The sequence below is a fragment of the Aquila chrysaetos genome, chromosome 5 (assembly GCF_900496995.4).
Source record: "Aquila chrysaetos chrysaetos chromosome 5, bAquChr1.4, whole genome shotgun sequence".
Lineage (NCBI taxonomy): Eukaryota > Metazoa > Chordata > Aves > Accipitriformes > Accipitridae > Aquila > Aquila chrysaetos.
In genome coordinates, this window is record NC_044008.1 from 73,880,689 (window position 1) to 74,024,867 (window position 144,179).

General features: G+C 42.5%; 2 protein-coding genes across 4 annotated transcripts; both read left to right on the top strand.

The window, feature by feature from the left end:
• Positions 1-796: 796 nt before the first annotated feature.
• Positions 797-36,218, top strand: KCNJ16 (potassium inwardly rectifying channel subfamily J member 16). Of its 3 annotated transcripts, none has more exons than XM_030016241.2 (3): positions 797-883; positions 14,121-14,226; positions 31,654-36,218. In XM_030016241.2, the coding sequence occupies exon 3, from the start codon at positions 31,730-31,732 to the stop codon at positions 33,017-33,019; it is 1,290 nt and encodes a 429-aa protein (XP_029872101.1). In that variant the 5' UTR covers positions 797-883; positions 14,121-14,226; positions 31,654-31,729; the 3' UTR covers positions 33,020-36,218. The 3 variants fall into 3 exon arrangements, with proteins under 3 accessions (XP_029872101.1, XP_040979859.1, XP_040979858.1); XM_041123924.1 differs by having other exon boundaries at positions 819-883; positions 14,074-14,226; XM_041123925.1 differs by lacking the exon at positions 14,121-14,226 and having other exon boundaries at positions 811-883.
• Positions 36,219-49,569: 13,351 nt separating this feature from the next.
• Positions 49,570-60,398, top strand: KCNJ2 (potassium inwardly rectifying channel subfamily J member 2). The gene is made up of 2 exons (XM_030015519.2): positions 49,570-49,791; positions 54,839-60,398. Exon 2 carries the CDS (start codon positions 55,055-55,057, stop codon positions 56,336-56,338), a length of 1,284 nt encoding a protein of 427 aa, XP_029871379.1. The 5' UTR covers positions 49,570-49,791; positions 54,839-55,054; the 3' UTR covers positions 56,339-60,398.
• The last annotated feature ends 83,781 nt before the right edge of the window (positions 60,399-144,179 follow it).

Genomic DNA, 144,179 nt, shown 5'->3' on the forward strand with positions numbered 1-144,179 from the left:
ACAGGGTCTTCGTGCAGGGATTGCATTCTGGTCTGCTCCTGACCTTGCATGGTACAGAACCATACCTAGAAATTCAGATGGCCTAACTTAATCTTGAAGTGCCTAAATACGTCTTCAAGTGCCTAAATGAATAGCCTGAATGTAATGTTGTGAAAAGTGAAAAGCAGTAGCTAGTACACTTTCAGAAAGGTCCTGAAGCAGCAGAGCTTCTGGGCAGGGACGAAGGCTGCGCTCCACCCTGGTTCTCACCACTTTCCAGGTATCTGCCTAGCAGGAACTGACACGTAATGCTACCTGCTCTGTGGCTCGGATAGAAAAGGAGATTGCGCTTCTTGTGTAGACTGGAAGTCTTTACCTTAGCCTCATGCTAATATAGAAACAAAAGACTTTCTGTAGAATAGTAACTGAATGAATAAATTGGAATGTAAGTATAAACTCGAACCTGTTTATTCTAGTTGTATATCAGTGGGTAATTCCAAATCCAATCCCATGTGTAAATATTTGAAGTACCATTTGAATGGTGAAGGGCTTTTCTTACATGGGAGAATTTCCTCCTCCTTGTTTTTTAAATCCTAGCCTAGATGTGCACAGGTAACCAGCTTTCTGCGGTGTGTGTCGGAGCTGCAGACAGGGAGTCGCTGGGCGAGCAGCAGATTGGCTGTCACCTGTTTCTCAAGATGCCAGCAGTTAGCAAAGCAGACCCTCTGAGTTTGCTCACAAGAACAAACTGGAGTAAATGTTTAACTTGAGTCTTTGGAGTCTACGGCTTGTACCTTCCTTTATTATTAACCCAACCCCTGTTTTTCTTTACAGTTGCACAGCTGCTGGCACACAAGAAACAAAGGACCCTTGAAATAACTTCCTCATGGAGGCATGAGCAAAGGTAAAGTACCTTTTGTATTGTTTCCATACCTCTACATGGGAAAGCAGTTGCACATTTCTGTGTTCTGCATTTCTGGTAGGGCAGAACAACCCGTCAATAGCAAGCATTGTTTAATTGTGTCTTTTTTAAACTAGATCACTAGATACATCCAGCTAATTTCATCCTAATTTGACACGAACCGAAAAAGTATCTACGTACATAGTATAAGAGTATGCATGGTGAATCTGTTCAGACATTCACATACTCACCGGTACACACACACTGCTTTCCATCATTTTTTTCTTCACAGCAATAGCCTTGATCTTTTTAACTGTTGTTTTCCTCCTAATTGTTTTCTGTACTGCTCAAGTCTGAAAGGGTCTGCCTCTTCTCCCTGTGGAGAGGCATGACTGCACTATGAAGATCTGAATTTACATCAGTCCTTTCACTAAGCTCACACAAACCAGGTGTACCATTTGTTTTGCTTTCATCCTGCACCCTTGATTTTTTTCGCTTCTCTCGGGTAAGCTGTGAATTCTAGAAGAAAGCTTCTTGGTGAGGCAGGCACCCATCAGCACAGTACAGAAATGACTAGAACACTTGTACCACAATTGCTCTGCTTACTGTGTCAATACGGTGTGAATGCTTGTTTTAAAATAATGTTAAATATCTGTGTATGCTATGGAGTGGCTCAAAATTGGTTTGCAAAGATGAGGATTCACTTGCTCAGCTCTTTTTTTTTATTTTATTTGCTGTGACATAAATTTACATGGGAAATGATATAATTGAACTTTAGCCATAGTGATGCATCAAAGGAAATCTGAGTGAAGATCAAGAGTGGAAGTTAAAACAAGTGCTTAAAGACATTAAAAAAGTAGCTGTTGATTGTGTTGTATAATTACATATTAGATAAATATAATACATTTTTAGAAACAATAACATTTTAATAGAAATGGGTTTTACAAACTTCAGTAAAAGAAGAACCAAATTGTTCCTGTTTCCAGCTGCTCAGAATACCATTTTACTCTGTGAGTAAATCCTGTAAGTCAGGTGTGATCTCCATCTACGCAGACAATGTCTCAGCCCCAATATGTTCTTTAAGAAGACGCAGGTGCAATCTCCTCTCTGTACTTCTGCGTGTGTGCTGCCTTGTGAGGATAAGCAGGTCCAAAACTATTGAGTGCTGCTGGGGAGGAGATTTCTAAAGGCACTGCAGCTGCACTGTTTGCGTTTTGATTTATATTAAAGCAGCATTTGCAACATGGTATGCCCTGCCCTCAGAGTAAAACAGTTCCTTTACATTATCTTTGAGCTGTATTGGCAATCAAAGTATTTGACCTGTAAATACTTTGGAATCTGGTGTAAGACACACCATCTTCATAGTTTCTGAAAAGAAACTATAAATAGCTGTTTGGGAGTAGTTCATACATCTCTGATTCTTGTAAGCCTATTAGATTAGGAAGACGACTCTGCTATTCCATGTTTTGATCAGATCTAGCTGTTTATTTAGCCCTAAATATCATTGGCACCATAAGCAAGGGATGATGCAGGGATGATAATGTGGCTAATAGATATTTCCAAAACATCTATCACATATAGCTAGATTCTGTCACTTTACTCGAACTGAAGAATACTGAAATGAATGGGAGTATTGGTGAAATAAATTAGTATGTATTGGAAGGATGTCAGAAAACAGGCCCGAGTGACTATGAAAATCTGAATCATAAGATAGAAAAAGTAAATGAGGCGTTGCATGAATTTCAAGAGACTGACACCTTGGTTATGAAGTAAGTGGGAAGTCACTTGTGGAGCTTTGAACCTGTTTCTACAATGGCCAAATTCAGATTTTACAATTTACTCAAAGATTAAGAGACAAACAAGCAAACAAAACATAAATCTGTGCTCTAAAAGAATGGGAGAATTGGCAAGTTGATAAAGAACCTTGTGTCTGTTCAAAGGTGACCTAGGTCTTCAGAGGATGAATTTGCCTTCTTTTTTCTCAGGAGTTTAATGTTTGTTAAGGGTCCACGGGTTTCTCCATTTCCTGAGCATTTTTTTTTTTCCAGTCTGGCAATTCTACAAAGCATATGTTGGACTTTAAACGTATTTGCGTAGCTTGTTCTGGGTGCTATGAAATGCAAATAAAGACCCTGGCATCAAAAGGGGATGGAGTGCTTTGAAGATGAAGGGCTTGACAAAGAGCCAAGGAGCCAATGGACCAGTGAGAACTGGAATTCTCATAGGACTTAAAGGACACTGGTGAGTTAAAGGGCTGTTGGTGAAAGCAAACACACATCAGAAAGGAACCAGGGGAGATCTTCATTGCTTTCTCCTGGCTCATTGCTTTCTCCTGGCTAATTGCTTAGGCCAACAGAGCTGCCTCAACTCAGCTTCAGAACTGAAGAGGTTAAAGAAAAAAGTGGATAAGGAACTTACTTGAGGGCTGTTCCAGAGGAGAAGGTGGGAAATGAGAAGTGTCTAAATTCTATATTGCCTGTATTAAAAGTGGACAAGGTCCTTGTGCCTGAGTTAACTTTTGGCTCTGCTGGTGTGACAGAGCCAGCAGCAAGAATCCCAGCACAACAGGACTTTGAGCCCTGTAGGGGTTTTGCTTCATTGGTTGGTTGGTTTTTAGTTTTGTTTTTTTGGTTGGTTGTTTTTTTGGTTGGTTGTTTTGTTGGTTTTTTTTTTTAGTGCAATGCTAGGAGCCAGTTCTGAAAACATTCTGGAGATACTAAAGGATAGGATAGGATAGGTAGGATACCACCTTGTCATGCTTCAGAGACATACAACAGAAAGCAGAAAAGCATAATTTTCTAGCACCACTGCCCCATCCAGGCTCAGTGGCATTATTCTGACAATAAATAGATTAGACTTTCTTGGGGAAAAAAGTACAAAGCAGTAACTGCTTTTTGTGCCTCACTCCAGCTCTTAACATGCTTCTCAGCTCCTGTATAACTTCACAGCAAAAGACTCAATTGGCTAGCAGCAATGTGTGGTGTCAAGTGTTAAAATGCAGTCGCAATCATAGAAATAACAATAACACTATTCCATGATATGATCAGGGTTTCTTTTTCAGAATCTAATGATGTTAAAATAAATGGAATTATGTTGCTTTTCATTTTTTTAAGTCAGTAAATTCCAAAAGAGGATTTGCCCCATTTCTACAATGTGCTTAAGGTCTTACAGCGCACGATCAAACGCAGATTTATTAGGGGCATGAGGGGTTGGCATACGGCATTCTCTGCTTAAAGCTGCTCAGTGCCTTTTCGTTCTGGTCAAGGAGGATTTTTTTTCATCTTAATCATTATTCATGAGACCATATGGGGCCTTGCATTTTCCAGAGCTTTTTTTTATTGCACTGAAAAAGTGGTGAACACTCTTTTAAACAGAAAGGAAAACTTGGTGTTATGGATAGGACTAGAAAATGTGAATTGGAGAAAACAGCACACAAACGTATCTAGTGGAAGGTTTTTCCTTCTTTTTATTTACACGGTCAGTGAGAACACTTCCCCTGGCTTCAGTGGATGTTAGATCAAATCACAACGTCTCTCTAACTCTCCCCCTCTGCTGGCAATTCAGTTCTTGCTACGCTGTCAGAGCTGCGTAGGATCTCTCAGCTTTGAAAAAAAAATCTTTTAAGAAGTCATATAGTACCATTCCTCATTTGAGTCAAAGGATGAAGCACCTAAGAAAATTCCGGGGTGGTGGAAGGCAGGAAAAGTAATAGATGCTGGGGAAGGACAGGTAGATTCTGCAATGTGAGCTGTATCTGTTTACTTTTTATAGCAATTGGAATGAAGCACACAGACTGTGATTGATAACACCTGGTCAAGAAGATAGTGTTTCTGGTTCAAACATAAGGAGCAAGCATTCAGTAAGGGCACCTTAGACTTTTACCACACTTCATTTGAGAACCCAAATCAATTTCCACCAGTAAGCCAACAAAGCATTATATCATTCTTGTATTTTGAAACACAAAATAAATAATGTACAAACCAGTGACTGCAGATAAGATTATTTCACACGCTTTTGAAAGCCACTGCAATTTACAGAATATACAACACGGGTGCAGTCCATGTTCTGCAATATCGTATGTTATAGATCTTAACAATTGTGCTTTGTAATGTGCAGAAAGATTGGATGGTTGTATCTGAAATGTTTAGCTTGTATGTGTACATGATGTGAGAGGGGTTTGTCTGACAAGAATATTTTCCTACTCCTGTTTCACAGTCCTTCTCGATGCAGATTTTTTTTTTTATTCTTAATCTGCTCTGCACAATTCTTTGCTTTGTTCAGCACAGAGGCATGAAAGTTGCCAAATGTAAATGACGATCTCTATTGGAGGAAGAGAAATCCAGTCCTTGAAGTAACCTTTTCCACCAGTGTTTAGAAATTTCCTCTCTCAATAGAAGCAGGAGCATTTCTTTTCAAAATTTCTTCTGGCCAGCTATGAATATGTTTTAAATATATAACACAGAAAACTGGGATACTATGGAGGTCCTGATTTTGAACAGAAACTGAAAATTCTCTGTCTTTGATGGAAAAATTCTCTCCTGAAAATAAGTGTACTAAATATTTTTGGTGTCATGGGGGGCTATTAAATTCCCAGGTATTTGCTCAGTTCTAAAGACAGCTGTTTCCTCCCTCCAGACCGAACTTGAAGCAGTGAACAAGCATGCAATGAACTGAGTTTATTTAGTTGGTAGGCAGATTATTTTGCAATTGTGGAGTATGAAACAGTCTTATCCGAAAATGAAATCCCTAGTGTTCAAGATAATGGCAGAGATGTATGTCTTAGAGAAATGAAGTTCTAACATTCATTAATCCAAATGATAGTTTTATCTAAATTGCCAGCTCAGATCCACAGATTGCATGGTTGCTTAGTTTTCTTCTGGCATAATTCCATGTACAGAAACATTTTTTGAGATGAGGAGAAAGCACAATCAATATTTTACTGAAAGTAGTTTTTAGATAATCTTTTCTTTTAACTCAGAAAAAAAGCACCTGTTCTCTCTGTTCTTTTAGTGCTGATGAAAGGTCTTAGTAAGACTACATTCAGAAAAAGGATTCACTAGTTTGGGACTTTGGTGCATTTTCAACATTCAGACACTTTCACCTTGTCTTTTGTTCCTAGCTCAACTTCAGAAAATCCTCTCAGGTTAATTTGTTTTCCAGTACAAAATCACATGAAACCTAAACCGAGAGCAAGGCATTTTCTTCTTTTCTTTCCTCCCCGCCGCCGAAGAATGAGAAAATCCCACTCAGTCCGAGCAGGCAATGCTGTACGGCAGATCTTGAGATCAGATGTCCTGGTTTCAGCTGGGATAGAGTTAACTGTCTTTCTAGTATGGTGCTATGTTTTGAGTTCAGTATGTGAAGAATGTCGATAACACACTGATGTTTTCAGTTGCTGCTAGTAGTGTTTAGACTAAAGTCAAGGATTTTTCAGCTTCTCATCCCCAGCCAGCGAGAAAGCTGGAGGGGCACAAGAAGTTGGCACAGGACACAGCCAGGGCACCTCACCCAAACTGGCCAACAGGGTATTCCATACCGTGTGACGTCCCATCTAGTACAGGAACTGGGAATGGGGGGTGGGGAATCGCCGCTGGGGGACTAGCTGGGTGCCGGTCGGCGGGTGGTGAGCAATTGCACTGCGCATCATTTGTACATTCCAATCCTTTCATTATTGCCGTTGTCATTTTATTAGTGTCATCATTATCATTATTAGTTTCTTCTTTTCTGTTCTATTAAACCGTTCTTATCTCAACCCACGGGTTTTACTTCTTTTCCCGATTCTCTCCCCAATCCCACCGGGTTGCGGGGGGGGGAACAAGCGAGCGGCTGCGCGATGCTTAGTTGCTGCCTGGGGTTAAACCACGACATCAGAGCTGCAACAGTTTGAACTAAGACAACCGAGGAGACCGAGAAACCTTCCTGAACGTCCTTGGGGCTAGTTTCTCACCCACCTCGTTCCCTCCCGGAGGGAATCCCACCCCCTGCGAGGAACCGGGGCCGGCTCCGCCGCCGCCGGCCGTGGTGCTGAAGGGATAGCGCCCACCCCCGCGCCCGCCCCCGGCCCGCCGCCCTCCGCTCGCTCCCCTGCCAAGAAGCTTTCTGTCCCTCTCGGCACCGCTCCTGAAGTTTTCCAGTCGTTGAACGAACGGGAAGCGAAAAGGGAGGCGGTGTCAAAGCGCTTCTGCAGCACTTTCGGCCAGAGAAGTTGCTCAAAAAACGGTGTTCCTGCCCCAAAGCTTGCTGGACTGTCGAATCACAGAGTCGGAGAATTATTTAGGTTGGAAAAGACCTTCAAGACCATCGAGTCCAACCGTAAACCTGGCGCTGCCAAGTCCGCTGCTAAACCGTGTCCCTAAGTGCCGCATCTAGACCTCTTTTAAATACCTCCGGGGATGGTGACTCAACCACTTCCCTGGGCAGCCTGTTCCAATGCTTGACAACCCTTTCGGTGATGAAATATTTCCTGATATCCAATCTAAACCTCCCCTGGTGCAACTTGAGGCCATTTCCTCTCGTCCTATCACTTGTTGCTTAGGAAAAGAGACCGACACGCACCTCACTACAACCTCCTTTCAGGCAGTTGTAGAGAGCGATAAGGGCTCCCCTCAGCCTCCTTTCTCCAGACTAAACAACCCCAGTTCCCTCACCTGCCTCTCATAGGACTTGTTCTCTAGACTCTTCACCGGCTTCATTGCTCTTCTTTGGACACGCTCCAACACCACAATGTCTACGGACGATGTCCACTATGCTCCGTGGAACTTAATTTCTCCTCCCCAGTAACAATTACTGGGATTTTAAACATTACAGTAGTACTTAATGCGCCCAGTAATGGTCTGTTGTGCTGCTTCACCAACACAGAGCAAAGAATTGGTCTCCAGCCTGAATTGCCTACAGCTTAATTAGCTATGACACACATTACTTCTTGTGCTAAACTGCTGCAGGGGGATGTTGTATGTTGTTAAACAGCTGCTGGATTCTGCCCGAGAGGGAAGTCTATTTATGGGTTGTATTTTGGGTTGTAAAGTTTGCAACTATGCTTAGGAAACAGCAAAGCTATAGAACTGTGCTGAATTATTAAGAATGTTCAGTCACACAGAACAATAACCATAAAACAAGGGGTCAGACACCGGCTGGCCCCATGTGGGTGGTGTACAGGGACAGAAAGCATAGGTCATCCTGAGTGCAAGGGCTACTGCTGAGTAGCAATACCTAAGCAGTCAGAGACCATTAACAATTACCCTCTGGCCTGTGGAACTGGCTGGATCCAGACAGCTCAAAAAATAATGTAACCCCACTGGAGAGACTGTACTTATGCAATGGGAAGTTCTGAGGAAGATTTCCTGACTCACTAAGGAATCTGGAACCTGGAAGTACAAATGTTAGTGAAAATTAAGACTTTTTTTCTTCAAGTACTTTGGAAAAAAATGACTTCCTGATTCTCAGTAACATCCTAAGACCAAGGGGTTAGCTATGCGGTTGGCAAGGCCTGGGCTATTTCTATTTATCAAGTATCCCATTTGAATTGCCCTGCCAAGAACTGAATATTTAGGATTTCCATGGCAACATATTTCTGAAGCCATATTACAGTCAGACTGACGCGTGTCAACTGATACAGGGATGCAGAAGGTAGTGGCTGAATTTATTCAAGCAATCACATTCTCTTTTCCAAGGCTAATGCACATGAATACTGAGTTAGCAAACTGAATTGACAGGGATTCCATCTCAATGAACATGTATAATGTTCCAGCCCAGGAGAGTAGCATTTAATTGATGAGTGGGATTATATTTACATAGCAATTATAACAAAGTCAAGGTTGGCTTTATGTGAAAGACTATTTGCTGTAGTATCTTGCTGCTTGGTTGTCCAGGAAAGCTGTTCCTTTATGGCCAAGAAAAAAAAATCAGAACAGATGCACTCAGTTTTTACATGTGCTTCTTTTCATATTCCGCAAATACTCACTTCATGAAGCCAACTCTGTAGTCACAGTGTGGTTACCTTAGATATATACATTAATTTACTCCATTATAACTTACATGCTGATTGTTTAACTGCACAAGTATTAATAGTTATTCACTGCTATCCTCAAATGGCTGTTCAGTAGCTAATGTAAAATGAATAAGGGCTCATTCTAAATCCCATATAAGTCAATGGGCATCTTTCTCCTCATTTCATTCAGAGCTGGAATTAGCTATCCCTGCCGCAGTGCCCCCAGATATTAATTTTTTGTCCTCAAGAAACCTTTGCAAGGTAAGGTAATGCTACTGACTCAGTTTCACAGATGGCAAGCTGGGGCCAGAAAGGTTACCTCAGAATCATCCAGCATATACACAGAGGTCCTGACCCTCATCATCCCTTCAGCCTGGGTTTGTTTCCATGGATAGTGGGAAGTGGAGAGAGGAAAGGTGTGTGCCTGAGTTTTGCTCCAACATGAAGTTGGATTCAGGGGCAGGGAAGCAGCTGGACCTCGAAGCTAGGAGGCAATTTCACATCTTGTAGTTCTGTGTAGTCAGAGAGACCAACAGCTGTATTCAGATGTCTTCTTATGGGGCCTAGCGTGGCGTTAAGTTCTGCTGATGGCTCTGGAAACAAGAGGGTGGTGAGGAACTCAAGCCATATATTATCTATGGTATGGCAAGGAGAAATATGCATGACACCAATGCTGAGCGATCTGAATACCTCTAGACACTGAGAAGAAGGGTGGGCTGTACTCAGAAGCCTAACACAAGTGCCGTACTCAGAAGCCTAACACATGTGCCATACTCATCTTTTTTCATTGACTCATACAGGGACCCAGGTCTTGGCATCCTTGAATTCCCAAATGGTGAAAAGTGATCATCCTTTTCTTGAACTTTGATACAAGACAGTGTGGTTTAGGTCCATCTTTGCTACTGCACTAGGAAGATATCCCTAAGTGGCTTACCTAAGGATATACTGTGTTAGAGACAGGGAAATAAACTTAGGTCTCTTGAGTCTTTTACCACAAAAGCTTTCACTGCTCTCAGTCTTATTGCCATGGAAATTGTCTCCATAGCTGGTATTAGAAATGCCTTGTTGACATCATTAGTAAAGCATATAATAGATAGCTGAACTGCTCTGATATTTATCTTTAGGTCAACAGCTATTGAGACTCCAGAGGCAGATTAGAAAAAAACATAGACTCTTTATTAGTAGAACTTAATTTAACTGTATTTAAACTTCATTAAGGAGTAAAAAAAATGACCTTTCTTAATGCACTCTTTCTTTATAAAGTATGAAATAAGGATATTAGATTAGTTTGATCCTGGTTCTTATTATGCACACACAGTAGATGAGAATGCAAAAATTCCCTCATTCAGTTAGGTACTCTTGGATGTCAAATCAAAGACCAGGTGCTCCACAAGCCCATTTCCTTTCTTCAGTGTTTTATGTTTCCTAGCCCTGTAATTCCCCCCAGGAAACCAGAAGAAATCTTAATTTCTTACCCCCCTCCCCCCCATTAAAGTAACAGCTCTGGTCATTTAAACAATCAAGCACATGTTCTTACACTGTCTGCACCTCATGCTATCCATAAATGGTGATGTGGTAAGAAAAACCATGGAGGAAAGGAAAGGAAATGACATTAACCTTTTCCATCTGATAAATAAGGGCTCTATTCAGCTGCAATAATCCACATCCTTCCCTAGAGATCCAGTTAATGTAATACCTAAGGGCTCAGTTCATTTAAAATTATTTCCACACTGGCCAGCTGATTTCTTGGTGAATTATTCAGTCCCCAGACTGAAATATTCTCCCTGTGCAATAGCACATGTAAAAGGGCTAGAGTCCTTCTGTAGCTCCCAATAGTCTGAATGTCCTCTCAGACATGCCAGAGGGTCTGTGACATCCACATGGTTTATCTGCACCCTCTAAGTTAACAGGAACTTTTGTCCTGATTTTCATGGGACCACCAATCTGTAAGCACTGAAGATAGCATACCTTGTCCCATTTGCTGCTCTTCTCTGCAGGGGGCTTCTCACCTCGCTATCAAACTTTAAGCACCTGCAGTTTATAGGTAGTAAAAAGAGAGTTAGAACTTTGAATGAGTGGAAATGTAGCAACAGACTCAGCCGGTTCAAAAAAGGCAGCCTGGATTATGCACATTGTTGCTGGAGTTTGAGATAATGGATGTAGATCAGAGACCACCGCAAGGTTGCTTGAGAGATCCACTCTCCCAAAGACTAAAAGCTGGGAATCAAAATGTGTTTTTTTTCTTTTTCCTTTTCCCCCTTTGCAATACATAGATGGCTCCAGTGTGACTGGTATCTGCTCAGCTATAGCTGCCCAAGAAACTTGCAAAGACAAAGGACTGTTTGTATGCATTGAGGCAGATGTTTTCAAAGCAGGACAGGGGAGCAGGGCATACAGAATCCGATTGCAAATCAATGGGAAACACTAGTCTAACACCAGTAGCAATATGTGAAAATCCCAGATTTTTATTAGCTGTATGGATCCATAGTTGATTGAAAGCCATGGGAATCTTGTCATTGGCATCAAGACATTTTGGATTAAGTTCCTACATTATGAGACATGTTCCTTCATCTTTTTTTTTTTTTTTTTTTTTAAGGGAGTGTAACTAATTGAGTATAATAAACCAAAGTTGTATGCAATTTTGCAACCTTTCTGATGCTGTAATAAGCTGTGCTCTGAGGGTTCATTATTAGACTGTCCTGAAACTTGCTAGTTAAACAGGAAAAACAAGAAATCTGACCTCACTCTTGTACTTAATTGAAGTGCCTTTATTGACTGATTTTAAGCTCTTATAGCAACTCTGTTTGGTAAGAACTATGGGCCAGCTCTTGGCTCGTATGGACCCTTAGCTCCTGGGGTGGACACAGCCTGGCCACACAAACACATGTCACGGTCCAGGCTTGCATCACAGGGTTGGACTGGGACTGAGCAGGAAGCTATAGCTGGAGATTGGCACATTTTCCTTTCTTGGAATGCTGCTCAGCTTCTCTCCTCTTCCAGGAGCCCACAGGCCAGCCGGCCCATGTGGCGTCAATATGCCAGAGGTCAAGCAGGAGTGCTGTACGGGGCATGTTTTAGTTCCTGGCTCTTTGGTTTTGGGGCACTTAACGGGTCAGCAGAGAGAATAAACCCCTTTGGATCTACCCTGCCTTCTTAAGGATTCTGCAAGTTGCGAGTCTCTAGAAGGGTCTGGATCTCCAGCCTCATAGTGCTGAGGAGGGAGGACTGAGAAGACTTATATATCAGTGCCAAAGCAAGCTACAGCTGGATCTCTCTGCTAGTAAATCTACCTTTGATACAGTAATGCTGAGACTGGCACACACTTAATGCTAATACATTCTTATCCCCTTCGCATCAGTATTAGAAATTAAGGCAGAAACATGAAGACTGTTACCATGCTGTAACCTTAAGAACAGTTTCTCACTTCATAGAGGCACTCAGCAGGCACCGGTGCATTCAGCCATGATTCATTATCACTGAACTTTGGTGCTGGCCCTGGCCAGTTTTGTCTGGGTTCAGTTAACTTGTTCCACTGGCAGGAAAGATTTCTGAGCATTTGTGTTATCTCTGTGGAAATCTTAAGTAGGGAGCTGAACACGATTGAGAACAGTTGCCTGACAGAAGAGACAGAAGGAAAATGCATTCTGCAGGAGACTAGGGAGGAATGGAAGACGGTCCTGGAATAGAGGGACATGGCCCTCCCCTGGTATAAGAGAAAAAGCTGAGCTAGCAAGAGGTGGAACTGGACATTATTGTATATGATGTCATATTTATTTTGTGTGATACCCATTGAATTCACCTCTAATCTAGTTCACCATAATGTTAAATTAAACTGGCTGTTTTTTTCCCAAAGGTTTTGGAACACTTACGCTTTTGCGGAGCTGTTGCTTATTAGCATACTAAATACTGTAATGCCAGCCATAGTGACACAGGTAAATGAAGTCTCTGAAACTTCATTGTTATAAACCTGCTGCAAATCTGACCCAGAGGAGATATGGATTCTATTCAAGGAGTCTGTCATGCAAATTTATGCAGATGACTGTCATTAGACTACTGTATGCTTGCTTGAAACAGTGGGGTAAGGAGAGACAGCTACTCCGCAGAGAACAAGCCATAGAAATTGCAGATTTGTGCTCAAACTGCCATTTTAGGAAAAGTATTAGAGCACAAAAGAGACTTGCCTGTCAATTCTTTTGATAGATTGCAGGAAAGTGGGAGTGTAGAAGCTATTCCATCACCAGCCGCCAACCTCTTGGCTTCTCTTTCTCAGCATTTATTAACAAATATTTCTGCCCATGAGTCCCCAGAAGCAAAGCTCCGTGGCCAGGTGGGCACAGGCACAAGCAGCAGAGGTGCACAGAAGTGGGAGCAGGCAGAGTTCATCCCTAATCTGAAGACCTTGTTGATAGGCTCAGGATAAGATTACTGTCTGCATCTTGTATGTGACACTCTCGAATGGGCTGAGTTAAAAAACTTTGTAGTAGCAGGAGTTTCCAGGATTGTATTTTGTCTTGGTGAGCCAGAACACCTGGGAAGGCTGTGGAAGCACACAACCGATAGTATTGCTCTGTACTGCATACTCCTCTTTTTACACTGACCTCTTTTTTGTGGCCAGTGTGGCCTGCTAAAGATCCCTCCCAGCTCCCTGGGATTACTATCACATTTCAGGTGACAGTGACAGAAGGCGAGCTGGTCTCTGCGCAACCAAGTCAGAGGATGGAGTAGCACAAGAGTTTAATGTAACCTGCTTTCTGCTGTGAGTGCGGGCAGGTTAGCAACAGCAGAGGGTTCTGGGGGAAAGATGAGGACTTCAGACACTTACCGGTGACTTTTATTATACATAGTGGTGGTGGGATGCAAGGATGAAATCCAAGGCCCAAAGATAATTTGTGCTGCATGCAAAAAGCCCTTTCCACTTCTACAAAAATCCTCTTGTCAAGGCTGCCTTAAAGGGGCTATAATTACCTGTTGTATCAGTTGTCAGAGAAATAGGAAAGGTTTGGGTTCAAATTAGTTCCTGGTGTAAATCCTCTAGTTGCTTCATACTTATTGCAAAGTAGTCGTTGAGACTTTTTGAGAAAAAAACCTGGAAAACTGCTGGGCTCCCAAATGTAGTGTATTTCTTGTCAGTTCTAATGTGCTGAAAGGATGGGATTTTCTGTGAACTTTTCCCAAACAGTCTTGCATTTTTTTCTCTCTTTGAGAGGGGGAGGAGTTGTGCCTAAAAAAACAAACCCAACCTGTCGTTCTCAGCTCTGCCAACCTGTCAGTCCAGCCATGCAAGAGAGAGGGAGAGAGACAGAGAAAAAGAAAGGAGGGAGTGAAGCAGAGATTCTGTCAGATCTCAGAAGACTTTAAGGTAAAGTCCATTTCTCATTTCCTTGATTATGCTTGTCTCTGTGTGTGTACATGTAAACAGAAATTCTGTTACCTTACAGAGTTTTAAACTAACTAAACAACCTGTATGAGAATAAACTGTTTATCTTGTTCAACTGGAAGTGTGTTTTGCATGTAACCTGGCAGCTTGTTAGTTGTTTGGAAACACAGTTTCTCTCTCTGAAATTCAGAAGGAGAGTTTGTGTTCATTTGAATATTAAAAAGAGGCAGAGGTTTAGTGCTTGTATGAATACATGTTTGGGAAGGATATTAAGCTGTGTAATTTCAGGGCTGAAGCCAGCCTCTAATTACTGAAGATCAGGATAAGAACTTGTTAGAGGAGGGAAATTCTTCCAAGGCTGCCTACTGCAGGGCTCTTACACCTTCTCCTGGAGCATTTGGTATTAGCTACTGGTGGAGACAGGATACAAGACTAGACAGACTGTGGGTCCGATCCAGTTTGGCAGTCCTACGTTCCTCCATTCCTGTCTGTCCGTTTCTGGTGGGGTTTATCCAACTTGTCATTACCAGAGGAGGAACAAAGCTAAGGTGCAGCAAAACTGCCCGCATGAATTCTTGAGTTAGGAGGGCAGACCAGCAGAGGCACTTTCAGCTCATACCAGAGGAAATTGAAGGTTACAGACTGTGAGAAATTTTGGCTGAAATGAGTGTGAGTCAGAAGAATCATTCTGCCCCAGAGCTTGCCTTATGAGTCTGGTCTGGGCAACCAGTTTGTTGGAACAATAGTGGTAGAGGGGGCCTAGTGGTGAAGGCCTGAAATACAAGAATGGACACAGTTTTGTTAGATCTGAGTGTCTGTGCGTGAGGACCTGTGTGAATGTGTAGCTGTGCACAAATGTATATGTGCAAGGAGTCTGCTGAGAGATTCTGACCCCTAGTATGCCATGAAAATCCGCAAACAAATGTAAGAAAGGAAGAATTATGTTCATCCACGTTAGAGGTACCCCTATTTCTATATTTCTAAATCCCGAACAAACATTTTAAACTGTACTGAAAACACTGTAATATCTTTCTAAGTAAGATGAGGGTCTGGGAAAGTCATATAGAAGGCAAACTGCTGGACAGGATTTCCTTTCCTTGCTGTATATTTAGGGTTTTCACTCCTACTGCCAAGGTGTGCCTGCTTAAGACAACCTGTCTAGTAATACTAACCCAACAGACAGAACAAGTTGAAAGATGGCAAAGACAGACAATACAATCGTCGTGTTGCTCACTGCATGGGTTGCAATGCCCTTGCCAGGGGTCTGGTTACATAATACCGGCTTCTGCATCTTCCTTGTTGTTAAACTTCCTCAAATACTTGTGCCTGTGCCGTAGTTTTGGATTGAAGCTCTCCTCCCATGGCAGCGGCCACAACAGAGCTGTGAGCCTGGGAAGAAGACAGAGGTGATCCAGATTAGAGAGGGGGGGTCTGTGAGGTGGTCTGTCCATATGACCATTCCTATAAAAAAGTTTGCAATGTCCTTGCGTTACTTCAGTTTCCTTTCTTCTGGCAGTGTGGTCTCCTGGGAACTTTGAGCTGGTGTTTCTTATTACCCCTGACTCATTCCCCTTGGGGATGGTGATACAGAGTGAGACTATAAGCTTTTAATACACAAAAGAAATTCTTTTATAGATAGTGGTTTTTGTAGTATTATTATAAGCTTTCCTGCCAGAGCCAGAATGGAGAGGGAAGTGCTTTTTCAAGTCACCATAGGAGATGGAGAAGAGGAAGCGAATGCTTCAGTTCTGGTGGGGATAAACACTCCTACTGCTAGTTACAGTAAGAGAAATTAGTCACTGAAAGAAGGAAAGGAGGAAAATTCTTTAGCTTTCATGAACTGCGAAGACTTCACTAAGACTCACAGCACTTGTGCATCTTCTTTTTGCTTTCTCTTCTCTTCTTTCCTTTTGTTTACATGATTTAAAGGAATGCAAAGCAGACTTGGGGCATCTACATGCCACATTCTACAATGCTGACGGGCATTTTTCAAATGGGAGCAAACATTCTGATGCACTTGTTTCATTACTGCTTTGGAAAGGGTGTGAATGTACTGATGTAACAAAATTGGTGCTACTAAGTCAGCCAAGCTCCCTAGAGATCGGACAATTGATCTATGTACTGTCAAATGCAAGATTATAGTACATGTTGATAAATGGTTTAACACTGCTGAGCAAATGTCAGTTGATCAATCAGAGTTAACCAGCTGCAAACTTGCTAAATTCAGGCAATGTCCAGGCAATCCATATTTTAGATGGGCTTCATTAGTGTAGCTGTAACAACTCAGCACTGCAACAGAAGGGAAGAAATGTCAGAAATACAAGTGAAGTTCTTACCAAGATTTCTATATCTGTCATTCTGGAGGCAGAAAGAGCAGGTACTGATGTATCAGTCATTTGTTCAGGAAACTGTTTCTAAAGAAACAAACTTTTGCAAAGGAAGTCTTACCAGACAAAAAGGTTGCAATCTGAGAAACCCTTCTTCCAGTAAAGGTTCTGAATAGTTCTTGGAAAGATCAAAAAGTTCTTGGAAAGAAACACTTCCTACTGAGAAAGATTCTGCCTTTCAACAGGACACTGCTAATTCACCTCGCTCAGTGTTCTCCGATGTGATTAAGATTCTCTAGATTGGCTGATGCCTTGCCATTCTTTCTTTTATTAGTTACCTTTCTTGCCCAATATTCTCACCATGAGCTTTTGGTGAGAATATTTGGTAACAGAACATCCATTTCCAGTACCTATTGTGCAATTAATATGCCATATGACAAATACAAACAAGCCAAACAAACAAAACCAACCTCAGATTTATTTTCTGTTTGCTTTTTAAATTGGGATAAGACCTTCATTTGATTCTTCATCTTTTCTTCTTACATTGTAAAAGCAGACTAGCTGTCTGTCCTGTCTGGCAGGAAGCAATTCTGTAACCCAAGAAGCCATTGTGTTACTTTTCACAAGGAACTGTTCATTTTTTGTAGTTTGCAGTCATGATAGTAGCACTGGTTCCTCTTTTTAAAGCAGTTAAATTCGTGTTTTAAGAGTGCAGACAGGGGAGAATATGCTTCAAATACTCAAATGTTATTTGTGGTGACACGCTGGATTGGAGAATTGGAAGAGTGGAGAGTGTTTCAGCCCTTAATTTCCTGTGGAAAGATTCAGCTGAGGAAGCATTGAATTTTTGGTTTCTCTTTGCTGTCAACATGGTAGAGGATAGTAGGTCAATACTAGCCTGAGAAGATCTAAGAATTGACATTTGATAAAAATCAACAGCCTGGGAAACAAACTGAAAAGAGGCAATTTCAGTGAACAACCATTTTTCAGACAAGTTTTCCTGCACCCCCAAGGAAAACCAAGACAGGGATTCACTAGGCGATGTGAAATTAAGACTCATCTGGTTAGAAGAGCAAAACTAACTGGAAATTTTCCATGTATAAGAACTAAAGGCATCTCCATTCCTGAGGCAACTTTGAACACAAAGGATCTCCAGTTCTTTTTAAAACATTTTCTCTCAAACTGTTTTCAACTTGGCACCTGCTTTTGTGTACATCAACATCAGGGCATTGATTCTGTGTTGCAGTACCAGCATCACCTCGTTGTTTTTTTGCAAGCCTGCATGCTGGCAGTGGTCAGACCCGAGCTGACTTTACTGACCTGATTTCTGACATGGCCAGATGGCCCATTTTGCTGTCCAAGAAATGTTGATCCTTAGCAGCTATGGGAGAACATGCACATTTTCTAACTGGCATTCTCCCACTCAAAGATAGATTATATTAAGACAAAACTGAACAACTGAGATGATATTCACTTAATACATATAAAAGTAGATGCCATAAAACACAGCCTACTTTCCACCAGAAATCTCAATGGGAAAATTCAAATATTTCTATTTCCACTCGCAAGCCTTAACCAGCTGTTTGACTATTAATGAAAATCCTTTTAGTTTTCCACAACTGAGTGAGAACTCTTTCCAGGAGTGGCCTGTGGTGAGATTTCTAGTGCAGTCTTGCTTTGGATAGACTAAGAATATTAATCTTTTCATGGTATTTTGTTGCCACAGCTAGCTATTCCCCAAAGAAATGAGGCAATTGGTGCCTCATACAAAAAACCAACTAACCCTCAAACAACTTCTATAAGTTTCTGTTATTCAGGTCTCAGAAAGATTTGATTTAGACTTTTTCAATGGGAATAAGTAATTAGTGCTTTGCTTTATCTACATGAGTCCATTCAAATTGAGTTAAATGATTGGTGCGGCAGAGTTTTGGATTGAGGTGCAGTTTCCCCGGTAACAATCGAGAGTGAAATCAGAACCTTTTGAACAGCCAGTGGAATGTGGTTCTACTTGGATGACAATAGGTCAAAGCATTTTAATGGGTAAAAACGTAATCCAGTACAATAGGATTTATTGCCACTATGTCATCAGATTGACACTATTCCTGCAAATTCTTTAGCTTGTGACAGACTTCAACTGAAATCTGTTTAGTGGAAAAACTTGTAAAATGCCATTAATCATTTTGTTTTCCAAATCAACCAAAGAGTCTCTGTGTCTCAGGGGGTTAGAAAGAATATCTTCCAAGTGAGTGAAATTCAACCTCTCTGCACAAAGCCCTAATGAATGGCTGCTCTGGACACAATAAATGGTTCTAAGAACTAAAGGCTCATTTCTGCAGGGTGCTGGGTACTCTGGTCCAAGTCTATTGCAGAACTTCTGCACTTGCTTAATTTTACACTAACAAAATAGTTTCCAGTGATTTCTAGGATGGTTATTCATGCTCTTAAACCTGATTGTATTTGCTGACAGACAAGACCTTGCAGGATTAAGTCCTAAACTAACACTGGAAGAAAAGATTCCCTGTTCAGCATGGCAAGGGCATGGGGCAGTATTTCATCCCTTCTGCTGACATTTTTCCAACTTCTGCAATAATGATCCTTTCATTCTGAAAGATCCCAGAGTGCTGTCTAAACTAATAAAACGCCGCCACAGCTAGGAGCAACAATGCATAAGATCAGGACAGGAGAATGTGTTTCCTGCAGCCTTAAGGAAATGTCAGGTTAGGGTGCCAAGGTCTGCCCCTCTGCCCTGAAGCTAAAAGCTTAAAAGGCTTGGCTTGGCATCCTTTGGGATGTCAGTAGGGGATCACTGTCACACATAGGTGTCTAGAGCCATCTGTTTTGGTGACAAGAGAGCAGAAATGGCCCTTAACATTCATTATAGGTGGGCACCCCATTGAACCTTCTACCAATTTTCCTTTCAAATAGATGGATGTCATTCTCATTCATTTTCCTTTAATATGAAAAGCAGATTCTCCTCAATCATTTGTCTGGTACCATGCATATCCTTTCATTGTTGATATGAGGCTTTTACAACAATAAAACTTCAAGCTAGTAAGTATTCCTCTCTTTGGAATTATTATGTAGTTATGAAGAACAATTGAGCCAGACAATGACACAACCTGTTTCTTGTCTTCCTCAATGGGAAACGGGCTTTGAGTTTGTGAGGGTGTTCATAAACAGCCAAGGGTGTGTAAGGCGAAGAATGACCTCAAAGCTGAATTTTACACAGGAGAACAAAGAGATCTGAAATCCTGATTTGAAAAACACCCGAAGACCAAATCAATGGCATAATATCATAATTATCAACACGCGTCATAATGTTGCTGGAACCCACTTGCCGCTTCTGCCTTTAAACACGAGTAAACACAAGCTCCTCTCCTAATTGCTGTGCAGCTGTCAAGCTCCGTAAATGATGTTTGTGCTGGCAGTAGCTGGGAGATAACTTCATCTATCTAGCATTCATATGGACTGGAGATTCATCCTTGCTTCTTTCTGCAGGATGTTTTGGGACATTATTGTTTTCAGATTGCTTTCCCTTTGTTACAGTACTTCTGGCTTCCTTCCAGAACCTTTTAGGTTACTTTTTAGTCTCCTTAATCTGTACTTTCTCTCCTGAGTGTAATCAGCATTGCAGTTGCTCCCAGACTAAGACACCCAAGTGGTGTGGCTTGCTTTTTCTGTGGGAAACACCACTTTATGTTTTTCACAGACTTCATTCCCTGAAGATCTTTTCATTATGAAGTGAATACAGCTTAGCACTATACAAAATGTTCCAGAGGAAGAATGCCACCAGTCCAAGCTCATGTGATTCGCAGCTTGTCAGGCCTTGATAGTGATTTGCAGTTTAATTAATCACCTACAGATTTGTGTGACTTTTGAATGACTCTGACTTTGTGGCAGGAGAAAGTGATGCTCTTAATCAGTTTTACTCAGTGAAAACAGGAGTAAAAATGACCTAGGGAAAATACAGGATAAAACATCTCCCACTTAGGCTGGGCATATCACTTCTAAATTTAATTTTGTTGACCAATCATTTATGTAACTCCCAACTAATTCGGAGTGGATTGGGGGACAGTGAAAGGAAATTTCAAACCAGAGTGTGAAATTCTATTTAGGCATGCTGCTGTCTCTGATGACAGCACCCCTGTAAAGTTAATGTGTAATAAACAAGACAGACATTTGTTTCACAGGTCCACAGCACCTATAAGGAAAAACACAAAAGTTTCTTCTCAAAACAATCTTTGGGAATTGCTTTGGCAATAAAATCAACTCTACTGTAGCTTAGATATCTTTTTTTGTGAGTGTTGACATTTGTAATATAACAGATTTTTATTTGATGTCTTTTTGTTAACATTGTCTTGATAAGATCTGCTCGCTTGTTCACAGTGTTTGCCTTTGAGAAGTGAAACAGGAAAAACACAGCTGACTGAACAGGTCATCACAAACATCTTGAAATGAGCTGAACCTCCCATAAGTAGCTCGTTCAGTTAGTAGTGCTGCTGAGTGAAAATATTCCACGCAAAGGGCAACCACAGAGGCACAGATCATGGGCAGTGAGGGAGGCATAGACAGACTCTATGCAAATCACTGGAAGACAAAAGTCCTATTAACACCTCCCCCAATTAACTTTTTTTATTAAAGGCAAATTTTTTTTTTTTTTTTTAAATAAGCACTGCCATTTTTGGAAACAGTTTGGTATTTTGAACAAAAAATAATGTATTAACTTTCCCTTAGACAGCTAAGGGATTTGCTGATTGAATAAATTCATTATGATGGGGCTGAGAAACCAGTTTGTTGCATTCCTCCAGTGGTTCATTGTAAAGCCTTCAACAAGTATTCCACCTCTCTGGCTGCAGTCTCAGGAAGATTTGAAGCAGTCTTATGTTCATTCTTATTATGTGCTTATAGTTGAACATATGCATGAATGTTTTTCTTAGATTTAAACCCAATGCCTTAGGTCTTAGATTGTCCTTATCCCACATGCCTTGCCTGGGATTCCTGTCAAGCCCTCCAGGAGCTGAAGAAACTGCTTGCCTACTATTGAAGGGTCTATTCCTTGGGGAGCCCATGGAAGAAGTCATTGGGATTTACTGACAAACCAGTTTGGCAAGTGCAAGCTTGACATACAGTGGTTGAAACATGGGTACAAAACCAAAGAAGAAAATATTTAGGAAATTACATTAAAAATGTTAGTAGTAGTCAACACAAATCAAATAAAAAATAAAACAAGGTCAAGATTTAAGGCTTTCACCATCATGAAAAGTATCTTTTTAAACTGTGTAAGGCGGATTGTGAAAGCCATTTTCAGTGCCTGTTGCAATGAATGCCATATGCACAGTGTGGAAAGCAAGAGCACAGCAAAAATAAAAGCTATATTCACTCAATAACCTTTGAGAATTCAGAATATGCCCAAAAGACAACTCTAAGAAGCAGGACAGTGAGAAGACATGAAAAAAGAGAAGGATTAGAACGCTGATACAGCATGGTATATTCCAGAGAATGAGATATTGATATGGGTAATGACTCATCAGGGTGTCACAGTTAGTATTGGTGCAAATATTGAGAAGGATCTTAAGAATTAAGCACTGAATCTGTCTGCTACACATGTTTTTGGATAGAGTGGAGAGGAGAAACTTTGTATATGGAGCCATAAATGATGAACAAAGTTTACCCCATTAAATATTTGATGTGGACCACCATTAAAGAGTAGGCACTGGCACAAATGAAACTCAACTCTGATTCAGAATGAATGTTCCTATCTTTAGAGGAATTAGTAACTTATCTAATGATGTATTAAAGCTGGGGGAGAAGAGACAAGGTTTAAGAGGAGATTCTGCCTATCTTTGTATTTCCTAAAATAGTAATCGCTGTGTACAGAAACTCACTCAGGTGATCAGGAATAAGCTGTGGGACAGCTTCAAGAGACCAGAAATGAAGTTATGCAGCCCGCACACTAAGGTAAAAGGAAAATTCTTAAATGTACGGTCCAAACACACGCACATACACGTGATTTTCCACTTCTACATTATTTTAATCATCTGACTTGCAAAACAGCAACATACAGTAAATTAGACCACTGAACTTGGGAAGAGAATGACAGTTGAAAACAAGAGTGGCCAACACCATGCTGAGTATAAGTTCTGAAAAAACAGCTACTGAGTTCTCAGAGTAACCTGCCTTTCCAGATCACATGCAGCCATGCTGAGACAGAGGCTCATGAGGATGTGTACGCAAAGGTTCAGCCATCTGCTCTACAAGGTGTTGAAAGCCATCTCTGAAAGAAGCATCCCATTCCTAAATTTCCTATAGACCTCAGCGGAGTTAAGTAACAATATGGAAAGTCAACATTCTGCCAAAGACTGTGAACCAAAGAAAATGAAGGTTTGAAAAAGCCCTTGTTCCTTAGAAAGTATTGCTGTAATTCCAGCAAGCCAAGCCAATTTTGAAGAGCAATGATGAATACTGCCTGTGGTGATACTAAGAAACCCAACAGCTAGATCTGATCCAAAACAAGAAATCAAAGACAACCCCTTTGCTGACTTCAGTAGGATTTGGATCAGGCCTCTGACTTCTGAAATGATTTAATATATTTCACAGGCTTTTAAAAAGTGGTGACATATATAGCCCGACAAATGTGGAAGCGTGTTTTGGTTTGGATGAAGAACCTGAAACTCGGGATGCCATGTAGGACTATGGGCCTTGGCTGAGCAGCTCTAGTCATAGGAGCTACATGATATCTTCTACCAGACTAGAGAGAAAATCATATTTAGGCATGTCAGAGGTGGAATTCTGCTGTATCTATATTCACAAATGAAAGGAGATTTCATCACAAATGAAAGCAGTCATACAAAGCTGCTCAGAAAAGCAAATAGTGATTCTTGACCCTAGTTATGATTGACAAATTAACTTCTTGAGGCGTAGTATTTGATTGCCTGGTTTATCTGACTGCGTGTGTTAATGTCAGTCACAGAATTTTCTGGTGCTTTGCCTAAAAAAAAGCACTGATACATTGTTTGACTTGATCCTTAGCTAATACTTATCTCAACCTCTTTGATTTGGGAATCAGTTTAGTAAGCTGAGACAGCAGGTTTTTTTGTGGTATTTCCTAAAAAATTAGGTCATAGTGGATGTGATTCATTTTATTTACATGTTTTATTTTGATTTTTTTTTTCCTTCTCCCTTCCATTTCCTCAAAGAAGTAATGCAAAATGATATTTTCACTGTTTGACCTTACTTTAGCTTTGAAAATGTAAAGGCTTTGGTGATTTAATTGGCATTTGGGATATTTTATTAGGTGAGATGAGACAGCTTCTGAGTATTATAGTGGAATTCCTGCTGAGGTCAGTAGCCCAAAGTTGAGATCAGCAGAAACTTGCAAGTGTTCCTGTCTGCCCTGGATAGCCCTTAGAAGTTAATAACTGGTGTCAAGCTGTATCTTAGAGAAACTTCTACTAGCGTTAAAAAAAAAAAAAAAATCAGAGATCCTCAGGCTTCCTACTCACATCTTACTTCTCTCATCTGTTGAACAGAGCTCACTCATGCTGTTAACTTGGGATTCTATTTTATTCTATTCTATTCCTTATATGAAATACAATAGCAAGGCATCTGATCCAAACTCCATTGACACCAACACAAAGCTTTCCATTGTCAAAGCTGCAGCCTTTTGAATTGGCAGGATTAAAACTTGCACAGGCGATATAAGGGGTTCTCTGATCTTCACATAACCCTTTGGTTAAAACCACATAACCTTTTCTTCTCTCAGTTGTTTTTGCTATGTGTGCACAGACAGAGAGCAGCAGGACCAGGGAGCACCAAAGTACATGGGACTGCAGGAGCTAATTGTAGTGGCCCAAGAAGTGCAGCCCCATATCTGTACCTTTCTTATTCTACAGACATACTTGAATAAAGAGCACAACTGGAAAGACAGTGACTCTGTGTTCTTATGTCACAGTGCCCTTCCCTGGATATTTGGTTTACAATGTACTCCAGAAAACAGGAAAAAAAGGAGTACGCTTTCTGCCTCAGGAAGCAGAACTGCACAATGTGACGTAAAGGAAACAGCCCCTGAGACTAGAAGAACCCTTTTAGAATATCAGCTCTTGCCTGTCCCCAAAATCCTACATTATTAATAACCTGTTGTGTTTTGAGAAGAGATATAACAGCACTGAATTGCGGCAAATAACAGAGCCGAGGGTGTTGGCTCCGTTAAATGGAAGTGGTCAGCATTATCTAATCTGATTCTATCATTGTTCATGACCTGCCACTTACCTATTGTTGAATACATTATGATATTACATCATGTCTATTAAGAGCTGCAACAAACTGTTCTACTGTTCCCTGCCAACAAGATCTGGTGGAAAAGTTCCTCGAAGAATTTTTCTGTGCCTCTGTAGGCTGAATGTAATCCATAAGGTTCAATGTGTGGAGAAATCCCACTGCACACATCTGCAGAACTATTGAAATTAACCTTCACTGTGCGTCGGCGCAGACATCAGTGTGTCAGGGGAGGAGGGAGGAGGAAATGATAATTAGCACTAACACTTGTATTCAGTTGCCTCACGGCTAACTTGCATTAAAGCCCAGGGGATTCTGCCTGCTGAAGTAAGGAATAGGTTGGCTACTGATTTCCAAAGGAAGACGACTGGATATAAAATACATCTTTTCAGCTGTTCCCACATCTGCTCTAGGGGAGGCTGGTGCGGGCATGGTGCTGTGTCCGGTCACGCTGGTACAGGAGCTGCTGAGAGCTGAGGGTTAAAAAGAGGAAGAGAGTCAACAGTTTTAGGTTTTACCCCTGCCAAATTGTCTGAGACAAAGAATGGCAGTGAGGCCCGAAATCAAGAGTTTCAAGTTGCCAGCACTTTCCATTTCTCGTGGTATTTCAGTGTTTCCACTGCTTGTTCCTGGCTAAAACCATGCAGTGCATACAGTGCGAATAAATTAAAATAGACATTTTCAGCTTTCTACAGATTTTGGGAATTGCTCTGAGTGGTAAGCAGGGGGCTGGTTCACTTTTAACCTGCCCTGTGGCTCTGAAACAGGCAACCAGCCTTCATCAAGGAGCAACTCTGAGAGTCTGTCTTCTCAAACTTAAGGGGCCAAACTTCTTTCTTTTTTTTTTTTTTTGGTTTTGTTTTAAGGAGATCTGGTTTCACTTAGATGAATTAAATGTCAATATATCTGTTACTGTGAGTTGTTCCAGTGTAGATTACAGCACTATTGCATGACTTTAAAATCTATGCAAAGGTCTGCTGCTCTGTGCTATTTATGTCTATCTTTTAAAATGTTTAATAAACAAACACTTTTATATTGATACTTTAGGTCTTGTCTCTGTACAGAGGTATTGAATAAGAAGTCTAAGAAATATCCTTTTTCTCCAGCTCTGAGCTTAGCCTGTTCAAAATTTTCTTTTATTTCTGTATTTGCAATCTTCTCTTCTGCTGTTGAAAGACCTATATACACAAAATGATGGAGAGAGGAAAGGTGTTACTTGTAAGGTGATGCTTGCAGAATTGTGTGTTACAATTTGAGAGTCCTGCTGCTGGTTGGTGAACTGCAGCCCTACCAACCTCCGCTGCACTCAGTCATCTAAGCTGAAGTGATGTGAACAACGAAACTTTTATTTTAAAGGGAAAGCTGAGCCATTTAAAAGCTTCGCTCCAGTGGCTTCAAAGACATTACTACGGATGTAAGAAAGTTCTGTGATTGAAGCTCCTGTTGGGGTGTGCTCCACTCCTGTAAAGTCAGCACAAAGGCATGTACTGATCCGAAAGTGCTCTGGGTCATGCTCTGTGGTGGGAACCCCTCTCCTACATCCTTGCTCCCTAGAGGTCTGGCTCTGGGTTCAGTTTAGGGGATTTTGCATTCCCTCTCCCCTTGTAGACATGCCCTTCAGTCATTTGTGGGGGCCTGAGCTGAGACGAGGAACAATAAATATAGAAAAACCCACTTGTAACATAAAGTTGTGCTTATCAGGCTCTCAGGTCTGACCTGTTAGAGACCAAGAATACCTGATGCCTTCTGAAACCGTGACACGATCGCGCTTTTTTGTTCTGCCAGAGGAGACGAGTGAAAGCTTTTGCACCATAAAGGCAAATATATCTTGTGGGCTAAGGGTATTCAAACTTACAAGCCAAGCAGGCAGTAGATTCACAAGCCCAGTTTCGTGTGTCCTGAAGCATACCTGTTGGGGATGGCTAGCAAACAACGTCGTGGGGCAGTCATGTGGTGCTCATGATACGAGATACACAAACGGTGAATCATGATGTGTGCCAACCCTGCTCTGGGGATTGCGTATCGGAAGCAGAAAGACTGCCTGTAAGTGTCAGGAGAAGTTAAGTCCCTTTGCAAAGAAGAGTGAATGGAAGGAAGGAGAGAAAGAAGGAAGGAAGAGTCTCAATGCTGTCCTGTAATAGATTTATTTAGATTTTGTGGGTGGTGATGTTTTTTTAAAGGAACAAGTATTTGAGTCAATTCCAAAGCAGCCCAAAAGGTTTTTACTTGTCACATTTCTGGTCTCTGAGCTGAAAGTCTTCCAGGGTTACACAACAATGACTAAAACTGGAAACCTTTCAGACCATTTCCAAAATGAAGCAGGAAACTGAGGTGATTGCTAAACCAATGCTAGAGAAAGAGATCCACTTCCATCTGTGTGGGGTTAGAGTGAGAGTACCCAATTTCATTTGGAGGTTTCGAGTTGTTTTCTTTTTGATTTAATCTCAGAACAGAATTATTCTGGAACCGAGATCTACACATTGTTTTGCTTAATGTTTTACAAACAGGCTGTTGACTGAAGTTGTCACTGAACAAAAATTCACCCCTACTTGTTTACATAATGGGAAAATATAGTCATAAAATGGGCGTAGCCACAACTTGTTAGGTATTAGGTTAAGGTGCAATATAGGGATTATCCTCATAAAACACTGAGCCCTAAACTCAAAATATCAAGATTAAATTGACAATTACATTTAGTGGAACTCTTTAAAAGGCTAAACTCAATGCTTAAGGCTTTTAAGTTACTGTTGTTCTGAGCAAGTTGATGAAAATCAAGAGTTCGAGTTCTTGTGGTACAGCATCTCTCTTCAAGAGGAACTAGATGAAAATGATAAATACGATAAAAAGGCTTTCTTCTGCTAGTGTTTCCTTTGTGGTAGCTCTTCACTGTGTGTTGGGGTTGTTCCTATTTCTGTCACTGCACTGCTTTATGACCTCTGAAATACAGGAATTTACTTCCCTTTCTCCCATATCTAATTGGGGTGAAATTTTCAAAGATACCAGTTTGGGGTTCAATATGCAGACCCCATGAACACAGGTTTGTAGAGCAGTTCTGTATGTCCCTGAGCATGTTTCAGTATCCAACACAGTCAGATCCTAACCTTAGCTTAGATAATTAAGAATGTATGCTGATTTTCTGAACTTTGAGTCTGATACATGTATGCTTTAGAAGAACTTCTGAACCCTCTCTGCCATTTACCCTAATGAAATCTTTCAGATTTCTCTATTTCTGTCTTCCTGCCTAGCTTCACTGCTCCATTTTTATCTCTGATAAGTTTTTATTGGGGGGGGGGGGGGGATACATTTATAAGAATGTTTAGCAAAAGTACTGCAAATTTCAGCACACTTCCTCCTCTGAACAACAGAACAGTATGCAAGAGGAGGCTCATGATGTGTACAAACATGCCCAGAAATAAAGGAAAAAAAAAAACATGGAAAGTAAAAGCAAGACAAAAAAGGGCGAGGGTTTGTGTGTTAGTGTTAGAGGAAGGTGAAAACGCTTCCTGGCAACATCTGAGAATCATTTGCAGCAACCGATCCATGAGCTTTAGTGAGTAGAGAATGTTTTTAAATCCTCCCCCACCCCCTTTGTTAATCTTTACCAGGTAGTAGGACCTTTAATGTAATTCATATGGCTTTCTTAGGGATGTGTAAAATATTTCCATTTTGAAAAATAAGATTTCTGAAATGGCTCTGAAGATTTAAGTTCATAAGTCTGGTTGTAAGTCTGTGGTCTTCTCCCCTTTAAAATTTGGTAATAATAATAGTCTTCAGACTTTTCTGCAAAAGGCAGTGTGTCTCAGTAGAGTGAGCGATGAACATCTGGCTTCACAGCCTCACTGCCTCTCATTTGGAATAGGAAAATCACGTGCCTGTTTAAAAGTGTCCCCATGAATGAAGTACAGATCGTAATACAGACTTACATAATTCAGAAACATTGAAGGATGGTTTTTTAGACTTAAATGTTCTGAGCAACATCAGACAATGTAAAAGAGTTATTAATTATGATGCATGATTATTATTGTACTCGAGAGACTTTAAAAGGTAGCCTGGAAAAGTTCAGATTTGGCTTACCTTTAAGCACACCCAAAATACTGGGCAACATTTTTAGATGTTTTTGAGTGGCTGAGGAGGCTATTTCCTAAGACTTTCAAGCACATTTGGGATTTTAGGTCATCTGGGGCACGTCTCCACTGTGCAATGCCAAATGGCTCTAAGCAATCCAATTTTCAACACGACGGAGAAAGATTAACTCGGATCCTGAGAGCAATACATGTCTGTTAGTGTTGCTCTGCACTGATTCTTTTTTACTCCATCCAGCTTCAGGGCTAGATGATTTGGTTCTGGTTTAGGAAGCTCTGCATCACATTCCCTTTCTTATTGCAGACATACTTTTGATTGTTTTGCAAAATCCGATCTAGCATCTTACTACATGGCTTCATTTATACCAGTCAAAAACCCGTCACAGACATCCATGAGCATACATATATTACTACAACCAGTTCTTAGGAGAGACCCTAAGTAGAGTCAGAGTTCCTAATGCAAGATGCCTCATAATCAAAGTTGTCTCCTGTGTGTGACAGACTACTGTAAAATCAGAGTGGACTTTGCCACATAGCTGCATGTGTGACAGTCCGTGATTCTTGCCAGCACCAACAAAATCCAAAGATGGTGCCAGCAAAACACCATTTTTGAAGTATGATGATCTGCTGATGGCAACAGCAGAGAGTGGAATCAACTCAGTAGTCTTTGATTCATGAACGGTTTAGTCCCTTTTAGAGTCCCAGGATGTTTGTGAGTATTTTCAAGGAACTCTAGTTTGAATCAGTCAATAAGAAAAACAGTATAAGCCTTAATATGTTTTTTATTTAAGATTATATTGGCTCCCGATTACAATTTGCTTCATTTTCACACCTCACATTATGAGGTTCTTAAAAAAATAACTCAACAGTTTCCAGTTTTTGTTTGTTGTTAAATATGACTTATAAAATGTTAGGTCAAGAGTCTTCAATAGACTAGGCTACACTGTTTGTTTAAAGCTATGAGTAAAGCAAGTCATATGAATGTTTCCAAAGACTGTATTCCAAGAAGTATTTTTGGAAACATTAATGTTGTGATTTTTAATGAAGGCCACATTCTGAGGCTACGACACCATATGTCACATTCATTTCTGTACTGAAAAAAAAAAAAAGAAAAGAAAAAAGAAATGGAAACTATGTTTGGCTTTTAAGTGTTTTTGGAATAGTGTCTATGCATGCTTGTCATTGTTCCTTGGATGAGAGAAGAGTTCTCGGTCTGTTAATCTAGTCCATCCAATATATATTACACTCTATGGGCCTGACTCTCCTCTGCCTTGAAGTGTATGCAGTCATTTATACTCAGGCAAAGTGAATGAAGAGCTGAGGAAAAAGACTACCACTAGGAAACTCTTTTTGAATTCATTTTCCATTAATATGTTGGCTTCATTGTAAACCTACACCTGAACTTTTGTCAGCTGAAACCAGCTTAAAAACGTGAAAAGTACTTGTCATTTTTCCATTGAAAACTTACAATTTTTTGAAGAATAACAACAGGTTTTCCTCAAAAATATTAGCTTTTTTCCTTCAGAAATATCTGTTAGAAGCATGACATTTGGCAAAAATTTTGAATTGTTCTAGCTGTGTGCCCTATCATTTCTGACTTGTCAGTGGTTTATGTGTTAGCGGTTGGGATATTGTAGAATGAGCTGGAGACCTGCAGGAAAAGGCATTTGCCTTTTTCAGTGCTGTATCCTACAAGTAATTCATAAGCATCCTGTAACTGATTACTTCAGCTAAGTCTTTCCTTTTTTATTGGATTCCATTTGATGAGGTCTCAGTTTCTAACATAAGTTCTTGTTATTAGTCACTAAACATATAGCCTAGCACTTCGTACTGCTGAAGTTCATATGGTTGCAATCTGCAAAGACATCCATTTTTTCTCTGATCTGACAGAGGATCTCCTAATTTGCATCACTTCCTAAATTTGTGTCATCCACGAATTTTATTAACATACAGCAGGTTTTTTTCAAACTTATTAATAAAAATTTAAATATATTTTGGCAGCCGGATTATTTTTGTTTGTTTGTTTTAAGGAATGATTTGAGAGGGTTTCCAGGACCTCAGAGAGGTTTCTTTTTCATTTGAAATGTAAATACTTTTCTACAAATTGAACAAATATGTCTCTGTAGCACTAGCCCAGTAAAGTTCAATTCCATGACCAGGTTTTTCTGGGCAATACTGAAACACAAATAATGATGAAAGATTGCGCGTTTGATACGTTTTCTGGTTAAAACACATCAGGACTGAACTTGCCTGCTCATGCTACTGAAGTCTCATGTCTAAATGAGGGTGTTTTCCTAGGCATTTCTTCTAATGGAGGAAAACAAACATGCAACAAACAAATAACTACCTCAGATATTTGGCTAACTTTAAGAAGGTTCATGCCATTCCTGTGACTGTTCATGAAAGCCCATCCTGATTTGAATGTTACTTCACCAGAACATTGGGAGAGATACTCACAGTGGGGTCATCACAAAGGTTTTTGATTTCTCTTTTCATCTACATACCAAATTTTACTATTGATATGGACATTTCTAACTAGTTGAATTGCTAGCTGCCTCATATTTCCAGGCCTAAGTTTTTGAGCTATGTTGTGTAATGAATGTCAGAGTCTGTGCTCTTCAGAAAATTGCTCATGATGGCCACAGAGTGAATGTATTTAGATTTGGTGTTACACAGTTCTGGCATAGGAAATTAAACGTAAATAAACTCTTTCTTTTATTTCATAGATTTCCAATGAACAAAGAAAACAAATAGCCACTGGGACCACAAGTGTGTTCTGTAAACTGATGCCACGAGGCAGATATGAGAAAGATGACTGAGCAGAGTGGTTGCTATAGGCCTGTAAACATACAGGGAAATAAGATCAGTTACCAAGGCACTTGTCAAGAAAACCCTGCAATGGGGATGAAAAGATTGCAGAATCGATTTCTCCACAAGGATGGCAGCTGCAACGTGTACTTCAAACACATCTTTGGGGAATGGGAGAGCTATGTAGTGGACATATTTACCACACTGGTGGACATCAAGTGGCGCCATATGTTTGTGATATTCTCATTGTCGTATGTTCTTTCATGGTTGTTCTTTGGACTAGTCTTTTGGCTGATAGCAATCCAACATGGAGATTTATTCAACGATGAAGAAATAACCCCCTGTGTTGCAAATGTCCATAGCTTCACAGGAGCATTCCTATTCTCCCTTGAAACCCAGACGACCATTGGTTATGGTTACCGCTGTGTTACAGAAGAGTGCTCTGTTGCAATCCTCATGGTTATCCTACAGTCAGTATTAAGCTGCATTATTGACACCTTCATAATCGGAGCAGCCTTGGCTAAAATGGCCACAGCTCGAAAAAGAGCTCAAACCATTCGTTTCAGCTACTATGCTGTAGTTGGCTTAAGAGATGATAAATTTTGCCTCATGTGGCGCATTGGGGATTTCCGGCCAAATCACATGGTTGAGGGCTCTGTACGAGCTCAGCTTCTGCGCTACAAGGAAGACAAGGAGGGGAGAATGACGATGGAATACAAGGACTTGAAGTTGCTAAATGACCAGATCATACTTGTTACACCAGTGACAGTCGTACATGAAATTGATAGTGAGAGCCCCTTGTATGGTCTAGACCGGAAAGCTCTGGCCAAGGACAACTTTGAAATCTTGGTCACATTTGTCTACACAGGTGATTCAACGGGAACCTCACATCAGTCAAGAAGCTCATATGTCCCCAGAGAGATTCTTTGGGGCCATAGGTTTAATGATGTCTTACATGTAAAGAAAAAATACTATAAGGTGGATTGCTTACAGTTTGAAGAAACCACAGAAGTTTATGCTCCTCACTGCAGTGCCATGCAACTGGATCGGAAGGAGCAAGAATGGAACCGAACCGAGAAGACACGGGAAAAAGCAGCAGAGACGTCAGCACTGGAGATCAAGTCATTTAGTACTAACCAAAAGTCATTTAGCGCAGTTGCTCTCATCACTAGTTGTGAAGATCCAGAAGACCTAGTGACAGCTGTCAATCAGCCTTCTGGAGAAATTTCTTATCAGAAAGCAGCTGTGACCTTGAGTAGTCTATCAATAGAGTCCCAAGTCTAGCTTTTTTACTGCAATTCAAATCACTTCCAGCAAATTCTCCCAGCATAGCTTTTAGAATATAAACAATGAACTCACGTGCACAAGTATTTATGTTATAAACCTCGCTGACAGCATGCCCGCATTGTAGTACGTTGCTGAGCTGCTAGAAGGCGCTTCTTACTGGTTAGCATGGGTATCAGTAACAGATTAGCATTGGCACAAGAAAACAGCTTACATTTGGGTTGACTAGACAGCTACCGTACTTGAGCAAACTTATTGTAAACTTTATTACCCTGCAGGGACCAATGTTGGACATACCCAGACATAGATAATGATCTAGGCAGGGAACAAAAACAATGTAGTGTGCCCTCTAGGTCAGATTTTTCAAAGCTGCCTAATTTATTTGGAAGGCCAGTTCCCAGTCTCTCTAGGAGGCTCTGAAACTCCCCCACCATCACAACAAACGATTACTCTTTCATTGCACCTCTCCAGCAGTTCAAATGACGCCCTCATCCCAGGGCTACACTGGTGAATCTATGGGGCTGTTCCTTGTAGGAAGGAGTGAACTGGCAAGAATAGCTGAACCCAGTATTACTGGGTAGCTTTGGAAACCTGCTTACACCCTGGCTAGTCCTGTGGGATCCACAGTGGGATCCTGGAGAGCTTTTCTCATTTCCTAGTCGTGAGCCATTCCCAGAACTGCCACTCCTTCAACAGCTTGAGGTATGCGGTATGTCAGCTGGCCTGGGGCTGCGTGAAGGTTTTGTTACGTGGCTCTGATGACTGGGAGGGCTGGCCAAACTGGCTCATTTGCAATGTTCAGAAATCAAAACGGGACCTCAATTTTGAAACTGAAATCAGCAAAATCAGGTTGAGCCTTGGAGAGAAGATCATGTTTTTAGAGTGAGCTGTGCAATATTTCAAATCAAAACGTCTTTCATTTCAGAATGTCAGCCTTGCTTTTCTTTTTAGTATATTATGCTTCTTTAAAAAGACAAAGATCAATCTGGAGACCAAACAGTGTGATTTTGTCAAAATGAAATATTTTTATTCATCTGAAATGACTGTGTAAAAATGATCCTTCACAGAGAAATTCAACAAACTCAGCTGTCAGCTCAATTTGGAAGAAAGGAAAATGTTAATGTTTTGAAGTTGTCTGTGATGTGGAGGTTCCACGCTCTGCACATCTCTCTAATTATTCAATAAGCAATATCTCAACATGCTTTTTTCCCCTGATGGCTACAGTTAATTTGCATTGTGTTTAATTATCATGCTAACATAAAAATAATTATCTCTGAATTTGTGGTTGCCTAAAATGGGATTTATCTCACCTGACCTCAGCCACCAAGAAATTAGAGTGTTTGCCTACTGGTCGAGGCTCTTTGTGGTTACTGGAGTGTTCTTCTGTATTCACAGGGGAGTTCATGCCACCTTACTCTGGCTTTTTAGGGAGCTGAAGGCAATAGGGTATGTTTATCCTGGAAATGTTCATCCCTCTCCATTTATTGTTGAAGGAGATGAGATGACTGTTGTGGAAATGCTGGCTAACTTTAGGCTGCTAAAATTAGGTCTGACGAGTCATTCACATCATTCTGACTAATTAAAAGGTTTTATGAGCTCATCACCTTTAATGAAGAAAAATAGCATGCTGAATCTTTTTTCCTGAAATTTACTCCATATAGTAGTATTGCTGCATTATTTTAATGTATCTTGCATTTCTCTTTTGATAGCACTTGTCTTTGAATCTATGTGATCCCTTTAGGTAAAACCAAGCATATTAACAAGCCTGGGGGGAGGTGGTTATTCCGAAGCTCATTAATTAGCCTATTTTATATGCTGAATCAGCAGCAGCATCCATGTGTAACTGCAGTAGAAAACATCTTATTGTATCCTGGATTTGAGCACTGGCAGGCATTGGGGAAATAGTCTAAAGAAAATGGAAAGCAATGTAGGAAAATGTATAAGGGTCTCAGTACTTATGTGGTGTTGGAAAAAAACACCATCCGGATTGTATAAAATAGAATATAACCTTTGAGACATGTGAAGTAATCCTTCCACACTCCTCTGTCTTTGAGAGATCTTGGCTGGGTTACTTTATCTGATGTTGGGCATCACGCTTTGGGAAAGATATGGAACAATGTGAAGAGAATCCAGAGATCTAGAAAACATGCCAGTGAGGAAGTAGGGAATTAAGGTGTTTCAGTCCAAAAGGGGGCTAGGAAACAAAGAAACAGTTCTCAAACACAAAAATTGCAATTCAAGAGAGAGGGACAATCTGTTGTCTGTATCTGGTGGGTAGGACAGGAAAACATGGGCTTAAACTGAAGCTAAAAAGATTGAAGTTAATTAGGAGACACTGTCATAAAGAAGACGAAGCACTGACAGATCTGTGGGGTTTGTAATCTCTGGGGTGGTGGCTCCCGGGAACCTGTTGGAGAAGACACCTGTCAGGAGTGATACAGAATGGTCAACATTGCCTTGAACTTTCCAACCCTGTTTTCTGTGATCCTATGATTTTCAGAAAAAAGGAATATCTAACATGAAATCTGCTTAACTGGTTACTTTACAAGTACTTACACACGTGTGAGTATTTGCTTAATCACATAGGTAAAGCTATGCAGAGGGATGAGATACTACTGCGACATGTAATCAAAATCCCCAAAACATCTTCAAAAAAAGGTGCATATTTCAGGTGCTGTTTGCAAAAGTAGTTTCCCATATTAAGCTGCGAATCTCAGCTGCCTTTCCCTCTCCCAGTTATGTACTGTGTGAGCCGCTTGCAGTGAAAAAAATTCTTTCCTCGTAATGACTTTCCTGTAAGCGAAAGTACCTGGAGTCTGATTTAGCATTTTGTCACATGCTTCTTGGTATAGATAGATATAAATATGTGAGCATGTATAGTAATGTATGCTTTGGCATATAAGTCGACCACTAACTGATGAGGGTCAGGAAGAAACTTCTCTCCTGGGCATGTTAATTCGTAACAGGCTACTATACAGTTTCTTCTACTTTTATCTACAGCATCTGATACCAGCCAGTGCTGGAGACAGGATACTGGTTGAACCACTGATCTCAACCAGTCTGGCTTTTTCTGGGTTTCTCTGTTTGATATTTTAATTATATTTATCACAGTATAAAAACTATGTATAATAATGTATAGTAAAGCATGCATTGCATTTTTATGAATAAAGACACAGAAATAAAGAACATGCCTCTACCACACACCTTGTGAGAGCACATTTTACTTTTCTTCCCTTCAGCCACAGTTTTAAGCTTCCATACCTTAGGCACTAAGAGGTCATGGAATGATTTATAAGGTGCAGAGTAGTCTTTTGACTTTAAAAGATGCCAAATCACAAGCAAACCCACAAAGTTATAAATACATTCTGTGGAAGCTTCTTAGCATGAACTCTGTTTGTTTGGAGGAATGAGCCAAACAAAGCCCTGCTTGCAGATACACACACACACGCTTCTGCAGGGCAGTTGCATCCAGAGCTTGAATACTTAATCTGCAACCTCCTCTCCTGATGAAGGGTCTTTGATAGCACCAGGTGGGTAAGACAGGAATGGACAGAGGTGTAGAAGGGATACACAACCACACCAACTGTGCAGACTCCTTGCGTAACTACCATTTAGGTGGGGACTGACTGTGCTCTTGGTAGAGCCGGTTCTTACATCCTCCTTGCCTAGGAGAGGACCTAGGGAAGACTCTTGCAGTACAGTGGTGTACAGCAGCTTTGGGTAAGTAGGAGGGAGAATCTTCCTCACGCATCTGCTCTTTGTAGATGAGGATGTTTCTCAAGGATTTCCATTTGGCTTTTTTTTTTTCATTCATTGCCATTGCAGAGCTGAGCAATGCAAAAGCAAGTAAGCTGCTTAGAAACCCAACAGAGGTAATAACATGTATCCTTACAGCAGAAACGCAGACCTAACCCTTGAGTCATCCCTAATGTAATGGATGAAGTGCCCACCAGTCCTAAAGTAAGTGTCTGGCTGCTTTCTGGGCTCTTCAGTGAGTTGGGAGCTGAAGTGAAACACAAGTACCCTCCCGCTCTCCAAAGCATTGCATGTGCTCCTTGGGACTTCAGCAGAAAGGCAATACATCGGGCTGAAGTTCAGCAGCTTCTTCCCAGCCACCAAGAGAGAGGCAGCAACTGGCATTTCTTTCTGCCTCAGCTAGAAGTTGCTCCCTCTGTTCCCATCTTTTCCACAGAATTTACCAGATGAAGCAAAATTTTAACAACAAAGAGAAAATACAAACCACTTTGCATTGGACTCAATCATGATTATAGCTGCATCTCGGTTATTTTCTCTTGGAAAGTAACACTATTGTTCTGGGTCAAGATTAGTTTATGTCAAAGGGAATATAATAAGAGATTATTATAGAATTTATTTTTCCAGTTTTGCCTACCACCGTTCATTAAGGCAGCTGGCATTTCCTTCCCCATTATCATGTATCATTTAGTGCATATTTTCTCTGAAGTTGATTTTCAGATGGGCATAATATATGTCCCTTTGTTTATCCCTTGTTTCTTACACACTGTGCAGGAGGTCTGATTTCAGCTGCCTACTTAACTTGAAGCATTACAGTTACACAGTTAGACTCACTTCAGGAAATAACAGGTACCTTTCAGGGTATCAGAAGTGTTTGTGTGGGAAGACAAAATTGCTTGTAAGCTTTTTTTAGCTCTTAAATCTTTGCTGGTTTTGAGCTGGGAACCTGCAAACAGAAAGAGTTGGTGTCTCTGTGGTGGGCCTGAGAGGCCCATTTAGGGAAGCATCTGACAACAAATTCACTTCCAAGCAGACAAGAGAAAGCATGACATAAATGAAACAGGAATGAAGCAAGGAACAGTTACAGTTTTAGTCTGGGCTGAAAAATGTGGATCGATATTTTCACGGGGCTTAAGATCACAACACAGGAGCTACTTCCAGACTTTAAAGCTTTTCTTGGGGTCAGTCCCCGTGGCTGAAGAAACGACGAGGGAATCAGCTAAACATGAAGCTGGATAATTCCGTTTCGGGCTGATGTTCCTCCCTAGAAAGCCAGGATTTTTGGAAGCTGTGATATTGCCACCTGTCAGTCGGTGTTTGCTTCATGCTCCACACCGCAAAGTCACCTAGGACCGGCAGAAACACCCAAGCATTTCCTCCCCGGGCGCGTCCCCCAAGTCCTGTTATCTTTCCGGGCCCGGCACAAACCCAACCTCAGATCCTACCAGCCACGTACAAACGGCAGCGGGGCTCCGTTCTTTCCCAAGCACTGACCCCCATCCCCTCACCCGCCCTCCCTGCCGCCGCAGCGCAGCCCCAGCCCCGCTCCCGCTCCCGCCGCCGCCGGAGCCCGGCAGCGCCGCCCGGGCCGCGCCGCGCCGCGGGCACTTTGGCGCCACCTGGTGGCGGCCCGCGGAGCGGCCGCGCCGCCCCCGTCGTCCCCCCCCCGCCCCCGCCTCCACCTCCCCGCTTGCCCTGCTCCCACTCGGACGGCGCTGAGTGGCTTTCCAAGAGCATCTCTTCGGAGAAAAGCGCCGTAAATTCAAAGGAAGCCCTTAGGCTCAGCCCCCAGTCTCTGCTTCAAGCGCTCCTTCGGATGGGGGGGGGGGGGGGGGGGCGCAGCTTTGCGGCGTTGCAGGATCGCAACGATTTGGGAGGCACGGCGTGCCGTCCCCGCGATGGGTTCCCCGTGGAAAGGCGGTGTTATAACCACGGCATAAGCGGAGAACCTGTTGTCAGCAGATTCCTGCTGTTGCCTGGCCATCCTAGGCAAACTCGGGACCAGAGGTTAGGGCTTCCTATAGCTGCCTTCTCGGGCTCAGTAGACTAAATCAAACTCAGAAAGAAAACGATTTTGGTGTAGGAATTGATTTGACATGTGCTGCGTCCAGCTGATTTATTCTATATCATTCCTCTTTATATATAGAAGCAAAAGCTGAGAGGTTGCTTGATTTGCCAGCTTAGGTATATATAGCCAGTCAAAACTGGCTACACTCCACTAGGAACTTTTCAAATAGGGCAATGATCTATTTGTGGCCAAAGATACTTACTTCAAGAGGTATCAGTGACAAGAAGCAAAAAGCTGCTTGTTTGTTTGGACCAGGGAACATGTGTGCGTGTAGAAAGGCAACGCTAACGCTTATTATGTAGAACTACACACAGAAGGGCTCCAAAACAGAAATGCCTTAATAATTATCTCATATTCAGTGCCATGTCCACTTCTGAATGCACATTTTCCATTGAACAGCTTCGTGCTTTCTCTCACGCATGGGAGTAGCTCCAATTAAACATCTGCTGAACCATCTATATCATCATCCTTCTTCACATCCTTTCTTCAGGCTCTCCTTCGCAGCGGCGTGTGTAGGAAGCTCCACAACTGTCAGGCAGCTGGTTTGCTGCGACTACTGGGCATTGTATTTGTTCCTCGTGTTTCCCCATCTTTGATCACAGGGTGTCTCTCAGACTTGCCTGACAGGGGAGGGACTATTTTTGGTCCGATGTTCATTCGGCACGATTCCTGCTTGGTCCAGGTGCCAAAATGAGCTGATGGCCTTTACGTGACCGTTGCACAAAACAGCAGTAGAGAGGAGACTGTCCCAAAGCCTCCCCAACACCACTGCTCTGTACCGGGGCTTGGTGAAATGTCCGTATTGGGTGTCTCTAGCCCAAATTTTGACCGATAAGTGCTTCACTGTGACAGCCATGCCCTAAATGGGGCATGAAAAACAGGAATTATGCATAAATGGGTACGTCTCTTTTCAGATCTCCAAGCGGAAATCAAAAAAGACCCTGGTGAGTGTACCCAAGGGAAGACCTTCCTTGCCCGCCCAGGTCAAGGGCCTTACTCATGTAAATGTCACCCCACCAATTTCAATGGGGTGGTTCCCAGAGTGACCTGTGGTAGGATGTGAGTCGGGAAACAAAATTTGGTAAGTACTTTACTGCAATTTGTGGAATTATTTACTGTATATACTGATTAAAATCTCTTCTCTTCAGTGATCACTTTTTCCATAGGCAAAAAATCTACCTTTCTTTTGCCACTTGTTTCATGTGAGAGGGTACAGCAAAGTGCCACTCCTGAGTTGGCAACCGCTCTGTTAGAGGGCTTGTAACGCTTTGCCTCACTGGGTCTCCTTTCTCTTTCCTCCAATCTTATCCTTCTTTTTTGGAGAAGTACCAGGTAAAGCCATCAAATATAGTTCTTCACAATCACACAAACCATCAGCCCTGCACACCTTTACATGCCACCAGCCACAAGCCGTTTCCCAATGCCCTCCAGCAAACGTCTGGCTGATAATACAGAAGACCAAAACCACAGACCTCCTTTGATATGGTCTGTACCAAAGATGCGGAGGGTTGATTTTGGAAAACCTTACGCTGGCATTAGCAATCCTCAGGAAGCTGGGTGCAAAGCTCTAGCAGGGAAAATCACAGCAGAGTGGAAGCGTCGCATGTGAGTGTATGTCTGCACATGTGGATGTGGGACTGAAATAGCTCCCATCACTTTCCTTACGTTAGCCTTAATAAAAGGGGATGGTGCCTGCCAATTTCATCTCAAGTTTCATCCCTCTGAAATATGTGCACTTTCACCAGCTGTATATTTGGCCCAGGGTAATTACTATAGTGCTAATTTTACCTGAGATGATGAAAGCGCTGGAACAGCCTAGCCATATAAAGGGAAGAGATACATACAGCTGATGCAGTCTTCTGGGTCCTTTTCTGAGCAAAGAAAGTCATGACTTTGACTTGTAGATTTGCTCCTTCGGGAGGCTTCTTCTTACAAGAGTTAGCTGAAACACAACTGAGGCTAGAGAAGAGGAAGGTCAAGGATACTTGTGTGCTGGAAAATGAAAGCACTGAGTACTGAAGTGTTGCCTTGTAGTAAATTACCTTATACAGATTAAATTACTCAAATGGATCTGCTTCTTTTCTTTTCTCTCCTATGAGACAAGCCACTTCCAGACACCAAAAGCACAAAGATGCTTGAAAGTCTTCTATTTCTTTCTGGACCTTCCAAAAAGATTCAAAGTCAATTCACATTTCTAATGAAGATTCAGAACAGACACTTACTCTATCCAAACCAGTTCAGCTTGAAAAAATTACAGTGAAGTATGGTCAGAGGAAAAGCAATTTGCCAGAGCTTGAAGAGTGTGAATAATGCAAAGCAAACAGCTCTCTGCAGCATTCATTTGTGCTTTCAAGTATGCTCACCTTCACTGTGCACCCATCCTGGCTTCACCTGGAGGTCCTGGTGACCAGCATCACAGATGGTGATTAAGGAAAGATGAGCTGGTTGATGATTTCTAACTTCTGTAAACTTGGAGGATTGCTTTGGGGTTTTTTTTTTAGCAAAAGACCCAGAAATGATTGGCACTGCTGGCACTCGATCCTAAGCACTGGAGTCACCCCATCAGGAAAGATGAACAAAGCCAGGCCGTTGTGCTCCGGTCTGGTCTGTTCTGCAAAGGTTTTTTTATGTCACCTTTGCTGTCAGAGAGCACAAGCACCTTCCAGTACTGTAACAAGCGACATGACGAGCCTCTGTTCATTCTCTTTATCTCTTTGTCTCTCTCGCTTGCTCTCTCACTCTTTACTCTTTGCCACTGATTGCCTCTACATGTGATCTCTGGCCTTTGTCAAATCAAGATAGTCAGAACCTGGGTGCTGAATGCTCCCTCTGCCCGAGCCCGTTACCGATGGCCTCAGTAGGCATTTGGCTCCCAAGTTAAGTGTGTGCTTAGATTAAAGTGAAATATGTATCAAAGTGCTGCTCTGAATAAAGGTTTTCTGGTCTGAGGCCTCCGAGGAGGAATGTGGACTTCTTGTAATCAGCCCGTCTTTTTCGTGAGCTACGGACCGGCGGCGTGTTTCTGCAAATCGCTTTATGCCAATAACAAACTGCAGAAAATGCTAACTCGTGCCAGCCCTGTCTGCAGACGGAGAAGGGACCGGCAGCGAGCCCTGCTCCCTCCCAGGCACCCTGCTCTCTGCAGCACCCGTTTGTATGTGTGAAGAGCAAGAACAGCCCTGGGAAACCGCCGGGGTCCTGGGACCTGTGATGCCACTGGTGGACCATGATGTCACCGGGTCTCTCAGGAACTGTGGGCTGCAGCAACTTCCACATTTTATGACTTTCCATGCTGCTTTTTTAATACTTGATGGGAAATGGCACAATCCTTTCCCCTCCAGTCTCTGTCACAAGGTTGCTTAATAGGGTTTGGGCACTAGCTCAAATAATATCAGAGGATCAAAGCCAACTTTTGAAGTATTAGGGAGATTAGAAAGAAACGCATGGCTCATGCCTTCTGAGGTGCAACCTTTCCTAGTGCAAAACAGGGGAGAGCCTCCTTCTGCGGCCATCCTTTCCCTCTGTCTGTGCATCTCGATCAGGCCAAAACAGAGCACAGGCCATGCAGTTTGTCCCAAATTTTAATACAGGATGCCCAAGAGTGGGTGAGGAATCCTTCTTCCCCTGTTCATCTGCATAAATGAAAGGCAGAATTTAGCCTGGAGGCACAAAATGGCATCAGAAAAAGCAAATAAGCAGCACAAGATCATGATAGCAGAAGAAAGGAAGCTGTGGCATTTACTTGCTGAAGATTATTTCCTCTCTGACGACAGATTTTTCAAATGACAGAGGTGTTTTAGCGGGTGGGCCTTGGAGGGCTGGTCCAACTAATCAGTCAAAAACAATCTCAGGAAGTTTAACCAACAATTTGAGCTTGGTTTGGTTTTACTCATCTGTCCAATTTTAGTTTTGAGGGAAATTTAGAAAGGTGCCAGCTAATTTAATTTGTCTACCTCCTTCCCAGCCACGCAGGAGTTACGAGAGGGGCTGGACTGCCATTTTTGTGCCAGCGATCTACTCCTCTGATTACCCTGGCGACATGTCTCCCGGCCAGGCTCTCCTTGCTCAGCTTGGCTTCCTGACCAGGGAAGTGCAGGCACGGCGGAGAAGAGATGCTGTGATGGCTAGGAAAGGTCTCGAGGTTCTCCCAGTCAAGGTGGGACTGCTCGACACCAGCTCCGGCAGCTCAAGGACCCTCTTTGGTGCACCTGCAGACCCGGTATGGGAACTGCTGTGTTGACAGTGCTTTGAAACAGCCAGCACAAACACAGCGTACAATCACCCGGTCTCCTACCAGGGAGTAGTCTGCACCACTACCGTCAAGATGGAAGTTCACATTTGATGTAAATAGGCACAGCGCTGGCTCCTCAGGGAACTTCAAGCTTGCTTTCTACTGTGTTTTTCCTTCCACAATGGCCAATGATCTAACTCTCTGTTTTTAGCAAAGTTTATTTGCTTTCCAGGAGAGAAAATAAACTCTGATATTGTCATTTACGTTGTGGCCATGGACTCCAGGCAAATTCTTAGGTTCTGGTACAAACTGATAGAAAACACTGAGAACATTTGCATCTAAGCTAATATACTAGAATAAAAAGTGTGAGAAAGTAAGCAGAGCAGTAGTTTGTGTGGTGTTAACACAAATCAGATGCTTCTGAGTTTATAAATGCAGTTTTCACTGGAGTGGATACACTGATAGGTAATAAAGTACAGTGATAATTAATGATCATCAGCAGAAATGCAGTATGCACTTTGCAATGCAAGAAAACCATGTAGGGTTTTAACAGAGCTTCTTTGAGTCATTTCTGGGTATAGTGTTCTGCTGTTGGAGGCAAGTTTAATCGTGTACTCACATATTTCACTTCATCCTTTTCTCAGGAACTACCAAACGTCACCTGAGAAAGTGAAGCTGCCCAATTTGAATCACTTTGGTGAACCAAGTTGTATAATACAAATGGGTCAGTAGGCGAGTTGCAGAAAAGGCACGTACTTTGCATTAACTTTGCGTAGAAAAGATGAAAGGTTTCTAGCTCTTTCCATTGCAATTGACTTTTTATTCTTTCTTGCCACTCCCTTTCCCACTGGAAATTTTCCACATTGCCACCTAAGGTGGCACACAGATGGTGACAAAGGCTGAAGCAGATCTCTGCTTCATCCCTCCTCTTACAGCCATGGTGAAATTAGAGAAAACACGAGTCTGTAATCATTACCCATTCCTCATCCTGCACAGAACACCAGAAGGTAGGTTACCACTTTTTTTTTGCTAACCAGAATGCCGTTGTGGCAGGAAGGTTGGTGGTAGGATGCTGCAGGGGCAGAGAAGCAGACCAGAAACACATCTTTACCCCTTGCAGCTCTCCTCACCCTCACATCTTGGCTAACTACCATTTATAAGGATCAACTCATCAAATTCTGATAACCCCCAAGGAAGGAGGCTGAGGTTGAGGGACCCAGCCACTGTCTCTGAGCACAGTGGACTCTGCAGATGAAAGTTTGAAAGTTGGCTGAGCACCACGAGGGCTTTTGAGCAAGTAGGTGACTTGACTAGTGACAGCCCACAGTAGGGGACTCATTGAAAAACCTGTGAATATCTACTGCCTTGAGAGCCCTCCTGCTTACATACAATATTTACATAACCAAAAGTTTGCAAGCCAGAGAAATACAAAGATATTCTTACCCTGTTTTGTTCAGCTGAGTGTGAGCCTATCGTGATTTTAGAAAATCTGGCAGGCCACTAGCAACTGAAGCTGTAAGGAAGAGAATGAAAGTGTAGTCACACAGTTTTGTGTGTGTAAGTTGCTGGCTCTTAACCCTTTTCCTTCCAGGAATTGTCAAGTTCCCTATGTCAGCTCCATGGGCATGTTCTCACCACTCTGGCAAGTTTTATTAACCATTAACTCCCTTTCCCTTGAGATATCCAAAGAATGGGAACTATGGAAGATCATTAGATAGCTGTGAGGTTAATAGGAAAATATTAGCCTTATTAATATGTAATTGCTTGGTCAGTTTTATCACTTATACTAATGTCCTTCTCACTAATCCAAACATACATTCCCCACTGCCGCCTTTGAGGACAAATTGCCACAGCTGACTGATGGCTGGACAAGGAAAAATATCGAATATTGCCATGTCACAAACAATGCTAGATGTCCCTTCTTAAGATTACTGCATTTCTGAAAGATTATCCACAATCCTAAATTATGAAAATAGATCACTAAATGGTAATACAACTGTCTTGCTACAGCAAGGCTTCTAGAAATAAAGAATGTGCAAGGTGTACATTAAATAACAGATTAACATTTCCTCATCACTTTAAGGCTTTTGACCCTGCAGAGGTAAGCATGTGTTGAGAGCTGAGAGCTCACTTTTTACCAACGGGTATTTATCATATTTTGTTGGGTCTGAAAGTTTAGCTGGAAATTAAAGACCCTTTAAACTAGTCATCTTAATTTATAGAGAATCAAGCCACATGGAATATAGTGTTGGAAATAAGTTTTCTTTGGCAGAACTTCTTGGGTTGCTGTTGGATTGCTAGTTATATACAGTTACTGTTAGCTATGGATTACAGTTTGTAATTCATTATATCAAGATTTCTTCACCTTACTTCCCACATCCACCATCTGCAGTAGCAAAACCTGAAAGTATATACTTAATTTTTTTTTTCAAAATACAGTCACTGGCTGGTGATTTGACTTTAGAATAAGACTAAATAAGACAGCCTGAAATCTTCAGCAAAGATTTGGGACACAAAGTGTCTGGAAAAGAAAGAGATAAAAAAAATCTGAATGGTGTGTGACTTCCACTGTTCTCAGATACACAAAGCAATTCAATTTCCTATGTCATATTTCACCCCCTCTATGAACAAACACATTATTATCCAATATAACTGTGTCACTGGCTGCACATCTGTATATCCTATTTGCTTGCAAAGTACAAAATATATTTATTTTCTCTCTCAAGTCTTATCAAACGTATAACCGACTCTCTGTGGAATTTTCATTGGATTTACCCATTCCTTCTATTACCAATGTGGCTTCATTTTTCCTTGGAGATCCCAGCATTAGACCTATAAAGATCCAGTTAATGTCTAAACCCCAGGGGTTTACTGTGAATGGGGAAACCACCTTTTCCTGATGAATTTTTTCCAGTTGACTTAATGGCTAGAGAAGAAAGGCTAACTTATGCCAGTTTACTTGCATGGAAATGGTGAGACCAAAAAAAAAAAAAAGCCCAACACGTTATTTATGGCTTTTCTTCTCATCTTGTGGAAACCGACTGCTTTGATTCTACCAGACCATGTTTTCTTTGCAAGTACAATACAATTAAGCTATTTTCAGCTGGCAATAAAATCCTTGAGAACCAAAGCAGATTTGGCCACTTTAAGAGATGAAGACTAATGCAATCTGATAATTAGGTCATTTCACCGCCAAGACAGAAAAAGCAATTTAATAACATCTCCCGTGCAGTAAGACGGGGGCTAAAGCCTCTGGTCCCAGCTGGCAAGGACTATGCCTGCAATACAACTCTCAAATTTGCTTCCACGGGGCATCTGCAGATCTCTGCAAGACTGAGGGACAGGGTGGCTGTGATGGGCAAAGGTGAGAACGATACTGGAAAACAGAAAATGTGGGGAGAAAAAGCCCCTTCTCTCACTGATATGGCCTGGCTGAAATCCGTCTAAGAAAAGCATCCTGCTTTGTTGCTGGCTCCTTTTCTTACACCTCCTACACTGGTATGAAATATGAATGTTCTGCCTTCCCAGAGCCCTTCTTATCCCTTGATACCGTTCCTTCTGCAGATAGCGGATCTTGTCTTGAAAACTCTTCAGACTATGACCGTTTCACGTAGCTCTTCTAATATTTCAGTCAGGACACTCTGTAGTGCGGCAGTACGAGACCTCTGTAGCTAGACTACGTCAAATTAGAAAACCATTCATTGAGAAAAGGAAAACAAACCCTCACTCACTCTTGAGGGTTAAGTTTTCAGCTGCCTCTCACCCTCTTTGTCCTGGCTTGTTGCAACAGGAAAGGGTTTTTTAGAAACTTTTCTTGTAACTTCAACTTCCCTGTTTGGGGGGTTTGGAAGTAGCTCTCTCGCCAAAGTCCATGCAGACGAGAGACGGCTTTGTTACGGTTCTCATTCCCTGTATAATAGATTAGAATCGATATTTCATTCTAAGAAGAGCTTTCTGGGCAGAGCTGCTCCGACTTTAAGAAAACTGTAAAATAGTCGTGATGTTATATGCTCTACCCTTCCTCGGTATGAAATGCCAAATGGCTTGACCTGCAAGTCTGTACTGCTGTGAATAAGTCTTACTCATATCGGCGGATCTGGGATCTCTGGGTCTAGTAGCTCTGTAGTTTTTATCAGTCGGTTTGCATGAGTAAAGGCTGAGTAAGAGTCTACAAGGTCAGGCTGTAATCTGCAATATCTTGTGGGTATTGTGCAGAGATTTGTCGAACCCACCCCCCAGCAAACTGTGTGTGTTCTCAGCAGAGCATCTCTTGGCAATAGCGGGTCACAGCTCTACTTTATTTCACTTACATATAGATGAGTACATACTTCTTCAAGGTGGGTCAAATTGTTGCTATTTTAGCTGTTCATAGGAAGCACGCATACGTTCAGAGGAACGAGAGATTTTTTTTTTTCTCTCTGATATACGTACATGACCTGTGTAGTATTTGTGCCTACAGCTTTCAAAAACTGTGGATTTAACGATCTTCACCTTACTGAATGAATAAAATAATTGCAGTCGTTCCCTCTTACAGATTTTTTCTCCAGATTCATCATTTGTAAGAAACTTATCTGTGCTATAGGACTTTTCTTCCACTTAAAAAATGAACAGAATCACCCAAGAATAACTCATAAACAGTATGATTGCCCAACGTGCCAGATTGCTCAATATACACAACCACTTGTCTTTTCTTCCTCTCTCCCCATCATGTAAATTTTGCGTATCCTCCACACATAACAGTGGGGACTTTTAAAACCAGCTGCATTTGGCCATTGTATTTGTTGCCGCAACAATGCGGTGCTTCCTCATTCGCAGTACCGGGAACTCAGCAAATACTGTAAGTGACAGTAACGGCAGTTGGTGGATATTGTTCAGCAGCAATATGAGGAGTGTGTTCTTAAAGCCTATACTCCATGAGAAAGCATTTGGCCAAAGCATTTTCACTGAGTATTTAAAGACAGCTAATGTCAACTTACGAAACAAACGAGGAGGAGGAGGAGGGCAGTTTAAGCAACTACGAGTGACTGCGGGCACCGGCATTGCTGTGGAAAGCAGGGAATCATATTTAGAGCCTGTTCTGGACATTGTAAGGAAGCTCCCCGGAGGAGAGTGGCCCACCCACTCGGACCAGCAGCTCCAGGCAGAAGACCTGACTGCTGATTAACGCTGTCTTGTCCCAGAAGCATCCCCAGGACCCGTTCTCCAGGTTGTTGCAGAGGTTACCGTTGCAGTCCTGGGTTGCAATTCAAGGTGTTCGCGCCGATTTCTTAAGCCTTGTGCGGTCTGCAACCCTTGCATTCAGCAGTCACCTTCGCTCTTAGTTTTCCAGCACAGCACGCAGGGCTCCCTGATGCATTTCAGCTGTTAGCACCCGGGAACTCGCCTTTCCGAGGGCAGCAGGAGCGCGTTGCAGCAGCGGACACCTGCCTCGGAAACTAACACCCCTGCACTGTCCATCAGAGCTGGAGTTTGGCAAACTTCAGGGTGTGCTTACAAGGCTGTTTTTGTTCCTGCAAGGCTCCCAGCCAGACATTTCATCCTTGTTTTCTTTGTCTTAGGCCACGTCCACCGTAGGGAGGACAAGCTATTAAAAATCATTTTGATTTCTGCGTATTCCAGCCGCGGCCAGCCAGCCGGCTGATCGAGCTGCCACAGGTGATCTGTGGAACAAAGAAAGGGATCCTACGTACTGCAGCCAAGCAAATACTTCTCTCGCTTCCAGCCCCCGCTCCAAAAGGTCTCAGTTCAGGGATCACAGCTCTTGTTTTGGAAGGGACGTCCGATCGCAGGGAAAGAGAGGGATGTTGAGTTCAGTAGCCGTGCTGCGGTGCGCTCGGCTTGCTTCTAGCGCGTGTTAGGGCTCAGGCGTTTTGTGGCGAGGCCGCCCCGCACCTTAGCGTTCCTCTTCACCGAAACCCCGAAAGCGACACGAGGAACAAACCCATCCTCCCCCCCGGCGCCTCTCCTCACTCCGCGGGGCCTCGCGCGTCAGCCCGCCGAGCGCGTGGGCCCCGGGGATCCCACACGGGGCCTTCCTCCGGCTTCCCGGTGGTAAAGCCTCGCAAAAAAAGCGTTTCTGGGCGTGGGGGCGTCGAGTCGATACCCACGGGCACAACCGGAGGGCACCGGCTGAGGCGTGGGGAACACCGAGGCCCTTCTCCCTTCCCCCCCCCCCCCCCCAACCCCCCCCCCCCCCAGAACCGAGGGGTCCCCCCATCCTCCCCGGCATCCCCCGAGGACCCTCCACCCGGGGGGGGACACGGGACACCCCCCCCCCCCCAAGCCCCGACACCCTCGCTATATCCCCGCCTCAGCCCCCCCGGGGCCCCGCCATCTCTCTCCTCAGCTTCTCCCCCGACCCCGCTGCCCCCGCGGCGCGGGTTGGGCTCGGTCCGGCCTCCCGTTTCCTATTGGTGCGGACCGGGCTCGGTGGGCGGGGCCTCCGGGGCCGCTATTAAACATCCCATGGCCGCCCCAGCAAAAAAAGGGGCAGCGGCTCATTGAGTGGCTCAGTTGCGAGCGGGGCGGCGGAGGCCGGCGGGCACCCCCGGGATTGCCTTGCTGCGTGGGGTTTTTTTCCCCCCCCCCTTTTCATTCCTCATCCCGTCCCGTGTTTGTCGTCCCCGTCCGTCCGTTCCCCAACCCCCCCCTCGCCTCCTCTCCTCTCCAGCTGCTGGATCTTACAGCCTTTTAACTCTCTAAGCACCTCCTTTAAGGCAGGTAAGGAGCGCCTTCTTTCTAGATCTATTTAAGAAGCCCACCCGGTCGCCTCCCGAATAGCCAGCCTGGTTTCCAGGGGTAGCGTAGCTGTCTGGGTGCCGAGAGAAAGCTTTCCTTGTCGGTCGATGTCTTGCACGCTTGGGCATAGCCGGTTGGAGGGGGAACTCCTGCATTCTCATGCACCGTCCACGAGCTATTCTCAGTGCCTAAAATAATTAGATAGGTATGCTGGGAACACTCGAGCATCTGCTTGCAGCATCTGTTTATGTTCATAACTTTCCATGCACCAGCTGCTCCCCCCCCCCCCCCTCCGCCCCGCGATATTTTATTCTGGGGAAGGGCTGGAAGTTTGCATGACAACTCCGTGTCGCAGAAGTAGCACCGCTCCATCCCTTTCCATTCTTCTCGCCTGGTGTTTCCTGTACAAGGGAGAGGTCAAAAGTATCAAGTCTTAGAGATCAGATGCGTGTTTGCGAAAGGAGTGTCCAAAACGTTTGAGAGGGGTGTGAAACGAACCTGTAACTTCATTCATTGGCAGTATGCAAAACGGGGGATCGTCTTTATTTTTAATCAGCCTGGCCAAAAAAACTAGGAAGAAAGAAAAAAAAAAAAAAAAAGCCCTTGCAGCTGGGGAGCCTGCGAAGAGACTGTATTGTTTCAACTTAGTTCATGACAGTTAAAGGAAAAAATACTGATAAGAGATGGCAGATTTATTTGCGGGGCTTCGGTGGCTGCTTTGTCATCTTCCTGGGGTTGGGGCAGGCGGGGACCCGCAGGTGCCTGGGCCGGGGCCATGCCGGTGGCCCGGGCTGAGCCAGGACCCCCATCTCGGTCCTCTCCCAGCCTGCTGCCACCTTTCCACCCCGCAGGCAGCCGGCACTTGTTTCTGGTTCAGCCTTACCTTTACACTTGTTTGCTTTTCCATCCTCCCAGCCGGTGCATCAAGTACACCCCCTGGTGATGACTATTTCACTTGTAGTTATTTTGTCATCAGCTAGAAATATCCTGAACCCCTCTCATTTGCAGGACAGCAGATGCAAAAGCCACTTGTCCTTTCCTTTCTCCTATTTCTTTGCACCCATTTCCCTACATCATCAGCTCTTTTTTTTTTTTTCTTTCTTCCTTTATTTTTTTTTCCCCCTCACTGCCTGATGGCGAAGGACAGATCCTTCTCCTGAAGACAGCTCACCACTTTGTGTAACTTGACTCCTACTCAAACCGGCGGAGAAGCCCTGGGGAATGACTTATAAGTAACGCGGGGGTCTGGAGAAAGGTTACAGGGGTGGCCGTACCCGGCAGCGATGGAGCAGGGACTGTGGGAACAGGCTTCGCTGGGGCGAGTAACTCCTTTGTTCTGTTTACTAAGGGCAGCAGGGAAAGGCGTTTGGCTAAGGTAGTGCTGGTTCTCTCTTAGCAACATGTGCCCGGCTCATTCTGCAGGGCTGTGTGGCGTCAGCCTGGGAATAACTGCTCCAAGCGCTCGTTAGTGCTCCTCTCCCCCCCCCCCCCCCCCTTTTTGCGCTTCAGAGTTTTTGCTCGGTATTAAACCTCCTGCACAAATTCGCTTCGAGCTGTTCGTTGGGGAGTTTAGACACGCGACGTGAGCGTCTTTGCTGGGGGGAGGTCTCGAGGGGGATGCTTGCTAAGGGGAAAGTGAGGGTTCGGGCTCCTCATCGCGGCATTTCCAATAACGTTGGTTCAGAAATGCTGCAGATGCAGCACAGCCCCGTTTTTCTCTGCTCCTCCAAGCATCCCCTCACAGCAGAGCAAGCCCGGGACTCTCCCATCCCATCTCATCCCTTCCTGGTAATGCTGCGTCGGTGCCAGGGCTGGTAATTACAAGCTGCATTGCTCTAGTCTTGTATTCTCTTCCAGCAGGAAAGGTAGCCTGAATTAATAACACGCCTAGTGATGACTGAATTTACAGCTGCGTGCGTGTGCGTGTGTGTCTGGCTGCAGCGCGTTGGGCCCAATTGTATAAAGATTTGGGTTGGTTGGTGGGTACTGGGCTGGCTTCTTTTGTCTGGTGAGGATTGCAGGGCTGGTCCCACACTAGCTTGACACCTTCGGTGCCACCAACAACTGCTAATGGGGTGGGGTGGAGGGCGGCAAACTTGTTTTGCCTTTGAGCAGCAGGTGGATTAGCCAAATAAGAAGGACCATTCGATTTTCATGCTAGTTTGATTGTTTCTGGGATTTGGGGGGGGGGGGGGGGGGGGACACCTTTATTGAAACTGGTTGTGAAAGTCAGGGTGAACAGCCAGTGGATCTACCGGGCGTTTTACAGGGCCTGCGCTGCCACGAGCGGGAGCAAGATCAGACCTGCTGCGTTGCACTGGCTGGTCCCGGCGCACGGTGCTGGTTGTGCTCCCATCCCGGCATCCTCCCCGCTCCAAGCGCTTGCAAGGAAGAGAGGCAAGTTGTGCTGTAAAAGAAAGAAGATATCTATGCTGCGGTGGAGCATGCCAGAGCTTTGTTGTATAAACTTCAGGTAGCGTGTAAAGGTAGCACGAGGTGCTCCCAGGCATACCCCCGAGTTTAAGGATCGTTAGAGCCAAATCGGGGCAGGTCCGCTCCCAAGGGCAGAGCACCGACAGCGTGCAGCTGGGAAGGAGAAATGCGGTGCGAGGTACAGTCGGTGGAAGGTGCTCAGCCATTCGGAGTAGGAGTATGACAATGTACGATACCCAATTCGGGTCCCAAACTTCCAAATGCAGCCAGCTCGCCGCAGGAAGCTGGCATTACGATTTCAGTGATTTGTGGAATTCAAACAAATGCCCTCGGGTCAAGACTTTTGTGGGGGGAGCTGCATATTCAGACACTTGAGACTTTACAGCTTATCTTTCCCTCCACTACAAGTTTTCCTCTAAAATCCAAGAGACAATGCAGGGGAAAAAAAAAAAAAAAAAGACTTCAAAATAAACTGTTTCCTAGGCTGTGTGTTTCCATCAGCTTGGAACAAAACAAGACTTTGAATGTGGAAATCGAACATGACTGTGATTATAGGATGTGGTTTATAAAAGTGATCGATTTGCAGACCAATGCAATGGTTTTTCAAGAAGTTATTTGCGTGGAATGTATTAACAGTAATTTCACTTCCCCCCTGTGTTCAGGTTTCTAATAAAAGTCTTTTTCAGCCAAGAAAAATAATTTAAGTGAGCATTAAAAGAATTCCTTTGTATTTTTGAGAACGATATCCTGACGGGAATGAGAAACCCCATGATCAAAAAGGTGTGAGGGGGAAAAAGTGAATCCTTACACAGTGTAGGCAAGATAGTCAGATAAGAAAGAGGGCAGCTGTACTGTGAGCCTACATTGCTGAGAGCCGTACTCAAAACCGGGCATTACCGAACCTATCAAAAGCTGCCAAAATGTCTTGTACGCCGCTGAAGTCACAGATGACTAATCTCAGCAAGTAGGCGTTGGGACGCATTCTTGCACAACAAACAGAAGTGAGGAAAAAAGAGAAGGTAAAAGTAAACCCTAAAGAGATTCTAGAGGGAAAACCATCCCGCATGTAACTGCGAGCACGATGTTTTCTGTTTGTCACCTGCTCTTTTCCTAACAAGTGTTTGCTGACCTAAAGCCCTTGTAATGTGGTTGAAGGATGTGGGAGGGCTGAGAAACTGTTTGAAATCCCTCAAGTTTTTTGGAACACCTCTGCAGGCCTTTAGGGGCTGTTTTGGGGAAAGGAGAGAAACTCTTATCTACAGCTGTTGTCAGATATGAATCAGAGGAAGAGCCACAGAGCACTGAAGCCGCTTCACGGGCAGAGGTTGTGCTCCTTGGCAGTTGCAGTTTTGTTGGGTTTTGGACACTCAGATGAGTTTTGATAATATCGGTTTACAAAGAGCATCGCGATTTAATCCCCTGCTACTGTAAATGGTACTGAAGTCTCCTCTCCTATGGCGAATGGACAGCAGACATTCCTCATCACTCGGTTTTAGGTTTATTTCCTCCGTGGGGTGCATGCGTGGATGGAGCAGTTGCATTAATGCATTTCTTCTCCTCTGCAGTATTTCAATTACATTTCCTGATATACAGTACATGACTTAATGGATGACGCACTTGTTAAAAGCCAAACCTGGGTCTAAGCCAGACCTCCCTGAAACAAGTTTGGTGGCTTCTACCCTCAGGAAGAAGGTTTTGTAGCCTCTCTGCTGAGTCTTAATTGCTGACATTTAAGACCCACGGGACGCTCCGAGCCGTTACCCGTTGGAGATGGAACTGGCTGCCTCGGGCTCCCGAGGGGAAGGTGCTGGTACTTGCCACCAAAGGTGTTACAAAGACACCGGGCCGGTCCTACTCTGTTGTAGCCTTTTGCTAGTTGCGTTAGCAGGAGCAGATGAGGGTCATTACAAGGTTTAGTTTGCTTCATACAACTTAAGCCTAATGGGAGCATAAAAAATACACAGATCCCAATGAGTTTATAGAGTTAAAGAGGAACTAAGGCAGCCCTTATTCCTGCCACTTGCAAAGCATACACAACTCCTTTTTCTAGCTTAAATTAAAAAAAAAAAAAAAAAGTTATATGCAATGTAATTTCATGGAAATCACAGACATTTGCATTTTCCAAGTTTATTGCTTTTCTCAGGACACGTCATCTTCCCTTTTGCACACTCCCTTGTCTGTCGTAGGTAAAACAGTCCGGGAGACAGACACATTGTATGTCACTAAAAACTGCTTCAGTATTTATGTTTGAACAGATGGATGTTAATGCTAATTGTTTCAAAATAAACAGAAAGCACAGTTGTAAATAGTAGATAGATTCTTTGCATGTCCAGCTTTAAGGTGAATATTGCTTAGAGACTTGTGTGACATGATCACTTCAGTGCCTTCCCTTGGGAAGAGTGATGCCTTCTTTGTAGTAATGATGTCACGTCTGTCAATACATAACTGCGCACATTATGCATTCCAGAAAATGCTGTCATTAAGAATAAGGAAACTTCCTGCAGGTCCACAGGAGTCATTTTACTTGATTCTTTCAGGTTTGATCCCTTATCCTTTTCCCCCAAGATCTAATATGACATTTCTCTTTCTCTTGCAGACCATGCCCTCTCTATGACGGTTACTTGTTAAGCTAACTCTGCATGCCAGAAGACTGTCCTTGGTTGATCCAAGGGCTTTTGGGGACTCCAGCCTCTCCCCAGTTTTTCTGTGTGTGTGTGTTCCTCTAGAACTTTCAAAACTGTTTCTCCAAAGGGTTTTGCAGAAACTTAGACTGTTTTCTAAAGCAGAAGCACCTCAGTCCACAGCAGTAGTGATGGGCAGCGTGCGAACCAACCGCTACAGCATCGTGTCTTCGGAAGAGGACGGCATGAAGCTGGCAACCATGGCCGTTGCCAACGGCTTTGGGAATGGAAAGAGTAAGGTACATACCAGACAGCAATGCAGGAGCCGCTTTGTCAAAAAAGATGGCCACTGCAACGTCCAGTTTATTAACGTGGGCGAGAAGGGACAGCGATACCTGGCAGACATCTTCACCACTTGCGTGGACATCCGCTGGAGGTGGATGCTAGTTATCTTCTGCCTGACTTTCATCCTCTCCTGGCTTTTTTTTGGCTGTGTGTTTTGGTTGATTGCACTGTTGCACGGGGATCTGGAGAATCAAGAAAATAGCAAACCTTGTGTCTCTCAAGTGAGCAGCTTCACCGCAGCCTTTCTGTTCTCCATTGAGACCCAGACCACGATCGGCTATGGCTTCAGGTGTGTCACAGACGAGTGCCCCATCGCAGTGTTCATGGTGGTTTTCCAGTCTATAGTAGGCTGCATCATTGATGCCTTCATCATTGGTGCCGTCATGGCAAAGATGGCCAAGCCAAAAAAGAGAAATGAAACTCTAGTCTTCAGCCACAATGCCGTAGTGGCCATGAGAGATGGAAAACTGTGCCTGATGTGGCGCGTTGGAAACCTGAGGAAAAGCCACTTGGTAGAGGCACACGTGCGAGCGCAGCTCCTCAAATCCAGGATCACGTCAGAAGGGGAGTACATCCCCTTGGATCAAATAGACATCAACGTAGGGTTTGACAGCGGAATAGACCGCATATTTCTGGTCTCCCCCATTACGATAGTACATGAAATAGATGAAGACAGTCCTTTGTATGACTTGAGCAAACAAGACATGGACAATGCTGACTTTGAAATTGTAGTAATATTAGAGGGCATGGTGGAAGCTACCGCCATGACTACCCAGTGCCGTAGCTCATATCTGGCAAACGAAATCCTCTGGGGCCACCGCTACGAGCCCGTACTGTTTGAAGAGAAAAACTACTACAAAGTGGACTACTCGAGGTTCCACAAAACATACGAAGTGCCCAACACACCCATCTGCAGTGCCAGAGACTTAGCAGAAAAGAAATACATTCTCTCTAACGCAAACTCCTTTTGCTACGAGAACGAAGTAGCCCTCACCAGCAAAGAGGAGGATGAGATTGACACTGGGGTGCCTGAGAGCATGAGCACAGACACCCACCCGGACATGGACCACCACAACCAAGCAGGGGTGCCTCTAGAGCCACGGCCGCTACGGCGGGAGTCGGAAATATGACTGACAAACTCTTCCTCTCTCTTTTGGTTGAAAGGAAAAAAAAAAAAATACATCTATCGGTCAAAGGCACGTTGACCTGAGAAGTTGGCCCAGAACAGTTTTCAGACAACGGTACTGTTGAAGAGTGGTGTGAAGGCAAGCAGACCTGAGAAACCCAGGCTGGTTTTAGGGCTGTCCTCAGAGGAGGGATGACAGAAAATGAACTCTAAACACAAAGCACTAAACATGTCTAAGTATGAACAGAAGGCACATATGTTGTAGAATAAATTATGTATATATTTTTTTACAAAACTTGAACTTGCAGGCAAGCTTTGGTTGGGTTATTATTATTTTTTTTCAACTTTTTCCAGAATGCTTCTCTCTAGGGAACAAGAATGTTTTTAATGGCATAACAAAGGCAAGAATCTGCCTTATTATTATTATTATAATTATTTTTTAAAAAGCTGCTGCTAACTACATGAACACAAATGGTTATTTTTGTTGCAGTGTAGTTTTTATTTTCTCTTGTGTAATTTAAAAAAAAAAAAAAGTCAGTGTTGAACTTTTTGAGTTGAAAAGCTCGTGATCACTTCAGAGAGGCCAATGTTGCCAGAAAGTCTAAACTCCTTTTGAGGCCAGTAGTTTGATAGCTAGAATCAATTTCTCTCTTTCCAATTACATAAGGGGCATTATGTAATATCAGGCCAATCAGTAGCCTCCAGCAAAATTATGATTTTTGGGGGGAGAATTTAATTCTCTGTCTAAAGGAAAAATGAAATAAAATATATATATACATAGAAAAAGTACTAAGTTAAAACTACCTAAATGGATACCAAAGAAAATGCACAGTTTTGCACAGCGGAGTTTATTTAAAAAAAAAAAAAAAAAAAAAAAAGGAAAAAAAAAAAGGAACAGGCTGCTTTAAACAAAAATATTTCAAACCTCAGACACTTTTTTTTTTTTGTTTTGGTTTTTTTTTTTTTTTCTTCTCTTTTTAAGACCTTTCTTTTGCACCTTATTCTAAAAGCTTAAGACTCGGATCTAAAGTGAGCTAGGACTCCTCCCCTTTCCCCCTGCTCTTCTATGGGGAAATAAATTCCCTTCCTTTCTTGTAAGGAGAAACGCAGTCGGGGGGAAAGCAAACGAGCAAACCTCTGTCCTCGCCGGTCGCTCGCCGAGCCGGACAGCAGCGGAGGGTCGAGCGTTAGCGCGCACATTCCCAAACCGGCGCTAGAACCTCAGCGCTGAGCCAGCCTCCTGAAAACTGAGCCATCCTCCATGTGCTGCAGGCGTCTGACCCCAGCCCCTCGGCTGCCGTGGTGTTACCGGTTCAACTCTGCCAGGGACACGCAAAGCTGCTGATCGATGCTAGAGGCTAAAACGCCGCCGGAGCAGGCGTTTAGGGACAGATGAGCCGAGCGATAGAGAAATCCCCAGGAAGAGGTTTTTTGAAGAGGAAGGGAGAGGGTCACGGGGAGGAAAAGAGAAAGGACGGCACAGGGATTGGAGCGTTTTGTAAAAAAAAAAAAAAAAAAAAAAAATGCTTCTCTTCAGCAGGGCAAAGGTGTCAGAAAAAGCGTGGTTTCCATCTCATTTAGAGAGGGACTATTCGGGGAGGACGAGGCCGTCTCCTGCCTCCTCTCCCCAGCAAACGCCAACCGAGCGGTCAGTGGACGAGACGTGTCACCGAGCTCTGAGCAGATTTTGTGACCTTCGGTGAAGCTCTGGCTCTAGCGGTATTTTGGCTCCTTCACCCAGAAGGCTGTAAATTCTCTGTGCCTCTAAGATCAAGGAGACGGCGAACCGGCGCTTCACGCCCGCTCCCCGAGGAGCAGGTGGAGAGGGGTGGTGGGGGGGGACGGACACGATAATCCTAGTCAACTCTTGCAGTATTGGATCACTGTATGCCATTAAAAAACAGCTTGTTCTAGGTCTAATGTCTTCTGCAAACGGATATCTGTGAAGGCCTCTGGCCCCTTCCAGCCCTGCCTGAAAGAAATGCCTGCAATGAAATGGTTTCTGATAAGATGGTATCTACAGTGGGTGGGTTCGAAACTGTGGAAATTCGACATTGTAAACATAGATTTGGCTACTAGAGAGGGCAGATGATTAAGTGCAAGTACTAAGGCTGTTACTGGGGTGGGGGGATGTAAAAGAGAGGAAAGGCTGAACATATAAAGGCGATTTGATTGCAGTTTCTGGGTCAACAGTAGTGAAGACAACTGAGTGCTGCTAGTGCTGCTATTGTGATATTCTTGTAAAAGGAAAATAACTAAACCAAAGAGTATTCAGTGAAACAGAGGGTGCATGAAAACACAATGGGGAAGGGATGGAAAAGGGAGGCTGACTGGGAGAAAGGGGACCTGTTCTCCAGGTCGGCATCCCCCAGGTGCACAGTGTTCCTGCTAAATGATACTTGAGATATTTGAGGGAGGGATGAGAGATGGGGGACGGGAAATGCAGGATTCAGCTTGTTTCTTTAAAGCAAAAGAAATTCAGAGGTAAAAAAAAGAAAAAATAATAAAAAAAAAATCCCCTCCCCCTTAACATTTCTGGTGCAGAGGTTTTGGGGTTTTTTGTTTTGTTTTGTTTTGTTTTGTTTTTCAAGTCAGTTTTTCAGAAATATTTTTAAAATGTACATTTTATAAAGTTTATCAAGTATTTTCATATTTAAAGCCAAATGTAAATAGAAGTCTGTAAAGGAGGACAAGGAGAAGAAGAAAAAGAAAAGGCCACAAAAAGTATAAATTCTGCTCGGCAGTCTCGGCTAGCTAGTACCTAGATGCTACCGGTTAGCATGATTTTTAGCAAATACTTGCAAGCCTTATAGGATTCCTAATGCTATGAACTTCTCTTTATTTATTTTTAAGCATGGACTTTTAATTTGAAAACATGTTCTAGTTACTGGCATTTTTAAAAGTTACCAGCTTTCCGAGTGCTAGTCTTGTCAAGGGTGTGCATTGAGGTAATCCATTACACTCTCTGCCGCATTCTTTTTCTTTTTTTTTTAATAACCCTTTGTCTTTGCCGATTGAATCTTACATTGCAGAATTGCACTCAGCCTCTGGCTCCGGGAAGCTGCTAGAAAGAGACCTGCAATGTACACTCCATGGTACCCTTCCCCCTTGTCCATCATTTCTGTATTTCTCATCACGCCGTGGTAAGCCCGGCATAGGACAGACTATTGTAGCACACTTCTGCAGCAGCAAATTGGGTTAGTCATTTTGAAAAATGTTGTTATTTTTAAGGACTATACAGTGACTGACAGCGTTTCTTCAGTTCCCGATGATCCTGGGCCAAGCTGATGCTTACTTAGGGGCCCTTTAAACTGACTGAGCTCTACCCGCAGACTCCAACAGGCGTTGGTTCGGCCTCTTTATCGAGGATAAAGTTGGCTCAACCGGCTCGCACAGAAGGTTTATACTGTATTTCGCTTAGGGTCTGGGGGGGAATATGTTATTTCTGCCCTTCCCTGAAAATACTTGAATGAGACACATTGTCTAAAACATAATACTGCGTACAGTGACAAAAAGCATTTCCGAGGCAGGTGGGCATGGACCGCTTCTTTCCTCTGTCTCTTCCGTGCGAGCTGTCCTTGGTTAAGTAGCAAGGGTAGAAATCATTACCTACTAGCTGTGTTTAATGATACTCTCTCCCAGCCATGAGAAACTTCTACGTTGTTAGCTTAGCACTCGCTCTTCTCGGAAAAGACAAAGGGGCCAGATATTTTATTTGTTCTCTTAGGTCTTCTTTTTCATAATGGATTACAAGGTAAAACTGAGAAGTACTGTAATGTCTTTAAATTATGGCTGCTCACAACCGTTGTAAAGTAGAAGGGTGCTGCATAGTTGCCATCCCACAGCCAACGAGATACTGATTTTGTAATGACTTTTGGCCTGCAGCTATTGTAAGGTGAACAATCTAGGCATCTGACAGTTGTCCATTACTATTTTCCTGTTTGCAGCCTTTTTGTATCGAAGTCTTCCTAATGTACTGCACAAATTGTGGATTGTACAGATTTTTATATATTATGTCTTATTTTATTATTTCTAAATAAATAAAAAAAAAAATTGGGAATGAAGCGATGTGTGCACCATATATGTAAATGAACTGGGGAGATGGGTCTGGAGGTTATTATATAGCTGTGTTTATGGCTGTCTGAGCACAGTCGTTGTCTGAAGCACTTTGGGAAGAGACAGGTCGTTCTCTCCCTTGACAAAAGGCAGGAGGAAAGGTGATACCATCATTATTTCCCAGATGAGAACACAAACACGTGGGGTGTAAGGCACCTTGCACCAAAGGAAGATCTGCCCCAGAGAGACTGAGGGACTTTCTTAGGGTCATACCTGGAACTGCAGAGCTCCCGATCATTAGCTACAAGTTGTATGAAATGGAAAAAAAAAGCTCAAAGTCTGCATAAACTACAAAGCAGGGGAAGGGGGCGGTGGGGAGCGAGGGGAGGAAATGAAAACACAGAGCATAAGCAAGCGCATTGAAAGATTTGGAAAGGGATTAAAAAATTAAGCAGGAAACTCATCTTCAAATCCCCATGTTTCATGTGTGCCTGGAACATCCCCTGACTGAAATGATGCTCCTCAGCTCAATTCCAAACACGCTCACTGTAATCTTCATACATGCCTCACTGGTCTGGAGTCCTGAGCCTGCTGTCACAAGCGTGGAGCTGGGGTTTTGTGTAACGGGACGGGGAAACGTAACGGGGACGGGCCTTGAGTAACCGAAAAGAGACTCCATGCCCTTATTTGTCTGCGTTGGAAAGCTCCTTTCCCGCTGTTTGTGTGTGGCCTCCAGGGCAGATATTGAGGCTGCACAACTGTGACTCAGCTCGAAACTGCTGATCTAACCGGAATCAAACACGCTGCAACGGCTGAGGATGGCCGTCAAGCATTTCAGTGCAGTTTTGACCCCTCCGCTGATCTTTCAAAACTTTATCGGTCGGTAAAGCTATTAAATGATGCCTTGGATGGAGCCGGACCCTATCTAGAAGGATTCCATTTATAAATTCAAATTTACTTTTCAAATCTAATGGTCTCTTGGAAAGCTTATAGTAATAATTACAGGGATGGATTTAGAGATACAGATTAGCTGTCACAGCCTCGATCTGCTTATTCTCCCTGCTGAAAAGCATCCTCTGTGAGAGCCGCCCACTGATCTGACCCTGGCTTTGATGTTTGCTGCAGGGGCAGCGGGTCGGGGGCCACTATCTGCATAATCTGCCTGGCTCGCTCCCGTTCCCTAAATCGTTAGCACCCTCTCCTGTCAGTGCCTTTCCCTTCTCTTGCCGGCCACTGGTCCGCGCAGGTGGAGTCAGCATAAATATAGCAACAAAACACTGACAGCATATTCTGGTAGCTAGCAAGGTAATAGCTAAACTCTTCTCCTTCCCATGCTAGCTGGATGCATCTAGGAAGCATGAAGCCTGCAAGCGGATACTATCTGAATCTGGGCGGCATGAGTAAAATGCCACAGAAGATGTAACAGCGCGGATGTTGGCATGCCAGAAGCAGCAGGGTACAGGCAGCAGGAAGGTGCATTAGAGAAAGCTGCGTGAACCAACTGTTGCCTGTTTTCCCAGTTTTCTCATCAAACTAGCAGTGCTTGCTGACTGCTTTGACGTGCCAAGCTCGTGCTGACTGCTGGTTTTGTTGCTGTGCAAAAATGTGTAATAATGTTTAAAGAAATAGCCATTCTTTCAAAATGTTTAAACTGAACTGGTGACTTCAGGGGAGCCTGTTTCGTGGTTCTGGATTCTTGGCAGGTGGAGATCACCGTGCGGGGAAGGTTTGGGATGAGACATGCGCTCTGGGAGTCAACACCCGCCTTGTCTGGATTAGCTCACGTGTCCTGGTGTGATGGGCTTGTCAGCTCTTTGAGGAAGGGGCTGTCAGCTTTTTTGGGGGGGGGTCAGTGCACATACGGGCTCCCCACGGCTTCTTGCACCTCTCAGCAGCAGCGTAAGGAGTTGTACTTTGGTAAATCTGTAGGAGATAGAATGGCGCAGGGGGGGAAGTTTGCAAAGTAGAATTTTTCAGACTGGTTTTTGCCTCTCTCTCCATTTGCTCTTCGGTGTCCAGTATTGGGCAGTTTCACCTGTACTCAGATAACACATCCCCCATTGGCCTCCAGGTAGGCAGGATCTGGAAGCACTTGCAAACTTATGTCTAAATTCAACGAATTGGCAATCTTTAGACCCGTTCACAGCTCAGAAGCCGTGATGGAAATCAGAACAGGCAAACACAAAAGCCATGCGTCCTCATGGGGGAAGCCAAAGAGAAGTAGGAATCCTGCAGCACTCCCTAACCCGCCAAGCAAAGCCAAACTCTGATCATTATCCCACTACAACTGCAAAGGTATTTCACGGAAATTAGAGGATGAGTAAAACCAACTGAATGATTGTGGAGTCACTTGGTGGTGGCTGAGATGAAAATTTCAGAGTTTCGGGTGAGGGAACAGGAACAGGTCTTTGTGAATTGAGCAGCTACATGGGAACAACGGCTGCTGAGAGATGGGAAGCGACAGCAGTACGTCACTGCTCGTGGCAATCCTGTATTTTTTTTCTATTAGGAGAAGGGGAAGGAACGCTGTCCTAGGAGCAGACGCTGCCAGGGGAGCACCAGCAACATCGCATGGACCGTTCGTATCACCTCCAGCACGAGCCTCAGAGGCAAACACGGTAACACCGGCTACCGCATCGCACCAAGACCCACAGGAGGCTGCTCCGTGCTTTTGGCAGTTCTCCAGATGGAACCGAACTCCATAGCTAAATCCTTCCATTTATCTTGTGCCTCGGGTAGACTTTACTTTGTAAGGTGTTAACATCATTTTATAACCCTCGTGGCCACCTGAAGCCTTTCCCTCTTTTTAGCTTGATGCATTGCCTTTGCTTTGTCCTCTCCTGCAGATCGCAGAGATGTTTCCACTGGTTTGCCAGTGTCTGGGGACAGGACAGAAAAGGGAAAGCAGTGAAATTATAGGAAGTTCAAGAATATAAAAATGAAATATGAGTCTTGAAATTTTTTTTTTTTTTCTGCTTCCAAAGTTTTCTCTGAAGTACAGTCTTTAATCTAGCACCAACATTTACAGCTTGTTTGAGTGTGCAAATCCAGGTTGTTACACGCAAGCCAATGCATTTTATAGTTTTGGGTGGGCAGGACAGGAAGGGGCTACAAACACACCTGTTTCAGCAATATATACATCTTATATTATTCTCTAAAAAAAAAAAAAAAAAAAAGAAAACGGCTCTTGCCTTTTCTTTCCTTACTGGCTTGGATTTCAACCCAGAGATACTGGAAACAGGTTTTGTTAAAAAAAAAAATCTACATTGAGACTCGTACAAATGACACATACGTTAAACTGTGAAATACCTACTGAATCACTCTGGCTGGGAAGCTGTGCAAAGGGGAGTCACGAGCTGCGGCACAGATCTCCTGTGCCTGATGGATACCCTCCTCTTTCCACCTCCCAACTACAGCAGAGTTCAAGGTAACTCAGGAACCAAGGTCAAACCCAAGTATTAGCTCTCGGATCCCCAAACTTGGCCTTATTCTGGTTATTCCTCGTAACCAGGCAGCCGGGGAAGGATCCCCACAGGTAAACCCTGTTCCCTCCTGCTGCAAGAGGCACGTTGGCTCCTTGGGGAGACCTTCCCTGCTGCAGCAGGTAGGAAACCATAGGCTCTTGCTTTCCAGGATTGATATTTTACTAACTTTTTTTTTTTTTTTAAAGGCAAAATATCTTGCTGTGCATAAACTGTATTTGATATGCAAATTAACTCATTAATTATTTTGCATTACATGGCATGCAAGGTGCCTCCTGGCTACGCCTGTGCTTCATCCAGGCTCGGAGTCCGCAAGCAGCAGGGACACAGCCGCTGTGCTCCCCAAGCCTCCTACCACTGCCATGGGAACCCGCTGCTCCAGCCTGCAAAACCCGACGCTCAGCTATAAATAAAGAACCAACCAAACCAGAGCACTTTGAGGTCACTACGTAAGAAATTTCTTGATTATTAGGCTTTGAGAAAGATCTGGCTGCTAGGGTTGCCCAAGACTAATAAACTCCAAGATACTGCTTCCACTGAAATCTTTATAGGAGTTTCATTTAATTGATATATAATAGCCTGGTAACAGGAAAGGATAGATTCCAGTAGTTTAATAGCACAGGGTGTTTATGAACAGGGATGAATCTCACCCTAGGGCAGAGAGATTACCCAGAGAAATAATACCATTTTAGCTCTACTTTTGAAGTCTTTTAATATTCTTAAATGGTGTGGTGGCTCCTAGCTCCCAGGAAGGTTGAATGTCTACCTTTAACCAAAGCATTTCCATCTTTACCCCTGTAGTTCTGTGCGAGTCCTTTGCATGCACACAGAGAATGCAAGACAGACCAGCAAATTGTTTTTTTCATTTTCCCATGTTGATACTTGTACTGACTTCACTTTTGCTGGAAAGGTAGAAGCAGATCAAAAGTTGGTATTTTCTGTGTTTACACCTTAGGCAAGAGAGCTTTGGCTGTCTGCAGTTGACTCAGGATACCTCTGTGATCTACAGATGGAAACGGAGGGAATTCCATTCTTCCTTCTGAAAGAGAGTTTGGCCAGAGATGTCCACCCTCTAAAAAGAAGCCCAGCAGCTAATTGAAGAAAAAAAACAAAAAAAAGCTTTAAAGGAAAATAGAGCAAATAAAGGTATGGAGCAGCTCAAATGCACATGCTGCATTTCAAAGCAACTGGAGTGCAAAAATGCTCCATCTGCTCTTTATAGCACGCTCAGTAGCTCCACCTGAAGGACACCTATCTGCAGGGGTTGGGGATGATTGTAACAGCAACATCTGGAAAAGGAAAGCAATTAATTCAATTGAGGAAGTGCGTAATGTCACCTGCATCTTGCTTTGCAAAGGCAACGTGCTGATGGAGACAGATGCTCTTGCAGATCACGGTGTCCTTGGCCTCCCTCCACCCCTCTGTATCTGGCCAGCCTGCAGATCTGATCCCGTATGGAAAATTGCCTCCGAGAGCACCAGCGGGGTAAGGAGGCTGCGGACCGCCGACACGGTGCTCTCCTCCACGTGCCACGCGTTCCGGCACAGGGCTGCATGCCTTGTGCATGGTCACTCCTGTTTTCAGAGAAGCCAAGGGGATTAAAAGCAATTAGGGAAGCCCTGATTTATCCTAATTAGAGCCAGTGCTGCAGCTGTATTAGAGTCGTTATCTCAAGTTTTCCAAAGCTATCTCCCAGCAGGCTCAGGAGTTTATTTCTGCCCTTCTCATTCTTTCCCCCTTTTTTCCTCTCTCCTCCCAGTGACACTCTTCACCAGGCTTTGATCTCAAGGACCCTTGCGGATTTGGTATTTACCTTTATAGTTGCAACATTTTAATGCAGTTGGAGCGTCTCAGTATTTTCAATATTTATAGCTCATTAACTCCTGCAATGAAATCCTTCTGCAGTTCTTTACACCCGGTGTTTAATGAGGAGGGGTTGCCAGAATTGCTGTGCCCGTCCCTTGGCGTATTATCTGACAGTTTTTCTATTGAATTAACTCAAGGTATGCATTGACTAAACATCTTTAGAACCATTGGACAAACAGACTATGTAATATTCATAAATTAATGCAAATCAGCTTCAAATATGTCAGACTAGCTCTCTTAGGAATCCCTGGACCTCAGCATGTTGTGACAGTTCTTGTTTAAGCAAATCTGGATCTTTCAGTGCGAATAATGAGAGTGCTTTCATCCTGAGCGGTATTACCAGTGAGACTAATGTGCCATTCTCCTTCTTAAAACTGTAGTCTCATCAGATATAAATTAAACCACTGGGAGAGCAGGAAGAGAAAATGTGAGTAGCATCTGCATGTATTGTCCCTCCTTTTCATCTGCTGCAAGAATCGCATCGTGGCGCCTTTTTAATGACAATACTGCTATTACAGTAAATGATTAAACAGTCGCAGCCTTTCTTAGTCTGGGTTTTCAGACTTGGAGATTTTTTTACACATGTAAATTATTTGCATGTATTTGAGATATCATTAATTATGTATTGCTTGAAAGCCTCACGCCACCCACTTCAAATCTCGCAGGTTTCCTTCCACGGATATTTCCATGTCCCTGGAAAGATTGCTGATGGTTGCTGCCGATGGCGGTTCAGGAGGAAGCTTCCCAACACGTTTACAGGTAACTTTATCTACTCTAAAGGCACATGGAGTTTTGCTGACACTCAGCTCGTCGTCCACGGGAGCACGTAAACCCTGGGAGCTTCTGCGACCGCAGCGGTTGGGGTCTGCTTTGCTGCTGACGTTCCTCCTGCTCTGCTCAGGCACACATCTTACTCTTCTGCCAGGCTGCAGATGTGCTGTTTAGTATTTCCACCAGTACTGTAAAAGTCCATCGTGTGACTGTTATTCACAAGGGCAGCACCGCGCTCTATTATTTGCGCTGAAAAATGTAAGCGTTACCGCTCAAATATATTACTGCCCCTAACACATCTTCCTAACGAAACATGTTCAGCCCGTTCCAACATGGTAGATTTTGTTTCAGATAGGAGATGTCCACATTCCTTCCTTGAAGTTTGTCTCCTCCACATATCAAAAAATGTTAACAAATAGGCATAATATATGCCCCGGGGAGCAGAGAAAGCTGCCTTTCTTTTTCTTGGCTGGCTTAATTCATGCTGGAGTTGTGTGACTTTTCATCTCTGCAGTTGGAGGAAAAGGCTAACTCACAGTGTAAAAGTAGTATGATAAATTGTGGAAAAATAACTTGCTGGCTTTCCTAAGAAACGCTCCTCTCCAGCTCCTCCTCTCACTGTACTCCTTCCAGCGCCCCAGAATTCATTGCATCAGTGCATGTTATGGCACCTTTGGGATGCGTTAGTCATAAGAATGGAGCTACTGGTGCTTTGCAGGCATATTTTAACTTTGGCTCTCACATGAGTGCTCTGACACATCCGTGCTGTCTGCACGTCTGGGTAGCGTTTGCTTGCGGGTGCCTCCTGAGATTCCAGACAGCTCAAAAAAAGGAAACATCTAATTTATATTTGCTAAGGTATGCGTGAGGTCCTTTTGTTATTCTTTGTTGGTGGTGAGGGCTTTTGGGTACAGGGTTAGCGTGGGATGAAGGCAAGAGCGGTGGCTCAAATGGGAACTCTGGGTTCGTGCTGTAATGTCCAGCTCCAGTTCTGTCCTTTCTCTTCCGAACACTGCAGGGTGGCCAGAGAGAGTGGGGAGACTGTGTTTGCTCGGCCAGTCTTGCTCGTGTGCCCCTACGTATTATTTTCCCCATTGGGAAAATTCACATGGACCGTCTCGGGCTGGGGCAGCCTCCTGGCTACATCGCCCTGGCCCCTTGGCACGCTGCTCGCCGCACGGTTCTCCGTGTGATGCTCCCTTCCCCTGCGACCCACAGGCATCAGGGACCGCAAAAATACAGCCTCCGGGAGTTTGCGCTGGCATCAGGAGGATCACGCTCGCTGCCTCTGCCTAACTGCTACCGCCACGTACCAAATTGCCTGTGTAATTCTGCCCTTTGTGCAGCAGATGTGAAATGGACTTGATCTGATCCTAAGTTGTCCTCCTTTGAATTCATTTGGATCTCAGAATTCATCTGTAATTGCGTATAATTAACTTCTCCTTACAGGGCGCTTTCGAGATGAGAGCTGATAAGCGAGTGCTGTACATTTACATTATGGACGTTTTCTTCTGGAGGCAGCCCCGTCGGGTTCTTTTGCTCTCAAACAGTGTAATCTGGAGTAATTTCTGCGATTTCAGGCTCGTATGCAAAAAAGTCAGATCAAAACTGACTCTCTGACTATCTGCTTTTGCATATAAGTGCGGAAGAGTTCCCACTTCACCCCTGCAGCTTCAGTACCAGCCCTGGTTTGGAAAACTTTTCTTGTGCTTCTTAGGCCCAATCTAATGTAACCAGCAATGCCTGGTGGAATATCAAGGCTTATTATCAAGCAGCTTATTGTCCATCAGCAAATATACCAAGGTCAGTAAGACTTAAAATACCAAGGTGTTTTAAATTAAAATATTCAGGCATTACATGCATATGCTGTCCTTTCATGCTCTGAGTCATTTGCTAATGTTTTGCACATAACCACGATCATTTTATGCAAAAGAAGGGACAGGCATGGTCTGAAGGAAAACTGTTCTGGCCTGTCCACATTAAATGTTCTCACATTTAAGAAGCTGTAGCACAGAAAGCAACCTTTTCAATTTTTCTCTCCCTCAAAATGAATGACCCGATAGAGATCTTGTGCACAAGCAGGGGAACAAAAATACATTAAACCAGCAAAGTATTGTGGTTGGTAAAGGTTTTGTTAAATGAAATGCCGTTTTTGTTTTTCCCCTTAGGGAACAATAAGAAAACTTCTCTTTGTACATATCTCTTTCTGAAACAAGCTCCGTGACTGGTCGCAACCTGTAATAAAAATGCCATATGCAAGAGAATATATTTAATATTGGGACGGCAAAAGAGAATGATATGATCTGTTTGGGGTTTGAAGGTAAATGTTTAGACATTTTTTCCTTTAAAATAATCTGTGATAGATGCTGGTTAGCTGACTGGGAAATGAAATCACAGAGGATTTATGCCATTAATGACAGGCTATGATGTCAAAGACATTTGGCCTGTAGCCATAACCTTTTGTGTGGCTCTGGCTGATTCTTATAAATAAACAGGACTGCTCAGCTGCTGCCTGGATAGAAGTCCCCATCACTTGGGAGCACTGAAAACTGGGCTAAGGAGAGCACTTAAAAATATCAAGCAAAAAATTGAGGGGAAGGGATGTCCTGCAAGAAGTGCTTTCTCCCCTTAGTGTCTCTGGTTTTATGCAGTAGGGCTTGGTTAATGTTTAAAGAAGCACCAGATTACTGAAATAACACCGAAACCACTCTCACTTTCTGAAACTCCGCTGTCTCATGTTGATTTACTATTAGTCAAGAGCCCAGACACATTGTCAATAGCGTACATCACCACGATTTTTGTTCTTCTCGTCCCGTTTGTAGTATAAAAAAGCAGACTGGATTGGCTTTTACAGTCTTGCCCAGTGTGGCACCCAATCTTAGCATCAGGTGGGAAGCGGCGGGACCCCTCACCCTGCCTGCCCGGGGCGGTGCGGCAGGGGCAGGTCTGCAGCACCCAGCCAGGAGAGGTGCAAACCCCAGGACACCCCATTCCAGTAACCTCCGAAAGAAAGCTGCGAATGTGGCTGCAGAGAGACAGGGAACCCCTGAAGTATGTATAACTTTCCTATGTACCATATCTGTCTCCTTAAGGAGCTTACAGGCATAATTTTAATCATATTTTGCTAGATAATGCACAGGATTTGCTTGCAGCCATTTCAGCCATTTGATACGTGGGAGGGCTTCGTTATGTTGTTATAGATGTTTTTCTTTTCACACAGAGCTGTTTGCCGTTTGTATTTTATCCTCTGGGGGCTGTGTTGCTTATGGTTCGCCAAGTGCCAGACCCTCAGTGGGGTGAGGCAGTGTAGCTGCATTGCCTTGAGTTGAATGTCACCCATTTAAACCTTCTAAGGATCCGGGTCCTTTTATTAACATCAGTACCAGCACCACACTGGTAAGTGTTATAGAAGGTCTTTCAAAGTCTGAGCTAAGCAAGCCCCGTGTCCTGCAGGTGTTTGGCTCCTAAAGCCCCGGTGACTCCAGCAGACCCATCTGTGCCATGCGATGCAGCATGCAGCCATCCCAGCGCTGGGATTTGGATGTGGACATGGCAGGACTTTTCAGCACACAGGGCCAGAGAGTGTTCCTGAAATCTGGCTCATGACTAGCCAGAAAACAGCTCTTCGGAAACCCAGGTAGCCGGGAGTGCGTTAGCAGCCTAAAGGTTGTTCTTGCTGAGCAGCCTGCCACTGGCCACCGGGCTTTAAACCATGTTTGTTTTCCCTTCTCCCCTTTTCTTGCCCTGAACGAAGCAAAGAAAACCCATCAAGAATGCAGGAAACGTTTTATCGCATCGACGCTGCGATTCAGCGGAGCCATGCATGCGCAGGGGGACCCAGAAGTCCATCCCTTCTTTTAACTGCAGGCTGAAAAACCTTCCCCGAGGAAACCCGTTCTGCTGCAGCGGGCATCGATGTCGCTTATGGATCTCGCTAAGGGCCGATTCAGCAGCATCCCCGGTCTAAGAGGGGGCCAGGACCAGCTCTTCCAAGTTGGAGGAGCATTAAAGCAATGTGAGCTTGCTCCGTGTGGGGCCGCGCATCCACCTGCCGCGGCTCCGGGGCACGGCAGCATCGTGGCAGCGCTGCGCGGGCTCGCCTTCGAGTGCCTCTAATTCGGTCCAGATGTCAGAGCGGCTCTGCATTTTGATGATTGCATTTCCCTGTTAACGTATTCGTTTTATGACAGAGCGGGATCGTTACAACTGTCACATTATTCTCTTTCTTTTTCCCCTCTCCTATTAGTAGAGACACTTATTATCATTTTAATAGGGAGAAACAAGTTCCCTACGTCCTTTTCCAGTCCTAAAAATACAAGACTTTATTTTCCAGAGGAGCTTAAGATTGTAGGTTTAAATGTTCAGCTAGAATACATTAAAATGCCCTAGATGTCAAGGAGAAACAGGGAGTCCTGATACCCAGAGGAAGGTAGGGTGCTTAAGCTGAATTATAGCAGTATGATTATTGGTATTGTCAGATCTTAACAATCTACAACATTATTTTTAGGCACCCATCCAATTCAGAAATAGCTTTCAAATAATTTCAAAAGAACTTCACTTGAAGACTGTTTATTTTGGAAAAATATAAATCATTGTTCCATTTAAACATATTTCAGCTCAGAGAGCAATAATGTTTTATTTGTGTTGAAAGAAGGCAGGGGCTTATTAAATATTAATATGTGGTTTACAGCATGGGTTAAAGTTCCTGTCTTAATATATACTATAACTTTGCCCAAGAGACTTCATTCCTGAGGGAGTATGTTTCTGCTTAAGGAACTTGAAAATAACGAAAAAAGTATATTCACAGGGTATAAATATGCCAACAGAGGGGATGCTTTCTGTTAAAAATTCTGCTACATTTTGAACATTAGTGATAATTAATGGCATGAGCTAATTAATGACCGTATATAAATATGACACCTGGCACGGTGCTTTGCTGAGCACAGGTAGTGTGCTCATGTCCAGGGCAAAAGGACCTGACTTATTTCTCCATCAGGCTCTTACTTCTAAGCCCCCTGAGACTGAGACAGACACTAGCGGTTGTGCCAAGGTCAGACCATGGCATTAAAGACTGAAACTCCAACTCTCTGTGGTCAGAGAAGGGAAAGAGATGGAAAATGCCAAGGAATAGGTACTGGGAGAGGAAGATTTAGTGAAAAGGGAAAAAGCAGATCCTAAATCAGGGTAGGTGATGCGCAGAAGGGAGTTTCGAGGAAAGGTGAGTGGGAATTGTGTCTTTCAATCAGAAAGAACCAAGTGTAAATTACGAAAATGCAATGGGATTTCAGCTTTTAAATCACGCAGGCGCTGTAGGCAACTATAACACAAAAGTCTTTGAATCCACAGAGATGAGGGAAAAGCTTCAGGAGATTTTTTTTCCAAAGGTGCGAAAGGGAGGTTGGTGTTAATTGAATATTTATCAAGACTTTTGATAGCACAAAGACAACTTCCATGCTGGTTCAGTGGCCATCAGCCACCTCTGGGCACGGGGGGGCTGGGTGACCCCACGGTCGTTGGCAGTGGTCCCCGGGCTGGGTTACTCTCGATTTGGACTGTGGTGGCTCTGAGCATCCCTCCCTGCCAGCGGTGAGACAAAATCCCACGGGCTGCGGCACCGAGGAAGCATCAGAAGAGCCAAGGCTGTTTGCTGCACGTTTGGTTGCAGTACAGTATTGCTCCAGAAGAAATTAAGATGTAATAGTTGGGTGTTTCATTAATTTTTGGAGGTGTTTTAAGCCTTACCTAATTAGAGAGTGTGAGACATCCTGAGACAGAAGAGAATAGGCATTTGTGAATGGAAGGGAACATCATATTATTTCCACTGCTTTATACCACAGATTTGAAGGGGAAAAAAAAAAAAACCCAACATCTCCTTGAAGATGAGATAATCCTGGTGGAACAATCCTGTAATATCTGCTGAAAACTGCGTGCAAGACTGAATTGTTAACCTTCAAATGGGAACGTTCCCGACATGTGCAGTGTCTTGCCTTTAATTTAAATTCCCCTAATTCTGTCCTTGAAGATTTTGGTCCTTTAGACTTAAAGGGCAGAACTGCTTATTCTTTGTGCTTGGGAAAGGAGGCAAGACCTTTATAGTCTCAAAATGGGCTTTTTTTTTTTTTTTCTTAAGGAAAATGTAATTGCATACAAACTGCAAACCCCTCTAAACAATTCTCATCGGTTGCCTGAAGAGTCCCTTGGCTAAATTGTAAATCACTATAAAGTGCACCAAAAAAAAAAAAAAAAAAAAAAAAAAAAAAAAAAAAAAAAAAAAATCGAGGCATAAATGAGTTTTGGAGCTGTCTAGTCTGGAGTTCTGTAAGGTAATTAAATCAAGGAGACTTTCTGATCTATAGAAGGGTCAATGTAACAGGGCACTGCTTTGAACCATGGTCTCATTAAGACACAACTGCCTTCTTCGCTTCCCAGATTGTTTATAACAGAGGACTTATTCCCAAGCAGTCAATAACTGGAGAACATAAATCACAGCATGGAAAGAGTTATACCCAGTTTATGGGCCAGATCCTAAGCTGGTATAAATCACTGTTGCCCCAATGATGTCACCTCAGCCATGCTTTATTTATACAATCCAAAGATCTGTCTCACACTGTTCTCATTTTATTGGCTTTTATTGACTCATTCTGTAAGCACTGATTTTCATATATAAAATGAAGGTGGAGATAATTGAGGTATGTGAAAAGTAATTTTGTAAAATTTTCAGGGGAAAATCTGAATTGTTCTCTTCCTTCCCCCTTCATTTTATTAAAAAATAGTTACCATGTGAATTTTTATCAGCTCATAACCATTTCCCTAAATACCATAGTCACTTCTCATTGGAAAAATGTTCCAGTTGGTCTTCATATGATTTAGCGGCACTTCTTCTAGATTTTAATTAAATTCAGAAAGGACATCCCCAGGCTTAGCACCGACAAAGGCGGCGATGGCAGCAGACCCCAGGTCCGTTATTCTGCAGGGGGATGAGCGCAGCGCCTCGGACATCTCTAAGTCTGACTTGCCCTGTGTGGGCAACAGCAGGGTACCAACACTGCTGTTTGGGAACCTTTCTTATTACCCTCTGCTTAGTGTTGGGCTAAAACAGATCACAGAAAGATGAATCTCCAAAAATCTCCTCCAAAGCTAAGATCAGCTTTGGTCCTTTGGCTGAGCCACGGGTCGGTATAGGGCGTGCCCAGCAAACCTCCTCCCCGCAGCCAGGGAGCCAAGGTGAGCACGATATCTGCTTTAAACGCCTGCAACACCGATTTCAAATATCCCCCTACCCCAGCCACCGAGGCAGTCCAGCTTTCCTCCTCTCAATCTCACCTCAGCATCACGCCTGAACAGCGTAGCATAGACAGCTGGATGGCAAGCAAGTAATACTCCCCCAGCCTACAGAGTCCTCTAACGAAACATTATTACTACTAACTAACTAAACTTACAAAAGATCCTTCCCAGTTTTGTTCCAGTAGTTGCTGTGAGCAAATCTGGCAGTATGAAGTCATTTTTATATGTCCTGGTTGTATTTCATCATGCTGATGTCAGGACCGGTGTCACCATTGTCAATATGGTGTTTATGAAGCTGGAGATCAATATTAAATACTGGATTTAGGATCCATTGACAGAGTTGTAGCTCTGACTGCATTTGACCTTCTTTGGCTGACAGGGAGCCAGAGGGGTTTTTCCATGTCATTCAGTTAAAGGAGTTTCCACTGCCTGTCTTTCTCCTCCCGCTACACCATAGCGCAGTGACAACAGTCATTTGGAAAAAAAAAGAAAAAAAAAGATCTCTCCGAGGAAACAGTAAAAATTTATGAAAGAAATCTCCAGAGAACAAAACATCAAACCAGTGAAGAAACTGAATGTGAGAAAACAGCCAAGAAATACTGTGAAAAATTGATGAGTAGAGCTGCAGATACTTGAAAACAATAAACAAGCAGAATCGACTTAATTAGGTATGATTGTAACATTACTTCTCTGGGTTAAAAACACTAACTTTTATATCCATCTGGGATCTTGGCACCCAGATAACGGCGTGTCCAGGCATTTCAGTTCTCTGCTGTTCTCTTTGCGACACACGGAAATTATGTCCACTATTTTTTCCATGAAAAATTACCAGCATTTTATTCCAAGCTGTTTCACAAATCAAAGCTGTCACTACCGTGAGGGTGAAATATTCATCGGATGTCTACACTGTCCTCCTACCGCTCTCAGAGGGGGATGAACATATGCGTTCAAGAACAAATAATAATATGTTGTATTTAGATGCCTCTACCTGGCAGAATAGGCACGTGCCTATGAAGAAAACCCCAGAGGAGATACGATCTGCAGGAGCAGGGTACTAGATAACAAGGCAAACTTTTGCGTCCCAGCTCTGCTGGGTAGCCCTGCAAGCATCGCTTCCTTTCCCTCTGCCCTGCTTCTTCTCCAGCCCTCTGTCCGTCTGCCTTACTCAGCTCTTCAGCTGGGCAAGACAGACTTTATTCCCCTCTTGTTTAAGGTGACACCTACAGCTTCATCTCATGATGCTCCTGGTTGCTGCCATATAATAAAACCTCCAGAACCATAACCACTGATTTGTTTCTCTATGCAGACTGAAGCCTATAGACTTTCCTAGTGGTGATTTTTATATATATACACATACAAACACATATATAGGCTGTCTTCAAGCTCACCATCTCTAAGTTAATCACCTTCACTAATCCATCCTTTTCCCATCGACTTTCTCCAATTCTCCCAAGCGATTTGGAAGACTCAGACCCTCACAGGTGGCAACATTTCTTCCTGAACTCGTGATGGCACTTTCTCTTAACTCCCTGTTAGCCTGGAGATCTTTCTTATGCTCCTAATCTTCCCGAAACCATCATTTCTTATCCAAAGCTGCTTAAGCAGTTGGAGAGTAACGTTCATTTCCAGGCAATATGTGCGCAAACTTGGATGAGGGCTGGTTTGCAAACGGAGCTGCCTATAATCCGGAATAAAATTAAACCTTAATCACTATGTTCCGGAGGAAAGATTTGTCACTGCCCAGCAAACACGTATCTTAATAAAGACATTCATTCTCGTGGAGCGCAAATCCATTCGTATCCACTGGCTTAAAAGAATGCGCATCTGCACAGAGGAACTTTGGATTTTCCCCATCTGAAGCAGTATGTTGCTGTTAAGAGAGGCTTATATATAAGCACTGGGGACCCTTAAAGAAGGTACATCATTATCGCTGCTTGAATTACATTAGCATCAGCAGGCCACGAAGGGCTGGCTGTGTAAGGCACCTTTGTGTAAGGAGTTGCTGCCTGCGCTGCTGGCAGCCCGGGCATCGGGCAGGCGAAGGGCAGCTTCGTCCCTGCCATAGGAAAGGATCCGAGCTGGAGATGAATTAAAGGCTCTTTTTCTTGTGCGACACTGGGCTGTGACAGAGGTTAGAAATCAACCTAGGTCTCCTGAGCCACCACCCTGTGCACTAACCACAAGATTTTTTTCATCCTCTCCGGTTCTCAACTGCTAGTAATTACACATAGAAATGCTCTGGAAGCCAAAACAAACAAGCGTGATATTTCCAGTGAGCTTTCAGTTTGTTATTAATGCTTCAAAGATGGTTTTGTCCACAAGGTAATGCAGAAAGTGATCATGTTGCTAAGCCCGCTTCTCTGCTTTGCATGTTTGCGGCATCATTTCTCTCTGATGAGCGAATTTGCATACAGGCTGACATCTCCCTTTTTGGACTGGATGTTTTCTCTCTCACATGATGGGAAAAACAAATTCCACACTGAATCAGAACACAGCCTGCGCAACTAATGTGATCTGGATTTGTTTCAAAGGACAGGGATTTTGATCGCTCAGGACCTACCTCAGAACCGACTGGAAGTAATTTTGTACATGTTTTTTTCCCCACCATACTACAAAGTATTACCTCATGAGCAGAGCATCCTGGGATGACAGTAAATATCCACAGATAGTGGGTATTTGTTTTCTGCCTCAGATTTCCTATTGCTTATCTCTAATTTTAAATAGAAGCTGTGGAAAAAAGTATGCATTTACTGGATTTTTCTATACTACATTATTTTTACATGGATGTGAAAATTCCAGCACCTACTCATCCTGCACTGAGTCACTGGAATGTGCTTATCGCAGGTGAATCTATTGAAGAAAGTCATCCTTATTGACACTTTGCGTTTTTCCTTGGAGCCTATTCGTGCATGACCTCATGGAGCTTCACAAGATTTGGCTGAAGACTGGGTGCACTGTCCCTCTAATTGGCAATATTATCTCACCTGGCATCATATTTTACGATCAGCAGACATTATCTGGGAGATCTAATTCAAGAGAAACCAATGGGAATATTTCAATTCTGTTATTGACTTTTCCTCTCAAGCTTTGTAATTAATTCCCACTGCCTCAGGCAGGCTGTAGTAGCGGTGACAGATGAGCTGTGCTCCACCACAAATGCAAGCTAAAGCCCAAGATGCCGTGTTCAACTGGGCGTCCTACTCCATCACGGTTGGTGACTCTGCCTCTGCTGTCTCTGATACAACCACGGCAATGTAAAGGCAGCACATGGTGATACGTTTCCCGATGAGTATTAAGGACTAAGGAAACTCCAGTCGATAGTAGCGTGGCACTACTATCGGATAGATAGTAGGATAGACCCATTCGCCTTTTCTTGCCCTGTCTTCAAGCCTCGCAGATTTCTAGGAATAAAGCATCTCATGTCATGCTCCGAAGTTGAAGACTATAGTGTGAAAGGCTATTTCCAGACTTTCAGGGCAATCACTGAAGAATTTACTTAATGAGACTTCAACTTCTAAGGAAGAGATTGTTTACAAGTGTTTGGGCCAACAGCGCAGGTAAAAGTGGTGGAATTTCTGCTTGGCTTTGAATCCAGTGAGTTCATTCAAATGATTGGGATGTAGACCTAAAAGTCCTTTTGAAAAGGACTAGCGGCATTGTTAGGTTCTTTAACTAAAAATCTGGGCCGCAGGATTTGATGCTCATCCGTTCAATGGGTGTCAGGGTATTCCCCTAACTCAACCGAGTACTGTAAGTGCACATCACGTTATATGGCAGAAAGTTCATATAACACTGGATTAGAGCCAAATAAACCTTCTAAGACAAAATCTAAAGACAGGCTGATGCCCAGACATTTGTGCGACCATTTAAACCCAACCTACTGAACATGTTTTACATCAGAAATTACGACCTAGTGAAGCATGGAGGTGACTCAGATGCCAACGTGCGTAAACACTGCTGCTCTGCCTCATGGATGCACATCCAACAGAGTACACGCCGTCTGACCAAGCCTTCTTGGGTAGTAGGACCTCAGCCAAAGCTTGAAGACACATAGATCAAGATCTCAGACTCCCTCTATAAAGTTCAAGCGAGTTGGCAAATGGTGTTTTAGTGCTGGCTGATTCCTAGTTCTAAGTACTTCTCTGGATAGACTGGGTATAGCTGCTATGAAGTGAAGATGGATTGGCTCAAATTTATTTTTAACAACTAAACTAGCCAGATGATTTTTTTATCCAACTATAGGCCAGTCCAACCCACATGAAGAAAAGGCTAGAGCACAGATCAAACATTTCTTGGCCAACATGGCACTGCTATTAGGGGAGATTTCCAGCAACCTCTGTCACAAGTTGCAAGATATTTATCAGAAACAAACAGAGTTTGAAATTTCATGACATTTAATTTTTTAAGCCAGTAATTGCCTATTTCCTTACCAAAATTAGAAACAGAAAATGTTTTCAAAAGTCCTCTCTCCAGCAACCTCTGTTGTGATTCAGTTTCTTTTCTTTGCAGCTAAGGCATTGATCCCCCTTATAACAGAAGCCCAGTACGGTCTCATACCCCATGAGCTCAGTTCAAGCGCAGGCACGAGCAGTGCCAGAAGGGGAGCGCCGGGTCTCCTGCTGCTGGAGGAGCGAGGTGAGCGTGCTTTCAAGAGAATGACTAAGGCAGCTGCAAGATATAAGTTTCACTTTATCAGTCTCTCAAGGAGAAAACAACTTTGCTTGCCATTAAAGTCCTTCTGGAAGCTACAATATTTGTCCTTAAAAATTAAAGGATGGAAATGGGTTTTCTGTCAAGTTTGTTCCAGTTCACCACACAGAAGGAGAAGAATAGCTGTTTCAAATATATATGTGTGTTTGTGTGTAAATATACATATATATATATATAGTCATAATCTGGACACAAGCTTCCACAAAGTGACATGCAAAACCATGTGGACCACCTGCAGATTTGGGTTGTCTTTCAGTCTACTACATTAAGAGAGAGCAAGAGAGTAAGAACATGGACAGCTTGCAGGAGGTGATAGTAGGAAAAAAGAGATATATTATGCCATTTAATCATCTTGCTGGTGTTGCTTCCCATCTCCTTACCTTGTCTTAGTGATACGCCCTACAAAGCTACCGTCCACGGTAAATGGATGTGCAGGTAGATTGCTGGATGGCGATGTCCAGATGCATGTGACTCCATCTGCCTGCTTGAGGTTTCAGCAAAAGATCTTGACTGTGACTGCAAATTTTTTTAACAGCTGTCAGGTCACCAGTCACTGCTCACTGCCTCCGTCTGTGGTATGGGCATGTCTTATGGGTAAAGTTTTAACTAGCACAATTATCCTCTGATGAATTAGTGGTATTAAGCCAACTTCACTTCAATTATATCTACCTTTCACCCCTTTTTGCCACATGCCCTAGCTGTAAACATTTGTAAAATGCTTCAGTAACTCTTAGAAATGATTGTACCACAGTTAACGAGAAATTCCAGAGTTCCACATAAAATCGTGCTTGGAATGAAACTGCTGGGCAAAGCAAATGAATTATCATTATTCTCACAAGTACTTCACGGAGCTCTCTGTGCTCCAGGGGTCTTGCTGTACCTTCTGAGATTTCAGAAGGACTTGAAATTATATTGCCCCAAGCATGCATTGCATAACCTTCAAGTTTCTGCAGAATAAATGTGGCTAAACACTGGAAGACATAATTAATTGGCATAATGGCAGGACCTGTAGATCTGACTGATAGGAGTGGACAAAAGAATACATCATGGGTCTTCCTCTGAATGTGATCAGACTCGCTCTCCAAAGCGGTTCTTGGAGGACTTAATTTCAGAGAAAAGTGTTTCTACTACTGAAAATACCCTGCCCTCAACACCATAGAGCTAATTCAATAGTACTTATTATGGGTGGTGGCTGAAACCAGAGGCAGTTTTAAGGCGGTGAGGTGAAAATTAAAGTAATGCATTAGGTGTGACCAGGTGGTTACATCCTTTTATCCTGCTGCTGGGCCATCAGTATCCCACCCTTGAACCCTGGATTTTCCTTTTAATGTTACTCTTTTTCTCTCACACCTCTGTACCCTACTGATCTATTTTCTTCCAGTCATTTCAAAGTCTGGATCTTCCCCTTTTGCGGCCCCTCCAAATTTGGAAATTTGTGATCATGTCTGAATTTACAATAAAGAAAATTATCATAGGGATCTCGCAGCTTTACTAAGGACACCGCGCATGTGCTCACACGAGATGCATAGAGTTCTGGGTTCTAGCATCACTTCCCGAGGTGGATCCCCTTTCAGAGTTGCTGGTGGCTGTTAGATATTGCTGCATATTAGACCGTTGGACCAAAAAGCTGTTTCAAGGGGAGGACAGGGAAAGAGCTGAGCAAAGATCCCACTGTGGACCATCTTCACCAGGAGCCAGGCTGCTGACTCTCCCTGCTCCTCTCTCCCTCCCATGAAGCCTCATGCTGGACACAGATGGGTTCCGAGTCCCTAATCCACAGGGCAGCCCGTGTCTCATGGATGGGGTCACGTAGCAGGAGAAAGGCTCGGGTCACGGAGCACAGCATCTCCTGTTACACGACCCAGACCCAAACACTGATTGACCCCACGTGCAGGCATGCTCTGGGGACGGGTCCTTATCGTCTCACCATGGGTACGGAGGTCTCATGTGGTGGGAAATTGCCTATTAAGAGGCCCGCTACCAATAAATCTGGTCTAAAAGTCTGAATCTAGGTTTACAGCAGCTGAATTACATTCAACCCCTAAAATCCTTGCAACGGCTTTTAATGTAGGAGAACATTCAGTGGCTGCAAGGGTTACATTACACCTTGTGACTGGGAAAACGTCCGGCAGCAGTCAGTTAGTCATGCAGTCTATAGTGTAATTACAGCTCCACAGACCCTGAGTATGTTTTGGCTTTGCTCCACAGACACTGGGTAATTACTACCCTATAGATCCAAGGCTTTTCAAGGATTTATAGGGCTGGCATGTGGTACACCCCGTGGAAAAACAGCAGATCGGGCATGATATAACAGGTATGATACTGTATATTAATTTCCATGGAAACCCTTGTGGCTAAACTGATGCAAGACCAAACGGAGCATCAACTAGCAATTGTGCCGTGATAAGTGAGCACTTGCTGATCAGTGTTTATGCTTGGGCTAAAGGTTTCTTTGTAGGGTCAGCGAGGATGAGATCATTAGTGCTCCTTGGGGAACGCCTCATCATACCCACAGGAGTTCTGTGGGAAGAAAAAATGATCACTCCTTAAGTAAAAGTGCTAAAAGATTTTTACCAATTGCCTGCTGACAAATCAGTGGAACATCTGAGTATTGGTCTCTTGGTACAACTCTATCAAGACCAGCAAAACCACAGTGGAGTTGGACTTAATTTGCCCCATTGCCTTTTGAGCAATTCCGTGCTTTTTAAATTCTTCCCTCTCTCAGTTTTCATTTTTGCTGTGACTTTCCAGCAGGCAGCAGAGACAAGGTACACGCTGAGTGATCATCCTGTTCGCTTTTCCACATCTGACACTCCAAAAAAAAAAAAAAAACCAACCGAAATGTGGAGAGGAAAGAAGCGTTTGCAGCAAGTGATAACGGCTCTGCCTGTTGCTACCACGGGACATTGTTGACGTGAGGATGTTGGTGTTAATGCATGCGGGCTGTGTAATGGCACGCCGGGAAAGTAGGCAGGTTTGGTGGCAATGGACTATTGAAGGCAAAAGGGATGGGGCATGCAGAAAGTCAGCGGCAGAGCAGGAACCGAGCACAGGCGAGGTCTGCGCAAGCCTCTGTGCAGCTGTCTGGATCAGTCCCGGGGCTTCTGGGGTGTCATGGCATACCTGGGCTGAGTTTCAAGTCGACCTCAGCTGATTTATGGGCTGGATGGAGACCTATAAAACCTGCGGCAATTCTGCATGGGGGTTCTCTGTGAAACTCAGCGAAACTGTGAAACTCCAGCTGAGCTTTGTCCTGATTTTTCTGAAACCCGGATAAATGTAAACCAAAAGCCTCAACCCAAATACTGCCAAATTATGGGGAATGCGCCAAAACAGAGAGTGTTTTTAAATATCTTCCCCTGTTTTGTGGCTTATGGGATGGGCATAGGGATACTAAGCAATAAACAAAGGAATAGAGACAGTGTTTTGTGAACTCTGTACATGACCTTTTCCACGAGGTGAAGTTATTGTATAAGACTTTCCTGTCTGAATGGGAAGGGAATGAGCAGGACAACACAACAAACGATCTCTCAGCAAATGCTGACGACTCAATTACAAGGGTATGGCCTAATTTCAAGGTCCCAGCCAAATTGAAACAGCTGCTGAGCCACAGTTGGGTGTAAGGCATCACAGGACCGGTCCCCCTTGGATCAAAGGGGCAGTCAGCAGTCCAGGGCTGTCCGCAAAAAGACAGTCTCTAGAAAAGTCTAAAAACCCTCAAACGCCTCTAACATCAGGGGAAAAGTAAGCTCTAGGTAGAGAGATACAGAGTGATTTACTGCCCTTAAAATCTGTTTTCTCTTAAAAGTCTTTTTTCTAAATAAAAATCTTTCTTCTAAATAAATAGTACTTGGCTCAGATACGGCCCTTTCTTTACTGTATACCAGTGTCATTGCTCCCAGAAAGCAGAGAACCACAGGCAGTGAAAACAGATCAGGCCTGCTGAGGTAATGGGGATAATTACCCTCACTCCGAGCCTGCAAATGGGAAAACAGTGCGATTTCTCCCCAAAACTTAGGATGCGAAGCTGGGATGATATGTGCTCGAGAAGACTGGGAAGCGCTGGGGCAGGTGCCCCCATCGGCTCCGGCAAAGCATCAGCAGCTGAACCCTCTGCACCGTCCAGTGCTTGGGTGGAGAGGGAGGGAAGGAGGGAAGGCAATTAACTCTTCCCCACGAGAGGAAGAGCAAGAAAAGCAATGTTTGTCAATAGGAAACATGAAAAAAAACCCCACCAAACCAACCCTTAAACCCAACTGTCCTAATTCCACCCATCAGATAAGCTAATGGAGCATTAAACTTCTCCATTTCACCCTTCCTGCCCTGCCCTGCAATTTGCAAATGGAACAGATACCTCTGCATCCCTTTGCTCTTGCTAAACTGCCCATCCTATCCCACATTTATCTGCTGGAATCACAGCACAGCACACGTATCTGTTCCTGTTATTAAATCAACAAAAATGGTGATGTTGACAAATGCCAGCGGCTTTCTCCATCCTGGACTGCTGCTGATGGTTTGATGGTGACCCATCCTCCCTGGGGAGCAGGGACTGTGTCCAGAGCTCTGGAATTTTTGAAGGGTATGGTGATGGGGCTGATTGCCAGGGCTTCCCACATTTAACCAGTGGGGTTTATAGCCCGCGTGCTTTCCCATTCAATTGCATGGGGACAGGGAAGAAAGCATGACTTTCTAAGAGCTGCTGAATGAAATAGAAAGCAGCACCTTCTCCTTTGCAGGAATATTAAGAGAGCTGTTTTCTGAGTGCACACGTTGGTCAGTGAGTTCTCCTGTCCTTTCCCTGGGAGCAAATATTGTGATCCCATTACGCCTACCCGGCAGTCTTCACAGATCTATAGAACTCTGTCATGGCTTGAAGCTTGTGCGTTCAAAAAGAATAAGTCTGTTTTTCACTGATCCGTGAAAGCTTAAGGTGAGAGGTGAAGTATCACTTAGCCTCTGTCTAGCCTCCTTCCCCCAGTTCACAGCCCGCTGAAGTCGAGGCTTTTAGCCTGGTGTATCTTCTAGAAAGGCATCCAGCCTTGCTGTGAAGTGATAAAAAGGTCCACTGACTCCCGCAATAATTTCTTTCCAAGGATTATGTCACTCTGCTGTTAAATGTGTTAATCTAATTTCTTGTTATAATTCTATAATCAGTAGCTTCCAGCTACTGATTCTTGCTGCAGCCATCAAAACAGAGCACAGTATTCCAGGATCAGCCTCTCCTCCCATTTCTGTCCCTCTATACTCCAGTACCTGTGCATTATTCTTCGCTTTACTTGTTTTGTGATTTTTTTTTTTTTAATGCAGAATGCATTAGATAAATGTTGTAAGTTGGAACAAAGTGACTGCACATTAGCGCCCCAGGTTATGAATTCCCCTTCATGTTTGAAGAATATCAAAATGTGTTGGGAACGAGTCCAGCAAATATTCCGGATGGATGCTGCACCAGTCGCGAGCACTGGGCACAGAGTTCCTTACTGCAAAACACTCCTTCTTCCCCCTTAGAAATACAACAAATGTAAATAAAAGGACCCAACTGTGGCTGGAAGAGAAGTGTTTTAAAGACAGAAAGCTTTGTTCTTATCCTTACTGCTCCAGACATATACCAGAGTGAAATGGAGTAGGGTATGGGGCCAAAATTAATATTATTTTTGGAAAGAGATTGATCCTGGAAAGTAAGTACATGAAAAAGGAAGAGAAACAAGGGATTGTTAGTTAAGGTCACTTTGAGGTCTGGCACACATGACCCGAAAAAGCCCAAAAGCTTTGGATTCAATCACCCCAAACAATGAAGGAATTGACTGTGATTACATAGTTACAAGAGCGCACGGGGTAATTTAACAGTCGGAAATTGAATTAAAAAAGGCTAGGATATCTACAAACAAGATGTACTCTGCCATGTTATGAAGGGTTTAACAGCAGCCATAAGCACTTTTAGGTGAGCCTGCCACTAACATCAGCCTGCCAAGAATATGACCATCCTTGGGAGTATGGGAATATTGTAAACTGCTGGGACTCTGTGGCTGGGCACGTAACTCGACTTTCTCACCACTTCCTTCCTTCACAGTAAATGGAACAGTAAAAAAAATAAATTAAAAAACAGTGGGTATCTGGGTAGGCCAAATCCACATCCAGTTTCCCAAAGCCCTTTATTAGAAAGTGCCTGAGTGTTTGAGCACGTAGAGCTGAGGCTGTCAGGGAATCGAGGACACTTCCCACTCCTCCACCCGCTAGGACATTGGGAATTTAATCAAGGTTGGGACATTAGGACCTGTGGCTCGATTCAGCTCTACCCACTTTCACCTGAGACTGGGTTATTTGCTCTGGTTTTTTTTCTTGGTTTATGTTGATGTAATAAGCCAGTAATCAGAAAGACCCCCGGTCCAGGATGGAAGTTTTCCTTAGTTGAACAAAGACCTGGGAAGTATAAATATTGCTCTGTCTTCCCCTCTGCTTTGGAGATGTTATAGACAGCCCTGGCTATAGAGTGAGGAAAATGAGTTTGCTAAAATATCCACTGAAGCAGCAATATATACTCGTATTAATAAGTGCAGAGTCCAGCCCTGGAACAACCACAACACGTGAATAAATGTCACAGCAACCTCTAATGACAGACTCCTTTAGGGCTTCTTTCTAAAGAGTGAGCAAGAAACCAATCTCCATAGAAATCCTTTGCTGCACTTTCTCCCCTTTTTATAAGACCCCGAGGCTAATTAGCACCTAGCAACACCTCGAGAAAGATGAAACTTCATTTAGGGCTCGTTGCCTTGACACACAGTTAAAGGATCAGGGAAACAGAAGTCTTTTTTGCTATCTTATAGCCCACAGACACAGAGTACCTGTAAGATGAGAAGAATATGCTTAGCTTTAATTAGCTTTCTAGAACTTGCAGACACATTTAACAGTCATAAACCCTGCCTATCTGGGATCTGATACCAGCCTGCACTAGTCATTAGCTCTCAATTGCTCCTCTCCGTCTTGCTTTGCTGAAACCTACTCAGATTTGGAGGGGTGTGGGAAAGAAAAGAGTTTGCTATGTAGAAAATAGGTAGGAATTAAACTTCAGGAGAAGAAGTGAAGAAGAGGGAAGAGATGAAATACTAATAAAGCTAAATTTTGTTTAAATAATATTATTATTGTAATTATGAATTTGCTTTAAAGGTAGTCAGCAGTACTTACTGAGAGGATGAGTGGTAGTCTCTGTTTTACCTCCACGTGTCCAACTTATTTACTTACGTATCAACATACCTGTTTCTTCCTCGAGGAAGCCCGGACGCTGATGCCACTCGCAGGGACAGCAGACCCCGAACGGGCATCGAGCCACACGAAGCTGCCCCATGGAGCATCAGACGGAGCCCAGCAAGGTCTTGCACCGAAATCCCGGTAGCGCTGTGGCTTGGGTATCGCTTCCACCCTGACAAACCCTCCCAGATGTACACAGTGCATCCTCAGTCGAGGAATTCAGGTGGACAAATTTTGGGATGCACATTCCAGTCCTGGGAGCAACTGGACTAGTTGGGAGCTGGAGCGATGGTTATCATAACGTGATGCTTCAGGCAGCTTTTAGACATAAGCTGAAACCCTCTGCAATGGAAATTAAGCAACCCTATTTTAATTAGTTCCCTATGTAAATTTGAAAGCAAAAAAGTTGTTGGGCTGTTGCAAAGCAATACTTTGTGTCAGAGGCAATGCTCTTATAAAAGACCTTGTGTTTCAGATTGAGGGGAATTACCTCTAACCTGAAAATAAAACATTTACCGCAGTGAAGAATGCTTCAAATTCCCTGGAAGAAAGTTTCTTTTTGTCTTCTCTGGCACTAACTCTTTAAGCGTTTTATAATCCCGAACAATCTCAAGCACTGAAAAGTGCAGTATTTCTAGATATGAAATGCTCAACAAGAGAGAGAGAAAATGCTTTTTCCTTTTTTTCCCCTCAAACTTGTTTTTGTCATTAAACTGAGCTGACAATGAGCTGAATTTTATTTACTTCCTACATTTAAGTACAAAGACATACAACAACACAAAACATCTGATACAATTGACATTTAATACTCTTCATCTGTAATGAAGATCTCCTGTGACTACTTTTCTTATTCCTGTTAACACAACTTCCTAATGCTAATTACTTTCACACTTGCCGTATGAGTTTTTTATAGTGTGTGTGCAGACAACAAACAGCTAATAGTAACAATAGTCATCAAACCACAGTCACCTGCATCATCAAAATACTTAGTGTCGTACTTTCTAACCTAGGACTGTTTTCCAAACCTTAAATAATCAGCTGAGCTGATTTGCACATTTTGCAAACTTAATTAGACCTCAATACGGATGAAGATCATGAAGATTTTTGTTCTCGCTAGTAATAGTTGTACTTTATCTTGCTTTGCCTTTGAACTAAATACGCCCTAATTGTGTATTTACATTTGCTGGCATGTGCAAAACATTTTAAGCAGATGAGCAAAGCAGCTAATTAGTATTGTACATTCTGTACTTGCATGGTACACAAGAAAATTGTTCAGTGGAGGCAGGTCATCAAGCACACAGTCAACTTTATTCATTAATTCAAAAATAGAAGTCATGTATGAGGACCTCACATTAGTGCTCTGAAACTTGTATCAAATAGCATGGGATTTCTTATCAATTTTTTTTATGAAATCATATGCAGGATTTTGCTGATAATTTGGAAAAATATGGGTCTCTGCTGTAGGTTGTACTTCTACATAAGGTTATTTTTACTGCTTGCTCAGCTCCCATTCCCAATCAGAATTAGCAATTCTCCCCTCAGACTATATGTGTTCTTGTTCCTTTGCTCGTTCCTCTTTCTCCTGTGGAAGACATATTTGTAGCATCAACAAATGCGTAGCAAAAAATCGATAAACAAACGTTCTGTGTTGAAAATGAGTGGATTTCTTGTTTAAGCAAATTAGCATGATTCCTGCATAAAATACAAGGAACATATGTGGGCTTTAATGCAATGCTTTTAAAATACTAGTTAAAAGCAGTCTAAGATTCAAGTGTTTCTCTCTAGAGACTACAGCAGATTGTTCACAACTATGCAGGAGTGTAATGGAGATTATAAGGAGCTATATTTCTTCGTAATGGGGATGAGGATAATGTAGTTTAAAACCACAGACTGTACTTCGCTATGTTCGACACGCAGTCATCTGCCAGCTGGTTGCTTTATCACGAAGGAAGCTTAAGAAGGCAAACACAAGAAGCTGTTGGGTCTGTACCAGAGATCTTATGGGATGTTAATGCAGTTTTTCTGGTAGCAGTGGAGCTAGGATGTGTGATTACTGCTTTGTTGACAAACATGATTTTTCAGGTGTTGGTTTGTGCGTTATGCCAAACAGATTTACCTCCACAACAGAGCCCGGTGAGTGTGCTGGAGTATGGAGAAACTGGAGAAATTTCTCAGAAGAGCTGGAAATATTTTGTTGTCCTTTTATCTCCTTTTCTTTTTAGTTTTCTCTTTTTTCTTCCCATATTCTGTATTAGAAGACCTGTTCCAAATTGACTACTGGCTTTATTTAATTAAATTGACCCTGACTTGTGCCTCTGATGAACACTAGGGCTAAAAGCATAACAAGAAGCAAAATAGGCCTCGTATTGCTGCAGGTCTGGCAACTCCACTAATAAGAAAATCTAGCAGGTCCATTAATAAGAATGCTAATAGCTCCTCTAATAAACCTGCCAATGAGCCAGTATGTGGGTTTTCCTCTGCCTTCTGTCTTTTCCTGCACATAGAAACAGGTATTCACTAGATAAGAAGTGATGAACTTTATTATCAGTGCCATGTTTGGGGTTTTTTTCTTGGTGGTGGACCCAAACTTAACCGATCTACTAGAAATCAAGAAGTGCTACTTCTCAAGAGCTTGCAAGCAATTACTGATATTGTTATAGAGGACATACATACATATATTTCAAACTTATCTCCCCAGTGCACAGAACAGGTTGGGACATGGGCTCCACTCCACTGGCATGGAGGAAATAAGTAGAGTTGCCTGTCTTCAAAGCATCAAATTCCCTTTTTTTTTATACTTACAAAGCTTTTTCTGACAGCTGAGGTTCAGACTGGTGACACAGACAACATTAGGCAGAGACGTGTGAGATGTGATGTTCCAGGCATCTTTGGCAAAGGTTTTGCCAAATAAGCGTCTTTAATATGCTGGAGAGTACACATATTTCTGGAGCAGAATTTCTGTCTCTCCATCAGCATAATGTGTTTATTGAGGATCACAGTTCTAGTGCTACTAAATTTTAAATACATTGCATGGACTTGCAGAAGAAGCAGCAATTACCTTACAAATGTCTTCATTTGTATATGATGATCAATACCCAGTGTGTGACACCCCACACACACACTTCTAAACAACCAAAATCAATGCACAGTGGCTTATAATAGTCACTACTATCACAATTGCTCTTATCAGCTCTTCTCCTGTCTTAATTGGTCATGTATAGCAAAGCACAAGTGTAGAGCAGACTTTCCCAGAAGGGACTACTGTAATATTAGATACAGTCTAAGTTACAAGGAAACATAAAAGTTGTATTTCAGAAAAGAAGTCTGGCAGGTGCTGGGATATTCAACTGAAACAGGTCAGGAGTCAGACCTCATTTCAAACTGAGATTAAATCTGAGATAAGGCTCAAGTTCAGAGGTTTGGTGAACAGGTTTGTTTTTTTTTTCTTTTATGAGATTTTTACACAAACTGTAGTTAAGAGCCAAGTTAGGCATGTTTTCTGAAAAATAAAATAGCCATTAGCTGCAAGAAACCAAAGCCAATAAATAAATGTGTTGTCTCTCCAAGCTAATGCTCCTTCAGTGCTTCCAAAACCAGAAAGAAATAAAGCTTGAAAAGATAAGTTATCCCCTCAGCAAAATTATCTCAAAAGAAGCTGGCAACTTTCATGAGCTATAAAATTCAATTAACATTTTTTGCTTTGTGTGTCACACTTCAATTAAGTAGAAAGCATATTAATCATATAGAACAGGAGTGTATTTAACATGAGATAATGTGTTGGATTTCAGGACTTTGCTACTCTGGTTGTGATTCAAACCCAGAATGGTCTGTAGCTTGTTTATGTCTTTGGAAATGGCAGGGATGGGAGTCATCCGTGGTGTATTTATCAATTGGAAAAATGACTAGAACTGCACTTGAAGAGCTTGGAACAGCCTTTCCCTGCAAACTGCTGAATCTGTGCCTGGCACTGAAAACATTTTAGCAACAGGGTGAAAATGACAACTGGATCTCTGAGAGGGCTCTAAAATCTTCGCAGTATGGACTATGAAACGCTGTATGCCTAGCAGAAAGGTCAGGTTTTCAAGATGCAGAAGGACTTGTTTGGAAAAGCGCGTGGCTGATTCACGCCTAGGTACCAAATTCCCCCACAACTGCGTATTTTTTAAAATCCCAATAGTCACTGCCTTTGAAAATCTGCCCCAGGAGACGTGAACCAGCAGCTTTTTCCTCGCAAAGGGAAGAGAATGATGCTTTGGTGGTTTTGGCACTAGAGGAGAAGTCAAGAGCTCTGTGTTTTCATTTTGACTTTGCCATTGTTTTTAACAAATCATTTACACTTGTGAGCTTCGACTTCCCATCTTTAAACCAGGACTGACTCCGCTTCCCTCGCTTACAGAAGGGTTTGTGAAAATAAGAGGACCTATGCTAAATAACGCTGTTAAAATGTAAGTTATTCCAGGGAAAGGATCATCTCTTCGCTTGACGTCTCTGTGGCGGCTGGTGGGGCCAGTTCCCCAGCAATAATGCAGGAATGCTACAACACCAAAAATGCTCTGGGCAATGCCAGCTTGGATGATAAAGCTTAATAGCTAGGCCATCCACACTGATGAATGACATAGGTATGAAAAGCTTAATTTAGGTACCTTTCCAGAATACCCAGAGCTTAGCCTTCCAGGCTGCCAATATTTTACTGGAAATCTCATGAGACTTACAATACCGACTACTTCTGCCATTTCAGCACTTCCAGCTTGAGCTAAGAATTGGAAGCTTAGAGTGTAATAGGAAAAAAATTAATGGGATTTGTCAGAAACTTCAAAGAAGTTTGGCTCTATAAGGAATAAAGGATCCAAGATTGGCAAGAGATATATATTTTTTCTCTCATTCAAGTAGTTTCTTAATTACAAAACAAACAGAAGCAGAAAACAGGAAAAAAAAAACCCCAAAACCTTTAACGTGCCATATGGTCAGGAGTAGTTGGAAAGAAAAAAAGTTTCCTTCTCATGTTTCAACAGAAAGTTTTTATTTATTAGAGATGATTTAAACCCTAAAAATTTGAAAATATTAGAATAGAAAACAATAGTGGTTACATGTGTCAACTTTTCAGAAGAGACGAAAAAGATGAAAAAAAAAGAAAAAAATTCTTCAAGCATAAACCAAATGCTGTAGTAAATCATTGTATGTGCTAAATAAATCAGCGTGATACTGATAAAGCTTCTTTGGCTGCTTTGAGTCACTTTTCAAAAAGGTTTTTAAACTGGTGGTTACATCCCGCCTGTGATATGTAGTTGTGTAACTAATCAGGTGGGCCAAAAAAGTATCAATAAATAAATCTTTAAGAAACATTAATGGGATTTGGCTCAAAGGACAAAAGGACCTGTGCAAGAAATTTCCACATTAAAAAAACATTGGTCTTTCTGAATCCTGGGGTGAAGAAACAGTTTGAAATGAAACAGACAATTCTGTAATTTTAGGGGGAAAATATTTATTATAAAAGAGACAAGTTCACCAAAACACCCAGTCCAAGTTTAATTTAGAAAAAAATTTCTCAGTCCCCTGCTCCACTTTGCTAGCAGTTGTAAGCTGGAGCGCAACGGATTCAAGGGCTTGGGAAAGATTTAAGCTGTCTGTGTAAGCGCTGCGATTACCGATTTTGTGATCCAAAGTTATTTTTGTTTTTAATTCTTCCCCAGAAGATCCAAAAGGCTAACTTTGAGCATGGGACCTCTTTTTTCAAAGAGCTGTGCAATAGATGGCAAGACATCATTCTCTCCAAACTATTTGTAATTGCAATTGGAAAGACAGTGAGCAGCGGAGATATTTTCCTAAGATCAGAAAGGGCCAACAGAAACATCCCCCAAAAGGGCAGCTGGGCACTCTGTGTTGGACCATCTCGGTCTGAGATAAAGCAATAGGTCTGCAGTGGAGCTCTGGCACGAATTCAGCTTCTCTTAGGAGGACCTATTTGAGGTCCTCTCACAGCAGGTCCACCAGGTATCTCAGGAGCTTTATTTTAAAGGGTTGACTGCAGGAGGAGGGACAACCCAGCCTTGATGGATGTACTCCCTACAGTTATCTTCTGAAGCATAAAATGTGAGAGATGAGATTTTGTCAGGGGGAAAAAAAGAACAGGTTCTCAAAATAGTGGCAGATGTCCAGGACGAGGCATGAGGGCACAGAAAGGGCTGCTTCAGGCACAGCCATGGTGCTAGCAAGGCTCTGCCCTCCCCACTGCTCTCACAGTGTCAGCGTCAGCACAGAAATGCCATCGATTGGCATTTGATTGGCATATCGCATCAATGGGGGCTGGATAGAGGGCAACCGGATCCCCTCAGCTGGGCATCTCGCTCCATTGATCCAGCCACGCCTCACCTGAACGGCTTAATGCCCGTATAAGATATACACCTCCTTGGAAGACAGTTTAAAGTATGTCCACCTTGTTCTGTTGGGGTTTAAAAGGTCACAGGTGAACGCCTTGGACCTATCAGAAATGACTGAGCTTTGTTCCCAATTTTAAAAGGGCAGTGCATTTCCTTTGATCTATTCAACTATTCTTCTTTTTTTTTTTTTTTTTTTTTTTTAACAGCAAAAAGTTAGATTTTATCCAGCCTGACTTCTGGCTTTCCAAAGCATGAAGTTCTGTGCAAAATGTGGGAGCCAGTGCATCCTATAGATAGTAAAAAGAGTTACCCTGTGCTAGATTTCTTTACTTCTCTTTCTAGTTCCATTGCTACATTGGAATTGAGAAAAAACACCCAAATAACAAACTACTAAACAGAAGGGAATAAAAAGCTGGAACAAGACTATTAAGAATACAAACACTGAATTTGTGTCCAGGTATAGTCTTCTGTAAAAATTTAGGTTGGTTTAATGGCTAATGAAGGTCACTACCCGTGGCACCAAAGGTAATTTTTTCTTGTTTTCCTACTACCATCACGTTGTTGCATGGTGCATGGCTGTTTTTCTGTTGATTAAACTACTGGGAAAAAAAAAATATAATATGAAAACCAGTGCTGGATAACTGCATATTACATGTGCATGAAAAATCTGTGCTGGCATGACTCTGCGTAGTGTTTTGCAGGTGAGGTCATTACAACAGCAGAGCACATCTTTTGTTTTTGACTCTTGGAAACATGTCAAGCTTGGAACAGGGAAAGGGGAGAGAGGGAGACCTTTACTTCTTTTGAATATTGTTCTTTCTCACTTCATATTTTTGATGCCACTGATGACCAGTGTTAAGTCAAATCCCATAAGCTTAGTATTACAGACCAAGACACCAGGCTAGCGATCCAGTGTGGGGAATTTTCTGTGACGGTGTCATGGTTTAACCGCAGCCGGCAACTAAGCAGCACGCAACCACTGGCTCACTCTTCCCCCATCCCAGTGGGATGGGGAGGAGAATCGGAGGAAAAAAAAAAGTTAAACTAGTGGGTTGAGATAAGAACAGTTTAATAACTAAAATAAAATAAAATATAATAACAACAACAATAATAAAATATAATAGCAATAATAATAATTGTAATGAATTGTAACAAAAAGAGAGAAATTAGACCCAAGAAAGACAAGGGATGCACAATGCAGTTGCTCATCACCTGCTGACCGATGCCCAGCCAGTGCCCGAGCAGCAATCTGCCCCCACAGCCAACTCCCCCCCCGTTTACATACTGAGCATGACGTTCTATGGTATGGAACATCCCTTCGGCTAGTTCGGGTCAGCTGTCCTGGCCATGCTCCCTCCCAGCTTCTTGTGCCCCTTCTCGCTGGCAGAGCATGGGAAACCGAAAAGTCCTTGACTTGGGATAAGCACAGCTTAGCAACAACTAAAACCTCAGCATGTTATCAACATTATTCTCATACTAAACCCAAAACACAGCTCTGTACCAGCTACTGGGAAGAAAATTAACTCTATCCCAGCCGAGACCAGGACAGATGGGAAGCCCAATGCTCCTGGTAGGCCTTGCTGACAATTTTCCATTTTGGAGATTTTGATGAAAATTCAGCCTTCAAGACAGCAAGTAATAAACAGCCCTGGAAAAATATTTGACTCAAGTTTTGCAGAGTGCATGTTTTGTCCCCGTTTTATCCTATGAGAGATCATTATGACTAACAATGGTCATTTTATATAATTGACTGTGTAATTTTATGACCTCAATTATACCGAATTGTAGTTACAAGCACATGTTCAGGGATGCAACAAATCTCAGAGCGTAAGACAGGCAATGAGAAAAAAATATTCTCACTATTCCTGCTCTTGCAGATTAGAACAATATTACTGTAAAAGACTGTCATTCCTGAGTCTGCTGGGATGGGTCACCTGCAGAGACAGAGAATGATGACTGAGGGTACCGTATCCGTCTTCCTGTGCCTGTTTAGGTGGCTAATTTATACCACAGTGGTGATAAAAACAGTCTTTGTTGCACAACTCTGGAAAAAAGATTCTTAAAGAACAGCCAGATCTTTATATTTGTATTTTATCTCCTTCTGAGCTAGAGACTGTGACTCTTCTGCAGGTCCTCTTAGTAATTAGAAATAGATCAAACCCTGATGAAAATGTCCTTAAAATTTGGGTTTGGGTCATTCAAAAGGGAAAACAGGGAAAAAGTCTGGATCCAACTTCGAACTTCCTCTAGTTAGCAAGTTGTTTGGGTTCTGGGGCTTGGTATTGGTCCATCTTAATAAACAGAGCTGACAAGCACAACCTGGTTAATTCATCTTGCATCTGCAAATGGAATAAGGAAAAGAGCAGATCTATTTCTATTTCTTCAGAGGGTACAAGTCTGAGATGAAGAAGAATAAAATATCTAGAAGCTTACTTTAAAAATAACAGAAGGTTCATCATCTTTCTTTAATCCATACCCAAATGTGACCTAGGCTCGGAGAGAATACAAAGCTTTCAAGACAGTTTCAGAGTTTCTATGAGCTCATGACCCTTTGTGTAATCTGTATTATATGTGAAATTGTTTTGCAGTGAACTAGGAAACGATCAGTATCCAGCATGTCACTAGGGACTCTTTCAAACTGTATAATTAGAATAATTTCACTTGTATTGGGCAGGGCAGGGATTCAAAAAGCAATTCAGAGGCAAAAGGGCAAGCAGCCAGACCATGCTATGTGGAGCTGAGTTATGTACTTTGCATTTTATTACTCTTCCACGTAGAATCTGGCAGTCATGTATTTAGCAAATCCTGCTATTTGTTGTCTGCAAACTCTTCTGAAATAGTACCAGTCTGCTCAAGTTCAATACAATTGAGCTCGGAATGGCTAGGAACAGTTTACAGGAAATATAATGCAGAAAGTTATGGTTTGGAAACTGTGTGACAGAGGCTCTCAAAAACTAAGACAGCTGGTACAAAGGGGCCCTGTCTAAGCTATAATGACAGTAGAGGAAAGCATGTAGACACCATTTCCACTGGTGTGAAAGTGGGAACAGAGGGATGCTCTGTGTCCAGGACATCCATTCCTGGTTCAGTCAGCAATTTCCTTGCAATAGTTGGACAGTTATTTTAACATTACTAAACACATTTTGCAAAGAGTTTATCTGTCCCAGTGCAATCCTATTACCTTCATTCATTAATTTTTATAGAGAGGAGTATTTGTAGTGCAAGGAATAATAAATTTTGCGCAGAATCCCCAGAGGCAAAGATCCACGTTTTTGTGAGTTTTCCATAAGTTTTGTGAATGGTTTCCCCCCCCAACATCTTCCTTAAGTTGTCTCCCTTCACACGCTCCTTTCCTTAGTGCCTTCTGGCCCTCAGCAAAGTGTTTGTTCAGCCACACTAAGCCGCACACCTCTCCCTCTCTGGGAATATTTATCTTTTACTCGTTACAGGGAAGATCTGCAGCCTTAGAGGAGAGGTATAAACACGTATTAAACCCTCAGGGATTACATTGACTGCCTTGGTGACACAATTTACTTTAGAATTACAGTTCCTCTTACATTGGACTCCTGGTGCCACAAAGAGAGTCTAGTATAAACAAAATCCTGGTTTATACCTTATTTCATATTGATAAAAATATCCGAGATAACCTTCCTACAACAATATAACATGGTGAGTGGATCTCTTGAAACCGAGAAACAGTTTAAGATGTAGAGACAAAATCTGACTGTAGACACCCTAGTGTAAGTCTGGATCTTCCTGCTCCCATTCTTATGAGTATGAAGGTACCTACTCCTCCTTCTTTAATGTATGCAAATACACTGGGGCAGAAAGATAAATTCTGAGACCTATCAGTAAGAGTAGCCTGCTTCACTGCACTGATGTTAAGATGCTAAATGGTTTTCATTCATTTTTGTGGTCAGCCTTTTTCCACCTTGCTTAAGTCTAGTAGTCCTTGAGGCTACGTCTCCACTGCTGAGTTACTTGAGATGAACAGGACGCAAACAGGGAAGGCAGGGAATGTTAGACCTCATCCAAAAAGTGAAAATGCAGGAGATGCTACCAAATTACCAAATCTACCAAAGTCCCAAGTTCAGAAGTGACTTTGATACTCAGGACCCTAAATCCTTGTAAAGAAATCATCGTCTTAGTCTAACTAGTCTTAGTCTAACCCTAACATTGCTGTATGTTTGTCCCTTTCTAGTGAAAACCCATCTTTATGTTCCTGTCTTTCCTGGTGTTTTGTCTGGCACTGGATGAACTTTTTGGTAAATGCAGAAAAATGCCGTGTTTAATCCTGAATACCTGGATCTAAGGATCCCTTTTAAAGTATTCATTCTATGAAGTTATTTTCCTCCTTTTAAAGATACACTATTCCTTGGTGGCCTGGGCAGGCAGAGTGGGGGCTGAACTCGGTGATGCGGGGGAATTATCTTTCAGGTATGAGTACAGACGGGGACCTCATCACTCCTACTTTTTCTAACCCCTTCCGTGGTATTTTCTCCTTGTGTTAACCTGGGATGAGTCACGTCTGGCTGAGTTTTCAGGTGCGACTCCTAGACCTGAAAAATCAGGCCGCTGACCTCTTTGCACACTACAAAGGGAAGAACAGTAATGCCGAGTTTGCAAGAGTGCTTTCCGAGGTAATTGATCTTGGTGGAGTGCTTTGAAGAGGATCGGCATTATATAAATGCCATCTGACAGTCGAGTCAAAAGATTCCTGCAAAGGACAAATTAAAACCAATTAACCTAGCGAGACGTTAGTCCTTCCATTATGATAGCAGCTCTGCTCTGATAAAAGCAAGAATTCGAACAAGTTGATGATTTCATCTCCTTGGCACGGAGATTACAGCACAGCTGCACAGCTGAGATGTCACAATAAAAGCAAATGCTTACAAAAGGTTGTTCTTTATGTTTTTGGCTTGTAAATGTAAACTGCCTGTGCTATCCATACATGCCAGGAATGTCAACAGTGGCTCCAGCGTACATCTATTCCCCTCCGATCCAGGACAATACAAAATTACAAATGATAAATCCTCTCACTTTCGGAGCTCAAAGCAGCAAAAGAAACGGTGTTTGGATAGAGAAAGCTTTTATATTGGCTTGGGCAATATACATGCAAAGGAGAACAAACTTACTCTGCCAGAAGAGCAGAATAGGTGACCTGCATTACCCTTCCCCTCTCTCCTGTCGCGGTGACTTAGAAGATGGTGAGTTTTCTCCCTCCAACCCTCCCAGACAGACTGCAGAAAGAAAAGAATAAATGGAAGTAGTGTTTTGTAGGGCTGTGGTTTGTAGTGCTGTTTGATTTAAAGTGCTTTCGGTGTAGGAACCTGACAAATGGTCATGTTTTCTAGAAGAGAAAACCTTTTGAAACGTTTAGAGGGTATGAGTGCAGCTGTGCCTTGTCCATTTGTGCTTCATACATTTGTCAGGGGTGCTCAAGTGCAAACAAGTTGCTAGTGCTGTTGGAGCACCGCTCCGACGTAGCACAGGAATTCCCTCTGACATGCAAGAAAATGCATTTCCATTGAAAGCAAAGGATTTACAAAATACAGCAAAACCATGGAGTTTGGGGGCAACTTCCAGTTCTCTGAGATGAGATGGAAATTTTTCTTTGGATAGATTATCTCATAACAGCCATGTATAGGTTTTTCTCCTGCCTTTTCTGAACTAACTTATTGGCTACTCTTTACCCCAGAATTTAGACCACAACTCACCCCTTATATTCTTTCATCTAGGCATCACCTTTGCGGCTGTAGGTGCCTTTTTTTGTAACTCAAGTTTTCCGCTGCCCTTGGTGTTACAAAGCTGTATCTGATGTGCAAGAGCCCAGCCTGCCCTAGGGTTTGCAGGGCAGCTGCCCTTGTGATATCGAGGTGATATATTTGCCTGGAACTACAATTTGCCTCTTGATTTTCTTTGAAATCTAAGAGTTCGGGTAAGGGAAAGAGAAAAAGGGAATACTTAGACGACCTGAAAATTATTACTGCCAACTTGTAATATGAACCTGAAGTCTGTAAAATGATGACAAGTATGTGAAATTGTAAGATGCTGGCTGACATTTCAGAGTACAAATATCCACAGCCTCATCCAGATTGCAAAATATTAATGATTTCAAATGGAAAAATCTAATGGGCCAAATGCTGGCTTCTCTTTTCTATTTTAGGGACACCTAAATATGCTTTTTGTTGTTTTCTAAGAGAAACTAAGCATATTCTGGAAGTGAAATGACTCAAGTTCAAACGTGTGAAGTATTAGAAAAAAAACCCCACATACCCAAACCTCAACAATATTCATATACACTGTCAGTTTTAAGGTAAAAATATAGATCAAGATTCTCATCAGGTTGAAATTGTCTTTTTTTAATTAAGAATCTGTTTCCAAATGCTCAGAATTGTAATACTTTCATACTTTCCTGGCACTTTAGATTATTAACCAGTATGCAGTAGCTTAAAAGTTATGCTAACTTTTCCCTCAGTGTTTCTGTTTCACTTTCCGGTTCTTGAGACAATTCCAGAACAGTAAGGTTGGGTTTAACACCACCAAATGCAATAATGACATTTAAAGTAGCTCTCAACTGCAACTTTTCTGGACTTCCTTCAGAAAATTACTAACTTCCATCTTTTTTTTTTGGAGCAAATAAGGATGGATCTCCATTCTCCTTTCCTTCTATACCTTCGCACAGATACTAGACTTTCTCTAGACTTTTTTGTGAGTCTTATTTTTTTAAGACACAGCAGGCAGCATGCCAACCTCATGGTCAGGTGCAGTAATCCAATGAGTGTATAATTTTCAATTGCACACTCACAAATTAAACTGCAGCTGCTGTCCACAGTTAACCTGATCTGCTCACTGAGACATCATTAGGGAAAATCAATTAATTTTTCCATTCTCCCAAATGGTGCTGAAGTTGAATAGGAGGAGAAGAAAGAGAAAAGGAGGAAAAAAGGACTTCTGTGTCTATTGTGTTGGAAAGATAAAACCAACGGTATTGAGTAGCCAGGTTAATGCAGGTCAGTTACAGCTAGAAAGAAAGGAGATACAAGTAGTTTGTATTACATTTTATATATGAAAATGAGAGCTGCTCAACCATGAAACAAACCTGCTTGGTACTCAAGCACGACTTCCTTACTTTTTCACCAGATACTTTTTCCATGTACTTCTGCTTTATAATCCTGGGTTGAGATTAGTTAAAGGTGAATGGAAAATGTTATGTTAAAAACTAGAGGAAAGCCTGCCCTGAAAAACTTGACACTGGCTTCAAACTCCTGAAGGTTCAGGCATTTGTTATAATTTGTTAAAAATTAGCTGTAAAGTCAGTCTTTGGAAAATGGGATATGTTACTGTAGGAATTATTATTTTTTAAAATCATGAGCCAGACATGGAAACAAACCAAAGACAATGCTTAATTAAAACTCATTGCACAGGGCAAAAGATAGACCTCTGAAGAAAAATCCATTAGGATGGCTTTTACGAAGTGAAATGGAGCTGAGTGCATTCCAGGTTTTAATGGAAATTAAAAAATATAATTTTTGAAGGACGGACATTTCAGTTTGGGTATATTAATCAATTTTTAGAAGTGCTGTAGTTGGTGTTCACTACAAAAAAAATTTTATTTGGTTAAGAAGATTAAATGCTCAACTGAAAACACTATTTTAGCAAATTCTTGCTTGAAGACGGGCATGTTCTGATGATAATCTGATATGAATCATCAAGAACTGAGCTGGCCAAAGAGAATTAATCCTATTCAAACATCCATACCGAAACTTTAATGAACTAAGTGTTTGCTATAATTATATTTTCTTATGGAAATGCTACCTGAAAGCAAAATAAACCCAAATCATTTTAGGAGAAAATAACCTTAATACCTATAATTTTTCTAAAAATGTCACACTAGAACTTGAATTAATTAGATGCTATTATGTACTAAATTTTTTTATATAGACAGTATAAACAAATGCCTCCTAGCTGGAACACAGTTATTCATGAAATGTTTCAAGCATCAATCCATGCATTTACAGAATTTTCAGACAACTCGTAAAATACCATTCATAGACAACCAAACCTCTTTTTTTTTTTTTTTTTTTAACAAAACAAAACCAAACCAAAAACCATTGGGTGGTAGGGTAAGAAAACTAGAAAGTTTTCTGAGCGGGGAGCAGATGATGCAACAGGATTGTGTGGTCTCAGAGGGCTACGAGCAGCTCGCTACGTGATGGTGAGGCTGCTCCTCGGTTGTACAACAGCAAGAGAAAATGAATCACGGTAATTGAGCGGCATCTCCAGTAGCGTCAGCACCTAGCAATGTCAGATCCTGTAGGGAGGCATCCTACTCATAGGAATTTTATCTACAGAAACATAATGAAGCTGAGAGAAGAGGGGGCTTTTTTAGAAAATGAAAATTATGAAAATTCAGGGGCATGGCGAGAAGGAGAAGATACACGGGCTACATGGGTCAATTGTAATTATTTTCTAAGGAAGTGTCATGGTAGCTCATAGACAATGCTGAGACTGTGTCTGTCATTCCTTGAAACAGGAGGACGAGCTGCAGTCCTGATGGAGCCAGAGGGAAGGGAGGGAAACGTTACAAAACCTGCACTCAAAAGCCAAAGCAAATGGGTGTATATTATGCCCTTCCTACTTTACACTTTGGGTTTTTTTTTTTTTTTGAATCATAAGTAAAACTCACCAAAAGATTTCAAAAAGCAAAATTTGTGACGAGAAGAAGGATCAGACTGAGGTGTGGGAAATTCCTCCTTCACATCCAAACAAATGCACACCCCCATGTTTTGAGCAGAGATACCAGCAGGTACAAACCATACACTTAGTCAGAGATCATTATCAACCCTACCAGATGCCATAATACACCTGAGCGATCACATCACTAAGTAATTAACTAAGTAATCAATCAATTAATTATAAGGGAAAGTTACTCTTGTAACACAAATCAGTTTAGGAGCTCTGGTTTCAGAAATAAAGTATTTACTAAAAGAACTAAAGAAACAGAGCCACCATTGTTTGCAGGAGAGACTCTGTTATTCTTAATTAACTTTTCTGAGTGTAGGCAGCACTCAAATGACCAAAGACTAAATCATCAGCTGGTGTGAATGAGCATAGCACTGGTAAAGGTGAGGAGCAATACTCCTTGTGACGGTTGACAGCCTGGGTCTAGTTTTTGGCTATTAGCAGAATAATCCCAGCCCAGGCAAAGTTTTCATTACTTTTTTTGATAAAAGATATTAAAACACTTTTTTTTCCCCACTGCAATTTTTATGTAACCCTGGTTCTTCTGGGACCCGAGCATCACTGAACTTGCCTGCACTCCACGAGGAGTGAGATGTACACTATGGAGCAGTACTTCCAGAAACTGCGATATTTTGGAGAAAGGACCTGTTGACTAATGAAATAAATCACAAGCTGGTTCAGAAAATGGTTTTGCTTTGCGGAAGACTCCGTCGTGGCTCCCATTTTGTAGCCTAACAGTTCCCAGGATTTAGTTACCCAGAGAGCTGCTCCCTAGGACTACTAGCAAAGACCCTGTTTTTCTTCTGCACAGTGAATCTTACTGAATCCTCAGCACAGACTGAAAAGCATGACCCACAAAGAGGAATATGAACAAGCAGAGAAAAGAGAATAATTTGTGTCACATCATTTAGGACAAACCAATGTTTTTGTTTTCTGGATCTGAACTTGACTTCTACCATTGCTGAAATAAGTAATGACTTTTTTTTTTTTTTTAATGTAGCCATCATCTGTGAACTGGGTAATATATACTTTGCCTATCTTTTTCTACCTAAAGCGTAGGCATTGGGGGGATATACAATGTTCTGCTGAATATTCAGAGATCCTAGCTGTCATCTGGATTTATTACAATAAAAATTAAAAAAAAGAAATCGTACTACCTAATTCTACCCTGCAGCAGTTACACCTGTAAGCAGCAAGCTGTCCTGTGTGGGTTGTTCTGGAGAGGTGCACCATGTACGCAGAAAATCTCCTGCAGATGGCTCGAAGGACCAAAACATTCTGGAATTTGGGGCTCAACCTCTTTAACGTACTTTTGTAGCTGGGGAGAAGGAGAAAGACTGTGTTTACAATCCAAAGTTTCTGTCAGTGGTCCAAAGCCATCAACACTGCTGCCTGCTGCTAATATTGCTAAACACTGGGAAGAACCAACCAAGATTTCTATTTTAGATATAAATAGATATGAATATATAGAGATATATATTTTAACGGAGCTCTACTTGAAATAATTTTCCTTGCTTTTTTCCCTGATAGGGTCATACCTAAATCAACATAGATTCAATGTGGCTAGCAGAAATCTGGGCTCTAGGTAGCTGAGACGGTGTCACTAGTCCCCAAAATATTTATGTGCTAATGCTGCAGTGAAGCTTTAACTAGGACGTGAATTTGCATAGTATGCATGCTTTTCTTCGCCTACCCATGTGCCTATTTGCTCATAGAAAAGATTAAGGAACCTGGGCTATGAGTTATGTTATTGTATGCAAAAGAAAATTTATATATTTAGTTCCCTTGAATATAATTTTAAAAACAAATGCAAATGCACATGAAACAGCAAGCATGAATTTCTGTTGAGGAATGGAAAATGACATTTTTCTGGGAAGGTAGAATAGAAGGATTCAGATAATTTGCTTCCAAAAACCCATAATGGAGAGGGGAAACAAATTTTCAGCGACTTCTTGAAGCCTGGGGTAAAGTCACTACTTTTCATGTTGACATTATTGTTTTGTCTTCGACAATATGAAAGTCAAGGTTCCTGACTGCACTGTTACCACAGCTCTGTGAGCACAGAGAGCTATCTCTCTGTATTGCTTAGATGTAAAGGTATTTATTAGGAGTTCATTAACTGTTTATTCAATGAAATGAAACATACATCTGGGAAAATCCAATACATTGCTAAGTGTAGACTGTAAAAAAATGATAGGGTTTGCTGGTATCATAGTTTATGCTGGAAGAGGGCTTGAACTAGAAAATATTATCATTAAATACTCTTTTTTCTTTAATAAAGTAGTGCTAAAGCATTACTAAAGCTAATATTTGTACACTGAGTTTTAAGGCATCATTCTAACTGACAAGTCCAAGAGCTGACATTCCCTTCAGTTCCCCAAGCTGGAGTTTGACATGTCAGTAAATGCCGTCTGCAGCCCAGTGTATTTGGGGACTTGGAGAGTTCCCTCAGCTTTCAGTAAATGAGCAGCAAGCTAAAAATGTTTGATATGTGTCCAGCAGCGTAGCGTGCTTTGCAAAATACAACCCTCAGGTCTCTTGCTTTAGGGGGATGCAGAAAAAGGGGTGGGAGGGAATACTTTTTGAAATTTCCATTTCCAAAAAAATGGCACTACCATTTTTTGAAATGCAGCTTTTATATAAATATATATATGTGCATCATGTGCATGTAAAAACACACAGCCACACAAATAGCAAAAAGCACAGATCTCCTCCTGCAGCCAGATCTCAAGCCCCTGCCCCAAAGTCTCACAATATTAAAACTGATCAAGTTTCTGTTGTTTTTTCCTTTTTTTTTTTTTTTTCTTATGGGAAAATAGGTGAATTGTTTTAGCTGGAGGGGGAAAAAATAATGAAAAATTTTCTGAAACCTACACTCCACCACATACATTTGCAGTTCAAACAATTAAAATTTTTCAGTGTTCTATGTAACCCAAACCCAAACCAGGAATTTATAAAAGGCAAATGAGGACAATGCTAACAATAGCACTATCAAGGCATTTATAAAGTGAATTTATTATCCTTACTATCAACCAAATGGAATGCTGAGAGACAGACTGGGAAATTTTTTATTAATTTATAGGCACACAACTTAATTTATAAGGTGCCTACAATTGTGTAGAAATACTTCTTGAAATGGCATCAATCAGAATAAATCCTATTTATTAGTGTTTTCAGGTTGCCATATGAAAACAGAGCTGAATATTATACATTTCCTGGCAACCGATGGACTTGGGCAATCAACTCCTTTTGGCAAATTAAGAGTAGAATCTGAAGAAATGCCTGATTTCTTAAACACTATTGCATAACTGGAGGATCTTACATTGGGTGTGTCTTTCCAACTCTTGTGATTCACATATAATACAGCCATACCCTTCGGAGAATTACACGCCAGATTTCATGTTTTCATGCCATGTTGAAATGGATGCTGGGAATTCTACACTTGCTCCATTTTGCAATGCAAATACTTCAATTTAATGACCAGTGACAACTCCCATGTGAACAGAACAGAGATAGGAGAAAGGAAAGCAAAGGAGAAAAGGGGAAATTAATATAATTTCTGGGCTATAAAAATATGTCTGTGAGAGTTGAGGTCCTAAAGGCGGCTTCCTTTCAAGGACATCTATGTAGGCATCGGTGTGACATAATATTAAACACCTAAGAGCTGGACATTTTGTCTAAGGTGGTCTCCCAGGCTTCATTTGGAGTGAGCTAGGAGAGAAAGGGATCATTCATTCAGGTTGGTGGTACAAATCACTCTCCGAAGCTGCCTTTTAACTCTCAAGTGACCAAGGAGGCTGCCTGGATGATTAGCTTAGACCCGATACCCAACTTATAGACCGTAAATTAAAGGGCAAAGAACGTTGCCCTGTATTCTACTGCACTCCACCAGGCTTGGTTTAAGGTAGATCAGAGTGGGATGCTTTCAGAAGAAGAATATTCAGCAGGCTACTAGACCACAGCATCATCATTTTGGCTACCTTCCTCTTAGCAATCATTCATGAGGCTTGGGTGGTGCCGCAGCTCCTCGGGGTCACGAGGAAGGTGCTTTTTGCAGAAGGTAACTCTGCAATAATTTCAAATTGGGGGTCTAGCAGATTGAAGGGAACAACGAGCCTCTAATTCCATTTCCAGGAAGAGGCTACTGGGAAAGGCTTTGATAAATGTCACTAGTTTTTTTCTGTGATGGAAGAGGACCCTTATATTTCCTCAAATATGCCAAGATTATGTTTATATTGAACAATGTTTTAAGTTTCCTAGGAAACATGAATATTTTCTTCCTTAGGAACAAGAAATTTAGGCTAGCAATTTGTTCTGAGATGGTAGAGTTGTGTCCTTTCTACCAAATGGGCAATTCAAATTCAAACCAAGAAGGAAAATTGAAGCAGAGGAGCACTGGCATCAGGTACAGAGAGATGCAGGAGCTGGTCTGGTAGAACCGCTGGATGGGAATGTGAAGAATGGTGTTAGATGAAATAAAGACTGTTCTCCAGGGAGGGGGTAGAATAGCACTGGTCTGGCATTACGTGACTAAGGGTGCAAAAAACCTCAGGCAAAAACAGCCATTCTACACCCAAACTCCTAAGCAGGAGATGGACTGCCCAGAAAAGAGTAGAGAGAAATAAAATGTCCCATGGAGGGAGTGAAGCTGGGGCAGAAAATTCACTCCTCCATCTCCTTTGAGCTGGTTGGGTTTTGTGCACCTGTGGCTTATCAGCAAGGCATTTGCATTTTGCAAAGCTGGCTCAGGCTTTGTTTCCATGAGAGCTTGCTGGATGTTCTCCCGGTTTTACAGAGCCCTGGAGTACGCGTTCTTGTAATCATGTGTTTGATCATATGTTTGACTGCTAACACCGGTGCGTTTTAACACTTCCAACAGGAAAATTCACCTGTACAGACCTGATCAGTGACAAACCTGTTCTTCTGACAGTATTAAAAAATATCTATTAAGATTGCTTTACATGGAGATGAGCAAAAGTATATAAAAGCAGATGTCAGTTATTTAATTGGCTTAGTCTTTTGTTCTCTGCTGAGTCAGACAAAAAGCTCAGAAATCTGTCATTATGCAGCTTTTCTTATCTATGAAGTCTGAATCTATTATACTGAGGGAGCATGTTTTTAATCCACTCTGCTCAGTATGACCTCATGGCTGTGAGATCGCATTGTCGTATATAAACGCTTAATTGTGTGGGCTTCATGTGGACACTGGGGGATTAAATGTGATAGATTCGAATGTGAGACAGCTAGATGCAGGCTATTGGCCTCATATTTTGCTTTGTTTCTAGGGACAAGACACTTAATACGATATGTATGTGGTGCCAAGCAGCTCCCATTTTATCTAGTACTGAACCTAATTCTTATAGAGGCAACGGATTTCTTCACAGTTTGTTGCTGTTATAACAAGAATGTAAGGTTTGCAGAGGTGCAACAGTTTGCAATCCAGATCTACTTTTCTCAACTGATCAGTTACGATGAACAAGCTAAACTTTGCTTTGTTAGTCTTTCTCCTAAAAGATATGTTTTTGAAATTCCCTTTTTTTTAAAATTTTTTTTTAACTTTACTGAAAGGGAGTAAGGGATGATATAGCTGAAATGATACTACGGTGACATAACAAAGAACAGTAAAGGTCAGACCAGATTAATTTGCTACAGGATCAGCTGGAGAATATTAAACCTCTTAACTGTAATCCTTTGATAACCAGTCCTATAATGTAATCATCAGTGTACATCCAATAACACACATGTTAATTACTTTAGAATTATATTTTTCACTTTTAATCAAAAGACAAATTTTAAAGGATGCCACCACCACCCCCCAACAGCTAAAATAACCCATTTCAAATAAAAAGAGACTATTTTTATGAGGTGGCTGGGGAAAAGTCAGTCTGGAAAATATCCTTATGAAGGAAGCATCTGTCACAAGTCAAAATGTTATCACTGGTCCCTGGGGAGATCCAGCCTAGGTACAAACAGAAGTGAAATACTCGGTGCTGAGTTTTGACAGGCAAAGTGTGGATTTTGTGGTCCGGAGAGTATGTTGTTAAGCTGGGTCTGAGCAATTCACACCCCCCCCCAACCTTGGGCTAGCATACCAAACCTTGAAAATCCAAGTCTGGAGGAGAAGGAGGAGGTTTTTTTTTCATGCACAGAGGATTTAATATTCATGGAGATAGGGCAGCTGCTTTACATGAGATCCACAGGAGCACTTTCTCCCAAAGCTAAGAGCCATGTCCCACGTTGTGCCGGCTCCCACTGCCCCCCCCCCGCTCTGCTCCGGCAAAGCCCACCCCTCCGCAAGCCCCTCAAGCCCGTCGGAGGGAGAGCCAGAGCTTTCTGCCAACTGGGCAGTAGTTCATCTGCTATGTGGACAAATGCGTCGAAAACATCAGGCTGCGACCCACACATTTCGGGAATCGTTCTGGAAATCATTACCCGCCCTCTAAAAGCAAGAGCGCTTGTGGGTGTGCTGCACAGCTTGTGTTAGCGCGTGTCTTCCAGAAAGGTGAAAACATACTTCAAGTCTTAAAAATTAGGAAAAAATATGTCCGCGAATTGATGGCAACTTCTCTCCGAGCTAAAACGTGGTTATGTTGAAACACTGACTTTATTGAGGGCGGTGAAGTGCTGAACTGTTTTGAATTCTGTCCACTTCCTTTATGACTAGATAGGAATTTTGAGGTGTAATTTTAAGCATTCACAGTGTAACAGTTGGTGAAGTCTTAGTAAATAAATTGGTAAACCCCTCCTTCCCCATTCCAAAAGAGCAGAGATCAAGCTGGACTGAATCTGGATGGTATGGTCCAACTTCTAACAGAAAGGGCAAACACTGTTCTCCTTAAAGTAGCTTGTAAAGTCTAAAGTCCTTGGGAAAAAAACAATCCCATGGGTACTCTGAGAAAGAGTATTTATACATGACTTCAGTTCCAAATGCGCTGTAAAAGTCTGCATGTACCCAATTATAACAATGTCCGTTTTGATCCTAACAGAGTCATCATTTCACAGTATAATTTCAGATTTCCATAATTGACTCTTTGCTTTCAACAGTCCTTTCCAGTGAAATTTGCTCATCGGAGATGAAGGTGGATGAACGAGTTCAACAACAATTGCTGGGCAGAGGTATGAGGTTCCTCCAGAACAAAATAACCACTTCAATTTCTTAAGATGAATGGTTGAAGATAATCCAGCAGCACGTTTCTGTGGCATCCAGCTGTGCCATGCAGCTTTCTGGATGGGTGCAGTATTCTGGGGAGGAGGTCAGGTCTTGGGAAACCAGGGGTCAGCTCATTGTAGCAACCTTCCTCTGAGAGCTCAGGTGAGTTGCCTGAAGTACGTTTATATCTATCACATGGCAAATAATGTGCTGAATCCCTGCTCGTGCTGAAAGAACTGAGTCAGGGGTCAAAATGGGTTTGGGAGGTCTCTCCGAACTGACTTGAAGTTTTTGGTGTATTCTAATTTTCAGGCCCTTCCTCCTTCGATAAATACTATGTTCCAAACAAAATGCTTCCATCCAAAATGCTTCCAAACCCAAAATCACTCAGACAAACCCATGAAGAAGCAGCACATGCACTTTCCACTGATAACTGATCCCAATATGTTACTGTCCTGAGAAAAACAAAAAAAGAAAGGAAAGTTGACCTCAGGGTCAATTCTTGCTCTGGGTTGTGCCGTAATGTAATAGGATTTATAAATCTTTAATTGCAGTTGGTTTGCTATAAAAGCTTAATGAAAACATGATGTCCAAAAGGCTGTTGGAGGGTATTAGTGACTAGGCAGAGTTACAAAGCTGCAGCGCTGTAAGTAACCTAGCAATGGGCAGAAGCTACAAAGGATTCACGTTTACTTCTCTTGCATCTGTTCTAAAAACGTGCCAGGGATAACAGGGTGTGTGATGTGTGTATCTGTGCGTGCGTGCATGGATACGTGCGTGTGCACGGAATTACATAGCAATAGTTCGATCAGCTCGCCTGGGAAATTTTAGTTTGCGTGGGAAGGCAATTACATCACTTGAAAGCGCCTTTAATTAAACCTTTAAAGGTTTGTTTAGGCAAAGAAAAGCTCAGAGCTCACAACTCATTCCTCTGCAGAGCACTCGCTTTTGGTCACTTCCCCGGTGCCTTCTACAGAGAGCTGAGCTGAAGGGGGAGGATGGAAGGGGAGAGGTGGGGGTCCCTCGGTAGCACCCCCAGCCCTGTGCTCGCTCACTGCCAAAGACTGGCGAGCTGCCGCACGACTCTCCAGCCTCCCCATCTGCAGGGCAGGCACATAAAACCCTGGAACCTCACCCTTTACAGCAAAGGCTTTTATGATTCACTTGTTCCCTTTCTTATCCGGCTTCCCCTTGGAAGCCGAAGAGGGGGGAGGAGAGAGAAGGGAGAGGAGAGGACCCCACCAGGTATCATGCGTCCTTTCGGCCAAGAGTTGACTCCTGGGTGTAGATCAATTAAAAAGAGACTTCACGTAACGATTTTATTTTTCTGTGGAAGAAGGGAAGGGCAAGCAGCACCAGACAAGCTTATGGCTGTTCTCCCTCATGTGGCTTCCTGAAGCTTTTACTCTGCACCATTTACCCTGCATAAATCAATTGCCAGAATATTAGTGCTTTGCTTCCTTGTTTACTCTGAAAGATTACGTCCCATTAGCAGATTTGTCTTGTAATTGAACTGAAGTGTAAAATGCCAATGTCCTGACAACCTGAATGTACAGGATTAACTGCTGCAGACGTTTCGGTCCTCTTTTGAAGCATTTTGATTAGGCATAATTAATCCAACTGAACTGATAGGATGATGGATGTTTCCAGCCACAGTGGTTTGCAAAGTGAAGCAAGGCTGGACATATATATCATAGTAAGATAAAGAGGTAATGACAGACAATGGCTTCTGTTTTTACAGTGCTGCTTTTTTCTCCATCTGACTACATTTCAGCGGCAAAGCGCAAACCTCACTTCGTGTCCGATTTCAGGAGTACGTACTTGTGTCAATTCATTTTTGGAGCGCCCTGAAAGCACCTGTTTAACTTTGATCATCTGCCTAAGTGTCAGTTTGGAGTCAGGGTCTAATCACCTTCAGCAGTGGCAGCGTGTGGGCTGCCACTGACCTGGGCACAAGCATTACCGAATCAGAGATTTTTTACCATTGCAGCTCTCCCAGGCACGTTCTCTCTTCAGGGTCACGGCACACCATTGACCTAGCAGGAAAAATCTTCAGAAGAGGCGGGACACATCTTTTGTACGTTGCATTAATCCAGCAGCAAAAGGGTTTTCTGCCCAGACTGGATTCTTGAGTCTGCACAGTATATGAAGTTGCAACGCTCAGAGGAAAACGCCGAAATTTTATAAAAGAGGGTATGGCAAGTTAAGCACTGACCACTGTCACCTAACAACAACAACAACAACCACAAAGCGAGTTCAGACGATTTGCATGCACGGTCCCATCCCCTGAAGTACACAGAGTGAACCCAAAAGAGGAATTGGCGTTACCAGCGTTGTCTGACTGTTGCACGACAAACTCAGGGTTCCCATTCTCCTCCTGTCCAGCCTGGTCTTTGCCATTGCTCTTTACTTACTATTTTTATAATGTCGTCCGCCACATCTGCTCTGAAGGCTCAGGGCCAAAGCAGGGATTGAGGGCTGAAGTGGAGTGTTTATTATTCGTGGGAAAATGAAAAAGGAGACACTAGTCTAGCAGGTACCGAGATGCAGGGTCAGAACGTGAGAAATAGCCTGGCTTTGCAGTTGGCCTCCGTTATTTTGATGTCTTCGCTTTTTTCTGCTGTTGCTTTTAACCCTTTTCTATAACAAAGTTGAAAGGTTTTAAGAAAAAAGGACAAATAGATGCTTTGCAATTCTTCAGGGCGCAGCCTTCAAGTTCAGTTCACAGAAGCGGCATTGTTTTAGTTTACCAGAAATATTTGAGTTTCTTGTCCCTGACCAAAATGAAGTTAGAAATCTTGTAAAAAATGGTATTATTGTGGTTAGTTCCTCTAACCGATCCTGGAATTACAGAAGCATGAAACAATGAATAAAAGGAAAAAAATCAGAAGATATGTGTCACCACGTGCCTTTATTTTCAATTACTATGAAGAGAACATCATTTACTGTCTCTTTCACGTGTGAAAACAGCACCTACAGCTTGACTCAACTTCTGGGCTTCTGCAAAATCTCACACGAGGCACACCTCGCATTAGAAATCAAGAGGCAAAATGAAATTATGCCTAAGGAGATGAAAGAATTTGCTCGAGTCAGATTTCTGAGCGCAGCACCACAGCCCTCTGCTCGCTAGACTGGAAGGTCAGCAAGTGTATCGCTTGGGGAGTCATATTCTGCTTTATTATGTAACTCGTATCTCCGGAATTAAAGCTTAATCCCAAACTGTAGCTTGGAGAACAAATCAGAAAGGACTTTCTTACATTATCAGTAACACAACCGCCCTGTTTTCTAATGGTACAGTAACATAAGCATAAGCAATAAGGATGTTTTTTAAGCTGAGCCACCATGTAAGGGAAATGAAGCTGCTAGTTCTCCTTTGCTGCAAGCCTACAGCAGCTGTCCAGAAAATAAAGGTTCTTGCCAGAGCTTTGATGAAACACACAGGGTTTTGTATGGCATAGGGTGCCAAACATGCTGCTGATAGAAGCAATAAATCCACATCCAAAACCTAAAAATAATATTGGGATTGTTTTAAATTAAGGTTACAGAATATGGATTTAATTAGACCCTGCATGGATTCTGAATAGCAATTATTACATATTTGTTCAGGTTTAAGTATTTTTATAGGATTTTTTTTTTTTTAATCCTGTTAGAATATTTTTCCTATGGGATGGGGATCATCTTTGTGAGAGGAAGAATGGTCTTGTGGTTAAGGCTGGCCTGAGACTTAGGAGATCTGGGTTCGATTGCTGGCTCTGCCACAGACACCCTGTGTGAGCTTGGGCAAGTCATTTAACAGCCAGCTTTTTTTTCTTAAAATAAAAGTCCAAGGCCCATTTAAGCATCTAAAAGATGTGGCTGCTGAGAACTGCTGAGTGCTCAGCATTAAAAAGAAGAAGAAAAAAAAAAGCAGAAGAAGAAGAAGAAGAAAGCTGGCTGCCTATCTAAGGGTTGTCCTCTTTTGGTCCCTTCAGTGCATGCTGAGAATTTCTGAAAATCTGTCCCTTCGTGTCTCTATTCTTCATCTGTGGAGCAGAAATTGTAACACTCTAGCACACAGGGATTCTGGAAGTGCTAGCAAAGCTGCAAACGGGGAGTACGATTGGGATGAAGTTAAAATGATTTTACTTTGGCTTTTGTGCCAGCAGTGGGTGAAAATATGAGAAATGTCATTGCTTCTTGCCAAACTGGTTAGCCTACTGCTGCAAGCAACCCATGAAAAGGAGGTGGTGGGGGGATAGTCTTTCTGGCATGAATGCATTGTCTGGGTTTGAACTGGGCGGACTGGTGGCATGAGTTTGGGGAGTCATGTGCATTTGTTTATTGTTCCTTCCAGCAGCGCAATTTTCAAAGTGATCATTCAAAATGTTGACTCATTCTGCCCCTGGTTTGAACCAAAGGACACTTGTGGGTGATGTCAGGAGCTCGGAAGGAGCCCCACGAGCCTTCAGGACCTGTGTGGGGTTGGGCAAGGTTTGCACTCGCAGCTCAGCAGCATTTTGTGCGGTATTTCCCAACACGGCTGCTGTGCCTGCCACTGCTTCTGGCTGCCAAACCAACACACGCTGTTCAGAGTCTTGTCCTGATTGCTTCCCCAGTTCCATATATGACCGGTGAGCCAAAAATTTCAGTTGCAACATCAACAGTTCTTCAGTATACATTTGCAGTTTGGCACCAATTGGTTGTAGTGTGATAGAGGGGACTCAGAGAAGCTGATGAAACTCAGACGTGCAAGTATTTGTTTTGTTATTTAGGACAACAGAGAACAGAAAAGATGACTATGAAACTTTAGAACAGGTTACCAAAAATTGCTGATTAAAAATGTTTTTGCTGTGACAGTGTCTTTCCATCCCTTAAAAAACAGTGAATGAGTTTGTACTCACATGAGGGAATTTGACCTCGTTTCTCTGTTTTCATTGATTAAAAAAAAAAAAAAAAAAAGATGTGTTTTTGGTTTTGACAACACTTTCTGCATCTGTAGGTACACATGGAGGATGAAAGAAATGTGGCATATAATACATGTCATAGAATTAACACAGAGGTGAGGGAGGTACAGCAACAGGACTACGCAACTACGAATCATACAAATGCAGTGAGAGTTCTAGGGAAGTATTGGTGACAGGTGTTCTGGTGACAGGTAACTAACGACAAAATTATTATTAAATTAAATCAGGCTAGCAGGGATTAAAATTACAGAGGAGATCAATAATATACAAGAATACGGTGGGCAGGACATTCATTCAGGATGCACACACTGATGCAAAAGAAAATGCTCTTTTTGAGGATGCAGATAGCACATAGGAAGGCTATCTCTAGAGTCAGGGAAAACAGTTTTGAGTACAGCAAGATTATAACTTTGTAAAGTCAAAGATCATAGGTGTAGATTCATAAGGTCAAAGCACATTTCTCGTTGGAAGGAACCCTCTGCTCAAAGCAGAGTGAACTTCAAAGCTAGACCATGCTGCTCAGGGCCTCATCTAACTGAGTTTTGAATATCTGGGTGAGGATTTTTTTGAATTTGGGTGAGGATCTCACATCCTCTCTGGGCACCTGTTCACTCTCATGGTGAATTTTTTTCCCTTGTATCTAACTAGAATTTTCCTTGCTGCAAGCTGTCCCTGCTGCTGCTTGTCCTTTACAGTGTACCTCTGCATAGAGTCTGGCTCTGCCTTCTCTGCAACCTCCCCGTTGAGTAGTTGAAGACGGCAATTAAAGCTGTCTTCAGCAATTAAAACACAAAGCTCTTCCTGAACAGCCTTTCAGCCATATTTTCCCCCGCTATCAAGTCACCTATTACAATCACCCTGTGCTGCTCACGTGCTCCTCTTCACTAGCCGTGGATAAGCAGCTCTGCTTTTATTAATATTTTAAAATAGAACGCTATTACCAGTGGCTCTGGCAAGCACCTGATCCATTAATTGCTGGGGGCTGGAGAGTGTGCAGAGAAAGGATCGCAATGAATGTGTCAGCCTGTCCCACGCTTTCGGGCTGATACCCGCTATGGGCTCCCCCCGGGACAAGGCGCTGGGCTGGGTGAGCCCTTGGTCTGACCTTACAGGGAACAGTTTAGGGGTACGAATGCAACCTGTCTGCTTTCTTGTAAGTATTTGCAAAACTGCTCCAACAACATGTTCAAGCCAGGTAAAAGAAAACTAACTTCTCCCTTCTGAGTGGGGGCTTGCCCACTTGCTAGTCACAGGGGCTGATACCACAGTATTCCCAATACCAGTTCTGGTGGCACTGGGACAGTTACAGAGGGCAAGTCTTTCAGTGCCTGTTTGCAGTGGAAAGTTTTTGGGGTTTTTTTGGGTAAGCAGCACGTGCCCTGGAATGTGAAGAATGTCCCCGTGTGGATTTCCACCCGTTGCTGCTGGCCAGTACAGCCGTGTTTCGCTTTGGAGCATGGCCAGAATGGAACAGATTTGCAATATATTTCCTGAGTCACTTACGGCGGTTGGATGAGTTTCCTTCCAACAGCTGTGTAAGAATCAAAAGATAAAAACAGAGATCTGGACCTCGTGCCCAGCCAGAGCAGAGGCTGGGAGTGGTACATACAGAAGCTGGCCATTGGCACATCCTCTATATGGGTCATGGAATTTCATTGCCTGGAGCCAGCAACATCTCCAAGTGGAAATTCCTCATGATTGTGGAAGGGGTTACAACTGACACTGGTCAGATTTAAGTCATTTGAATGGATTCCCCCACAAAAAGGACAGTGTAAAAAGCTAGAGAATCATGTAATGCTTGCTACTTCTGTACTTTGCATCCACTCTGAGCTAGGATTTTTATTTTTCTTAATGAAAGTTAAACTCATATTCGTAAGCATAATTACAGGGGTGTTGGAGATTTCTTTCAGGATGCTGACAACAGTGTAAGACCTGCAGAATATCTTAAAACTTTCCAACAGCTCTGATATGAATTATCTTGGAAATGTAGGGCAAGTTTGTTACATTTTCTCATGGTTTCGTCATTTGTAAACTTCATGCTTAATAAAATTAAGTTTTTTATGTGCTTTTAGATAAAATTTTGGGGGGCGTCAGCTTAAGGAATGTTATGTTTTTTTCTAACATTTTAGCTGAAGGAATAGAAAGAAAACAGGAATCTCCCAGGGCACTCAGCATCCTTCAGGGCTGGAGCTTTAATTGGGATCTTAAAGGGCAGAGGTGGTATTTTATATACCACTCAGTGCCAAATGCACGGTTGGCACCAAGCTAATCATCTGCCTCCAAGCAATCTCACAAGGGCAGTGTCAGATCAAAGAGATTTAAAAATGAAGAAAACTCTATGAAAGCTTAGCATTGCCAGGGTACTCCGTTGACGTGGGCGAGAGAAGAGCCTGGTCCTTCAGACATGAAAACTAGTGAGGGCTCTCAGCCCAGGAGATACGCTGCCCGACGGTCCGTTCTCCAGAATTGCCCCCAAAGCCTGTTACTACTAGAGAGAGACTTGAGCGGAAAAAAAGCTATGGATGCCTGCCTGGCTATGTCCAAAATGCTGGTAGAATTCTTTATTCAATGATGGTCTGAATGAATACAAACATATTTGAAATTTTAATAACGTCTGTAAAATAATTTTGAAATGGTCATCAAGCTCATAGCTGCCAATAATAATGATTCCCTGCTTCTGAGTTAATATTCCTTTTCATCTCTGGCTTTTGGGCTCCATTAGCCAACCATTTTCCACGGTGATAAGAAATGGCACACCAGAGGAGCCATAACAGCAATATCATCACTGGGCACTCCTTCAGTGCCCATCGACAGAATATTGCAAAGTACTTTATCAATAGGAATTAATTAGTTCATGCAGTGTGAGGTCAATGTTATAAGAGTGATTTCAAAGAGGAGAAAACAAAGGCGCAGACAACTTCCGTGACGCTTGACAAAACACTTCATAGTAATGGATAAAGCCAGAAACTCATTTCCCAAGTTCCTGTTCTTGCTTTGCCATGTCTTTTCGCTCCAGCTGCACCAGCAATAGTAATTGCTCAGTGAGGTGTGCCGCAAAGTTTCTTTGACCTGATTACACTGTTTAAACACCCTAGAAACAACAATAATTTGCCATATGGTAAACATACTTCAATTTGAGCTCTAAAATCTATACTAACCCAAATCGAAACAAACGCGAGCGTATTTTCTTATTAACAGCTTAATATTTGGATCTTCCTTCCTTGTAAAGACACTCATTTTTGGACGATTCAATTTACGTGTAGTCCACGATGAGATCTGTTTGCAGGTGGGATTATATTCCCGCTGCTAGTAAACTTCCCATTTGCTTCCTGCACAGCGCTGTTCGAACTCGATACAGTCTCCAGCAATTAGACTGCTTTGCTGACAAAGAAAAGGGGTTTGATCACAGAGACAAAAGCATTTCAGGCTCCCCAGGAGATCATAAAGTTAGACTGCAGTTCCATTGATTCATGGCCTATGCGTTCCCACAGTAAAAACACAAAGCAACATCAAGTTTTGTCTCTGTGGATCCAAAAAAAGAGCCTACCAGTAGACCGGAATATGGAGGATAAATGCTCTCACCACTGCTCTGCTGGCTAGATTTTAGCAGGAGTTGAAACATCATCCTTCTTGCATCTAAAGAGGGACGAATTATTACGAATATTTTAAGAAAACAAATTAAAAAAATCTCCAGCGGGTTCTGGAAAAAACAGAAGGAAAAACAGCTGAAAGTTGAACTCTTCAGGCTGTGCAATACAGAGGACATAGACACTTAGTTTTATTTTCTGACTTCTTGTTGCATCTTCTCTCAGACTGAACCTAGCATTAACTCTACCTTCATTATTTCCATAAACTTGAAAATAAGTAACCTTGGTGGGGTTTTTGACAATAGGTTTCATACAACATTGCAATTGTCACTACACTGAACAACAGAATTTAGCTGCGGATGTCAGCCCTGTCTGATACACTTGAGACATACTCAAAAGTGGGGGAGGACCCCCTTGAAAAGGCAAACACAGAGACGATGCCATGTCCCTTCACTCCTCAATCTCTTGCATTAATATTCAGAGAAACAAACACCTGCCCACCAGTATGCCAGTTATCACCGACCATTTCACCCGAGGCAATAATACACATCAGTAACTAAGGTACGGGGCTTGAGAGGCTTTTGTGGGAGTGGAAAGACGAGTAGTAAAAACCTGTGTTTCACACAAATTATCTGTCTGGAGCAAAGACTTGTGCTTTGTGTAGATTCACACATGTAACACAGAGAGGTGTAATAGGTATTGTTTGGGGTGAGCACTGACTGGAGTCCCAGTGGCATTCCTGGGCTCTTTCAGGAGGACAACCATTCACCATTTATGTCCATTCTTGTGGTTGAAAGTTAAATCTTTGTCTGGTGGATTACTGCCAGTGCATTCCTGAAACAGGAGTCTTCCTTTGCTTTTGTGTAAGATGTGCATTCATTCTTTTCCACATCAGCAGTGCATTACACAAACCAGCATCAAGTGTGATTCAAAAAGAAATGGGATTAGAGGTACCACGCAGTACAAAGCATACCACACGCGCCAGACAAAATCACAGGTTCAAGCAATAAGCAGACAGAGACATAGCAAGAGGGCATGAGCGGTGTGGTAATGTACTTAGGAAGCTAATCTCAGTTATTATTTGTTTGAGTGTGACCACAAAAATGGGTTGAAAGAGGTTTTGTATTCTGCAGCTACATCATATAAACCATTGCATAAGCTGATTAAGTCAGATCTTAAAAACTACTAGACTCTGTATTCCCAGTGTTCCCAGTGCTTCCAGTGGAAGGTAGTTCCAGACTCTTCCTGCTCAGGTTACTGGAACTTATCTGATATCCAGCCTAATTATACCCATCATCATTTTAGTACCATTTGTTCTTCTCCTAACACTTCCTTTAGCTTAAGCGGTTAGCTCTCTCACCTCCAGATGTATTTATGTGATTCTTACTTGAGAGCCATCATTTCAAGGATAAATAGGTGGAGATCTTTAATCTCATAAGAGTAATCCTATGGTTGATAGTATGTCTTCTCTGTTTCAGTTTGAATTTATTGTCCCTGTATATGGATAACAGGGAGTATACTAGCCCTCCCAATCTCACCACTTGCAAAGACATTGCCACTTCTGTCTCCTAGGAAGATGTCTCTAGACACAGTCTAGGAAAGATTTGAGTCTTTCACGGATAATTCACACAGATAGAACGTAATCGCACTGCGACTAACTCAAATCTTTGCGCTCAGTTCCTGCTAATGAGGTCTCTGCTCATATCACCACCCATGAATTTCCATCCAACACAAATTCTTGGTTCATATACCGAGTACAAAGCAGCTTGAGAAACATAGTAAAACTGACGTTGATACACTGCCCTCCTGACAAGCATCCAATTATTCTACACAAACATAGAATTTCAGCTACACCCTCCTACTGAAATGCAGACAGCTTATAGTGTGGAAGGTTGAATCTATTAAATACAACTACCAGTCACATCTGACAAGATGGAAATCACCTTCTCTAATGGAAACAGAAATTTCAGGAGGCAGGAGGTAACACGGTTTGCTCAGTGCACCAATATTGCTGAGTATAGTCTTGCGAAACATGCCGTGGGATCTTTAATGATGTGCTATTTCATGGGTAAGGAGAACCTTTTTAATGTGACAGCTGAAGGATGCCAGATGCTACAGCACAAAGCTCCCTAACTTCACACGAGTGTTGGTCCTGACTCAAAGGGAGTAGTGCCACCTACTGAATCACCGCCACCATTCCCTGCAACAGCTGGATTTTAATGCCACTTATTTGGGTGAAGCCCATGGTCTCCCACATGATGCACTTCCCAAGAGTAGCGGGTGCAGGACTAGATGCCTCATTTTGATGATGTAGAGATGTGCCGATGGTGGAGGAACTTAATTTGCTCTGTGGCACTTCGGTGTTACCTTCAGAATGAACATGCCCACTGTTTCCAAATGAAAAGAGGTAGAGGAAGCCAGACCAAGAGAGTAATGTAACATGTTATTGCTTCCTTAAGAAAGGACAGGTTTCAAGGCACTCATCTCCAAACCCATGGAAGTGCCTGTCAAACTGGAGGTTGGATACCCATTTTCTTTTTTGAAAATAATCCTGAAAATCTCCTTCACTCCATTTTTTTTTTACTCCCCCAAATTAGTCAGTCACACGTGTATCAGTGCTTACTACAGCTGACATTAGTGAGAGGTCCAGCTCTTAGGACAGTAGGCAATCATTAAGATTTTGCTTCCCAGGAGAAACTAGGGACACTCTATCTCTTCCCTCTTGCCATTCTTTTGATGATGTGCAGAAGTAGTCTAAAAGTTCGTTAACAGCCTACTTAGTTTTCTTATTCGTTTACCTTAAAAATATCAGAAGTGTCTTGTCTTTCTGGTTTTGTTGCATGCATTTCTTGAGAAATGCTTAAGCCTCATTTTCTGAGCTGATTAACTGACAATTAACCCAAATTAGTTTATACATTTGTAAAGACTAATTTAGCCACCCACAAGTATTTGTTTTAGGATACCATAATTTGTTCAAAATGGAGCAAAATATCTAATCTAGCTATTCTTGGGGTTGATTAAGAGGTAGCAGCTCATCACTGCTGAAGATGTAGTGGTTAGAGCTGGTTTGAATATTTTTGGAAGTCATTCTTTTTCCGCAGAACCCAAAATTGTTTCATCTGATGTATCTTGGCTACGTCAAGCTTTTGGTGAATCAAAGGATGGTTTCCAATGGAACCATGCCTGGATTCGTGATGGGCTTCTGGGGATCTGAGGGCTTCCAGCGCTGGCGATTCCCAGGCAGCCTCTGCTGCCAAGCTCATCCCAGGGCGGCAATTTGAAAGCCCTAGGAACACGGGTGGTAGTGGAGAACCAGAGGAGAAAATATAGAAAAGTCATAGAAAGAATTTTAAACAATCATAATTAAATTTAGCTCATCTCAAATATCAGTTTTCTCATCCAATAACATCCCTGACATTGTCAGTTTATTTGTTCTCTAGCCATTCATTGTCTCCTGTAGGCACATGCTGCCAAACTAATGACAAGCAGCTCCTCGGACAGAGCCGGCGGGTGGACGCAGCTGGGTCCAAGCTGAGAAGGTGCCATGGGTCCAACCGAGGTCCCCAGGGAGGCAGCGGAGGGGCAAGCACTGCGCTTTTGGAGGTGGCTTTCCCAGCCGGCTGGGGAAAGGGCTGTCATTTCCACAGCTGCCTCCGCCGAGCCGCACAGGCTGTCTTCGAGCGCAGCCTCGGTCTTCCGTGAAAGAGTCCTGCAAGGCTTTGATAGACCAAGTGCTTCTGCCTCTCCCAGAAATACAGTTTTTAGGCTTTCTTCTTCCCTTGTAAGGAACCGCTGAAACCCCGTGAGCATTTCCACCTCTGAAAAATTCCATTTTAAGCATCACGAATCGGTCAATATTTGCCACTGCCCAGTGTCCCGCAGAGCTAATAGCAGCATATCGGTATCATCAGCGTGTGTTGGAGAGAAATGAACGGCCACATCTTCAGACCTCTCCATCAGCTCCTGGCAGGCAGCTCACCTGGCATCCCCAGTAACACCGAAATGTCTACGCAAGTCGCAACGCATTCCTTGTAAAGATAAATCACCCACTGCTCTTCAGAAGATAACTTGACAAATGCAATTTACCACCGAAACAGGAACAACCTCACAATATTTGCTACCGAGAAAGAAATAACTAACCACATTGATCCACGTAAAGTAATTTGAGGAATCTTGCTTGGAGATGTGTTGTTGTTGCTTGGATGCTATGCAGCTCTTTAGAGCATTAACAAAAAAGGGATATTCAGTATCAAATTCACTCCATTCCTCATTAATTTGCTCTTTTCACAGGCACAGTATGGGCTGGTGTAAACTAATATTCAGCAATGTTGGATGAAGGAGTCTCATGGAAAACTCTCGGTAAGATTTCTTTGTTTGCTCGGCGACTGTTACTGCTGCCCTCCAGAACAAACCAGGGATGGCATTGTTGTGTTCCCTGAGCTCCCTCGACTTGTAGGAACCTGCATATTTACTTCAGACGGCTTCTTCGATCCACCCTCTCTGACACCGACTCTCGCTCTAGGGCTGTGTGTGTATGTGTCCATATACTAAGATAGCGCCTGGACAGAAGGCTACCACTGGCCTCCAGGATTTTATGAGTTTCAACACAAAAGTCTGCTATTCAGCATTAGTTGGCTTTTTTTTTTTTAAATATTTTATTTTTCAAAGCTGCTTTCGCTCCCTCCTTTTTTTCCTCTCTTCATTGCATTTTTTGGTCATTCAATGGGGATAATTTTGCTGCTCTAATAGTGGCAGAACAGATAGATAGAATTAAATAGCATGAAAAAATGTAAAACTTTCCAGCCCACGTTGAGTGGATTTAGGCAGAAAGTCAGTACGGCAAAGTTACTCATGTCAGAAGCAGGCACTGGGATAAACTATATTCCTGTAAGTTGCTCAGGCTTTGACAAAGAAGGTGATTTCTGTGTGAGGAAACAATTAGAAAATAGTATCTTGGTCACATCTGCCAGACCTTCATACCTCTGCAGTTCAATTGTATATACAACTTTATTCGTTTGCATTCTTATCTCCACTGTGATTTATACTTTTTCATGAAAGCATTGCCTTGTAAAAGTTTTTGAGGCTATAGGTGTAGAATACATTTATTTTAGGATGGTTTGACAAGAGAAAAAAACGCTTAAAGTATTTGCAAAGATATGTTTGACTATCTGGCCTTTGCATTCCTTCCTCCTGGAATGAAGAGTTTGCAGAAGAAATTGCCAGAATATGGACATAACAGACTGTCAGCTAATGTGAAAAGGAGGATATGGAGGTAGGAGATGCAGAAGAGGAAAGCAACATCTGGCAAGATTTCTTGTGTAAGAGAAGAAAATGAGAAGGTACAAATATATATACCAAAACAAAACCCCCATGCCATTCACAAGTTTAATTCTGAAGAGAGTGAAACATCTCGTGGAAGTGCAGAGACCTAAGACAAGTAAAGACATTTAAATAATTGTCAGCATTTTTGTTCCCCAAACATAAGAGCAAAAATTACTTAAATATTTTATTCTTCCTCTATATTTTGGGTGCGAGACTCATGTTGCATTCGTTTACGATATGTAAAAATCTGCCCACTTCTACCAACATAAGCTATCGTAGGAGGGAAGGAATTTAAGAAAAGGAATGTTATTTCTTGCTGATAGGTTCCCCTGAAAGGAGGAGTCCAGATACAGCAGTGAAATGCTGGTTAATGGTAGTAAAACATGTTGAACTATGGGTGTGGATAGTGTCCAGGTCAGAATTCACAAAGGAATATTTAGTTTGGGAGAGGTCATGATAAATTACAGTAAAGTGAGGGGTTATCCCTGCTAGACAAGAGAATAGGGATTTGGCCCGCTAAGTACTATGACAGTTATTCATTTATCCTGCTCTTTGGTCTGCTGTAAGGAAGAAATCCAAGTCCTGCTGAAGTCAATGGTTCCTTTCCCCTGGTATGAATAAGGCAGAATCTGATAGAGGGTTTGAAGACTTGTTGCAAGCCAAAATCCAGAAAGCATCCTTTTTCCCCCCCCAATCAATAAATTTGTCCTTTGTCGCAGTGCAGTTTTCTATCTTATTTTTTTCTCTTCATAAAGAGAAGTTATTGTTTTTTCTCTGATACCAACACTGTATATAGAGCTGGATCTATAATTCATGAGAATGAAAACAGTGGCATTAGGAAGAAAACCTGTCATAAATTAAGCTATTAGGCTTTCAAATGAGCAGTGATGGCAGTGTGGGGATGCGGAACATTTATTAAGATGCTAAATATAGGGATAATGCTAAAAGGTTTTCATCAATACATGTTAAGAACAAAATACTGAAAGTACTTTGAGCTTGAATTTTTGTTCTCTGTAAATTGTATTGATGGTTTCTTTCCTTTGGTTTTGGTTTTGTGGGTGGTTTTTTGTCTGATTTTTTGAGAGGGGTTTCTTTACCCTTTGAAATCAAGACTGTTTCTATCACTCACGGGAGGACAGCTGCATTTTGAAACTTGGACCTTTCCCCTCTCTGCTTCTTCCCCGGCGGCATCACTAAAGACGACAATTTCAAACAGAGGGTGGAAGGAAGGGGCTGAGGCCGTGTCACGGATGCTCCTGGAGATCCCTCGTTGTACAAACAAGTTGTTTACGAGGAAGTTTCTCAAAAAAGTGCCGTGGCTCTAAGAGGTGGGAGAGGCAGAGATGGTGCCAACAGTGCCAAGGGGCGAAGAGGGGACCACTCTCCTCTACAAATTCCCCATCTATTGCGATCTACATTCACTTTTTATAGGTTTAGAGGTGTCCCAGCACACACACTCGCAAGTTCCTAATCCCATTTGACCAAATGCTGTCACCGCCGACCCCACTGCAAATGTGGGTTATGTCTGATGACTTTATAGGAATACCTAAAATATGTTCCAGTCTCTTTGGGAAGAAAATGCATCCCACTGCCTTAATCTGTACTTGCAAAAGATCAGGATTTTACAGCAACAAAAGGAAAAAAAATTGTAAGATGAAATATGAAAGAAAAATAAATCTGCAGCTTCAGCTTGTGTAAATCACTTGGAGCCCTGCCTGAGGTTTTCTATTTGAAGCTAAATATGATAGTTTTCTGTGGGAGTTGAAAAATACAAAAGTTCTCCTGGGATATTGTAAACATAATTCATGTTCGCTCAGGCAACCACTGACATCACTTCCGCCGCGCCGAGAGGCCAAGGCACTGAATGTGCCGGGGCTTTGTTAAAAATAGCAGCTTCATAAATCTGCCCATTCCTTTAATTAGGCAACCCTGATGACAGGATTAAGATTGAATGCTTTCATTTCAGATTGGTTAATGAAGTGCTTTCTAATACTTTCTATGCAGTGTACAATGGGCTGCCCTCGGAAGGAGTCCTATCTGCTGAGATGCGTGGTTACTAATTGCTTCAGGTACAGCCGGGCTGGTAAACTTCCTTATCAAAAGGTTAAAAGGGAAGATTATGTAGACATTTGATTATCTCCTATTGTGTTTGTAGACTACAAACACTTTGCAGACAGATGAGACTGCTCATTTTTTTTAATTAGTTATTTAATAGAGTAAACATTTGATCACCATCGATGAACATTTTCATATTGTGTTTTTTCTCCCCTGTCTAGCTTCTACTGAAATACTATTAATTGGAAAAAAACCCTCCAAACAAACCCCAAAAGAACAAAGTCATCCACAAAAGCTGTTCTTCTATTCTGCGAATGAATCTCCCCATGATGAAAGAGATGAATTTGGTGCATCTGGGGAGAGACTAGCTAGCTGCAAGCAAGTTTCCACCGACCCACGCCGCCAACTATGCTCAAACCACCCGTAGGGACTTAAAGAAACTTAATTGCCCATTCCTGCTAAACTGGTGTCCAGGGGATTGCAAGTGCCAGGCGATTTCTGTGATAAATAGGAGATACAAGTTACCTAATAGCTGAGCTGTCAACACTGTCCTACATGAGATTGGTGGTTACCGGTGCGGCCGAACGGCTTACTAAGAATGTGCTTAAATTCTATTCGTATAACATTCAGTTGAATGCTTTCCTGAATCCTGAGGAGTGTTTATCATTTGTGTGTTGATAGTATTCAAAAACTGCTCTGAAAACAGATGGCGCAAAGAGGAGAAACCATGCTTTGCTCTGATGAGTTCACCGACTGACGAAGGACAAAGTCGAGGTGCTTGTAGGAAATAACAACAGGCAACGTGAGGCCAGGGAAAAGGAGGGAAAATCGTTTTTCCTGCTCCTGAGCAAATGCCTGCGGTGGCCAGCTTCTGAACATCTGGTCTCCCAGTGTGTTTTCTCACATCATGCCAATACCTGACTGGAATAAACAACTTTATCTAGATCCTTGTTTCTTACCATCAGAAGCCGATAAGAAAACTTATTCCTATCAGCGTGAGATTCAAGCAGAAGGAAGAAAGATTTATGCCTGGTTGAAACCAGCCTCCACCCTGCCTAATTGTTTAGCGCTGTGGAGAAACGTGAAGTTTAATCATGCAGATTTGTATTTTCCAGGACGCTGTAGATCACAGCATCAGTGCTGCTCTCACCACCCACCAGGCAGTCAGCATACAGCTCCAATTTGTTTTTACATGGAAATGACAGCGTGCTTCCCCTCTGCAATTTACTGTAATGCTGATATTTTGTATTTCTACAGCTCCCTTCCTTCCCTGGGCTCTGACTGCTTGGGAAACCTGAATATATTAAGAACTAAGCCCACGAGGCACTCCAGAGGTGAGAATAATTTATGTTCTGACAGGCCAACCAGGGCACATTACTATTCTGATGGCATTTTGAGACATTTCCAGCCCCATTTGTTGCCACCTGTTCAGAATTAGTCCCCATCCAGTTGTTCGGATTCAGCTGGATCCGATTCAGCTCACAGCCTGAGATTTGCTCTCCTCCTGGATCATTTCTCTGATCTGTTTTGGGCAGCTTAACTGGCACAACTGAAATGGCTGCTAGTGCTGGTACGAGGTGGAAAAGGAGATGGGAAAGGATCAAGCAGGATAGAAAGGACAGTTTTAAAACATTCCCTTGAAGAAAGAGCAAAATGGAAGTAGCTCCGTAGGTGAAGCCACCATGGCACCTGTAGGATTAGAGCCCAGCTATTCTCGTTTCTATTCTTGTCTTCTAACCTTTGAATCACCTTCAGTCATAGATACCTGCAAACTTAACATTTTATTTGCAAGCCCTTTATACCCTCAGCTGTTTAAACAGATGTACTGCCTTGAATGGGGAAATATATTTGGAAAATTATCTATTTTCAGCACTTATAAGAGCATTCGAGCTGTCGAAAGTCTCGTCACACATTCAGCTTTATAAAAATTCTTTCCTGTAGGTGTGCAGGTTCTTAGTAAGAGTTTGAGAGCTGGGCTCAATTTTTACTTACAGTAGGTTCATCGTTCAGCTCAGAGCATCTCCCACAACCACTTAAAAGAAAAATTCACACTTAATAGCATTGCATTATAATTATTACCATCTTGCATCCAATGCAAGCTTGAATATAAAAATTAATTTTAATTTTCATATTTGAGAGCACTTTACTATGCCTTTTTGATTACTGAAGCAGGATGAGAGGAATTTTTACTCTGTACATATTTCTGCTTTTTTTGTGTCGAGGAGCTGTTTGGCCAGGCAGCGTCCACCCACCCCACAAATGGGAGCACACGTGTGGGGCTCACATGTGTGCAGGCACACTCGGAGTTTGGTGTAGGGCAGTTTTTGTGCACAGTAAAACTGGTTATTTCTTTATGTGCAGGCTGGCTCTGACGCAAGTTCAGTAAAAGGGATGACATTCCCTGTGGTAAACCAACCTCTTTCATATAAAACCAGTTTGATCTGGGGGTCCCAGCTTGAACAAAAGCTGACTTGAGCAGTTTAAAAGTTCAAGTGAAGTGCATTAGGGAGCTCTCAGTAAAGTTCGGCATGACTGATGGTCTCTGCTACAGAGAAGTACAAGAACTGGAGTTTAAAAGGTTTTCCCATTGCAAGCTTTCTCCTTTTATCAATTCCAAGCCGGAAGATGTGAGATGCCCTGCACTGTGCCTGGCTAAAGAACAATCTCATTAACCTTTCACACTTGTGAATGCCATGTCTTCATAAAAAGTGATGACATCCATTTGGAGGGCTGATGGCAATGGGGTAACACATTACAAAATCATACAACTATTTATTTTAAGCACCCCCATTACTTTGGCCAAGCGTAGCAAAGGCACTCTGAACAAGAAGTACCTACCACCACCCCTATCTTATCTTTTGAGCATGTCTGAACAGGAGATTAATTTCTATGATACCTCTATTTAAGATGATAACAGAAAGAAAATAGCTACTCTAAGGGGATGTGGTATCTAAGTGTTTTGACATGCCTCTCTCTCTTTAGGCTCTCACACTATATCCATTTCTATGATATCTGAATACCTTTTGACCTTCTAAAAGATGAAAAATCATTCTTTCCCCTGTTTCTTTTTGAAATGTTAATTAAAACACCCTCTCAGTGCATGTCAAAAAATCACCTACTAAGCAAGGGCCAGTAGATACTAGTTGGCAGCATTCCTTAAAAATGTTTTCCCAAAGAGCTGGTTTGGTTTCCACTTTCAGTGACTCTCTCAGTAGAAACCTGTGTCTTGAGGAAGAAAAATCTTAGACTCTTTGCAAGAATGCAGATACATATAGACATGGAGAGGTTTAAGATTGCATGCTGTCAGCTGTGCTATCTACTCCCCCTTGGTACTTCCAATACTATTTAGCAGTGGAATTCACAATAATTAAATCACAATCTCATGACCTCAAATGATTAGAGAAACTCTTCCATAGTAAGTACAGGCACAAATCATGCCAGGACTCAAACAATGGCTTCTTTGGAAGGCTAGTCTTCGAAAGGATTATGTATGACTTCCCAGCCTCAGTCCAAGGGACTGTCAGAGCTCTGGATTTCTGCTTCCCCTCTTTGTTTCCAAGCTCCTTTCTTGTAACTCCCACCCCACGCTCCACACACTGCACCCCTCTCCTCCGCTGACCTCTAGGCTTCACCATCATGAGAAGACTCAAGGTGCCCAGCTTTCACGGAGCTCCGCAAAGCACGTAAACACCTCTGGGGAGCTGATCTGACAATTCAAAGAGGCGTCCAGAGAGCATTTTTTCTTGGCTTTCTTTAGGCAAAGTGCTAAAGTTCACCCTCCATTGCCCCCAGACAGTGATTTTAAGAATAATTTTAGGTTCAAAGGCTGCCAATGGAAGTTTTCCTTCTCTCTCACCTGCCATCCCTTCCCCCTCTGACTAATTTTGACTGCATTAAGTCATTTTTCTCACAACTCCAATCCCAGCATGTCTGTTGGCATAGTTTCAGCTATTTGGGAGTTGCCTGGAGGCAGTGGACACTGTGAATCTGCCTCACCTGCAGCTAACTGCTCCTCACTGCTGTTCGGAGCTGCGGGCAGGTAGCACGCAATTGCAGCAAAAACTCTTCTGCACTCCTATACACAAGAACACTAATGCGTGTGTGCACGTAGGTGGTGAATGGGATGTTCATAATGTGCAATGTGCTGGACAGTTCATTCGTGTTAGAACCGGGAAAATGTTCCAGAATGGAGTTTTAAAATCATTAGTTTTTCTTCAAAATGCCTTCATTACCAAAATATTTTCCATTAATTATAGTGGCCATATCTAAAGGACACAATGGGGTATTTGAGGTAAATATTTGGGGTTTTTTTTCCTATCAATTTCTATTTTGCCTGTAAAGCAATCTCTTCATTCTCACCTGTTATGATACTTTGATTGGAAATAATAGTTGGATAGTAAATAATCTGAATCTTCTGTGTTTTCAGTAATACAAATTAAGTACAGAAAATTCAGTATGCTTTTTCTGCAAGAGTGCTGATCTCATTCTCTTTTCCTTTACAGGTGAGTCAGAGCTCAAGAATGAATTGTATACCGACTTTGATCTGGATGGAAGGGACAGAAAAAACCATCCTGTAAGAATTAAATGAATTCCAGTTTAAATCCTTATGGGTTTACCCCAGGAAATATCTTGAATTGGTTGTCATTGTTATCACCGATTGTAAATTGATCTTAAAGTCCCAAGGTGGTGGATTGTATCAAGATATACATTCAGAGAAAGCTCATAACCAAAATGCGCAATTTCAAATAAAAAAGGGAAAAAAAAAAAAAGAAAGAGGAAAGACTTGGCAAACTGGTGCATCTCAGACCTTGCTGCTCTTTGCAGTCTCCTAGTGTGCAGTACTATGAACTTTCCACTTGATTTTTTTGTTTGTTTTTGTTTTTACTTCTGCAGCAAATATTAAGATAAACACTTGGATTGATCCCTGGAAATATCCCTTTCTAATGAAGATTATTAGGCAGTAATTTCCAGAAGGCAATATCACAGAGAATAATCCAGCACTGTCAGTAGAGGAAATAAAGCAGGTGACCTGCTAGGCGTTTTACAGCTCTAAGTAGTTTACTTTTTGGTTTTTTTAATCTATCCTATTACAAGTCTTCACTCTGGTGCTTCCTATGAATCATACGCTAAATACTTACTGTGCAGCAGTTTACACATAAAAGTTATGTGGCAAGGAAGAACCAATTGCTTACCACCCACTTAAGCTATTTATAACTAATGAAAACACAAGGCATCCATATTAATTAACATCTATTGAAGAGCATGTTAAATGGTGCCATAAGCTGCTGGCAAGAGAAAGAAGCTGGTTTGTTGACATGTCACTTAACACAGGTGCTTCTTATTTTCAGGTAATTAATTTCTGAGAAGAAAAGGAAAGTGTCTTAGAACCTGAAGCCATTTTATTATTGGCTTTATATTAAAGCATGTGTGAACGTACGTGGCTTTTTTGTGATGTTTGCAAATTATCTTTCTAGAACTGCCAGGCGCTATCCAAAAAAGAGAAGGAAGGAACATGGAAATATTAGAAAAAAAAAATAAAACCACACAAGCCCTGAACGCTTCAAGAAGCTGGTAAAGGTTAAGGGCTGATGGCTGCTAAATTCAATGGCACAATATGAAATGCCATGGCCTCAGGATTTTTGGTAGCAGCTGTTGGTAACAAGCTGTGTGGGAAAGGACAACAAGGACAACCTTGTTATCCTACATTTGGGCCATGTTCCCTTCAGATATACCACTAAGGCCATCACACTAATAACAGGTCAAACTGGGACACGTGAGAAGGAGCCTTTTCAACCTGCACTAATTCCAGCCTTATTGTTCTAGAACTTTGTCCCACAGTACTCACTTTTGGCTGAATGGAAGCAGATTGCGTTTGAGTTTATGCCTTTCAGGTCATGCTTTATCAAACAAGCAGAAGGGTCTAAGTGAATTTTAACAGGGATTTTTCTTTTCCTGCCTTTTCTTTTCCTATTCCTCCCAGGTGAAGGACATGCAAAACGTTAAAGGCAGATTTTTTTCTGAAGTTCACGCTGTGCGGTTGTTAGCCGGGTGTTATCTTACCAGCGGTGCCCAAGAGACAAACCAACAAACACAAGCAGAGGTAAAAGGTTTGCACCAGTCAGCTGGACCCTCAGCAATTCACGCGGCTATTAGAGGACCTGGGCCAGCCGTGCTCACTTGGGGTCAATGCAGAAACAGGATCTCTCTCTCTGTCCAAGAGAGAGATGATAAAAAAGATTTGGATGGGAGGGGAGAAGGTGAGAAGAGAGCGTGAAAGGTATTTGTAATACAGCCTGGGAGGTGAAGCCTTCTGAAAACTCAGTGTGATCCAAACCTGGAATAAAAATAGAAGATGGGAGATCCTCGGCTCACGTTTCATAGGGGAAATCAATCAAAGCGATGGAGGAGCAGGAGGGATGGGGCAGACCGAGGCAGTGGGGCAGGGAGCGAGTGCTGCGAGAACACAGATCTCTTATTTCTGCAAAGCCAGCTCAGGTTTCATTGCTGTCCTAGTGCTCTCAGTGGGAATGCTTAGCCTAGTGTGAACACTTTGGAAAGTCCCTGCTGTATTTCCATTATGTCTTTTCTTTGACCACAGCTTCCCACCAGCTTCTGTACACAAGTCTGTCTCATGAGCAGCCTGTGGACTGGATGCTAAACTTGCAGGTTTGCAGAAAGGAGAGTAAGTGTATCTGGACTTGAAGGTAGCTCTTAAATTATAATTAAAAAGAAATTAAATTGTATGGCATAGCATAAACATGGTCCTTGTGCCTTTTAGGGTGAGCAGTCAGGGAAAGATGTATGGCCAGACACTGCCCAGTGGGGGACAACATGTAAAGCATTTACCCAGACTTTAAGATAGCATATCTACCTGTAAAACTGACACCGTAGATCAAGACTATATGAATTATTTCTACATGCTGCGATTCTTATACAGGAAAAGGATAGTCTGCTGATAGGAGTGTGTGTTAAGAGGCCACCACCCAAGGGCCATGCCCTGATCTTCTGATCGACTACCATTCGCCTTTTCTAAGCGCTGTGGCTTTTGGCAGAGATGCATCTGCAGGAGGACTGCAACTGGAAATTGGATGAAATTGGGCAAAAAACAGAGACAAAAACCTGTGCCAGCAGAAGGTACGCAGCCCTCATGAAAGCCGTGCATTGGCTATGTTGACACACACGCTTTCCACTCGTAGAGTATCTTGCGACTTCTTTAACAAGTCAAGGCAACGTATAGTTAGTGTATAGCTGAAGTTTCCAAATACCAGATGTCACATTACATCACTTTGTAGTGAGTAATGTTCTCGCATGTTATGCAATGTTATGAGCAGTAGTCTGTTATTTCAAAAGTTGCCAAGAGAAAAGCTCTGAATTTTTAGAGGTTTGTATTTTTGTTTTGTTTTTATAGTCATTATTTTTGCAACCGGATTGGATTCCCTTTTTATTTACCTACAACATTGTAATCTACTTCCCCTGAAGAGTGGATGTAAGTGCTTCCAAAACTGCAGGCATGAAAAGCAAGTCAAATTTTTATTGGGTACTAGGCAAGGCAAGTAAATAACAGCCTTGCTAAGTGGTTGATAGGAAGAGCCGTGCTAGTGTTTTTAATCACACAATTACATGCTCCTTCTCATGGATGAGTTTGCTCTAGAACAGTTTTTCACACACACATACAATATATCATATTCCTGCACTGATAACAAACCAGATTCTGCAAGTGATCAGCCTCTCAGCTGGCTGGGAACGATGGGGTAAGCCACCAGATGAGTAGAGAAAACAGAGACCAGATGAAATTGCGAGTTCAAACCTGCAAAAATCAAGCAATTGCTTGCTGTGGTCACATCCAACACCAGCTGAAGTCACTGGGGCTATGTCCACATAGCAAGAGAGAAAGCGTATACAAGGATGCTGAGCACTGATCAATACTGGTATTCAGTTGACATTACTGGATGTGCCTCAGTCATAAAAGGAGGATTCCTCTTCCCTAACTATGGCCATCTACATTTGAAATGTCTTCTCCTAGTCTCCTTTTAGAGTCCACAAAGATAACCAGGCACTTCCAATTTACCCCTGACCTGACTTACATTAGGTGCCTTAGAGACAGACAACAAAATGAGTCCTACCCAATACCGTAATAAGAATAAGCTTTAGGATAGGTTTTGATGTGTGAGTGGATACGAAGCAGATAACGAGGACCTTTCCATTGATTTCCATTGGGAAGCTGGATTCCCTTATTTTACCCCAAATCTGTAAGACACTTCACTTATTTTACCCCAAATCTCTAAGATACTTTGACAAGCAGTTTCATACAAACCAGTCGCAACTGCAAGAACTTGCTTCGTGGATACAGTGCTTTAGTTTTGCAGTTTTGCTCCATTCGTAGCAAAATATCTGAGGTTTCCAGTGAGCAAAATACAGTATGAAAATGTGTGGAGCTTTTCCCTCCTCTGGGAAAGGATTCAGGGAGCAGCTGAACCTGCTGAACACCCGCGGACTCCTCCGAGTTTCAGAGCACTGCAGCATTTGCTGGTGCCAGATATTTCCAAGATGTGGGTTCTGAGGAATGAATAATTCGGATTGCTTCATCTATCTGCTGAATGCACTATTTGAAATAAAACAATGTATGTGCAGTAACGGGGCAGGGGGGGAGACGACGACACACACAGGAACCTTGGTTTCCTTTTGCTTTTAAGGTCAAAGATTGAATCACGTGCTAACTGCTGTTGCAAGTTCTGCCTTTTAAACATGCCCAGAATTATGACCTTTCAATTGTAGTCTAAATACCGGGTTCAGTTATAGGATCATCTTAGTGCCCTGTGCATGATTTATAAAGTCACGTGTCAGTGAGTAGTAAAAGGGATTTACAGCAGTTTGTAGGTCAAAAGGGTTAGGGCATACTGGAAATATTGAAAACAGAAGTAAATTTAGCATAAATGAACGTACTAGATATTGAGTGGATGCCAAAGCATGTATGGGATTTAAGCCATTGTTTTCTATGGTCCTGAGCCAAAGTACAATGTATAATGGTCCCAGATTGGTGGATTTATGAGTGAATGATTAAAAAAAATAGTAATCAAAGCAATTAAAGAGGAGAAAGAATCTGAATGTCATCGCTGTGATAAACATTAAAATTAATCCAAACCTAGATCTCAAAGGGAAAGAGAAATCTTTCAACAGGTAAATTTATACACTTCAGAGAATTTCTATGGAGCTATTTACATTTTGCCTTCTACTTAGAAAAATCCAAATGCCCCTCTCACTTCTACATACTTGGGCTGCACTTCGCATTTTAATTTCATCCTGCAAAATCAGCAGTTTATTTAATTCTTTGCAAAGCGTAACTGCCCAGAACACATAGGGTCCAGCCCTGAAATGTTTCAGTAATAAGAAGATAGCTTAATTATGCGATTCTGATAAGAAACCAAAGGCAAACATTTGACTTGTTCTTTATGTCACCTGATTCCCCTCCCTTGCCCCTTTTGATGAAACAGTTAAAAAAGAAACAAAAACACAGCCAAAAAGATAAAACAAAATCTTAACTAACGTGGCATCTTGTGTGTTTTCTAAATTCCTTGCTGTCAGCAATAAAAGAAGAAAAGCCTCTAAGGCACAGAAACTTCAGACCCCAGAATACCTGCAGGCGTAGCAGATAACAAGCCATGATGTCTTACAATAACTTTCTCTCTGCCTCTTTTCTATCTCAGTTCTGCTGCGAAAAAAACTTTGACTTTCAGGTTTTTATAGAAAAAGGTTTCCATTTTCTTTCTTTTTAGCTGGTTCTGCATGGGGGCTAAATGAAGGGTCTCCTGCCGGTTTTCCACCCCCCCTTCCTCCTGCCCTCATCTTTCATTTTAAGACAGTACGTAACTGCTGCTGGGAGAATTTTCTCACGTGTGCTATTTCAGTCTGATGTGTCCATCCTTCTTATGCTTTCCTTGTTTTTAATATCCACCTTCCTGTCCTTCGCAACACTGCCCTTCCTCTCCCTCTTTCCTGGTTTTGTTTGATGACACTCATCTCTCATGTCTTCCATGGATGCAGCGCTTTAACACTGCTTTTGCTGGTTATTCACACCCTTCAGTAAACACAAGGAAATTCGGAAAATAAAACTTTAAATGGCACCTAAGGGCGTTTCAGTAACACGTGCCATATTGCCTCAGGCCTCTTGAGCTTCAGTGCTTCGTGAGCATGACTGTGCAGGGTACGAGTATGGCTTTTTCCCCCAGCCACAGAAAAGCTGAGGAAAATCCTTTAGTTACAGCGATATCTCTTATTTTGCTTTTGCAAACTGGAATAAGCTGTACTGGTAAAAGCACTGTTACACCCGTTCAAGTGAAGGGGAGCAGGTTATCCCTCTGGCTATGGAGACATCATTTTAAGTGACGGAAATATAAATCTAGTCTAGATTTTTGTTTTCTTCTGAAAATCCTATCCCGTACATTTGCTCACTTCTTTCAAAAACACTGAAGGAGTTTGCTTACGTTTGAGAAAGAATAATTTTAACCGTAAAGAAAGTCCTACCAGGAGGATGTGAGCCAAGTATGGTAATATCAGCCCCCAGCTTTGCCAAGCAAGTTAATAACCCCCCCGGCTGTCAGCCGGAGGGTGGGAGTAGGTGGTAGGTGGTGCTGCTTCCCCAGCAAAAGAGGCATCCAAGCAGAGACAATGCAAACTGCTCTTTTTTTTTTTCCCTCCCTGCTTTTATAACAGGACTCAGAGTAGCTTTACATCCTTTAAATAATCCAGACTGGCAAAACTCCTGCTCAGCCAGAGCAGCACAGGAAATAAATGCCTTTTGGGTCCAGCTTTAACTACGCGGTAGCATCAGCACCCACTTTGCAGTTCTAACGGCGGAATAAATTGCAGATGGGAAGGTGTTGGGCTGCGTACATACATGGTACTTACCTCTGCATGGGGCTCCTGACCGCAGTTGGGAATGCTGCCTTGCAGGGAAAATTTGTCTTGCTTTTTGTGCCTGTCAGAGCAAGGTCGTGCACCCGTGTCTGTGCCAATTTGCCCATGAAAGACCCTTCGACCACAGCTCCGTTTCCACAGAAGGAAATGAAAAACGCATCTAAAAGATGCTTCAAGTGAATGAGTTCACGTTGGGCAGATTCTGCTGTCTGCAGGCTACACCAAAAGGGTATTTGGGATGTGTCAGTGCTTGGGATAGCCCTTTATAATTCACTTTAGCAGAATATACATCAGTGTCAAAAAGCATCAGGCAGTTATCAAGCCGATGTTGGATACGATAAACCAGGACTGCCTTACTCATCAGTAAGAATATCTCTAGTTTCAGGTATCTGTGTCAGGTGGCTCCTGAAAGGACTTTGAGTGTTTTTCCAGAAAGCTGGCAAACCCACGATTTGCAATAAGCTTTTAGGGACTTAAGCAAGACCAGCAAGGAAAGGGGGAGCGGGACATTTCTAACCGGCTTCACGTGTTTTCCCCCTCGCAGCTCTGGGTGGAAGCGGGTATCGGGGAACCCCTCAGAAACACGCAGGAAGAACTGGTAAGACCTTCCTGGCGGTTTGCAGCTGTTAAAACCAGTAAACACCAGAAGTCAGCACATCACCAGAGCAGGCTGAAAAGTAAATACAGGAAGCTGACTAAAAACTGAAACAACAACAACAACCCCTCCCCCCCAAGATAAAGAAATAAAATCCATCGTTATTTTCTTTTTTTTTTTTTTTTTTTTTAAATCCTCACAACTTGAACAGAGTCGAGTTTGAAATAACACGCACAAAGAAGAACACAAAGCCTGGCTCTGCGCTAGCAGGCTTTCTAAATCATTTTTAAACAAGCAAGGGCTATAGAAAACTAAGGAACAATAGAGCGGACCTACGTGTTTGTTTTAAGCCCCAGAAGCTCCTGCGATGGTTGGATGTTGGAGGAGCGGGAGCTTGCCCTGGGATTGCTGGTGATTTCCCCTTTGTCTATTCAAGGTAAGCTGCAACAATAACTTCCTGCTCGCTCTCCTGTGAAAATACCCTCTGTTTGTGGGTATGAAAATAGCTCCGTGTCCCATAGCTCTGCAACCTCCAGAACGCTTCATCCCTGGGCACGGAGCTGCTTGCGAACGGAGGCAAACCTTTGGGGGACAGCTAATAAATCAAATTCCAAATGCCAGATGCCCCCCAAGCTATATCTATCCGGCAATTTAAAGCACGAAGCGCTTAAAAGTCATAGGCCAAATTCTGAAGGATATTTGATGATTAAAGAGGAAATGCAAGGAAATATTAACTAAGGAGAAACAGCTTGGAGAAGCAGTGTTATTTGTGAATTAATCTCAGCAGAGTGAGTCAGGTGGGGTCATTCTGCTACAAATTCATTTTTGCAAAGTCATCTTTAGGACCTCTGCCCCCTTTTTCCAGAGGTTTGTGGGTCTTCAGAATGACAATAATTCAGTATCACAAAAACAGTAATGAGCACTTAAAACTAAGATCTAACGTACTCTGGAGCACTTGAGAGAAACTGGTAAAATAAGACCTCAGATTTCATAAAGAAAGTTTAAATGCTGATGCAAAAAACTGTCAGAAAAAAAAAGCAGAGTACCACAACAAAATATGTTTGAAATTCATCTCTACTCTAGGCAATTTTTCACTTCAGAAAAGTTTCAAGTTTTGTGTCAATATTACTAAAACTAAATCTCTCCATAAAAAAAATATTAAAGTCTCAATAAAGCATCACTTTGGTCTGAAAGAAGATTTTTCACTTTGGGTCAAATGGTCTGTTTCTGCTGCAAAACAAATAATCTTTGGTCTTTCTGCATTGCTGAATGCTGGAACAAAATTAGGCTTGCATGACACAAGGCGAAGAGTTTTTCCCTGTTCTTTCCTTTTCCTCAAATCCACCAGGCAAACAAAACACTGAGATATTTGTACACCTCCTCTAAGGATGCCTGTTGGGATTTTCAGGAGCACCTAAGGATCTGTCTGCATCCTTAAGCATTTAAACAGTCTTAAATATAGCCCGAACAATGCCACGAGGCTTTCTCTAAACCAACGTGCTTCTTGACCTGGGATATTGTCAGCTAATCCAGCTGAGAAAGAATTGAGGTTTCCTAGCTCTTATCTGACACCATTTCCAAATGACTAGGCTTTACCTAAGCAAATAACGTATGTTTAGAGCCCCCTTAAAAATATTCCCTGGTACGGATTTCTACAGGGAAATGACCGTTTATTTGACAGTTGCAGGAATCAGGATTTTGTTGACATCTGTTTTAGGAGTCATGACTGTCACGTGCCACGATAGCAAGCTATACAGATATCCTAATAAAAGTACACCTAATCACCCAGGTGCAACAGGGAAGCAGAGCACATGCCTGCTGTATCACAAGTCTGATTTTACTACTGCGTCTGTACAACCCATTAAAAGAAAACGATGAGCATCAACCAGCAGCTAAACTGAGTAATATTATTTGCTAAACGCAAATAATATGCAAATACGCAAATAATAAATGCAGTCTTTGCATTCAGCTAGAGATATCAGCCAGCTAAGACATGTGAAAGATTAGCTCAGCCACAATTATCTTTTCCTTTGAGAATATTTTTCCACCTGCTTCCTAACCCCCTGGGTTTTTTTCTATTACCACATTCACACAGGGCTCAAGTTCTTAAAATGGTTAATGAAAATCTTTTGTCCTCCTTCAACCCCTATTTTAGGAACCTCTATTTTTCTTCTTTCCTGGGTCATTCTTAATAGCATCGCCAGACACAGAAGGATCTGTTAAGCCTATGAGCAGACAGGGCTGCGAGTCACAGTGAAAGGGGCACTTCAAGGTGAACTGAGTAATGAAGACTCCGGCAAAGGAGGAGACACATGTAAGCTATGACATCGCCACGAGCCAGATCCTTATGTGGTACAAGCCCGGCTGCTGCACTGGAGCGGCACAGACATCTTCCTGCCAGATTTATCGTGATGTTTTGGTGCACTGGTCACGTTGCATTCATGATACGGTAGGTGCTGGGAGAGAAAAGTAGGTTTTTTTTCCTTTGAGCTGGTTATCTTCTTTTTAATGAAAAATCTACTGCTCTGAGAAAGCCCCAGATTGCAGCGTAAACTTTCCTCAGTGCACAATATGTAGACGGTTCCTTCTTTGCGTAAGTACCTTCTACCTAATCCTCAATCTTGTCAATATGTATTTACCCTTAATAACTTGGATCTGGGTCATCACTTTGTCTTCCATTTGTTTCAGTGTGTCCTAAGCTGCAGCTCTATTTCTGTCCAAGCTAAATGCTTGGTATTCCCCCTAAGACCTGGGCAGTTTCCAGCTTCTGTCTCACAAAATAAAACAAGCTATAAACAAAGACTCTTTCCAGCCAGGCACTGTATTGTGGTCACAAAGGCTTGCCGGTATCTGAAATTTCCCACCCTTAAAAGTATGTCAAAGGTATTTTCACAGCTTCTACCCCGTGTCATTTCTCCAAAACATCTCAAGTCATTTTCCTTTAGGAGAACAAGGGAGAGAAAAAAAAAAAAAAAACCACCACACAAAATAACCCCCCAACCCTATAATGCATGTGTCAACAGGTGAGGTCTAAAAATTTCATTAGGAAAAAAAAGGGGGGAAGCAGTAACAGCTGCACGCGTGTTTGGAGGAAATCAGAGGGGCACTTTCCATCTGGCATGTGCTCCACAGGCAAAAGAGCTTTTATAAGACTTGGAACTCAAAGACCACTTATATTTTGGGGAGCAGGCTATTCTTGTACTGCTCATTTTAGGCAGCACAGCAACAGCTACCATTCAAAATACCCCACCATCCCACCCCAGGAGAGTTCACACTGTAGCTAAAAAAAGAAAAAAAACGTCCAGCTCTGAGTAGGAAGATGGACAAGGCCAAGGTGAGGACGTCTTGGTTTTGTTTCAGCCAGAACCTGTTGTGAAATTCTGGACTTGAGCCTTCTGTCTCTGAGCTTATTTTCCCCACTGACTTCGGATGTGACATGAAGGAAAGGATCTCTGCTTTCAACCTTTTCAACCGCTGCAGAAGGAACTTACGAAAATGAAGCAAGGATGCAGATAAATGCTTCCCTTCTCCTCGGCTGCGCCCAATCCTGCATCGTCTGGTACAGGAGTACAGACAGCGCCTGCACCAAAGAGCAAACAGGTTTTGCTTTTCTTATATTGCCAGCTTTGCCCAGGAAACATTTGTCCTCTGCCATGAGACTTTCTCAGACTTTGACAAAGCAGCTTGTCTGCAATAAAATGAAGTTAAGACTTCAGAAGAAAGGGGTACCTGCGAAGGGAAAGCGTGGAGAGCAAAGCAGGGACTGAGGAACAGCCCGGGAGTTGAGGTAATCCCTTGAAATATGGGATGATCCATAGTTCCTTCCTCTACCACGCTTTTGCATCCGATGTAAGGGCCATAACCACTACAGATTGTGGGCTTGCCCTCTGTCTAGTCTCAAAAAGAAATTCCATCCTAGAGATTTTTATCAAATGGTATTTTCCCCAAACCAGTACATTGCTACAGAAAGGTTTGTTTCAAGAATTCTGCCTTATCTGACAAAACCTAGGGTGTCACACACACCCAGAAAACCCTAATATTAAATACCCGTATTACAGCAAGCCCAGGCTGTCCTAGCCGTGGCTGCTGCTGTGCTAAGCCCTGTACTAATAAAGAACCAAACGCACAGCTCCTGCTCCAAGGAGTTTACGCTTCGTACAAATAAGAGATTGACAGTTGCAAAAGCACTAGGGAGCATTTCTCGCTTTCAGCTGTCAGATCTGATTTGACTCATCAGCTCTCGCATTCACTGGATTTTGCGCAATAACGCTCGTATTTAAACTTGACATCATCAGCTGGCTCAGGATCAGCTGACCACTGCCTGAGATGGTCCTGGGTTTGGTGGTGTGTCATCAGACCACAGAGCAAATTGCATCTTCTCACTCAAGCCCTGACCCAGCAGGACGTTTAAATGTATTTTTAACTTTACTCAAGCAAATCCATAAAGCCAAAGGCATTATGCTTCTCTGGCTGCGTTACTATCTCTGCAGTGTACTTTTGGGGGACCCAGTGCATCGTTGTGGCTTGAACTTTTCACAGGCCATAAGCTTTGGCTTACATCCAGCTGAAGGTCGTAAACACTTTGCTCTTTTGGGGGTCTCTGCAGAGATGCGTAACCATTATACTAGTGCCAAAGCAGGCTGCTTTTTCTCCCAAGAAATTTTGGGCAAGCAAGCAATTGATTTTTTTTTTTTTTTTTTTTTTTTTTTTTTTTTTTTTATTTAAAAACTGAAATGCAGTCACATTGCAACTTGAAATTGTAATTATCAATTCAGGTTGACATGTCAGCGATCCTTTCCTGTAAATCAGAGCGCTGGGCAGCACGGCTTTTCCTGCTCAGTGCCTCACCTCCAATTCCTATGGCTGATTTTATTTTTCAAAGTATTTATCTTTCCTATGTCCTCTAAAGCCGAGATACCTTATGGAGCTTGGACCCGTTGAGTTAATTGTGCAGAGGTCAGCTCTGCCACCTCTGAGCTATGTGAAGGGCTGCTAGCCTATAGGCAATTCAATGTAAGGTAAGGAAAGGTAATAGCATGCTGCTCATAATAGTAGGAGCACAGAAAGAAATCAGAGAGGTCAAAAGAGACTCTGCAGAAAAGAAATAAAAGCTCTGGCAAGATTGTCTGTTTTAAAAACAAGCAACAAAGTTGTTTCTCAATGTCCAAGCTGGAAACAAGCTGATCAGCCATAACAAAAAGCTAACACAGCAGTTCATTCCAGCAGGCTAAGTGCCTCCAGGACTTCACTATTCTTATGCCAAACAGGAAGATAGCAGCTAATCAAACCTGCTAACAGAGCATTTCTCACTCACTTGTGTGTATCCTTTGCTCTTCCCCAAAAGCGGGAATGTATGGCCACATAGTCTGTTATGTGGTAAGCAGCATGATATTTAATATATTTGCTTTAATTCAGCTGCCCCAACAAGAGAGAAGTTATAATGAAGCCGGACAAGTTACTTAGGCCCACTGGGAAGGAGCCACATGTACTGGGACTGTTCATATTTACCACTATACATTTGGATGGACATACAGGGTGGCTCTGAGGTCCATCTGAGCCATCACCCTGTTTTTTTGAAGAAAAAGCGTAAGAGAAAAGCAAGCCTACGGCCACACTGACAACACGCTTTCCCAGCTTCCCCCAGTCTGCAGCTGGAGCACGCAGGTATTCTTGTCCAAAGCCCAACCAGCTCACCTATAAGGACAGAGAAAAAAGGGACAGCTTTGTGGAAGCAAGTGGTTTCCAAAATGCTCCAACTCTCCTTGGTTCCAGTGCCAAGAGCTAGAGTGCAAGGCAACTAATACTGGGAAGGTATCATCCTTAAAATAGAGGTGGCCAGAGGGTGTTTTTTTAATGGTTGCACCCACAGCTGAGACTGGGGAGTCGTTCTGGGATATGGCATTCCTGCTCATGGTTCCTTCCAACCTTCTTAGCTTCTAGATACTGCTTCCACACCCGTCAGCGGCAGGTTCAGAGAGGTACAGGGAGATAGTAGTAACATGGTTTTCAAGAGAGACAGAAGTCATTAGTATTTTTAAACTGAGCCCTGAACCTGACAATGTTGGGATATCTGCTGGCTAAAGTGCCCTTCTGGGAACCAACCCACAGCCAGATGGCAGAGAAGAGGGCTGCTCCTTTTGTAGGAGGTTTGGTGAATGTTGGTCTAGCCACCACTTTTTGCCATCGGTTATTCAAATAGAGGCATGAAAATGGACGCAAATGCTGTGGGGGAGAAAGGACACCTTTTCTGACCTGCTGAATTTCCTAGCAGGCTTCAGAAGCAGTTACAAATGGGGCAGGTGGGAATTACGCTGTGTTTGAGTCAGTTTTTGTTTGGTTGCCTCACTTTGATTTTAAAACCTCCAGGCAGGAGCAACAACTGTATCTACGGGGTCTGAACAGACAAGTGTATCAACATATGTAAGGGGTTACTGTGTGCATGTTATAAATGCACATATGCGTCTCAGTGGCATTATTCCTGAAAACAATTTCCCAGTGTTTTTCTTTTCACGCTTTTAAATGTAAATGTTGAAAGTTCAGAGAACGCTAATAAAATATGAATGATGAACATTCCTCACTCCCTGGTTTCAAGAATGGCCCAAGTCACGAGTAACATAAAACCACAGATTTTTCCCAGGAGTAATAGTAGAAACTTCATTACTTGAATCATTTGTAATCAGACTAGACAAAGCAGAGAAGATTGTACTCTAGGGTACAATCCTGAATCCCTTCCCTCCCACCCCAAGAACTTTTCCCCAGCTGTTAGCACGTGTCTTTACTTACAGATTACTTGCCAAGACAGGTCCTTTGCTTTCCTAAACATACCATTACTAATGAACAAACTTCCAAATCACTGAAAGCTTCTAAAATATTGCATGTCCTTCTACCTGAATATTCATTTATGTTCAAGACTACTGGACTAAATATTAATCGCAAGCCTTTAATCTCTGAAATTTATTAGCAGTATGTGCTATCCTGATTTTTCTTGCTAGTCAGCTCATAGAAGTCAATTGGCAATGCAAGTAGAAAAGTAAGAAAGGTCTGATCCGTAAAAGAAATTGTTTAAAGTTGTCACGGAGGTTAATGTTCAAAATCTCAAATAATAACCACAAAAAGCTTCCATTTTCCCAAGGAGTTCATGCCTGAATGACATGGTAAACAGTAAGTAGGGTTCTGATTTCTAGCTCGCGTACTTTAGTACGGCTGAAATGAACTCCACAAAGACAGATTTTCCCGATATCTCCTTGAGAGCTTCCATGTCACTGCAGAAATAAATTCTGCAGTCTTTGTTACACAAACTGTGTTGACAATGAAAATTCAGTGTAGCATAAGGATAAACATGGCTGAGGAGCACAAGTCCAAGAACTCAAAAGATGCGGAATCCAGATCAGATCCAAAGGCAAGGATCCTGCCAAGTCCCAGCGCCGGTCACCCTGGCACACTGAGACCGAGTCTCCACTCTGGTTTTGTACTGAATTAGGAGCTGCTTCTCTAAACACAGAGCTCTTCCTCTTTGGAAGACAGCAGTGATTTTTAATCTGGCCTGCGGTGGTCCTGGCACCTTTAATTTAGGAGACCCATAAAACGTGGCTGAAGGAGCTTGAGTCTGCAGAGAGAGAAACAAATACCAGCCAAGCCGTAAACCGGACTGGCTCTTCAGTGACAGTTCTCCAAGTGCTGTAGTCCCTTAATCCCATAGCTGGAAGTTAACACACATTTCATCTCAAGTCACGTTAAGCATGGTCATACTTCCGCATATGCTAATGTAACACTTAAAAAAGGGCTTGTATCAGGTATCCAGAGTAAGTCACCCAGCTCTCCCGGCTATCTGCACGCGCCTTAACCTTCATCCAAACTTTTTCTGGTTTGCTCTTCTGGTAGGGTGCTGCTCTGCACGCCCCAGCAGGTGTTCCCCACAGCCTTGGCCGGCTCCGAGCGTGCAATTCATACCACTTTGAAATCAACAGTCTTTGTTCAGTTTGTAGGAATGCGTTAATACAATAAAGCCTTAACAATTAGGAATAGCATCGAGTCCCCATGAATCACTTTTCACACTGTTTTTGCATCCTCTGTGTATGTTTGTCTTTCTTCCCAAGGCTATTCCCAAGCTATCGCTTTCCCCTGGAGCCCTATTAGCGTCTATTCTTTGTATTTACTAACAGGAAGCGTCACAGTTCTGTCCTCACCAGCTTCACTCGCAGGCCCTCTTAATTATTAGTATTTTTTTTTTTTTTTTTTTTTAAGCTTATTTGGCAAAAATCATGTTCCGCTATTCTTCCTGGCTAGCAGGTTATTTCTTTCTTCCTCAAGGTGCAATCCGGTTTCCTTTTGTTATTAAATTGCCTAATACTGATACTTTCCTGGATATTGTGGGAAAGAGTCCTGGTTGACAACCAACTTCTTTTCATTTCCATCCTGATTAGCAAGCACATAATAAGTGGAAGCATAATTTATGGTTTGATTTAAGCCACCTCATTCACATTTGGAAGGAAATCTAGGATGACTAAATCTTGAAAGGGAAGGCAGGATAAGCAGTATTAAGAAACTGTCAGGGATCAGGGATCGGAATTGCATTTTATGTTCCTGTTTTATTGTCATAGACTTTTGGTCTCTTGCATTAACACAAGAAGATATTAGAGAACCCTTTAATCTAAATATATGAAACCCAGAAAATATGACAGAAAAACTGACCACGAAGAGAAATTTAGGTGACTGGCAGCCTGCATCTCACTGTCTCTTGAGTTGA

Coding starts and splice junctions, on each gene's coding strand:
- KCNJ16 (XM_030016241.2), top strand. CDS start 31,730: ATGAGAAAGATGACTGAGCAGAGTGGTTGCTATAGGCCTGTAAACATA.
- KCNJ2 (XM_030015519.2), top strand. CDS start 55,055: ATGGGCAGCGTGCGAACCAACCGCTACAGCATCGTGTCTTCGGAAGAG.